We start from the raw sequence: 112665 nt of genomic DNA, 5'->3' as shown, positions 1-112665 counted from the left end.
GAGTCTGTCATTATCACACGTCAATGTCCTGCTTTCATTACTAGAACATGAAATGTGACGAGAATATGTTTGTATTCTGCTATGTAATAAATGGGCTAACTTCAGTAGGACAGTTTTTTTACACCACCTTATATAATTTACTGAAGCTATGTCCCAAATTTAGAAATTCACCTTTACAATAATCATTAAAGGGCCCATATTGTGTAAAATACATTTTCTGGGCTTTTACTATCCGTAATTACTAGAGGGGGGTAGGTAGGTACCCTTAAAGTATGAAAACAGTCACTTCACAGACTTTTTGACTCAGTCCATTCGAAATATGTTATCGAAACGTCTTGTTTCGTACGTCCTCCCCCGTATGAGTCATTCAGGATCGCACTTGTCTCTCAGCCCCACCCAGCAGGTACCACCCCCGCTCCCCGTCACCTCCACCCCTCCACAGCTAGCAGCTTGTTAGCTACCACAGGCTAACCACAACAAACAACACTGAAGAACCACTGCAGCGTGGAGGGATGCAAGGAAGAGAATGTGTCCTTGCACATTCCTCCTTAGAACATTACTGTTCGAGACCAGTGGTTACGCTTTATTTCTTCTGACATGCCATGTCGGTGTGCTCAGTACGGAGTAACGTAGATGTTACTCGGGACTGAAACTCCGTACTGTAACTCGGGACGTTACTCCTACATTGGCCGACTGTCCTGCTAAAACTTGAACAAACATGACGGTGTAACTTACCGTTCAGAAACATCCTGTTGTAACCGACTGTAAATATGTGGCTGGTCTTCTATAGATGTATCCAAACATAACGGGACTTTCAGCTGTGTTTCAGCTGGGGCTCAAGAGGCAGGCGAAAAAAGCCTGTTCTGTCTGCAGCTCCAGAGAGGGGCAGAAGAGAGGACATGGAAATACACATTGCAGCAGTTTTTTTTACTTTAAACCACTGATATATCATCTTAGGGGTACCTATACCTCAAATTAAATCCCAGAAAGGTGTAAAATATGGGCCCTTTAAAGCACATAAATTACCTTTCAAAAGTTTGTGTCTTTTTTCAACAGATTCCACCTTTTTTTTTTTCTTAACAGATATGGGCATTGTAAGATAGCTGCTGTATTGGTCCATACTATATACACTCAAGTGTAAGGTTAATAAATAACTTATGGATAGGTTGTTGAAGCTAGTCAAGGTGGACCCAATTATATACAGGTAGCTAGGTTATATTTCATTCATACTATATTGTACCAAATTTCCATTTAATTTCTTACTGGCTATCAGGCAAGTGTAAGGCTTAAGAGTAGACTATTTCAATTGCAATACAGGCATAAAATATACTTATGTTAATATTACTTTCCTCTGCTTTACCTGGAATAATTAATATTACCTGTTAGCCATTACAAATATGTAACCAAAAAAACCCCCACTGGTTTGTTGCCTCAATGTACGCACTATATTATTAAGGTCAGAATACAGGAGGAAATATATTATTATAGTACATGCAGCTGAAGAAAATTCAAGGAACACATAAGTAGTCGAACCAATTTACTGTCTCAAATGTTTTGTGCTCAACATGTTGAAAATATCACAACACCCAAGTGTACACTAAATTACAGTCCAGCGATACAAAGCAGCAACATTGCAAATACTCGGAGCAGAAGTGGAAACAGGAATGTTCAAACATGTACAAAAGCCTTCAATCTCTTAGCATACAGTCTTCTTTATTAAGTGTGAGCAACAGTAACTGCATTTTTTTTTTTTCCTTCTTTAATTCAATCTGTGTTGACACTGAAAATTAAAAAGGCATAAACAAAAACTCTGTTGCTCATTTTAATGTCTTGAAAAATAAGTTATTATACAACATATTCATATGAAATAATGTACAAGGTCTGTGCATCAATGCACAGCAGAAATTATATCCAAAAATTATGATTCATGGTCAAGTCTGTCGGACGCGCAAATGCTGCCTGGATTCTGGCGTTCTTAGTTTAACATTTTTTAGGAACAGCACGCCACCAGTTCAGGCAGGACTAAAGCACCATCCAGCGACAGTGGTAACATAGTAGGTGGTAAACAATAACAGACTGCAGAAAGTAGGGAACCATGAGGTGGGCATGTCTGCAGAAAGTTGGTAGCAAATGTACAGCATGGCACAGAAGAATTAAAGGCTGAATTTAAAAGTAGTTTTCAGAGGGCACGTTGGGATTTCAGCCCGACTTGAAGAGTAGAATAGCCACTTGGCCCAGGTAGAAGTAGATGAAATGCTTCGTCTCGTGCGTCACATAGCTACCAAAGTTCCTCCCGACGATGCAATGCCAGGTGGGGTTGTACTTCTTGTCAAACTCCTGCAAGGGAGGTGATATTAAGCACAACACAGATAGGACGCCATTAAAACGGCTTTCAATAAATGGTTCATGTTGGTGATAATTGTGTTTGATCCGACATACCTTTTTGACATAAGCAGCAATATCCTTCTCAATGTTGTACTTTTCCATGGCCTGCATGGCACAGTCCACAGCATCCTGCTGCATTTCATCAGACATGTCTGCATTCTTTATCACTGCCTTCTTGTCAGACATGTTGGCTTCTTAACTGCACAAGAAAAAGCAAATTGTTGAAACTTTTCCTTACCCATATAGCTCTCACACAAATTCCAGTTCATACATCCAGTGACACTTGTCCTTGCATTCCCATGGCATTGAAGTTTCAAGTTTATTAATGTCATTCGAGCCATATCTAAAAAGAATACAGTTTAGGGAAAATTGTATTTCTCGGGACCAGTGTTCACAAACGATCAATCAAAAGACAATAGAAAAAAGCAGCATTTCTACAAAGACAAGTGCAATTAAGTGCCTGAGTGAGAATGAGTCAAAAACAATAAACATAATGCTAGGCCTATAAATACAGGTTAAAGACAAGTTCTCCAGGAAAGTCACTTTATGAGGAGTCTACTTATTCGTATCTTGGCTTCATGATTTAAAAAAAAATTGAGTATAGTGAGAATGGCATCTTAAAACAGGATTAACAAAGTCATCTGGATAACTGAGGAAAAACTGTGATCCCTCTCAAGATGTAGTTGATGTGCATGTTAGCAGCTCACTAAGCAAGCAATAAACGAAGAGTGTTGACGTGACAAACAATTCAATGTAATTCAGCCACATTAGATGCTCATTAGTTTCAATTGGTAAATCTGGTTACCTGCTTGCCTGAGAGTAGTGCAACGAGTTAATGCTTTAATATTTGAAATTCACTAGCTACCATCACTAAATCAAGCTCTGCGGTTTGCAAACAGTGCAAAGAAAGTGGGAGCAACACACACACACACACACACACACACACACACACACACACACACACACACACACACACACACACACACACACACACACACACACACACACACACACACACACACACACACACACACACACACACACACACACACACACACACACACACACACACACACACACACACACACACACACACCTTCTCAGGACAAATACAAGAGGAGATCAGCAGAAGCCTCGATGTTCACTCACCTCCTGCACAGCTTCTATCACACCAACAAACAGTGACTCCTCTCTGTCACACATATATTGATTCTTACCGTCTCTGTGAGGTTATAGTGATCAGACGTGTGCGTCACAGGCAACTGCAGTTTGCACTTCCTTTATGGATGGAGCGCGTGCGCCCTCGCCCCGCCCTTCAAATCGCAGCCGCTAATCTGATTGGCCGGTGCCGAGCCTCCACCCTGCTCGTGGGCGTTTTTTACTCGCGGACAGTCCGCCCGCATCTTATTTCAACCCAGAATGCACTGTTTTCACACACACGCACCCCCCCCCCCCCCTCCTATGTGTGCGTGATCGATCCAGGTGATCAGGTCGATCGATCGTGTTGATCCACATGACTGTGAAGATGTGAGGAGCTGGATTACACCCGAACAGTGCAGTGTTAGAAGCGTTTACATTCTGAATCATTGGTTTTTAAACTGTTTATCCCACTGTGGGTAGAACACTTCTATATAAAGTCAGTGCATCCCTGAAGGAACCCAAGATCAGACATATTTACAGCTCACAATGTGTCACAATGTGATTTTTCTGGATTTTCAAGACTTCCAGACTCGAGCTCAAGCTCTGACACCTGTCCGGCAGGAGGATGACTTTAAAGAAAACCTGTGAATGGTTTGTGACCCTGTGTCACAGAGGGCCTGTCGGGCTCCAGATGGGAAATTGTCACAAAACTGCTAAAAAATGTGTCCGTTTGAGCTCCACTGACCAAAATGATGTAGATACAGAGGCTGTTCTTCCACTCACTTACTAAAAGAGGATTGTTTCTCTCTGCTCACCTCAAATCAGAGTTTAGATGCCAGTCTGCAAATCACGTGGTAGATGCAAACTGAGAATTAACACTACAATGAAGCAAGAGGGAACCTGGGTCTAGCAGAAAAACTTATAATTTAAAAAGAGACATATTTGTAGATTCTGTATTTTTCCAAGAGGGGGAGGCATGGATTTATTTCCAACAAGGTCATTTAACTTATTTGAGGAAAAACCAAATGAGACACTGAATACACTTCCTGCTCACACATCAACTTGATATGTAATATTGGTTAACCACATGGTTGCACTAATCACATTAACGATTCTATTTCCAGAAAGAGCCGTGATAATACTATGTTGACTGCATACTATGTTTTGAGTATATCAAATATGCTGCATACTTATGTTTACACTGGGGATCAGAGAGAAACAGCATTTCAATCCTGTCTATGTCCTTTACATATGGCAGAATTGACAATAAAGTTGTGTGTGACTAGAATAGGATTAAGTTTTGGAGCTGATTGGTCATGGGGATGATACACAAACTGTATCAGGGTAGGAATTTCACCGCAGCCATGGCGTTCATTGCCTCTGGTTGTAATGTCCCATAAAGAAAAGAAAGGAAGGCACTCTTTCTCTTTTAAAGATAAATGACAATTGTTGGTTGGAGTATCAGTTTTTAATTCATTTTTGGTGACAAGAATTGAAACCCCGACACAACAGCAATGGCATCCTGCTTCCAATAGCATTTGTGTACCATCAGGTGTTAAAACACTAACAGCAGCAGCAGCAGCAGCCTGTAAAAATGTACAATAATGAATGACTGAAACTAACAAAGGCCCTACAGCATGATTATCAAAACATTCTAATGACAACCTTCAGACTAGTTGCATAAAATCATTTCCCCTTTTCGGTTTATCAGTAGTTTTGTGTCCTCACCTCAATCTTTTCAATGGGTTGTGTAATTTATGAATGTTTTACTACTAAAACAAGAAAATCAAGATTATATGAAACTATCAAGGGAACTTTTATTGAAGCCTCTGGAGTGAAAGACTGACCTAAGAGAAAAAAAACACATTAGGTCACATTCCCTTGTTCCCTCCCTCCTCCACTGTTGATGGATTCCCACGCTCATGTGCGTGGATCCCTCCTGCCCCTCCTTCTGGATTTGCTCCACAATACAGAAACACTCATCTGGATGCCATCAGAGACAGTGTCTTTGAGGTCCAAGACAGGAGACAATCCTGTTTGAAGGCCAATTAGATTGAATATCTCACTACTTTGTTCCTCGCTGCAGGCTGAAGACCAGAGGAGAATGTGCATTTAACTTTTCTATTCCATTCAACCTATGTTCTTTGGACTCGGCGGACATTAAAAAAACAAAAAAAACAGCTTGACTTATCTGTTTGAACGGCCTGTTTCAATAATTGTAATTTGCTGGCTTTTAATGTTTGCGTGCGAGATGCATTTTATTATATTATGAAGAAAATAAAATCATTAAGATCAGTTTAATGCCAACTTATTCATTTCAATTGGGAAATCCCATGCCCATAGACCTTTAAAAGGTAGAGGGGAAATCATCCGAGCAGAAAAACTGTCATTATGTTTCTGAAGCAGTTATTATTATGGATACCCATCCAGATTCTGAAGAACGTTAAATAAAAAAATGATCCCGTACAATTATTTTGGAGGGCAATGGTCAATCAATATTTTGAAAAACAAGAACCAAATATATATATATATCTATCCTCCATTGATGTTGTTAGGCAACTATTATAGTCCTAGATCCATATTTTCGCCCATTAAAAAAATTACTTCAAGCTTGTTGAACGTATTAATGAGAACAGTGTGAATACCTTCAGTCTGCATCATGAGTTTTGTAAAGATATTTAATACTAAAATCCAAATACATTCTAAATACTAACACAGATTATTGCAAAATGTAAAAACACAATTGCATGTCAGATTTAAATCATACAGATTTTGTATGCTTTTGTGTAAAGCCCTTTGAGGCATCCAAAATACTGAACAAGAAAAACACTAACATTTACTTGAGTTATCGAAACTTTTATTAAAAGAGAATAAAGCTTTGAGATACTGAAGATCATACCTAAGAAAATAAACCAGAAATCATCCTCCTCTGGAAAGACTGACTTAAGAAAAAGATACAAACCACGTTAAGGTCACAATCCCTTGTTGCCTCCCTCTTCCCCCCCTCCACCGCTGTTAATGGTTGCCCACTATTTACCACTCCTTATGCGTCTTGATCCATCCTGCACTTCCCAGCCCTCTTCTTGGTTTTGATCCAAGCTTTGCTCTTATTAATTCACTTTTTAAAAATCCGAAAAATTATTCGCTCGTCATGTTGCCGTCAGTAATTGTGTCTTTGAGGTCCCAAAGGAAATTGGAAAAAATTATTTGGATAATTTGAAAGCCAATTTACTTCGAATAGCCGACTATGATTCCGGTTTGTGGGTTTATGTGGACAGGGCCAGGGGTCGGGATCCTCTCCCTGCAAAATGCTCCCATGCTCCCATGCTCCTGCTCCATGTATCCATCCCGAAGCCTAATCCTAATCCTGATCTGATCCTGAATCCTGATCCAGCTCCGGAATGGGGAGACAATGAGCCCAGTCCAAACCTTCAGAATACCAGCAGAACCAAAGAGAAGGAGGCAAGTTAGAATCACACCTTCACAAATTACTTAAAAATGTCAATGAATACATCTATGAGGGAGTTCACGTTGAGAAAAACAGGGGACACTTCCATGATCAATCCCAAAAACTAAGGTATACTTAAGATAGTAAAAGATGAGCAAATGCAAAGAACACAAGCTTTGGGTTTTGAAATACAAAGTGGTGAGCAGAATGTGCCAATACTCAAAACATTCAATAATGCGCTCTACTGTCAAGTGTATGTTAAAAAAAAAGAAGCTGGACAGCCTTATAATGCAGATTTCATAGATGACAGGGCACAGCCATCATACCATTGGTGCCATATTTGACTCCTCCTCCTCCTGTTTATCCTAATATGAACTGTTTCCTCTGTTCCCATCCTATCCTGTTCCTCTGATCTCTACAGAGAGACACACAAGAAGGTCAAAGGACAATAGTAAATGTTTGAAGAAGTAAATTCTTAAAAGAAACTAAACATGAAGCATACAACGAGCACAATCAGCACAGGAGAAGTGGAAAGGAGGGGGAGAGATGGCTAGCAGAGACACAATTTGAGAGAATTTAAAAAAGGGAAGCATGGCAGAGTGAATAATGCCATGTACACAGACCAGGAGGGTTGTGTACGTGTGGTCAGCAAAAAAATTTAAAACTAAAATAAAAAACTGCGAAAAAGAAAGTTGGGAAAAGCGAACACACAACACAACAGCATGAAGGGGTCACAAACAAGATGATACGTGGTCAGTATACATGATCTGTAATTTGATGTGAAGATTTCCTCTCCAGCTCTGAGGTACACCATTACTTTGGTTACGGTCAGGTGAGTCTAGGTGCGAGAGCGAGAGCGGGAACGCCGGGGAGAGTAACGTGGAGATGCCCTGTTGCGACGAGGGGAGTAGCTGCGTGAGCCGCTCTTGCTCCGGCTTCGACTGCGGCTACGAGAGCGTGAACGCCCGTAGCTGGGACTGCGAGGACCGTCCTCCTTCACCCCAATGTAGGCCGTCTCTCCCTGAACACACACATTAGGGAACATTCATTTCCACGTGTAAGTTACAACATGAGAAGGAAACACCTGCAGCCACAAACAGGATCAATTTTTGTTTGCACATTTACCGTTTCTGGACATCACAACTACTTATTCTAAAGTGTACAGTTCCTTTGGCCATAATATTCTGATAAAAATCAGCAAATCACATAAGACTTTGATTACTCCAAAAGACCATTGTTGTCACCATCACTCCACAAATGACACACAGGCAGAATTATGATGCAAAGCGACATTATCTCACCATTCAAACTTAACATTGGCCTTTACTTACTGCCCAGTTGTTTTCACTCCACACTCCTGCTTTCTTCATTTGAGAAAATATTAAAACTTCCAGTTTGGCGTTCCATGGCCATTCCTTATCAAGATAGCTTAAGGCTGTAACACTTTACGTACCTCATGAGAACGAAACTTGGTGTTATCCAAATTACGGAGAGCGTAGACCATGTCTTCTTTCCGCACAAACTCCACTACGCCGGTGCCATCACGGTAAACATCAGCATAACATACGTCACCTGCCTCTCGCATGTGATCCTTCAGGTCCTGCCAGCTTCCACTGGGGGGAAGACCTGACACGAAGAAATGAGGTATAAATTCGTAAATTCACCTCTTACACTTTAGTTTCAAGAACAATCTACAATGAGAGGAACACAACACTCACCTGACACAATAACCCTGTGCTCAGAGCGTCGGGACGGGGGACCGTACCTTCCCCTCGGGGGTCCCATGCCTCCACTACCACCCCCACCACCACCACCACCACGACCGCCTTCTCCGCCGCCTCCTCCTCCTCCTCCGCCCCCACCACCGCCGCCCCCTCCGCCACCTCCCCTTCCTCCTCTTGGAAACTCAACACGCAGGCGGTATCCATCGTAGTCATAACCATCACGCCCATGAACAGCATCCTCAGCATCCCTGTGGAAACAGACAGTTACAGATCAGCAAACTTGAATGAGCTAAATAAACACACAGCCAAGATATCATTTAAGCCAACTGGCTGATGAAACCCGGAAGAAACAAAACGTATCTGATTCATATTATGCCGATTACAAGAAATTGAGCTGTTGAAAATGAAATAGTTAAAGAGTTTAATATGACACGAAAATTACAAAAAGATTGTATTGAAAGCTGTTCTGAGCTAAAATGGTGTCTCGAGCTTGGCACTGCAAAATATTGGTAATTTCAAGCTCGGAAGCCAGTGCAGCTGCCAGTTATCTCACAATCAAGGGTCTGTATCAGTGCAAATAAGCTTATTACATTTTCATCAATATGAACCCGTTTAAAAAGCCTTTTCCACAGTTTTAGAAAAGATTCATATGAGGATCAAACTTTTTCTTTGATATAATTTAATAGTTTAGGGTATGAGACACAGAGAAAGGGGGTTACTCATCCTATAAAGGTTCTTGATGAACTGAGAAATTTGAGTGACTTTGCTGTTTATACGATAGTCTTTGTATGAGGGAAGGGTGTAAAACCATCCATCACTGAATCTTTGGCACCAGAATCAAGGCATGTTACAGAGTTGTTTATTTCCCATTGAAATGCAGGTAAGGGGGTGAAAAATAACAAATAAACAATATTGTAATGTACAGCAGTGCAACAATGTTATTAGGTATGCAATTAATCGATTATTCCGTCTGTTATTTAGCGGATTACTTAAAGTGAAACTGTGAATATATCCCCATTTAAATTACTAAATATTTGATATAGCAATTATTATTTGGGTCCTATGAGAGATAGAATACAGTCAAACTTATTTAATTCTGTGTATACCAGGGAGAGTGGTTGATTTTTTTACATTTGAGGAGCTACAGCATGTGTTTGTAAAGGATTAGTCAACCACCAGTGTAATTGATTCATTTACTTCCCGCCATTAAACAGACCATCCGGTTGAATAAACGTCTTTCTAAAAAAAGGAACACCATTAATTTAAATAGGATGCATTGGTAACCAGATGAACTGTTTATATTTATGAGTGTGTGACTGCATCTTTAGTAAAAAAAAAAGCTTTAGGGGGGGAACTACAGGGGAGATAGCGCCGAGACATGGCGGGGCACCGCAGGCTCACCTCGGGTCCTCGAACTGCACGAAGGCGAACGGTGGTCCTCCTCTCCGGTTCTTCAGATCGATATCACGGATCGCCCCATATTTGTAGAACAGGTCTTCGACGTCCTTTGAGCGGATGTCTGGCGGGAGATTCCCCACGTATATACGGCAGTCGTTGCTCCCCGCGGGTCCACGGATGACGCCGGACATGATCGCAACAAACTCGCTAATGTACGGAAGTTAGCAAGTCGGCTAACAGCACTTCTCCTCGCAAAAAGACGACAAAATGGCGCTTAGGTCGTAAAGAGACGAGTAGGAATGCACGTTAATTATTTAGTTACGGCTGCGTCCGACTGGAAGCTGTGGATCTTCCAGGGAAACGACAAAGCATTCAGATAACAAAGGCTCAAAGTTGCGAGTTGTGGTTCAGCGCCTTCCGCCTACTACACGTGTTCTTCTTTGTGCTGAATGGCGTGCAGCAACTGGCTTTAAAGATGCGCACAGCGCCACCAGCTGGCGAGCTGGGTTACATCCTCCAGCATAGGTGCACAGCAGGTTGATCATCCGAGGGGATTCTTGGAAACAGCAAAGTCAAACCTCGACATCCAGTTGGGTTCTGTTCCGGGGCTCTCGACTACATCACGCTATCTTTATCGGGAGATAAAAATGGAAAACCGAACACCCCTATTCTATTCTATACAACAGAGCAAACTTCATCAGTCTACAAAAATTAATGAAGAACGTGATTATCACATAAAGTGGTAAAAAAAAAACTATGTGATTTGGTCAAAAGCTCGAGATGTGCAATTAAATTGCATTTAAATAGAGATTCACTTTACAACACAGCCAAGATCTTTTTCTTATAGAAACTTAAATGTATACATAATGCATTAACAAGCATAGAAAGTGCTTTAGTTTGCCAAGTGATACAAACCAATCAAAAGACTAAAACAGTGAGAGCCCATTAAAAGCTCAAATAATACCCAGTAAATTGACCTTGTATTTGTCAAAACTAGTTTTTCCAATGTAAAAACATAAGTTTACCACTCAGCTTGGACAAAAGTCCCTCCCATTTTTATTTGATATATAAAATCTAGTATTCTCATCTCAAGGTATTTCAAGAGACCGGTCAGGTATAAAACTAATAAAAAAGAGTTACACCTTGGTCTTTATTTGTTAATAACTTATAAAGTGGAATTCAAATATAAAACGTTTGCAAATTTACAACAATTCAAGCTTTCAACAGTACAGTGTCTGACAGCCACAGCATTCTTTCAATAAAATCTTATGATAAACACAATCCCTCACATCCCTCAATCCCTCACATGAAACAATAAATATCAAACATGACTGTAAACCAAACAGTTCAATGCTGCAAACAAGCCATTCTTCATGCTTCCTTTGTACCTAAATGTCAAGGCCACTCACAAAACAGTTAATTATGTGTTTCTCAGTCCTTCTTGGCTTGTCTTTCTCTGCGTTTCTGTCGAGCATCAGACAATATTTTGAGCAGCGACAGCAGGATGGGCACACACATGGGCAGGAATAGTGGTATGTAGATAGCAAACTTCTGGTCATCAGGGAAGTAGAGGAGGTGGAGGAGCGACGGGTCGAAGAACGCCCTCTCTGATGCCAAGATGGCCTCTTTACTGTACTGCAGAGCAAAGCCCAGGTTCCCAGCCTCCAGCTCAGCCACAGCCAGCCGCACAGACGTGACAGCGCTGGACACCTAAAAGACAGATACAAAAATAAAAAACCAATGATACAACAGATGCAACAAAGAGAAGCAATTATTTATTCTTTTATTATCTATTTAAATACCAATTATAGCAGAGCAGTTAGTACACTAATCATGTCTCTGCCAGACTAGAGCCACTCACAGGATCGACATCTATTCCCTGAAGCAACTTTTTACAAACGTTTTCAGATTTCTGACTGAATGTTTGCTTCAGTCAGAGTTTCCGTACAGGTACACACATTATACAATCAGGTCTGTTTTAATTAATCTTAGCTTTTTCATGGGAGGAGCTGTACGCATATTTCATGCTCAGTTTTGAGTTTATGCAACAGTTCTGAGGCCCCAGACCTTTTTTTGATCAACGAACAAGGATGAGCTGTAAGCATTGATTCAGAGGAACCAGGCGCGTTAGTTTCTACTTTAGACTGAGATCCCCCAGAACAGAGCTGTACAACGCCTGATATGAACATCCACACTTGATTTTTAAATACTATACAATATTTCCAGAAAGACTATATTTGATGCTCATTTCACACTGAAACATGCACATATATTGCCAACCCAGAAATGTAACTGCGTGTGCATCTTACCTGTTCAGCAATGTTGTCATTGATCACGATGTTGCCTATCTGGTCCAGCAGCTGTGCCAGTGAGGTGATGGTGGTCGTTGCTGTTGCGATATTTTCTACACTCCGACTCCACATGAGGCGATCCAGCTCCCAATCGGCGAGTCCTGCGCTGCCACACGGGGCCACCAGGAAGCCTGGGGGAGGGGAGGACAACTGCACGCCAAGCAGCAGTCTGACGGGATGCAGGACAGCTAAGTTACCTTGTGTCTTCAGGAAAAGTATTAAAAGGACAACTGGGTCCTGGTGGTGTCCACTTACCGAAGCTGAGCAAGGAAGACTCCCATAACTTTAGCCATGTTGATGTGGATGTCAACAGGGAACGCAGCCTCCGGTTCATAGAAATCATTAACATTGTAAACCTGTAAAAACATTGATACAACCATTTTTGTTGAGTGAAACCCAAAACAACATATAATATTGTGCAAAATCTAATTTCTCTATTACAAGATGATCTCACCATGATTCCACCCCACCGAGGAGAGTGAAAAGCATTAGACTTCACTTCTTGTTTCTTGCGGTCATGGATGTAAAGAGGTGAATGGTGGGCATCCGGGACGTACAGGAGAAAATTCAACACTGGGTTGGAAGATGCAGCATTAGAGCCTGGAAATCAAATGTAAAAAAAACTGTTATATATAAAAACACCAGAAAAAAAAACATCAAGTTTCTTCTTTGTTGCAAAACATTCAGTGTGACTTTTCTCTTTTACCAAGTCTGGCCTCCACGGGGTTGATGACGTGTGCAAGGCTGTCAGCGTTGATTATGTAGGAGCTGAGGCTACTGTCAAAGCGAGGGTTGACACCCAGCACGGCATAGTATAAGGCCTGTAAGGAGAATACACGCTTTAACGTACAGTGGCTGAGTATCTTAGCTGTAGCTTAACATTAACACACGTGCACACACACAGTACCTGAGAGTCGATGCTAAAGTTGGCGACAGGGGCCAGCTTTGTAAGCAAAGGTTGGATGTAGGTCTGCACGGCACCCTCTATGTCCCAGTTTAGCCGGTGGGACTTTGGGTCTGGGTTCAGCAGACTGAAAGTTATCTCATAACCTAAAGAGAAGAACAAGCAGATAACCTAAGTGTTCAGAGATTTGAGGTGTATACTGAGTAGAACAGAAACTAAGTTGGCCCATTTTGTGGCCATGGTGAAACAAATACCAACCTGGGCTGGATTTAAAGGCCCTCATACTGTCAGCGATGCTCTCCTTGCTGCCAGGGCTGAGACGGACTCGGTCGCTGAGGGCAGCAGTGATGTCGGTGTGGCTGAAAGACATCACCTGCAGCACCTGCTTAACTCGAGGCTCCATGTGAGTCAGCAGTTGATTTAGAGTCTTGCCCACTCTCATCTGAGCACCAATACGAAGCAAGGCCGTCCGTCTCTGACCGATATACACGTCAACATCCTGAGAAGAATGAAGGGACCGGTAGGTATCGTATTTTCTTCAACTTCTCTGAAATTACTCCTATTTCTATTTGAAAGCAGTGCACAAGGTACTATATTAAACTATATTTCAACATTAAGCACTAATGACAGCTTACAGAATTTCTTTCTTTGGACATGCTGCTTGACCACACTTATACGAAGACTTTAATCAACCCCTTTATTAGCACATACACATTAATGAAAAGCAAAAGCAACTAAAAAATATCTAGTGAAGGCATCACACCACCACTGGTAATAAATAACAGGACGCTCATAACAGACATGTATGGAAAAATCTAGAGAATTTCTACCTGAGGCAGCAGTGAAGAGGACTCTGGGATCACGTACACAACCAAAGAACCACACGGACTCTCGCTGAGTGTGTGCAGAGACAGATCTGCCTCTACACAGGGAAAGCAAAAGAGACGGAGAGAGGTTACTATCTGAGGTCTGACTGAAATAACAGAATGTTTACATGTGCTGATTCTACAGGCAAACAGCATCTCACCTGCAGCTGTCGGCTGGTTCAGGGCATCCTCCTCCATGACTGTGGCTGTGCGGTACTTTGTTTCATATCTGTACCTCAAAGCTGTGTCTTCTGGAAACAAATACATTTGACACAAAAATGACACTGCACTCCTCATATTCTTATAACATCCTCATATAAGATCAGAGACAGTGTTACTAAATTACCATCTACTCTGTGTTCCTCCTCCTGTGTCTGCTTCAGTGGGACCTTCTTCTGTTGTTCTGGTGTTACAGTGCCACGTGCAAACACAACCTCCACATCAGCACTCAACTGGAGCTGCGAAGAAAGAAATTAAGATGGAGATATTTATAAAAAGGTACACATGTATTACACATGGAAGATAAAGTGACATAAGATGGGGGAGGGTTAATTATTGGATGCGCAAAAACAAACCTGCAGCTTAGCCAACTCATTTATCTGACTGACAGGCAACCATGCGCGGTACGTTTCAGTTGTCCGCCACCACAGAGGGACTCCCACGATGATGACCACCACTGCTATGGACAGAGCAGCCAGCTGGCCTCGTCGACGCTCTGAGAGATACAGACACACAGATCAGCCTAAAATTGTTTTTATGTGTAGTAAGGTCAGCAGGGCTGCAACTTCAAAGAGTTCAAAGCAACCTTCTGGCAAACCACTTGGTTTTTGTCCAGCTAACAGTCCGAAATAAAAACACATTTCATTTACCATCATATGCACGCTGAGTACTTTAAAAGTAACACCTGCACACCTTTGTATACATGCAGCTGTCCAATCAGCCAATCATATGGCAACAGTGCAATGCATAACATGATGCAGAAACAGGTCAGGTGTTTGTTAAGGTTCACATCAAACATCCGACTGGTGAAAAAACATGATCTCAATGACTTTGACATGATTGTTGGTGCCTGAAAACATCCAGTGAGCATCAGTTTGCAGAAGGAAATGCCTGGTTGATAAGAGAGATCAGAGGAGAAGGACCACACTGGTTTAGGCTGAAAGGAGGACGACCATAACTCGGGTAACTAAGAATCTTAGAAAGTATGACGCTTCAAAACTTGAGGCAAATGTGCAGAGGACAGCAGAGGACGTTCGGTTATACTCCTGCCAACCAAGAACAGAAATCTGAGGCTGTGAGGCGGTAGGAACAGGCTCAGCAAAACTGGAGTGTTAAAGATTGGAAAAAAACGTAACTTCTTTTGATGTAATATCTCTTGCTGTATTATGACATTGTGGCCAACAAAACAGAATTGCACTATAATGTGAAATACCTGGTTTTAACACTAGATTAGCAAAGAAGATTGATTCCTCTCATTTGACTCACAAACAATATGTTTACAGCAATCTGTGTATTCCATAAGACTGAGATAGATGCTGCATTTATAAAGATACATGGCAGATTTGCTGATGACTTTATTAACATTCAGGAAATCTCTGCAAGCCCTGGTTTAGCTCTAAAGCTACACAAACAAAGAGTGAAGGGGAAAGATGTGTTTCCCGGTGTTTAAGAGCTCAGATGTTGGAGACAACCGGGGAGTAATAAAGAAGGGATGATAATAAATGACACAAACACCAGCCGGTCCTCTTGCAGTGTCCTCAGTGGACATAGGGAGGACGTCACTGCTGCTACTGCGGCTAGTTAGCATTTAGCTTCAGAGGTTCACAATTACATGGGGAAAGCAGCCGCATCAAGCCAACGTCACTGCGACTGTTGTACGCGTTAAAGATGCTGTGGTTAGTTGCGTAATTGGTTTTAATTATTCCCCTTTTACAGAAACAGCTCGTACAGAATGCAGATGTGAATTTACTCACCTACTTCCGTGGTCGCCATTTCTGTCAGTGAACTGGGCGAGGTGGGTTTGGTTATGAGCTAAAGAGTCGGTCAGAAGTCACATGACCCACATAGAAACCGTTAATGTGACAGTAAAAACAAAAATATGTCGTCAACCAGGAAGATGTTTTATTTACTCACAAACAAAGGCATGATTTCTAAGCAAATATTCATAGAAATACATTTTATAAATATTAGCTTTCTGTAACCGTCGACCCACCCGGAGCCATTCCGCGCCTAACTGGTGATAATATCGAGCGCACAAACACAACGTGGGGACATTTTGTCTACTAGCGCCCCGTGTGGTGGCTTTAGTCATAGCAACATAAAAACAGAGATGGGAAATTCAATTACTTCTAAACACAACAGCGTTATATAAAAACACAAGTAGTAGCAGTAGAATTAACAGTCCTGCTTTCAAAATATCATTCAAGTACCTCAGTATTATTTGTAGAAACTTCTTCTAATGTACTGGTCAATGAATTATTGATTCAGAAATGTTATTAGTATTATTGATGTATTCATATATACATTATATATTATAAATACATTCAGTGGAATTTTGTAGTTGGTCTGAGTAAAGCTAATTTTAACTGTTTCATATACAGTTTGGTACGTTATTATTTAACAAGGTATCGTTCTGTTTAAACTGAAGTGATTATATAGATAAATGTAGTGGTGTAAAATGCATTATATTTCCCAGTGAAATTTGGTGGAGTTGGTGCACAAAGAAGCATGAAATGAAAATAAATATATAATATATATAATAATGTTCTATTACATGTAAAAGTTTAACATTTAAAATCATACAGTAGCAGAGGAATATTGTTCTTGCCTCAAAAATAAAAAAATATATGTTTTTCAGAACATTTATTCTTGTGACTGATGCATAATTTAAAGATTACTTTATTAACCTGTTAATACTGATGCATCAATGCATAAATAGCATTTCACTGATGTAGCTGGTTGGGATGGAGCCACTTTTAACTGTGGGTTGTGTCCAAAGGGATCACAAGATAAATCTGAGGGGTCTACGGGGGAGAGGAAAAAAATATTCCATAATGTGCAATAAAAATGTAGATTCACCTCGATAAGCATTTTCTGATATTGATTTTACCTTTGTATGAAACAGGTATTTCACTGAATCCTGTCTTCGCAGATATGTGTGTTCTCTGGAGAGCAGTCCATATTTGACATCTGAAACATGACAAGCGGCCGCAACCAGACAAAAAGGGTAAAGGGCCTCAAGTCAGAACAGTTGGACACCCATTAATCTTTAAAAATGCATTTTAAAAATTGCATTTTAAAGTTTTTCAAAGCGTATTTAATGTCATTCTTAAAAGGAAAAACTCTACCTGAAAATAACTGTACCACTGAAATGGAGAAGAGTAGAAGTAGCATTTAAAGGAAATACTCAAGTACTTCATATTCATACTGAAGCACAGTACCTGAGAAAGTTACTTTCCACCACTGACTGTAACTACAGCTGGGATTATGTCACTGAATAGAATATATCACAAAATTGTGTTCATAAGCATAAGAGCCACAACATCACACACAGGGATCTCTGCAGTTTTTTGTATTTTTAGTTTATTTGTCTCCACTATTTGACACACCAAGTGCTTCAAGAACAATATTAACATCACAAACATCACAGAATTCCAACACAGCAGTGAACACTTCCCCCCGCTGCCGACCCCACGAGTTGGTCCACATCATACGTATGTCAAAAGAAACCACATGTTCTTCTCGTGGGGCTGGCTGAGGGGAATCAGGAAGAGGGGAGGAGGGGGGATGACACACAAGCATCACATAATATCGACACCCACACACAACTGAATACATTGAGTACTGTATGTGATTTAAAGCTAAAGTTATACTTAGAATTGACATGAGCAGACGTTAGTTGGGATTGGGAGTGTGAGAACAGAAAGGTTAGGCTGAATCATACGGACGCATCCTGGTGTGTAATGTTGTTAACGTGGGCCTATACTGACCTCTGCTGGAGCTACATCTGTCTGACAGTACAACGACCACCCCACAGTCGCTCGAAAGATCCACTCGGTAGGAAATGACTCCACGCTGTCTTTTTTGTTTCGTCTCTCACCGGATAGTGCTGATGCTGCTAATGATCGGTTGGTCCCAGTGTCGGGGAGAGTGTTAGTGTGGCATTTTGAGGATTTGAAGCCGGCACTTTGTTCAGACACAAGCGAAAACACACAAGCTGATCTGTCCTGCTTTGGAGTGGTTCAAGATTTGTCGTGAGCGGGGGATGAAGGCGGAGAGCACAAGATGTGGAGACAGGTGCAGTTCAGAGGAGGCAGGAACTGAATACTGACTGATTATCTGATCCTCTAATAAGATTTTGCAGAGTCTAACTTCCTGTCTCTGAGCCCGGTGAAACGGTTACAGACAAGAAATTAAAAAACAGTTGTCCTCTCCAGTCATAAATCTCATCCTTTTAGTACTCTTGTTTCACATTATGTTTTTAACACACATACCTAATAATTTTAATAACTCTGACAACTCTAAAGTACAGTAGACAGCGCAGGCCTGTGATTTATGGAGGCGTGAGGGGGGATAGCAGAGCAGGTATAAGACTTTAACTAGTCCACAGTAGTATGTGGCGGATCGATGTTTAATAGGCGTGATTACCGACGAAGAGAGACTTTGCCGATGCGCCACCAGCTCCAGAAGACTCGTACTTGCCGAGCGCAGCCAGACTGTTTGCCTGAAGAAGACAGAGAAGAGACAAAAAAAGTGAATAAAAGAATATTGCACGATGGAAGTGTAAGTGGATGTGACTGAGTGTGGCGTGCATTCATGGTTTTGTCTGACCTCAGCGCGTTTGAGGTACTCCTCGGTGGCGGCCTTCTCGTTGCTCAGCTCTCCTCTCCATGCATTGAGGGCGGAGGCCTGCAGGGCGCGGCCGTAGGAGAAGGTCAGGGCCCAGGGCTTGGCGAGCGGACAGTTGTTGATGGCGTTGAGGTTCACGCTGGCCTCCTCTTCAGACTGGCCGCCTGACAAGAAGGTCACTCCTGAAAAGACAGACACAAGGAAATACGAACATTATCGACCTGTTCGAACCGGATTTAAGAAAATTTTAATCTGTTACTCTCTTTATCTGAGCATGGGATGAACAAATTATTAATGTGACAATATATAACAATACATACAGAATATATACTGCAATACATGCATGCATATATGCTGATGCTTTATTTCATGGATAAATAAATAACTAATAATATCATAATCATTTCTTATGTATTTTCCCGAAAATACTGTGTAATTTTTTATAATAAACTGATTTGCTTATAAAAATGTTTTCCCAATTTGAATATCAAGAGTGTAACTTTGGGTTGAACAATGAACAATCGCTTGATATACCGTGTTATATAGGCTACATATACCTATTTATACGTCATACTTGCCAGATAATACCAACTAGCTAGTAGCTAAAGTAGCTGCAATAAAATTGGGGTGAAAAAAAAGCAATTCTCTTATCATGCTACAAATAAATTGATTGAGAAAACAAACAACTTTATCATTAACTCTCAGAATTTTCCATTCAGTGTGACAGTGCTATTATTGGGGGGGGGGGGGGGTACAACCTCATTCCCCTTTTAAATTATGCCCTAGTTTATTATTATATATCTTTAAAATATCTATCTGTCTCTGACCTGTGACTGCAGGAGGCACAGTGCGGCGCAGGGCGGTGACAGTAGCCATGGCGATTTCCTCGCCGCTGTACTTGGTGGGGCAGGAGTGTCCGGCTGTGACCATGTTGGGTTTCAGCAGTGTCCCCTCCAGGTACACATGGTGGTCTGACAGAGACTTGTACACTGCAGCTAGAACCTAACAGCAGAAGACAGATATATTTACTGATTGTTAAAAGACTGTAGCAGCATACATGTAGTCAAATGAGGACACAAAGTCATTTTTCATATATATTCCTCTTTAAATTACCTTCTCAGTGACATACTGGCAACGCTTCAGGTCATGGTCTCCATCAGGAAGGATCTCAGGCTCCACAATAGGAACAATACCATTCTAGGAGACATTATTAAGAATGGGTTTAATGTTATATACTTATTTGACATGTTCTACATAGATACACTTACAATTTTGAACTGGGATTGGGGAATGCTTTTGAAAAACCTAAGGGAATATATCTGTAACTCAACTGACTGAAATGCTTAGTCACACCAACCTGCTGGCAGATGCTAGCATATCGTGCCAGTACGTTAGCATTCTCAAGGATGGCCAGCTCAGACGGCGTGGTGTCGCTGATCTTCAGCACACAGCGCCACTTGGCAAAGTCGGCGCCGTCCTTCTTGTACTGCGCGCAGCGCTCAGACAGCCCATCCAGACCTATACACAGAACGTTCCGTCAGAAACACAGCAGCAGAGGCATTCGTGAGGGTTTTAAAGTGAGTTTCTCTAAAGCTTCCTACCCTGAGTGGTGGTTTCTCCATTTGTTCCAGCAAGGGGCACAACACCTTTGTCCACCTGTAAAGACAGAAACAGTAATTATTTAAAAATTACATTGTGTACTTTTCTTCAAAAATATACTTCTACTACCTACTGAACATAGGACCTGAAACCTCTTGGACACAGCTTGTCCTCAAAACCTGATCTTCTCCTTTGGGTCGGGTTTGTGTGTGTCTAAACATGCTGACAGTGATTCTGTGTTTTCATATACAGAGCCTTTTTCGTTTTACCTGTCAAACACATGACCACTCTCTTTCTTCCAGCTGAACTGAAACCCTAGGCTGCAGTATAACATCAACACAGTGGATGTGGGTACCTTAAGAGCCGAAGCAAACAGCCACCAAATAACCAAGAGAAGAATGAGGTTTGGACTGTAAGACCACACCCGTTGGAGCTACTTTACCTTGATTCCAACAACAATGCCGCGGTCCTGGATGAGCTTGGAGAAGCAAGTGCCGTCGTCTGTGTTCTGGTAGAGGGTTTCGTGGAAGAAGATGACCCCTCCGATGCAGTTGTCCATGCGCTGGTCGGCTGTGAAGAGCAGCTGGCGGTAGCGGCGCCTGTTCTCCTCTGTGTTCTCAACCCCGATGGGGTTGAAACGTTTGGCCATGCTGCCTGCAAATGGTACAATGATTCATGCATGTTCAAATGAAGACAGAGGTCATTCATGTGTGATATACAGTCACTGAAGAGTTAATGTTGCAGTTTGACACTGCCTGCAGTTTTTATTATTCATCTATCCAATAGCTACGGAGACCCTTAAGTCCAGACAGGTTTTTTATCTAATGTGCAATATTATATTATATAATAACTTCATATGCACCCAGCCACCAGGATGAAGAGAACGTAGCTAATCAAGTTTTATTTTTACCTTAGAATATCACAAATTTCTTGATTTGTATTGAATCATCAGCAGGAATCGTTTGCTGCACAAATATTAACTTGTTCCAACAAGGTCATTATCTGGTGCAAACATGTTTATATTTAGTGTGAACAAGATATTTATCATGTGGGAACAAATTATGATCAATAAGATTTAAAAAATCACCTGTCGGGACTTTAGGGGCTCCGTAAATATCTGTATTGCTTATCATTCGAGGGTCGTGGGGCAGTTGAAGCCAATCCCAGCTGACATTGGGTCAGAAGCAGGGTACACCCTGGACTGGTCGCCAGTTTATCACAGGACTGAAAACCAACCATTCACACCTACGCCTGTTGACCTACACTGCACCTCATTGGACTCCACACAGAAAGGCCCTGGTTGGCCAACAGGTTGGAACCCATAGCCTTCGTCCTGTGAGGCGACAGTTGTAACCACTGCACCACCATACCGACCATTTTTTATGATAATTACGGCTTTGTAAAAATATTTTTCAATATGTAATGTATGACATCATAAAATACTATATAAACCAATCTTGATCACTTAAAATGTGTCCAGATTTGTTCAGATGAAAATCTATGTCAAAGGGTCCTAATTTACTAATTAATTATCCACACTTAGTTTTATAGTGATGCTGTAAAACTAACGATCAAAGCTGAACCATGTATCTTGCTCTGTGAATGATATGTAGAAGGTTTGGTTGCACATTATCATAAGGAGCTTAAGTATATACAGTACCAGGTTTTAAAAAGATTAACATTATGTACAATCCAGTGTTGATGTGATACCTAATTGATTCAGTTATGTAAAATTGGGACTATGAAGCACCCCTGAAGCAACTGGGGATTCCAGCTCTTGAAAAGAAAAGAAAACATGTACATTTTTGCAACCACAGACACTCTTGCACCTACCGGTGGACTCATCGGCTGCGAGGATGCCTTTTCCTGGAGCGACTATCCTCAGAGCGATGTCCTGCAGCTCCTTCTTCTGCTCAGGAGTCAGTGCGGGGTACTGGTGAGTCATGGTGGCTGAAAGAGGAAGAGGAAGAGAGTGAGAGGTTGCATTGTTTCACGGTTTGTTGGTTTGGACGACTGCCCAGCACGGGCCTCATTTCATGTCCCTCTGTTGTCCCCCAACATGGCCACCTCCCTGCAGGACTGAGCTCCTCTCAGTGAGGGCAGGGGGGATGGGCGGTAAGGACAAAAACGTGCGAGTGATACCAGTGCCTTTGAGCCGAAGAAAAAAATAAGAGCCAGATAGGAATAGAGCTTCCTCATTTGCATTTACATCATTCAAGGTTGAATATGACTGTGTTGAAGTCAATGTCTCTTTGATGCGCCGTCAGCTCTCAGTCACACAGGATCCGTTTGGTGGCAGCAGCCGCCACGCTGTCACGACGTGCCAACGCGCACACAACAAGGCCTAAAACCAGATTATTTTGTTCCCTATTCCCTTCTCCACTCTGCCGTAAATAAGCAGTTGCATAACCCCACCCCGCCCCCCTCTGATCCGCAGAAGACAGAGAGGGAGCAATTATGTAACACGGCTCCTGTGTACTCTGCTGCCAGTCCTCATTATAGCTGCAGGACTGGATGCACAGAGGCCAGTTTCTCTCTCCTCAGCAACACTGTGCCTTCTCCCGTTTTCCCACAAATGACATTAGTTCCCTTTATATGCAATGCACGTACACATGCCTTTTAAATCTTTTCATTAGGTTTATATCACACTAGCACCTCCTCACTGCAGAATGCTGCTTCTGCTTCCTGACTACAAAGGGATGCATACACGATGAACACACAAGGGATTTGTAAATTCCCATTTTCGCACACCCCTTAAAACGCACCACTCCCACTAATACACACTGTGCCAGGGAACAAGTTGTGACTTATCTTTCTGGTCGACAACACCAGTTGCCAAGGCGATCCCAACTCACGACCACACTGTATGCTGCTGAGTATGTGCACAATACTGGATCAGTTATAGACGACTCTGTTTGATGGGTGGAGGTGACACCTTTACTGAGGCTTACATGGATTAGCCCCACGCAGCTGTGTATTGAGATGTTGCTGCCCGAACTATTCACCATAAATTCACCATAAATGTTTGACCACAGTGAATATAGACAACTAGCCTAGTCTGCTTTATTGCCTTTCATGTGCATCATGCAAAAGAAAACTTGAAGTGCACTATGAGAGTGCATCCCTTCATGAAGGCTAATGCCCTATCTCACAATGTTAGAACAATGTTCTGTTTCCGTCACTTAATCAAAGCTGCTCCAAAAGTTGTTGGCTTCCTCATTGGCCCATATCGCACTCCTCCATTAAGTTCCAATAAAATCGGCTCAGTAGTTTTTGCGTGCCTGCTTACAGACTAACAGCAAAGAAAACATGACCCCCGTGGCGAAGGTTAAAAATAGGCTTAGCAGGACGCCATGGAGTCTTAACCGTGAGTCCACCTCTATTCTATTCTTTACACACTTTTACATTATAAACTCTTGTGACCGTTTAAATCCCCAACCTAGGCTGGTTTGGACGCTGGCCGACATTCCCGGTATCCCCTGTGTTAATCCTCAGCTTAGGATAGATGAGATAACAACCTTTGGAGCACATGCACACACACAAAGGCAGTCAATGAAAACAGTGTGTGGTTACCACAACACAAACGTCAAGCGCGGCTCGCTGTTGATAGTTAGATTCTACATGCAGGTGGAAAGGAGGCAGCCGGACCTGCAGGGTACAACTCGTCTCCTGAGGGGGAAGATCTAGAGCGGGAGTATAAACTGCAGACAAACTACTTCAATGACTAAAGCAAAGTGTTTAAACGTGATAGTGAAGAGTGCAGGCATGTCCCTGCTCCACTATTAGCCCGACAAAACTCACACTAGCAAATACCTGCTATCTTTTGTGAGTACCTGCATGCTTCGTCAATACAGTTTCACTGACTCTGGGCACAGTGTGGTTGGGTTTGTGTTGAGAAAACGTTGCAAACTTTGCAATATCAAGTCTAGGTCTTACGTAATGTTGAGTCAAACACAATGAAAAGTTTCCAAAGATGTGAGCTTTTTATTTTTTTGCCAAATGAAAGCGAGCTGAAAGACACAATGATGCCATATATGTGGGTAAGTCTGTTAATCACCTGAGAGCGTGAAAAGGGACCTTGAAGGACAGAGTGACTTTCCTCTGACATGTGATCCGCATGCAGCCGGTTTGGTGACGAATCACTGCTGAACACATATTGCGTAAAAAATACTTTCACATACATACAGTATCCACCTCTCTACTTATTAACTATTCTGCCATTTGGTTTGCAAATATATCCAGCGGTTAAAAAGCCAAACATGACAGCAAAAGAGTATGTTCAGCTATTTAAAATTCTGAGAATCAAAATGATCATATGAGGTCAAATCCAACAAAGAGGAAGCAGAAACAGCCACAGACTCAACGCAGGATGTTTCACGTGTCGAGGAGATATTGTATTTGTCAGTATTAGTTGTGTAGGTGTAAGAGCACCAATGCTGTCCAAGACAAGATAACTCTTTCTACACAGGAATGACACTTTTCTATATCTATTTATTGTATTATTTATATGCCTGTATATTTATAGTTTCTGAAACCAGCAATGATATAACTCTGCAACTTTGACCTGGCCTGTCTCCCATTCTTAATTTGTCTCTGTCATCAACAAGACTACAGCCTAATAACTGCAACTGTAATTTCTCAAAGAAATTTGGATGGGGGACAACCCAGCATCATTTGCTGAATGTCAATTGAATTAGTTTGTTCTATCTTTCACTGTCTCAATGAAATGGTCTCCAAAATCAACATGAAGGTCCAGTTTATGTTGCGTACTCAGCAATAGACCTGCTTCAGGACCGAGCACGGGAGATGAGACAACCTGAAAAATGTGACTCTATCAAGCAGAACTTAATTTGATAGTGGGAACAACATGGAAGAGTCAGTCAAGTGAAGCGTGCGAGTTCTTCTCCTTTAGAGATACTGTGTGATAAGCTGCTGTCTACAGCGATTAATTGGTTTAATCGGTTTATTCGAGTATTCTGCCCTAGACTTAATTTCCTCGAGTAATCTAACAAATAGCGACAGGCCTCATAGATTTCCCTGTATGCCCTTGAGATTGGTCACTCCCCGCTGCTTAAGTTGATTAAATGCAGTTGTGGTTACACAGATTCTTGGAATCAATCAATAACTTTTGCTTTATGCTATTATATAGTGAGATTCAAGTTTCACAACCTTCAACCCTATTCTGGTAACCTCTTGTTCTCTGATGAGGGAATTCATGTTTGTATTTGTTCCAAGGGCATGAAAATAATCTTCCTTATCAAGATAAATGCAGCCTGCAACAAAAATGTCACTTTGACATGATTTGAAGTGGCTCTTATCACACAGTAACACTGGTGACGAGGTTTATCTTCCACTTTTCATAGTGTGGAGGAGCTATCTTGCGACAAAGAGCATCACTGCAAAATTTGATAAAAAACAGCTTTGAAATGCACAACACAATGACAGGCGTTATACATGTTTGGGGTGGTAATTAAACAAATACAAATTTAATTATTTCCATTTCAATTTGTTTGATTTAGCAAGATTTAATAGTGAGAGATATAATAGTAAATGTCCAAGAGATATAATAGTGAGAAAGCTGAGAAGATCACTATTTATTGTCTTTATTTGGGATTTTCACTTCAGCCTGTTGCACAGTGGTCGACCACCACGAGACAAACACCATTTCTGCACTGCGACATCAGGATGTAATGACCAACTCCCTCCTGTGGCGTCATGCAGAACCACTTAGAACTGGCATCACGATCTTTATATGTAAATTCACATTTTAACACCAATTTTATTTTAGGTTTAATTGGACCCTGGTTAAGACAAGAGGAGAATAAATACACATGTTCCCTGTCTGAAACACACTCAAACTAGTGTACCTACTGCTTCTGTCCACTTGTTGGTCCACTTACCAACCAAGGATGCAGTAAGAGATCACAAATATACTGTGTGTATAAAAACTCAATCTACATCTCTAGAAATCCTGCTGCAGCTCATTTCTTGAAGCATTGCTGCAAGCATTGAACTGCAAGGTGTTTGAAGCTTGCATACTATAATATGTAGTACTGGTAAGGCTGCAGGCAGGGACTCACTGGGGGTAAACTCTGTAAATAGTATATAGTGTAGTAATTATTATAGTAATAAGGATGTAGGGAGAGGATGGGGGCGTTTGAAGGGAAAATGGGATCACGTTTTTGCTGCCATGTCTGTATCATCACCAGCTGGAGGTTTACCCACCTTCTTTTTTCTTTTCTCTACATTGCAGGCTGCGTGAGCTTTAAGGAGGTAAAATGGCTCCCACAGGGCAGCAGCACTATAGTCAAAAGTGAAACGCCTTGCTTGCTATGCAGCGTTTTGTTACCAGACGGGCTGCTGGCCTTGAGAGTGTTGCACGTCCCTGTGTTTGGACTCTTTGTATCTTCAGGCCTTGGTGCTGCAGCGCTTCCAGGAGCACTGTTTCCCATGCAGCTCTCTGAGACATCACGTCAGAGCCGTGATGCAGTTAAGAGAGAGGTTGATACTGATATCAATGTCTGGGTTGCACAGCAGGTGATGATTCTCTCTTTAACAATCCTAAACTTAACTTTTTTTCCCAATCGTTAATTTACATGAACATTTGTACATTTTTTCATTTCCATAGTATATAGATATGGAAAAGCTAGTTATTAAAGTTAAGGGTACAAAGTAGTAGTTTTAGTACTGTCTGTACAAACAGCCCATATGCATATGTGATACTTGTATGGAGTACAGGAATATTATATTATTTTTAATTATCTTTAACATTGAGTGATTTTCACTGATTTCTCAGAGAATCATTTATTTATCTTGATTTTAAAAAATGTATGAGTGTGTGTAATTTGGTGCCGATCCAAATAAAAATCTGGATCTTCTGGTAAATTTAAATGTGCCATTCTTGTTTTTATATTCGTTTATATACATTTGCATATCCTTTATAGCTGATGTAATTAGTCAGTTATTGATTTGATTATCATGAATTTATTAACAGTCAATCACAATTTTAGTAAATATTCACTACTTCCTGCCTAAAAATTGATAATAATAGTCTTCTTAGAGTTGTTGGTATTTTCCTAAATATTCACTTAGTGAAGAAAGTACTTTTTAGGGTTAGTTGACGGTGGAAATAAAGTATTTGTTACAGTTTCAGTGCTCATAAAATATATATATCAAACATACTGATACTGGGCGGCTGTGGCTGAGGGGTAGAGCGGTCGTCCTCCAACCTGAAGGTCGGCAGTTCGATCCCCAGTCTGCATGCCGAAGTGTCCTTGGGCAAGATGCTGAACCCTGAATTGCCCCTCATAGAACAACAAAGTGCTGCTTATAGATGCACTGTATGTAAATGTAGTACTGTAAATGTAAAACTGTACTGTAAAGAGCTTTGAGTGGTCATCAAGACTAGAAAAGTGCTATATAAATACAAAACCATTTACCATACTCTTATTTAGGTTTCCAATGATCTCTTCACTATACTATTCATAATGCATATACTGTATAGCTATAGGTTTGCAAATCATTTCAGCTCCAGAGCAAACACCGATAATCTTTCTAGGATGAAGTCTGCTTGTGGAAATATACCGGGATGTGCTGCAGCTACACAGATGTGTCGCTCTGCAGGAACTGCTGCACATGTACCCGCCTCCCTCCCATCACAGCAGAGGAGGAGGAGGAGGGAGGGAGGTCTACGTGCTTCGGCTCAGATACACACAGACGGACACCCCTCCTCCTCCCCCCCCCCCCATCACACCACACACCATGTTAATGAACATAATCTATTTTAGACTTACATCATATTAAATCATGTAAAACTGGAGGTTTTGTCGTGCGGGTGCAAACTGAACTGACGCAACAGGCTCACCCTTGAAGGTCATCCTCTTTTTTTTTTTTGGTGGTGCTCTTCCGGTTACGTATTTCGATGATGTGCCCAAAACGCGCCACTTTAAACAGATACGTAGAAAAGGTGGAAGAGTCGTAATAGCTTTGCGTCACAAAAGTAGACGACGTCGTTTACCGTCGCGGGTACTGAATGTACTAACGCATACGTGAGCGACGAGAGAGGAGGGCGAAGTTAGGACTGGGTTGAGCAGAGCATCCTCTTCATCCTCCTCATCCTCCTCATCCATATTGTTATAATCTTTGAAGGAGATTCGATAAGGCATGAGGAGAATGTGTGTGTGTGTGTGTGTGTGTGTGTGTGTGTGTGTTACCTGCTGGTGGCTGTCTGGCTGTGAAGAGATCAGGTGAGTGCTGTTCGGCGGATGAGGGACAATCTCCTGTTTCACTGCTGCAGCGCAACGTGACTGCTTTAAAGCGACTCGAGAGCAGGGGCGTGGCAGACGTAACTGCGTCATCGTGAGGAAGTGACGCAAGAACAGCTGACGCGCATGCGCAGGGGACGCGTCTCTGCTGCCTGGCGTGTGCATGCAGCATGATTCTGCAAGTTTTCAGTGATGTGACACTGAATGAAACATCACATCTGCAGCATCTGCACTGTTTTTTAAATGGTAACAACGTTTGGGATTAAAAACTAAATTATTTTCGTTTTATTGTGACTCATGTTTTGACCCAGGAACAAATTGTGGTTTTTACCCAATAAAGTTTGTATTCTAAATCAACTAAAAGATGTCGGTGGATGTGAATAGGTCTTTCTGTGCTCATCCATTCATTCTTTCACTGTGATATAACAACGACTATTATTATTATTATATATTTATAAACCTGGCTTAATTTCCTATGTTTTCAGTACCCTATATGATACCGACTGTTTAATCATTTCTTGTCACAACAGTTACCTACTTCTAGCCCCTATGTCTGAATCTTTACTGGGACAAGCTTGTACACCTACTCTCTCAGAGAAATCAAAGAAAAATGGCAATGTTAAAGAAAGTAAAAAAAAAATCCCCGATCTGTCCCCCGATCCGCATCCACATCAGTATTTTATATGATCTTCCCTCCACCCATACTGCATTCTCCTACCAAGTTTCATGTTAATCTGTCTAAGAGGCTTTTTTGAATACAGTATTGATGTTTAACTACTGAGCTGAGATATGTCTCAAGGTTTGTTTGTTGATCCCTAAACCTTGATGACATTCACTCATTCTTCCATCCAATATTTATACTGCTTATCCTTTGATTGTGGCAGGGGGATGGAGCCAATCTCAGCTGACGTTGGACGAGAGGTGGGGTACACCATGGACAGTTCACCAGTGTATCACAGCCTGTGATTCACAGGGCCACGATACAGAGTCAAACAACCATTCATGCTCACATTCACAACTACGGACAATTTAGAGTCTCCACTGAACCTAAGATTTATGTGTTTGGACTGTGGAGGAAGCTGGGGTACCTGGAGAGAATTACCAGATGAAATGAATAGTTTAAATTATACTAAGGTGCAGTATAAACCTATGTAAGTGTCCTTGATTGATGAAGTGTGATTCCTTGTCCAAATGGATTTATAAGTGTATCAATGATGATTTTCAATATATCACTGACTAATATGTTGAAAACTATTTCAGTGCTTTACATTTTTTAATTCTCAGTGCTTATTAAATGCAGACAAAACCAGAAAATCACTGTATATTAAGAGTTTAATATTCCATCTGTGCTACATGGTAATTACAAAAATACATTGTAACATAACATATAACATCAAATAGCATCCAAGATATTCATATAAACTTTGTAAAGAGGAATTTATAGATAAGGATATTTGTGACATTAAAAGCAAGCTCGGGATCACCGTGAGGCCTTCTGGGTACACATCAGGGCATGCTTTACAAAACAGTTACACAATCTGATGATCAGGTAAGTGCATGAAGGTGTGATTACTGGCTAGGGTTCATAATGGACAATAGAAAAAGCCCTGTATCTATCAAAATGTTCATTGAAGGTAAACAATTGTTTATGTTGTTCATTCAACCTTTACAGTCCCAGCTCAGGTCGGCATCAGCCATCTTGGAGTCAGAGTCGAGAGAAAACCAGTAAGTGCTCCCCTGAGTCACGTTGTAAATGATAAAGTAGTCGATTTTTTACAAGGTACAGAAGAGGAGGAGAGACATTTCTGCTGCGACAGAGTTTAGGCAGTAAAAACGTCAAGTTTATGAAACGGTTGTATCGCAGTGTGAATAACGCATAGAGGACAGGTTTCTTCATAATTACCTAAATTTTTTTTCTTTTTTTAAAGAAAGAAAAGACGTGTTGTGCATTGTGGAGTGAACTTGAGAGCAGTCGTACATTATGTCCTCACAGGGCGACCATGACCAGAAAGAAGATGGACAATAGTGCAATCTTTCTTGCACAACTGTTGAGCAAACACTGTAGGCGTGAAAAGGTGCTCGTTGGAGAAAGGCAAACAAGTAAAAAATTGTGTTCAGTACAGCACAAAAAAAAGATAACTTGCCGATACAAATTGGGAGGACATTTTACAAGGCACACCACACCAGTGTGTCAGGGTGAGTAAGAAGTGTGCAGAAGTACACTGTTGTTGGCCTTTATCTTTAGTGTGGTGAATAATCATACTGTAAACTCACAGTCCATCACACAAACACTTCTCTGTGTGGGCCATTTTCCTGAGTGGGCTTCAGTGGGAGTGCCGGGCCGGGCAGCGGTGCAACAGCGTGAGTTTGTCTGTCGGCGTCCAGCTGTGTGTCCGGTGTGGCTGGCGGGCTGAGCAGGGAGTCGTAGTCGAAGCCTTTAAGTGGCTGCAGAGACAAAGTGAGGCCTCGTCGAGCTTTGGCGGCTCGGTCTGGCCTCTCTCTCAGCTCCAGAATCACCTGTAACAATGACGATGAGGAGAAAAATCACTTCACTTTGTTTGCACATTGAACATCACTTCAACTATCTGACTCATGATCTTTAAGTTTTGCAAGGGCACAACAACAGTGACTATACATCCAGACTGTCATAAGTTACCTCTACGGGCTGGCGCTGCAGCAGAGTGAGGTCGAAGGTTGATCCGTGGAAGAAGGTTTGTCGTTTGAAACGATCGATGGTCCTGAGGCGGCGGGCGGGAGTCTTGCACAAAAGCTGGATGGACAAACAGGTGATGACCATGATCTGACATCGAACCAGACACAAACCTAGATCCTGGTGCAAGTAGTACAAGTATAACATTTACCTCGGTTATTAGCAAGGCAAATGGGGGGCTGAAGCTTAGGGGCATTTCATAGGGGAAACCTCGCACTTTCCTCAGCATACTGCAGTGGTCTATTTCTGCAGGCACAGGAAACTGTGGAGAGTCGGAGGACCATGAAGAAGAAATGTTTTTTTCATTTTAAGACATTTAAAGACAAGGACACATAACAACAAACATAAAATAACAACAAACCCATTAAAATAAAAAATTAAAATGAATTAAAATGTCAGGTACTGTCTCAAATATGTGTAAAATTACATCTTGAAGCATCAACTGCATAGACAGCCAAATCCAAGCTCAGCTATGTCACTGGAAGTATTAATTGTGTGTAATATCACATTATTATGCAAGACATCATGAGCCTATTAGCAACAAGAGCTCACCTTCCCAGTAACCAATGAGAAAAGCAGAATCCCCAGCGACCACCAATCAGCTGCGTGGTTATAGGGTCCACCACTCAGCACCTCTGGGGCTGCAGAACAGACAGAGCACGTTTGAAACACTGCACACGATGTGTATTTGTACCATGAATAATTCACCTCTTGGTGTTATATATTAAAATGCACTAATGTGTCCCAGTGACTGCAGCTCTGTCAGGAATCAGCCCCAGACACATTTCTCACCCATGTATTGGATTGTTCCACAGATTGTAAAGGCTCGTCCTCCTCTCTCCAGGCGACGGGACAAACCAAAGTCAGCTAAGCGGAGGTGACCTAGAACAGACCATTTTCTCTACATCAATATGAGCATGTGACATGAGACCCTGGATACAGATTCCAAATACAACTGATGCGGAAACATTAAATGTCCCCATCATAATCCGTTCTGCTCTGTGTTTGTGATTGGATACAGGCTGTTCCCTCTCAGTGACAACAGATGTACTGTTTGCATTAATCTGTATTACTGACAGCTGCACAGTCAGGATGTTCTCTGGGAGCGTCTGCGTGCAGAGCTGTGCTGCTCTCTGCTGGGAACAGGCATTTTACTCACCGTTGTCTGTCAGCAGAATATTCTCCATCTACAAAACATACCAAGCAGACTTAATTAGACACCATCTGTATTTTATTTAAAATGTCATAAATGGCATATAGCTGATTCTCCTGAGCCTTGGATTTCCTATTGTCATTATTAAGTTGCCAGTGATTTTTTATCCTACACACACACACACACACACACACTCACACACACACACACACACACACACACACACACACACACACACACACACACACACACACACACACACACACACACACACACACACACACACACACAGTTTGAAATCTTAATAGAACAAGTGATACATGTCAAATCATAAGTTATAACCCATAAGAGGAATCATGTTTTTCAATCAGGAAAAACATGTTATGTTATGAACTTTAACTGTAGCAATACATTTCAATAGAATGTGTGTGCATGCAGCATCGACTTGACTAACAACCACCATCACAATATCTATAAAATCTATAAAAGCCTTCATTACTTCTTACGTAAGAACTAATGTTATAAAAATACATTTATTTTCATTTTGTACTTTTAATCAGAATCAACTTTTCTTGTCCTTTTGGTCCCTGTCTTACCTTCACATCTCTGTGAATGATCCCAAAGTCGTGCAGAAAGCCTGTAAAAGAGAGGAACCAAAAATATAAATCTTAGTCAACATTCTTCAAATCCATCTCTGTGTCGTGCTACAGGCATTTTAAAAAACCCTGGCCCCACCTTGGTGCTGTGGAAAGTCCTTTGGGAGCTCATCTCATTTTAATTAGACCTCTTTGTATAATTACTTACAATTAATTAAAACATTCACTTTGACAAGTCAGATCTAGTTCTTGTTTGAGGGGAAAGGTGAGGTGTATAAAACACTAAGTAGGTTGAACCCTTTCTGTAATTGTCCTTTGAGCGTACTCACCGAGCGCACATCCCAACTCCGCTGCAAACACTCGTACTGTGTCCTCTGTGAACTGACCAATCATCTGCCAGTAGGTGTACAGGTCTCCCGTGCTACAGTAGTCGCACACTGCAGGAGGAGAGACAGCGTTATAACATGCCTGTGTCGTGTGATGTGAGGTGCAGAGGGGGAGTGAAGGTCAGCAGGATGTGGAACACACACTGGTAAGAGAAATGAGGAAAAAGGAGTGAGCTCTGGAAGTGAGGACAGTGAACAACTATCTTCCTCTACAAATCAAATAACAGTGGTTTTCTGCCGCCTGTTTTTCAGTGTTCTATCAAGTGTGTTGGGGGTGCTGAAGTGAATAGGTGTGAATGTGGAATAATGGTGCCGCGACAAGAGAAGACCGCAAAATGCTCTGCTACGTTTACGCTCCTTTTCCATATTTATACTCTTGAAAGATGTGATTCAGTGATGAGTCATCATTATAGTGAGAAGGGGCGTCTTTTCTTTGGAATGTGACACACATATTATTGTGGAGCTGCAGCAGTTTTCCACATCAGGTCCGCGGGCTAACACAGTCTCTTCACAGGGGGTGGGGAAGCAAACAAACTGGGTCACACTTTCTGAGTCAGTGACTGATTTGGAAAAAAGGGTAAATGCTCTGAGGGAGAAGAAAAGGGGGCAGATCAGCTACGAGGAACACAGGCAGTGGGAGATTGGGGTTGTGGGGGTAAAGGTTCTATCTCTGTTCAAGCAAAACACCCAGAATTAAAATACTTGACAGGAAGCTCTTTGTATTTAATTCCTCTTATATATATTCTAGGTGCTGCAGTGGGATTGTGGGTAGATCCTGGATAAGACTACCAGTGTTAAGGTGGAAGAAATTGGAGTGAGGGGTTTTGGATAGTGGGATCTGGGTTGGATCGGGTCACTGGTTCTCTGGCTGACTCACTAATGTAGAGGTGGCGCTGTGTCTGCCAGCAGTCCTCGAGGTCGTGGACAAATGGGTGGCGAACCTGACGCTGCGGGCAAAGGTGAAAGGTCAACCTGGAAAATCTCACTTCTGGCCTTCGATCAAAGAGAAGTCCTGTTCTTCTTCTTCATCTAACTCATTTTCCTCAGATAAACTATGGTCATGAACTCTGACATAAAACTAGAATTCAACTTTATAGACACATCACTTTTGAAGAGAGGGCAAACAAAAATTACTTTCTTAGACCAATTACATATCAGACGAGGTGTAACCGTATTCACAGCATAAACTTCAGCCTTACACACATTTAATTTGTACCGATTTTCATTAATGTCAAAAACTTTATTCTTTATGATTTTCAAGGCCTGTCCTGCTTACCTGGACTATGACTTCTTCTTTTGACTGCTCTAAGACCCCGAGTCTCAGAATCTCAGATTTAGGAATAACCTGTTGACAGACAAAAATACTGAGATGAAATAAGAATACACAGGACTCAGGTGGAACTTTAATGATTTTGTGTATGTGTCAATGCTTTTATCAAGTCCTGACTTGATTGCAATTTTCAACATTGAATTTCTGGTTAATTTGAAGAATGCAAAGGTCGTATATTGTATATTAGGTTATAAAAAAGGTTGTATATTACTATATTTGCACATGTATACGACTGATGAAATATTAAACTGACTTGGTCTTTAATGGCTTAAATCACTCACTGAAACAGAAGACTCACTTTGACAGCATATGTTTTCCGTTTGGACTTGTCCTTTACTTTCAGAATGGGTCCAAATGAACCTTTGGCGATATAACCCAACACCTGGTGAAGTGAAAAACACACGGGATGTATTATCCAATCACATCAAGCCTTACACATTATTGGCATCTGATGTTGGAACTGGGGTTCACCTGAAAGTGTTCGTGCCCAGGCAGGGTTCTGTGGGGATATTCAGGCAGGAACATACTAATGAACCCCGGCAGGCTCCACTCCGCTCTCAGCTTGTCTGGGCCGACTCCCGCCAGCCTCAGGACGTGCTCCGGGATGTCAGGGGACTTGCCTTGGAGCATTCGGTGCTGGCCCAGGCGCAGGCCAGGTGGGGCCAGGCGACATAGGGCTGCTGGGATTGACAGACCCATGCTGGAGAGGAAGCCACGCCATCCAGATGGGAAGTGCTCTTCCTCCTGCCCCTCAGTGGGCCTCTGCAGGGGAGACAGGGGAGACGGAGGCACTGACGAGAAGTTGTGGTACAGGTTTGTAAATGGTAAATGCTGCAGGTGTAACCAGAAAAAATAACTAGTAGCACTGTGGAGCTACTCCCTGAATGAATATGATTATTACAGTGATTTCTAAGGAGACAACCCCTGGGCCGTGTTAAGTGACTATTTATTTAACAGTACTGCGGCTGTATTATGTATGTATTATTAAGGACCAGTATCAGCACTGATCAAAGCTGGCGTGCTGAAAGCAACGTGTTTTTGTTCGACCTTATGAGAGTTCGTAGCCCAGAAACTCCTGAATCCTTGTATTCTTGTTTTTATTTGTAAAGCACTTTCTACCGGCTATTTTAAAAGGTGTCATAAAAAAGTTATCATTATTATCATATTAAACTCATTTGTCAAACAGAAAAGATGCCACTCATCATTTAAACAGACAATCATTTAAGTTGTGTTATGTATATTAGGATTTCCACAGGCCTGTTAATGACACTGTGAACTGCAGTAGATCTGTGAAAAACTGAGCAAAACCTTTGTCGCAAACTGTGAAAAGGAAAACTTCTGCATCCTAGAAAGAATCGGCGGAGCTCATTGACCAACAGCTTAGAATAATCTGACTGTTCCTGCTCTCATTTGTGATTTAACAAGAGAAAAAAAAACATCATCCATTCTGCAGTCACAGTCACACAAGCCCTCTCCCCCTGGGCCCTGTGCTCCACGACAGATCTGATGCTCTGTGGTGCAAGATGTGCAGAGCAATCAACCATGCAGGATGTTATTATCATCTGAGCCAAAGAAATGGGACACATGGACGAATCTATACCCACTCAGATGAAAAAAAAAAGACTATTCAATGGGACATCGCCTGACAACTGACCAGAGGGAGCCAGTGTGAGGATTTAATTTGGTTTATAGTAAGGGGTTCAATTCCCTATCGATTTACATGTCAATACCGGAAGCGTGATATTATCTTCAAAGTAAAAGCATTTAAAAGAAGTATAAAAGAGATAAAAGTAGCCTTCTTTGGAACACTAATAGAACGTCTGTTGAGGGATGACACCCAGTGTAATAATAAATACGAATTTATCTGAAAAAACTATTTGATGTTCAATACACTGGTGAAGGAAACGTCCATGTCTGGCACCATGGTTACTACCTGGTGATTTCGGTCTCATCCTCATCGCCATGGAAACAAGGAACCCCCTCTAGTGCGTCACACCTTGGCAACAGGAATCACTCACCTTCCTGTGTTTGCTGCCGTCGGCCCCCATCAGCCCGTCAGGACATCAGCTCTGGATCCGCTCCTCATGCGTCCTCACATTGTCGTGCGCGTCCTCACGGCACCACACACGCAGTCACATACACATCACACGGACGAGTTTAAGGATTTAACGCATTAAGAGGCGTTCTGTTATCGGCAGACCGCAGGTGATCGGGATATCCTGCGCAAAACCTGACAGATATGGCGACATAACAGAACCGGACAAGTTAATCCTGAGTATGTTCAACGTCAGCGCAAATCCGCCCACATCTCCGCCAGCCAATGAAACTGCGGGAGTGCAGCGCCCCCTGCTGCTCCTCTTGCGAACACAGCTGCGGAGTGAAATTACACTAGTGTCGTATATTTTCTGTCATTCTTTGCGTGGTCGTATATATTTGCAGAGAGGAAACAAATAAAGCATCAATAAAACAATCATTCCTGCTGCGGTGCATAATGATGAATCTTCAATCGACCCCTTGATTCAATTCTTCACTTCCCTTTGGTCTAAAAATAAATCAGTGCATGCATAATTTCTGCTGCCACAACATGTCAAGTGAAACCCCACAGGACAGCTTCATGGGTAAAGTCATCTCATGCATGTCAGTGCATCCTGCAGCTGATTGATGAGCTTCCATGGGAGGTGCAACCTATTGTGGAATCAAATGGCAGGAAAATCTCAAGTAGCTGTGGCTACTTTAGTTTTATATTATTTCATATATATTTTTTTGATTTTATATTAATTCATTTTTCTGCTTGTGTGATTCTCTTTCTAAATATTTTTGAGCATGGTTAGAGGGAGCCTGTGATCCAAGTATTTCATTGCCAGCTGTATGTAATTGTTGTGCACATGACAAATAGTCTTGAAGTCTTGCCTTATTATGGCTTTAAACTCATCCTAACATGACAACTTATTTTTGTCCAAACTGAACTGCTTAAAAAACCCTCATAGCTCGATAAGATTAAAATCCGTAATGAAACTAGATTGGCACTCAGTTGAGTACATACCTCCGCCAAGTCCCTTTATGAAACCAAATTTAATTTCACTAGATCCAAATTCCTATTGGGATCTAAATCAAATTGCACACCTGCCTGAATCTTTTCATTAAGATCTATGAACAATATCAAGGAAAATGTTGAACCCCCCCCCCTTTTTGGAACATCAAGCAACATTCCCAGATGTGCCCCCTTAAATGGAAACGCACTAAGATTTAAAGGGTTCGTTCCCAGGTCATGTCCCAACCCTCCACATATCTTCATGGAAACTGGTTGCGTAGTTTTTGGTTAATGTGGCTGGCTAAATAACAACCAAACACGGATGAAAACACAACCTCACTGGTGGAGTTAACAATGTGAATGAACACACAAAGTACTACAATCACAGAACAAGACTGAAAGGCACAAACCCACAAGCAAACCAAGACATGACAGCAGTGCCTTTTATTTGGGCCTAAGGACATAAAAAGCGAACAGTGCTATCCATACAGTTTACTTTCACATATGTATTTGTTAACCAATGCATGGTCATCTAAACAAAATAAACCGAACTGTTGAACTTTAAATAAACAAGTAGAAAAGAGGTTTGTGAATCCACGTGGAAGCGTTAAGGGTGAAAAGGTGCATCAGCTGGACGTCGTCTCCTTTTAGTCTTCGTCTTCGTCGAAGTCCTTCCTGCCCTGGGGAGGTTTGGGTCCCCCTGCTGGTTTGGCCATGATGATCTGAAAGGAGACAAAACAGCAGTCAGACAATCCCTCCTGGCTAAGCACTGAGATACAAGCAGCAGGCTGTGAGCTCTGAGGATACAGACGGACATTTTAAAACAAACTTGTCAAGCAGAAGTTAGCATCAAGTGTTATTTGTAGACATAAATGACTCAGTTTAGCTAATATAACGGATGATGGGTTTCTTTTCATTTGATTAGAAAATGTTTGCCCAAAAAAAAAGAAAAGGCGTTCACTATATTTAAAAGTAAAATAGGTAATTTAAACCCCTGGAGATTCCATTAAAGGCCATTTATGGCGATGAAATATTCATGAGCACATATAAGAGTTTGCTACACAAGGAGAAATTATGCAGCACAGGCAATCAAAGTATTTACAGGGGGTAAAAAAGGGGCGATTGGACGGCTATTTTCAGTGATTGAACAAACCACAGCACTTTCGGTACATATTAGAAAATTCTATGACAAAGTTATGAATCCAAGAACAACCTTCATTTTCACTGATGCAGAAAAAAAATTGATGGAAACACCACTGAGGCCTTCAATGTAATCAGAGCAGCTTCAAAGCTCCTCAGTAAGAAAGCAGGGGACAGGCAGTGGAAGCTCTGGAATAGGGACAATAGTTTATAAATGAGAAATACTCTCATCCAGGAAGATGAATGGTTTTAATAATCTCAGATTCTACTGGTATCTGGAGACATGGGCTGCGATCCAAAGAGTACAGATTACTAATGAAGTAGAATGCCTTCATTGTGATGGGAGTACATCTGATTGGGAGGATGCCCTTTGGAACAAAAGGCCACCTCAGCCTCCGGAGCGCCGCATTTCATCTTATTAACATGCTCTCTTCAATTTCACATGCAGCCGGAGGACGTTCACTGTAAGGAAAAGTGTTCATGAGTGCATGCAGCATGCCAACACACCACACTGTGTCCACTCTGTGCAAGTTTAGTTTGCCGTCAGTGACGCGCTTTGTATTAATAAAAAACACACGTGAACTGAAGTGGCTTAGCAGTGACAAACATTTCACAGCTTCAGTGGCCTGTGAGAGATTGAGGGCATCCGTGTGAGTTTTTCCAAGTCAAAAATCGCACACGCATTCCAGGACCTACTGACAGAGGGCGTGTGTGTGCGCGCCCTTTAATGGTGAGTTTCAAAATGATCTGGTGCCTCGTCCCAATCGTCCTTGTCCCAATGGCCACTCTGCTTGGGAGCCTTGGGTCCCCCTGCAGCCTTTGCCATGATGATCTGGTTCGTACATATGTACACACACACAAACATTAACTATCTGAGCTATAAATACATTTAACAACACTTCACCTGCTGAATATAAGAACATTAGGACATTATAAACTCACAACTGAACATAACAATTTTTTGTAAAAGCTTCGGCACCATCATGAATCCTGCTAGATAAAACAAAACAAAAAACCTTGTGCAATTGAAATGCAGATACAAACATCGAGGGGTTCTGCAGGTTCCAGAGGACTTTTAAGATGGTAAGGCGAGAACATAATTAAGTCCCACCTACGCATAATTAAGACCTAGAAGATCATTTTTGAACATTTTAAAGACTTGGTTAACTCTCTTATGCCCTGGTGGGGCATAGTCTTGATAATGTTTGTGTAATGAGTATTTGTGTGCTTGTGTACGCACCTGGTCAACTCTCAGTACTGTTATGGCAGCGTTGGTGGCCAGTTTGATGCCCCAGTATTTGACCAGGTAAGGCTCCAGGATGCCGGCTTCCAGCATGTCCTTTAGTGCGGGGCCTTCTCCCTGAAGTCATCACATATGTACATGCCATTAGTCATCAGATCAAGACATGCTGCACAACAAGAACATCAACATTGCTCTGCAGATTTGATTCTAACTTGACTGTGGATGCTAAAGCGTGCTAGAAAAACTTAATTAATTTAAGATATATTTTCTGGACAATACACCTGTTGAACATATTATTAAATGTGATACAGGCATTTTTTGTATACATACTGACCTCAATGTCAAAGCCCATGTTTTTGTTTCCCTCGTGATGTGCAGAGTACATCTTGGAGATGAGCTCGCTTCCCTTCACACCAGAGTTCTCAGCCAGTGCACGGGGCAGCATCTCGAAGGCTTCAGCAAACTTCTTAATTGAGTACTGCTCCAGACCGGGGCAGGACTACAGAGGGGGGAAGAAGTCATGACTCTGCTATTTGTAAGCCAGTGATGCAGCAAAACCAAGGAGACACAGTCTTAAACCTGTCTCATATAATGTAGTAAAATCGGCATACCTCTCCATATGAAGTGAGCTGCTTGGCCAGTTCGATCTCAGTGGCTCCTGCTCCAGGTAGAAGTCGCTTGTCCTAGAGAGTGAATCACAAAGAAACTTCAGCTGTTGTGCAGGATAAACAGTAAAAGGGGGAAAAAGGTTTCAGCTTTAACTCATAATTTTATGTTAATGTTATGTTTAACAACAATCAACTTTGTCCTTCCAACATATGAATACTATTGATTTAAGTATCAGTAATCTTCAACGTCAAAGAAATTTAAACATTCGAGAGAAATACAAGGAATGAAAGTGACACTCAATATTTTCTGTACCACAACATATCGTATTATAGTTTTATTCAAGTTATAAATTAGAATGGCCCTCAGTAGAACTCATACCTCCGCAAGGAACCAACAGACCCCTTAATTCCATTTAATTCAGATGTCATTCCCTAAAACATGCCAGATTTATTTGATCAATATCCATAAATCATTCCCTGGGAAATGCAAAGTTAAAGTAGGGGGGAAATCCTGGCCCTGCCCCCAATCCTAATGGGGTTTGTGGAAATATGTTCAGTTATTTTTGTGTAATCTTGCTTACAAACCAACCAACAACCAAACGGACAGGAGTGAAAACCGGCAGAGGTAGAAAAAACTTTAGTGGTTGATTGTGCTGACTCACCCTGACCAGAACCTTGAAGGTGTTCACTCCATCATCTACGGCCCTCTCGATGTCGTCCAGCAGGTTGTCAGTGGAGCCTCTGATCACCACTGTTGAGATGGCACACTCTTCTTTCTCTGTTCGAAACAACCAAAACCAAACAATGTGTTAATCCTGCAACACAACGAGAAAAGACACACTGAATTAAAATGAAAATTCACAAAACTGGAGCAAACAGTGATTTACCATGTTTGAAGACGACCACCTGCGTGTCGCCCACCTCGTTCAGGTACACATTTTCACAGTGACCCATCTCCTCGGGGGTTGGAGGCACCTAGGAACAATAATTTTATAGATGACACATATAAAAACTGTCTCATTTATGTGACCTGATTAAAACATGTCTGCACTCACCATCCTGGGCAGTGCTACAGCTCCCACAGTCTTGCATAACCTCCTGAGGTCCCATTTGGAATTAAGCCTGGGGGGGTAAAAGGAAGATTTAAGGTCGGGAAGTACACTGTGAGAAACAGTACAATACTGAGAAAAGAAAGACTACAACATTAAAAACAACTGTTCATCATAAATGAATAAGACGAAGAACCCACATACTATAATGACAATATCTGATAATAGTCCTGGGGACATTTTATTACAAGGACTGACAAAATATCTAGATCTCACTTCATCTGAAAGTTTTACACAATAAAGAAAGCCATAGAATGAATATCCCACAGATTTTCCAGTGTTTTACATGCTGAAATCTCTCCCTATGTCATTCAATCTATTGGGATTATTTCAAATATGCAAACCATCCTGAACTCAAGTCAGTAACACAGTGTGGAGGCATCCGTTTAGCTCACTTTATAAGATCACTGCCAATACTAAAGGGATCCTTTCCTGCCCATTTAGTTTCTATTAAATAAAGAGCTATCAACAATACCAGCTTCCACCAAGGCTGAATAGTCCCTTTAAATAAATCAAGCTGCACCAAATTTCACACAATCATAGATATCAGTCCACAAAATGTGTTGGATTTTTCCTTCAAGGTCTATAAATTATTCCCTGGGAAAAATGGTAAAAGTGTTAAATAATATTGCCATGTATAACAAAACGAAATATATCCACACACTGATCCAGATCTGCTCCAAAATTAAATGGATTCTCTCCCCACCCACATCACACCTTTCCGCCATGTTTTGCTAATCTCTGTTTTTTGTAATCCTGTTTACAAACACAAAAGGGGTGAAAACATAACCTCCATGGCAGAGGTAATAAACACTCACTGGGATAATCACAAGGCTTCTCTGTCTTACCTCACCACCATGAGCTTGTACTTGTTGGCATAGTGCAGCGCCATGTCGGCCACCTTCCCTCCAGTGACCACTAGGTTGGCACCAGTGTCCTTGATGGCCTTCACCTGAGCCTCCATCATATCCTCCTCTCCCTTACTGAAGTCCATGAGCTCCTTAGCACTGTTGATCAGCACGGTGCCCTATGAGACACAGAAGATCAATGTCAGCACCACTACAATGATACTTTCTTCTCTTTTCTTATAAACCCTGAAAAGGTGGCTCACAAACCGGTTCTTAGTTGCATGATGTTTTAATGAATACATCATAACACATACATAATAAATATTAATACTTTGCTATCAAGATAACACTATAAACAGATTCACATCATGCGACACTGGCCAAAATGAACTGGAAATTATAGCATGCCAGAGAATAAAATTCCAGATGTCTCTTGAGAATCTTTTCATTACTGTATTCATTACCTTGGTCTCTGTCACCATGGAGTCAAAGGGGCAGGAGTAGACAGCAATCTTTGCATCTTTAACAGATGTGACATCTCCTTCTGCCTCCTTCTTAAAAACCATGCCATGTAGCATGGAGGACGCCGTCACTCCACAACCCTGAAAACACCAAAGACATCAACTTAGACAAAAGCCAACAGACTCACAGAAAGAAACTATTTGACTGATAAGGCTGCTTACCAAAATCTTGCAGACTCTGACGCAATCAACATTGAAATTGCCGGTCTCTGTGAAGATGGACACTGTAGCACATAATGGTAAAGAAAGGAAAAGTTAATATTGTAATCAAGTGGATTATTTTTTGACAGCTGAAAGGCTCGATAATAAAACGCTTTCATTTGAAAATAAACCATGTCTGCTACACCTGGTGTCCACACTACTAAAGAATTATAGAGCCGCTAAATCTGGAACCTTGGAAATGCTTCCTGTTTACACCGGCATGCCCAGTGTACCTGAGTAGTCACGTGATATGCATTTTCAGGCTTGTTACTATGGGTGGGGATTAAAACTGTTACGGAGCCAAAACGCTTGTGTGGAGAGGGATTCTTTTAGTTTGCAAATGCTGTTTACAAATAAGAACAGGAGTATGGAAGTAGCCTCAGTTTGGTTTAGGTAGCCTGGACTGTTGACTCACCGCAGGCATCAGCGATGAGGCCGGCGAGGAAGTCTTCATTGCCGTACTGTTTACTCATGACTGCTGTACGGATCAGTGATGTGGCCTCCTTCACATCGTGGAGGTCTGAGGCTGAGGAACATACGCAGTCTGGTAGGATCTCCAGCGCCTTCTTGCACGCCATCTCATAGCCTTCAATCACCTGTGGCAAAGAGACATGTACACTGAGGCAGACTGCGACCAGCTCTCAAAAACACTTCTGAATAATCTACTCAACATAAAGGGGACGTGACGAGCAGTGATCGTGTGTGTTTACCTCGGACACGGACAGGCCCATCCTGAGCAGCTCTTCAGCCAGGTCCAGCAGAGCTCCGGCAAACACCAGGACAAAGTTTGTGCCGTCTCCGACCTCCTGCTCTTGCATGTGGGATGCCATCACAATCATTTTGGCTGCTGGATGTTGCACCTATAAAAAAATAAATAACAAAAACGTTCAATAAAGTGGTTAAATTCCATCATGTACATATCATTCCAGTTTCCAGTATGTTTTCTTTACTGTTAGTTGCCCTCACCTCGAGCTCTCTGAGAATCGTTGCTGCGTCATTGGTGACAAACAGCTTCTCCAAGTGGTTGATGACCATTTTGTTCATACCTGAAAAGGCAACAATATGGAAGTTTAGCCCTCACTGATTACTCTGGAAAAAAGGATTTAATAAAAAAACATGTTGTGGGAGGGGTGGTGCTTACCATTCGGCCCATAGGCGGTGCGTGTGGTCTGAGACAGCTCCTTACAGGCTCTGATGTTACGGTAGACAGCCTCTTCAAGCCCCGAGTAGTGCTGCAGACATCAGAATTATAAATCAACATTCAACTTCTTTACTGTCAAACAAGTGGCTCTTGATATCCTAACCCATAAGTAAAGCCAAAAAAAATCACATCAGAATATTTAATGGATTTATAACGGCATGTGTGCGTAGGAAACAGGAACCAGCATCATCATCCATGAGCTGTGGTGAGCATCAAAGCCCCTGACAGTTAGCTAAATGCTAACTAGGTTTGACTGTTATCACTTTCTTATATATAGAGTTGGACTTAGCGCTGTAGTGGACATATAAAGACGCAGGAACCGTTATTTGGTCCATGCTAACAGCCGCGGGTCCAGCCCCAGCGATCGGCCTGCTGCCTTCTAGAACTCTCCCACATGACTGCGAATAAACGTGCTATGGCTAGCTAGCATGCTAACTCCACATTGCTTCACCCGGAGCTAACAAAGTGGTCGGACGCGCTGGTTGATTCTCACCTTGGCGCCATCCTTCAACATTTGGGCAAAGCCCGGAGCTTTGGGGACGTGGAGAGCCATTTTCCGATGTTTAGCGGCCCCTGAGTTCTGGAGAAGTCAACGGCGGCGTGGTTCAGCTCTGCGTACAAAGCCGGAGAGACCGAGGAGGGGCTTCTTCAGCGAGGCGTGGGGCGAAGGACGGGTAACAGCAAGGGACAAACCGAGTCACTCGCGTTTCACCAGCGGGGACGAAGACGCGCCACTGGGGGGCGCTCTCGATTGTATGGCTTTTCCATAGATGAACAGAAGTTCTAAACTGAAATAAATATGGGAAAATACTGAAAGTGAAGAGAAACTGTGATTTAAAAGTAAAAAACTGTGATTTAAAACAGTGAAAAAAATACTGAAAGTGAAGAAAAACTGTGATTTGAAACTAAAAACACTGAACAAATACTTAAAGTGAAGAAAAACTGTGATTTTGAAACAAAAAAGAACTTTGACTTACAGCTTAAAAATAATGGAACAAATTATCCATTGTTGTTATGGAACAATAATTAACCAAATCTTTGGATGATAGTTGAGGCCAAGGCTGGGTAACAACCCAGTCTATGGTAACAACTGGTGAAACCATACTAACTGCAGGGATCACTACATGTCATTTGAGCCAACATAATTGGATTAATTGCCAATTTGTCAAAACTTTACTCCACTGTTGGGTCCTTCATCCGCCATCCTGTGGCCCTGGTGTTGTAGCCTTTGAAAGAAATGTGTGTTGAAACCTCAACTACTTTAGTTTTTTATTGTGATAACATGTATTGAAGTGATTTATTATAAAAGTAAAACACAAGCACACACAAAATGGAAAATAATTATTCCATCAAAGTGGAGTGGAGTACTTAATTGTGAGGCAGCCACCAGCGCCACATTTCAATCAACAACACATCTGACAATAATTACTCGAGGAAATAATTGTTTTGTAAAGTGTCCCAACATCGAGGAAAAATTCCCCCAAAGCTCAAATTTGCTTTAGATGAATGAAAAGCTCAAAGATGAAAACAGCAAATATTCACAGATGAGAAACATTTTTTTTTCTTAAGGAACTTTTAATTGACTAACAATGATTGCCAATTAATTTTATACCCCAGGACCTGGACGGATTAGTCCAGCAGTTTAAATGCACTATAGAGTTTATTGTTTATTGATATCAATGCATCATATATTTCATGTTTTCCATGCATGTGCTTAAATATTAAATGAAAACGTCTGTCATCATTTTGAGACAAAAATACCAAGAGTTACAGGAATTGTGTAAATGGCTCAGATTACACATGTTGCAATAAAGAAAATAAGGGCATTGACATGTAGGTTGATGGAAGATTACAGATTTTATTTTTCACATTAAAACACTGTCTCTCTGGCAGAAGAGACGTTTTGCTTCATTTGAGGCTGTTTGCTTGACAGTCTCTACATAATTAACTTGCTGGATATGGCTTCATAACATCATCAGATAATGAGCCATTACATCTTTCTTATCACATTACAAGATGATTTATGCAAATACTGTTGGTGCATGAATCATCCACAGGCCATCAAAAGTGTTGAACTCTACCTCAAGGAAAGAATATAAAAGGAAAAGAAAAATACAATTCAAATCTGTCTATGCTTATATACAATGTCCCCTTTCATAGAAAATACACTTCACAATTTGGTATAATCCAATGAGATATAAAAAAGGCATAACAAATGTTAGTAACATCATTGCATACGTATAAAAGTACAGGAAAGTGTATCTTTCCTCAGTCAGTGAATTTAGAGTTTGTTCTGCAGATACAAATTTGGTCTCATGCAGCGTTTCTTTAAAAGTAGATTTCAGAAACTAGAAAAACAGTTTCGATGCAGTGTGTGAACACAAATGACATTATTAGTTTAGTGAAAATGTAACTAAGACATTTGGTTGTAGCAGCTATGACACGTACATACACAATAAAGACATCTCTTTGGTAGCTACAATGAGGATTATTCACCCACAGCTAGCTAACCTGAGACGTGTAAACTCAAGAATTACATACTATAGATATACTGTAGATACAAAAGGTGCTCCTAACTACACACAGCTTAAATATAAAAAGAGGCCATGTAACAGTCTCCCAGTATCATGACAAAAGATAAATGTGTAACATGGCTAAAAAAGGTCCTGTGTTTTACGTACACACACACACACATGCATGCAGCTCAGTTGGGTTTGCGAATGGTGTTCACAGCTGTGTGGGCCCAACCTCCCAGTGTGTCTGAGAGGTTGCTGGCTCGACGGTTGAGGTTTGAGCAGCTGAGTTTACCACTGGGGTCCAACTTTCTCATCAGCACTCCTCCACTGCGTCCCCGTGGACCGGTACTGCAGAGAGAGAGAGAGAGAGAGAGAGAGAGAGAGAGAGAGAGAGAGAGAGAGAGAGAGAGAGAGGGGGAGGGGGGGTCAGCTATTACAGGATTGAGCTGACACACAGAGTGATATAAACTGGGTGTCCGCAGGTTTTAGGACTATTTCTCATGGACATTAATACCAATGAAATCATGCACCTATACACTTCTCTCCTCTTGTAAAATGTATCAAATTATTTCACTGCTGTTAAATCTGTCTATACTTTCCTTTTGGTTTATGGTTGGTTATATAACTGCCATGGACTTTACGCCAGAAATGATTTTTCTCGAGACTGTACTGTTTAAAATACAAAACTTCTAAAACAATGCAACATTTATCAGTTTTAAAGTTTATGTATGGTCTTGATTGTTGTTTAATACGATTTCCTATTTCTAAGGCTTTCCCGAAATTTGCAGACACCCAGGTAAGTATTTTAGAGCTGGCAAGGTAACACGAGTCGTTACCTAAAGCAAACGGTATTAGAGGAAGAAGGAAATGTGAGCCTGACAGAGGAGAAGAGCATCCTTCACTTGGACAAAGCCAGTTATTCATCATTCATAAAAAGCTTTTCATCGCAACGGGTCAGAGGTTTTAACGGTTTCATACGAACAGAAGTTCATGCATCAGGCCAACACTGTCATGCACTTTCATGTCACAAAATTTGTTAGACTCAGAACATATACTTCCATATAGCACATTTGTGTCGATGTTTGCATTTACCTTCTTCCCTACTCCACAATATGGGAATAGTTGAACTGCCTGTTGTAGGAGGAAAACAAACTTGTGTATAAATACCCACGAGATAAGGTGTGGATACAGTGAGGGAAGCATTTGGCTGCAAGGTTTTCCCCACTGATAACAGACAAGGCCACTGCTCATGAGCCTTCCTGCCTTCAACAGAGAATCCCATTCCTTATCGATTCGTGAACATTTTAAACGTCAACACAGGAAGTGATGCAACTACCCACAAGCTCTCCCAGCACATTTTTGTCATTTCATCTGGCTCAAATTCCCACACCCTTTCCCTCTCCTTGTCGTCGCCCCCCCACTCACTCCCTCCTCATCCGAATACCAGAAACGCGGACCCAGTTTTAAACCGAGGCGGGAAGAATGTGTTTCGGGGGGAGGGGAGCCTCCAGACCCACAAGCTGCACAGCAGAGTGGGATTCTTTGGGTGGGAGGGCGAGGAGGCAGTTGGATTCTGTGGTGGCCTCTATGCAGAATATATTTGAACGATAGGATATGGACCAGTGGCTTCCTCAAACACACGACAGTCAGAGCGACATGCAGAAACAGTTAAACAGTGTTTGACCTGCTAGTACTTATCATGCATTTCCTACAACAACAAAAAAACAAACACACACAATACAAACAACATTTCTGAGAAGTACAAGAAACGGACACAGCTATTTTAAATGACTGCATGTCTTTCCATACATCATGAGGACGCATTTACCTGTTGTCTCTGCCAATCATGTCATCAAAGGCCTTAGACAGACGTTTGAGCCTCCGGAGTCCACTGGACACAGACTCTAGATCCTGGTCAAATGCTCTGTTACAGCAGAGAAAACAAACAGTCAGAGCAGGGAAATCTGCTAAGAATTAAAGCTACAACAATATGTATAAATGTGACTTTGCAGCAAGTAAATAATAAAAGGACTCACTGCCTCTGATTCTGTGTGTTTGGGGAGGCAAAGGGACTCCGTAACGCAGCCATTCGGACCAGCTGCCTCCGGCCTCTAATCGTTTTCACCCCACGAACAGCAGCCTCGGGGGTCTTTCTCCCTTTAGAGCCTGGAGTACGCCCAGGGGTGGCGGATGCCCTGGGGGTGCGTTTGGGTGTCGCACCCCTGCGAGGGGTACGCCTTGGAGTGCGAGGATTTGACACACCAGCTTCTTCTTCGATGCAGGACTGACCAGGGGTTGCAACCAAACACTCCCCCCTTGAAAACTCCTTAGTCCTCTGCAGCCTCTGGGGGGGGGGGGGGGGGAGAGACGATAATGAGGAGGAGGCAAATGACTGTTAACAGCTGTTGATCCACATTACATAAAAAATAAGGACAAAGCAATTGATTGACGGGGATCTTAACACACAAAACCCACGTACCTGGTACACTCCGGTGATGGAGTTCCGAGCACTGCGAGTAAGTTTGCGGGCCGTGCCGGTTTTTGGTTGCTCCTTCAGGGTTTCACAAGTGGGTTTCTCGGGGAGGGAGCTGGCCTGGACAGTACGTAGCGGGAGCCGCTTGCGCAGAGACATTCGCAGGGAGTTGAGCGAAGACGAGGATCGAAGCTTGCGAAAGCGGTCTGGGGCCTCCGGGGAGCCCTCTGCCTCGTCAGACTCATCCAGGACTGTATGTGCACGCCACACTCCCACCACGGCTCTACCAACTCCATCCATCACCGAGGACGACATGCTGACTGAACTGAAGTACAAAAATAGATAAAACAATAGAGTCTGTGACAATGTATTTGAAAACAGAAGATTTGAATAATGTGCTGGAACGATCAATGTGTTTCTCGATTTACTTAATAGAAGTTCCAGCAATTACAATTTCAGAGATATTGGAAGATATTTTGTTTCTCTCTGTTCATCATTAAACTGAATATCTTTAACAGTTTTAAGGGATTCAGCCCCAAAATAATATAATAAAAGTGGAGAGGGTATTGATTTGTGCTCATGTTGCAACATATTATATGGTGCTATAATGAGCCTGCTGCAATCGAAGTTATGACTCATTTGTACTAATCTAATTTGTGTGGTTTTATCTTAAAGTGAACTCCCTTTTTAAGCTTACGTTACAGTTACGGCTGAACAGAAAGATCCTTTGCACATCTACTGAGAGACAAACGTGTAAGAGAAAAGTGAGTGGACAAAAAGCAAACCAGTTGCAGTGGTTTGTTTACAAGGTTTCGGTGGTAGACCTTCATCAGGCAAACACCACAAACAAATCACAGACAGTAAAACACAGTGTGTAGGAGTATGGCTAAAACATACTATTTCTATGTGGCTTTAATTTGTTTTTGATGTAGGAAAATCATTTTACAGCCCCTCCTCTGTGCATTGCGACCCCTAGGTTGGGAGCCACCATTTCAAAACCTCACATTCAAATCGTGATAGCCTCCCTTTTTTAAAACATATCGTCTGACAATAAATGCAACAATAGATTCATCAGTGATAATTATGATTAGTTGCAGCTATAAATGAAACAAATAACTACAATATGCATTTGTATGCAAGAGTTTGGGATTAATAACAATTGACATGTTTCTTCGATTGAAAGTTCACGAAATAACAAGTAACAGTGAATCAAAGAAATCAATTCAAAGACATGTTATTGATATGTTTGCCACAGCTTTGCACACCACTGAAGTAACTATTGGAATAAAATAAGCTAAATGTGATGTATAAAAGTATCTGTGTTTAGACACGAGGTGATAACATGTCACACTACATGTATAGAAGTTGATTCAAAGCAGAAACAACTACATATTAAGAAAGATACAAACAGAATGAATTCTTTATTGTCCTGTGTTTATTGTTAGATGAGGTTTTCATGCTCTGCCCGTTTGGACGTAACCAAAACGACTCCATTGAAAAACACCGAGAGTAACAGTGATTTAACGGTATTACTGAACTTAAATCACGTTAAGCAATAATGAAGTTTTACGGCAGCAAATGGAACGAACTTTGATAAACAAACGGAGGCTTGTTCCTGAGAAAACACGACGATCAGAAGTAACGACGTTAGCTCGACGGCGATAACGCTAAATTGGATTAACGTTGAATAAGTGAAAATAAGAGAAATAAACGCGGTTAAATAACAGTGTCGTGTGTCGTTAGTTCACCTGGAAGTTGTGATGCTCGGCTGCTCGGCTGTTCGGCTGTTCTTCTTCTTCTTCTTCTTCTTCTTCTTCTTCTTCTTCTTCTTCTTCTGCCTGTTGCTCTTTCTTTCTTTCTCTGTTTGAATTTGGCGGCGGACACAAACACGCACAACCACACACACACACACACACACACACACACGCATTAACCACGCCCGTCACGCAAAGGCACCCAGAGTGACGTCATACGCTACGTCTCGGAGGCACCATGAGGACAAGTTCCTTAAAATGTTTTGATTATATAATGTAATTGAACTTATATTGACACATTATAAACTAACTAAATTCACTAGCTGAGGGAAGATACACTTTCCTGTACTTTATACATATGCAATGATGATTATAACAAAATTAATTGCAAGAATGTAATGAGGCTAAATGTTCTTATTTTGGGCAAAGAATTTTATCGTATCAATGAATTTTTGTGTCTTAAAATAAAAATCTTTAAACTTGTGAAAAAAAAGACAAGTTGGAGGTAATTTTGGTTTTCTTATATTTGTGTTTATATTTACCATAATGTATTTTTTACGAAAAAGGCAATAAGACTGTTGGAATATTTCCTAATCTCTCCAAGGAGGAATAATGTGAGGGTTATGTTTTCTTTCTTTTTGTTTTAAATCTTATTTTTGTTTTGATTTATCTTTTATCTTCTGGTGTCCATTTCGTGGGGATGGTATACAGATCAGTAATCTGTGTCAAGATATTTTTGAATTTGTCTTGGATAATGTGTCTCACTTTTATACCTATACTGGAAAATATATTTGTTTTTATTAGTTTTTTAGCTCCAACACAACTTACAAAATAATTCTTTGTTAATTACCTCAATTATATTTCTTGTTAAATTCAACATTCACCAATATGCATTCACTGGTAAAAAAAAAATGTAATAGCTCACTTTCTAAAAAGAAATGAAACCATATATATTTGATACAGTTGAAGATTATATTCAGACAATTGAAAGAAAACAGACTATGTAACATGAGTTGCACATTTTAATACAACAGTCCAGCAATAAAGCTTATCATTGGGAAGTTTATAATGTGGCATCTTTATTGGCTTGACGTGAGAAGCATGTTGATTCAAATTGGTTTGAGGCCAAATAATTCTGTTTCTGAATTTCAGCTTACTGAGAAATGTTACAAATAATTTGTGTACAATTTATAAGGGAGACGCAATGTGGCAAACACAATCTCACATGGTCCAACATAGCAGAGTCACCATGTCAAGTTGTTAATGTCTATTGTTTATATTTTAATGTGTGGGATTGTCTGAATTATTTTTCCTGTTATTCATCATATTACTTTCCTTTTATTTAAAACAAAAACATATGAAGAAATCGTCCTCCAAAAGTACCATTGCATATCACCAAATCCAAATTACATTTAGATACATTGATACTGATGTCATCAACGATAAGTTAATATTTCATCATGTTTCTATTGTCTATTGTTCAACTCTATCTCCCTCTCTTATCATAGCACTCACTATAAAATCATTAAATAGAGAAAGAGATAGCCATGCTCATGTGTTACATAATTTACATAGAAAATAGATTATTTGTCCATTGGCACAGAAAGTGAAGCTTTGTCATTCACTCACATTCATATTTAATTATGTCTCTGCACATTTACAGTAAAATGTCATCACCATTGTCAGAAAAGGATTTAAAGTAAAGTGTCCAGCAGATGTCACTGTAGACCTGCATGTGAGCCGCTTCAGAGAACAAGTGCATTGAGATCTTTGTCTGTGTCCTCGTTTTTGTTTTAGTCTGAGGTACTTTAATAAAAAAAAATATTAACAAACCTACGTTTTCACTCTTCATTCATTTTTAATATAAGTGTTTTTGTCTCATGAAAATCGTGATGACCCTGTGTCTGGAAAACAACTTTCAACTTGACAAAATGGGCGGCTAGATTTGGTGTTAGACAGTGTTGAAAATGTTCCCAGCATGACAGCAGAGCTACATGACACACAGCAAAGATCAGTGTATTGAGAAGGATATAGACGGACATTTTCTCCATGTCTGCACAGTGATTAGTTTGAGTTTGTTCAAAAAAGTCATGAATCAAATCTTCATATCCTCATTTTGTCATATTATCCCACTGCTCGGAGTGCGATTTACAGCTCCAGGCATTTCCTGGCAGCTTCTTTATTTTCACAATAAAAGCTGTGACTCAGACAATAAGTTTCATACTGACTTAACACCTGCAATCCTGTCAAACGTGTTCTCATCCCTGATGGGAATTGCTCTATTTTATGTGTTTTTTTTTTTATTGGTGAAGAACGCCAAGACCTTGACCTCCACAACATGGTAGTCCCGGTCCTTTTTGTCTCATTAAGAGTAAATGTATAACACGATTTTAACGAGCCTTGATTGTATTGTTGAGTCAGGAGTTAAAGTTCAGATGTGAAAACTAGACACAGAGTTTTTGACTCTCAGTCCGTTCTTTGATGAACATGCATCAGACAAAACTGTTTATTCAGCTGTCTAACAGTTTGAGAGATATGTCTCTGAAACCTGCATCTACTTTTACAATGAAAGTTCTTATTCTTTTAAAAGAGAAACTACTTTTCTTTTGTCTTATAATCTGAGTTAAACTAGATTGAGGCACAGCAGACAGACACAGCATGTGGACATAAATGACAAATATACTTGGGCATAATATATGCATCTATCATACATTAGCAATCAGAAAACAGCAGTGTTGAATATGTCTGTCAATTTGTAATTGTATAAGGAATAAATGCATTAAAGTTCTTAAACTAAAATGGAACCCCTAAATTAAAATAAGCCTTGAGGGCAAGAGTGACACCACGGAAAATGATATCCTTAATCTCTGAAATCACGGCTTACATTTGTTCTGTTCCCAGTGGGGTCCCCACATTGTCAGGGAGCTTTCAAGCTTGGCGTGGGAACAAAAGTACATTTATTGCAAAGATATGAATGAAGGATACAGGTGATGGAGTCTTAAAAGCTCACTTCTGCATCACAGGGTCAGGGAGCATCACAGTATGACAAGTAACCAACACAAAAGAATCATGTCAAGGCTCAATGTGGAACATTTCCTGGATTCCACTGCCATTGTCATTGATTTCATGACAAACATGGTTACAGTTGACAGCATCAATTATCCACACGTTAAAACTCTTGTTTGAAAACCACACATTGTGGTTTTAATGGGGATTTATTCTCGACACAGCCTTCCTAGCTGTTTCCCTTTGATTCCAGTCTTTATGCTTTTATGCTGGCTCTAATGTATTGGTCTCCAAACTTTCAGCAAGAATGAAAACATGTGCTTTTTCTATGATGTTCAACCTTTCCTCTAACAATGTCAAACATAATCTAAAATTAAATACTAGGCCTACGTAAGTGGGTATTTGTGGAGAGGTGCGACGTCTTCAAGGCCTCATTTGGTGAAGTTGAGAAGACGGCTATTTTGGAGACTACTTGCAGCACTGTCAAGAGATAAAAAAAGTATTAGTGGGTTCAGTTTGTAATGAGGTACGAGTCGATCACTGAGTTATAAGTCCATGTGTTTTGTTTGTTACCTTTGTGATTTTTCTCCATCGTGAAGCCACGGCAAGAATGGCTGTGAGGCACACCACCACCACCCCCGCTATAATGGGCATCAGAGGGAACTTCATGACCTTGTCTGCAGATGAGGAATCATCAGAAGATCATCAGCCCACTTTTGGTTGAATTCATCATTTCAGTAAAATTACAGCATTATTGACTGTGTGAACTGACCCGTTACTGTGACTTGGAAGCCCTTCTTGTACTCTCCATAGACGGGAGAATTCGCCAGGCACCAGTACGAGGCTTCGTGCAGGCTTTTCTCCACGCTGTTGGCAATCAGTTGGCTTGTAACGCCGTCATTGGTAAACGTGAAGCCGCCTGCTAATAGATCCACTGTGCTTCCATTTACTGTCCATACCACGGAGGAGACTGGTGGATTGGCCAGGATGTCACACTGCAGGACGAGCACTGAGTCCTCTTCCACGATGAGATCCTCTGACCCCATGAGCGGCGGGTGGTCTGAAGAGGAACATAACAGAGAAAAGGTAAATACAGATAAAGTGTTGTTTTAGAAACACTTTTGATTATAGTTTTTGTTTTTAAAGATAAGTGAAGGTGTATCTTGTAGCATTTTTAGCCGCTAATGGCATGGCTCTACGTGCTGGAATATCTTATGTCTGTTGGTCCACAACTTTGGTGCAGACTGGAATATCTCGGTTTTCCATTAAATATTGACATTTAACACTTATGTCTTTACAACAATTTATGGCAATTCATCTTAATGTTGTTGAGATATTTACTCAGGTGGTGCACTGACCAACATGGTCACAGTGGTGGATCTAGGATTTTCCTCAATCAGGAGCCATGAAGGGACAATGACTTACACAGAGAGACCAATTATACGTCCACCATCCATTCACAACTCCTGATTCAGTAAGATGCACATTTAAGTCGTTCCCTGTTAGCTCTATAGCTTTGAGCAAAGCCACACATACTTAGAAACCTGTTCAAGCACATTTTGTACTTCAAGAAAAGTTCAGAAAATACAAATTCTTAACAAATTGTTGCATTAACGTTTCGTAATGTTAGTGAGTGACAATTTTTTTTTAAAGACTACTGACAATCTGGGCTAATCAGATTGCAGCTGGGGCCGGTGTCCCCCTGGCCCCACCCCTGGATCCTCCCCTGCATTGGCATCCCTTGCATAGCAACAAATCAGTTAACCATAAGAAATGTGTTATTTAAATGATTAATCTCAGCATTTATTTAAAGGGACTCACATGTGACGTTCAGGGTGACTGAGTCACTATTGGAGGCATTGCTGCTCAGATGGCAGGTGAACGTGGCGCCGTTATCTTCTTGGATGACAGGGGTCACACATACTCGGCTGCCATTCTTTTTATTTTCTTCCATCAATCTGACCATGGCGCCATTCCTCAGCCACACCAGGTCTTCGTCGGGCTCAGTCTCAGAGTCGCCGTCAGACAGGCAGAGCAGAGACACAGTCCCCTCCAGCTCGGTCTGAATCACACCCTCACTACCTACGACTGAGTCAGACTGAATCCTGACGCCTTAGCAGTGATGAAAGTTTAAAGGGTCATTACGTGAAGCAGTAAAAACTCTTTAAATGAGAGTCAGATTAATTGTAGGTGACCTGAATCGCAAATCCGAAACAGTTACCTAATGTCTGCGTTGCACAGAGGAGGAGCAAATGGAAAAGATGGGGTGTGAACATCAGCTTCATTTTACTGTTGTGTGGATGAACCTGTTAATAAAGCACAGATTATCAGAAATAGCTTTCATACAGATTTAATGTCAAATTCTCATTACCTCCGCCAAGGAAGTTATGTCTTCACCCCTGTCCGTTTGTGTGTTGGTTGGTTTGTTCATGAGCAAGAAAAGGCAAAAACTACTGGACGGTTTTTCACAAAACTTCCTGGAAATTTGGAATTATGTTTCACCTTCTTCAACATTGCGAGATAGGCCGTTTTTCAAAATTATCAATGAATTCTCCCAGGGAATAAATTTTCTTTCATCTGTCAAACTTAATAAACTATATTTCTCTTTCAGTTTATCAAAGTTGAGCCCAACCTTAATCGTGTGCCTTCCTTTTATGCCCTAAACAATGGAATAGGTTTACAAAAAATAAAAAAAGGCTACCATTCTTCTTCTGTATTAAAAATATTCAAAGTATGACAAAAGATATGCCAAGATTACGAAACAGCAGTTAAAAACCACAGGATATGTGACAATCCTTGTCATCGCGATTTTTGTGCACAGTCCTAACGATTAAATTCTCCCCAGTGTTTCACATAATTTAGACATTTGGAGAAGTCTGTTTTTCTACAAAGACACAGTTTGTATTCTACAGACAGACTCTTATTACTGAGAGATAATATCAAAATAACAGGTGTTTTCTTTAAGATATCATTTGAGTAACTTGTTCCTCCTTTATACGTTTTATTTAACAGCACACTGCCAACGCTCTGGGCTCATAAATGCGCTACATTCATAAAACTACACTATAAAAACTACCTGTAAAACTAATGATACATGACACCTTATTTGTATTCATATATAAAGATTATACATTTTTTGAAATGGCTGAGAGGTTCTTACCTGACAGTGTTACTTTTTCCTAATTCTTGTCTGCGTTTTATGCCTGATGTCCCCTCAGTGTGAATATGAAAATGTGGAGGACTTTCTACGTCTTCGGCAGCTCTTATATGCTTCACAAGTCGATGAGGACACTTTTATAACTTCCCTCGCTCGTTGTTAAATGGCTTTCTCATCATTCCAGTTGCCCGTCCCTGTCAACACCCTTTCAATCTTCCCACGTCCCGTCTTTCTCTCGCTCTCTCAGTTTAATGTGTAAACACAAGGAATGTGTTTTAGTGGCTGTAGTCATAATAATGGCAGTATAATGTCTTGGTTGTTGAGGAAAGGATTTAAATACATGTTTTATCTATGCTTTCAGTGGTTAAATGATTGTATAATGCATTGATAGTTTTGGTTAAAATTATATAATTTCAAGTGCTTTTAGGTTTGCATTTTATATTTAGAGATTTAATTCTATTTAACGTAAATATTATTCTATTTGATGCCACAAAGGAAAAATTCTGACCCAAAGCCAAATAATGACCCATGTCAATATAGGTAGAATTGTGGTATTAAGAAATACATTAAATAATACACTGTCCTCCGATAGTCCACTGGTTCAGATTTTAATGCCTCAAGTGACATGGAAGCAATATCCTACACCGCCTGGGTTACAGCTTTTAGAATGAGGTTTAAATGGTCATAGGAATACATCTGAGCAAATTTAATGGATTATAAAACTATAATTATAGTCAGATCTGCTCATGTCATTAATGGGGCAGTGATATTAAAAGCCTATTAACTATTAGGCATCCACATGGTCGGTAATTTATTAATTTATGTTTTTATTTCCAGATGTCCCTCCAGCTGCAGCTGATGCTTTAAGACTTTAGATTATTTGTTTGTCTGATGTTGTAGTTTATTCCTCGTTTGGGAAGAACGCCGTTCTGCTGTCGGTGTCTAAACGTGGGATTGTGTATGTTTGGTATGTCCGTTTTAATGATGCCAGATAATGAAAAGTTAACCTGGGTATATTTGGCCTTGAAGCCCACTGGAGCAGTGCTTTGCCTCCTGACAACCCAAACCCACATGTCAGATCAGCTCCGTCCCCTTCTGCATCATCTCAGCAGCTGTCGACACCGTGGGCTGAAAAACTATCAGACACTGTCTCACTCTGGCCAAATGTGGATTAAACAGCTGTGTTTCACCAGCAGCAGCAAGACGCGGCATCATGATCTTACCAAACCTTATTGACATCAAACGTTTTCCTGCAGAGCAAAGGAGCGAGCTGCCTCACACAGATATGATCACTGATCCGTAGGAATGTAGTGACTGTGTACAACAGCCGTCCCTCTCCCCCCCACTAGAGAGAGACGTTGATCAAGTGAAAAGGGTTTCTTCAGCTGCAGTCACTTATAGGTTCAGTGTGTAAGATTCAGGTGAAAGGGAGCTATTGGGAGAAAGTGAATATGTTTTCACTAGTGTGTAATGATATAAATTGTACGAACGGTTGTTTTCTTTACTCTAGAATGGGCCCATTGTATTTAAATACTTGTTTATTATTATTATTATTATTATTATTATTATTATTATTATTATTATTATTATTATTATTATTATTATTATTATGTTTTTACAGTAGTCCAAACTGGAAAAACTAAACACCTTTTGAGCTTTTATGACAACTGAAAGCTACCACAGTAGCTTGTCCCTGAATTCTACACACTGAACCTTTAATGAGTCTCACAAGTTATGGTTTCAATCATTCATGCTTCAGTGTATCTCGGTGTGATGTATATTCACACCCTTTATTTCATTAATTTAGTTATTTAATATCTGCTGTATGTTTGTACAAGTGGGGTCCTTCAAAAGTGAATTTCAAAGCATTAGAAGCACTGGACTTTTTAAAAAGTTGGTTAGTAATATTCAACCTTTGACAGCTTCTTCTATCTGCTCTTTAAAAAAATCAGTGGGATCAAAGATTAAAGGTTTGCAGCTATTGCAGCACATGTAGGAAGAATGTGTTCCTTATGATGTTGCACAATTGTCGAGCTAGTAACCCGCCCCTCCGCACACACACACCTAAAGTGTCTTCAGCTTTACTATCTATGCTGATCGCTGCTTTTGTTGTCACTTATACTAAAGGTCAACAAGTGTTTGATCGCGTTGTCTTTACAACTGAATTAGACTGACGGGGAATTGGGCCATGCTGTTTTCCCAAATGATACATGATCAACTCTGCACTTCCTGGTCCTGCCTTTTTCTGAGAAGCTAGAGCGAAGTACGTTGTAGATAGATAAATAAATGTATAAGTTACTAAGCTCTGTCCAGGGGAAAAAAAATTACGAATGCAGCTGGTGAGCATGTGACCGAGTTGAGGATGGCAACCCCATGTCAGTGGTCAAAGTACACCGAGAGGCAGATATGATAAGTGGTTCTACATGTGCACACACAAACACAAAAATTTAACCATAAAACTTGTAGGTATTAATCAAAGCCTTTATATTGTTGATGCCAGAGCTGCTTGTGTACAGCGTGCGAACAGGCATTCCTCGTCAGATTACTGCTGAGCCCTGTACACACACACACACACAACTATCCTTATTAGGATTTTGCATTGACTTTCATTGCTGTGGACAGCCTAACTAAAACCTTATCCTTAACCTCAACCATCACCAATTCATGACTTACCCTAACCTTAAAAAACTCTTTACCCACGCACACACCCACAAACACACGCATGAATCATGTTAACAAATCACTCTCACTCACTCGCTCGCTCACTCACACACTCACTCGCTCACTCGCTCACTCACTCACCTGCTGTATCCCCCTGGTCTCATGTCAACAAACATTCATCCTGCTTTGACCCCCTTTTTTTTCGTTTGCCCCTCCTGTATTCATTCTCTCAACCCCATCCTCCCGCCAAACCACATTATTTAATCAATAACATTGAAGAAGTGCATGTGTTGTGTTTCTAAACCCAGATAGACCGACTGACCCTCTTACCCTTGCTCTCTCTTTTCCCTCTCCCTCCCTCCTTCCCTCCCTCCCTCCCTCCCTCCTTCCCTCCCCCTGTCCCGTAGTTTTTCTCCCTTCTCACTCATCTGTCTTCATTCTCTGTGATTAAATGGAGAAGCTGGGTTCCCCGGAACCTGCACCCCCTTCGCTGGGTGCAGAGCCCGTCACTGGGCTTTCTGCTGCCAAGGCGGCCGAGGCTGAGGAAGACGAGGCCATGGCAGCAGCCAGTTCCAAACTGTGTCAGTTGGCATGGGTGAAAAGGTGGCTGCCACTGGCCTACAGAGTGGAACTCTACCAAGTCCTACACCTCACGGGCCCACTGGTGAGTAGGGGAAAGTTGAAGCGCTGGTGGGGGGATTGGTATGTTCGTGCCTCAACTGTAAAACAACTGTATTTGTTGCAGAGTTTCTGTTGAATGTGCCCTGTTACATAATATAATCAGATCAATCATTTATCAAGTCTGAAATGTATATGCAATATGCAAAAGCTGAAATAACATGGTTTCTATGCTGCATGTCAGTCAACGCTGATTGCACAACACTGCTCTTTAACTTACGTTAACAGATAAGCTGTCTGAACACGTTAACGGCAATACTTTGCCGCTTTGATCAGCTTCCCCTGATCAAAGATGTGCTGTTTGGAAACAATCTCTGTTTGTTTCTACAGCTGCTGTCTCGGATTCTCAGCTTCCTCCTGACGTTTGTCATCACCATATTCTGTGGTCACATTGGCAATGCAGAGCTGGCAGGATTTGCACTGGCCTCAGCGGTACGACCTATACTCCTTTGTAGCATATAGACAAATTGTAATTATAAGTATATAAATTCTTCTTCATATAAAACCACTACTTCTACTTCTCTTGCTGCCATTGATGTTGCTATAATTTCTTCTATATAGGGATATCATGATCATCTCTATACTTGTGTATACCTGTAGGGCAGTGGACATCTACTATCAGTTGCTATCAATATTATACTGAGATCACAGATCTTCAGTAACTGATGTGATGTGGTGTCCGTACCTCATCATACATATACAATACTCTGATATTATATTCCAAAACAAAACCTCACATCAACACCTGCCATGCCACATGGGGTACAGACCGGAGAACACAGGTAAAACAGTAACTAGCTGTTATGCAATAGATGTACAAACAGAAAAAAAGTATTTTAACTCAGCACACATTTTCTCAATTAACCCTATAACCTCCTCTCAGAAGTCCAGAGTCTTAAAACAGGACCAGATGTCTATACGAAACAAAATGGAGGATACTCCATTGTTGATATGCCACAATTGACTGTCCTAACCTTTCAGCCGACACACAAGCTGAGGCCATGGTTGTGAAGAGCAGTTAACTCAAACGTAAACGAGGTGTATCTATCTAGTTTTGCTTGGTAACTGATTACTGTGTAGCAGAACAAAAACAACATCTTCAAGCTGTTTATCTAATGTGACTGCAAGGCTACAGCTAGCACCTTGGAATGATGTGTGAATGTTCCCAAGTTCAATTCCATTGAGATTTAAATGTCTTTATTGCGAGACCCAAGACTGGCAGCAGAAATATGTTAAGCAAAACGACATAACAAGAATGTAAATCAAGGCGCTTCCCCACCGACCTTGTTTGGTCTGGACCATCAGATGTTTTAGGTCAGTCTGAACAAAAATAACAGGAGTAAAAGCTGCCTTGGACCACGGTCCAGACCAAAATTTAGTCTGGACAAAAGAGGTGGTCTTGGTCCGGATCACACTGAACCATGGTTCAGCTCATTTGCAGTGTGAACATTTGTATTTGAATAGTTTGGACTTTGGAAAAATTGCAGTTGAGACAGATTCAAACATTAGAAGAAGAAAAAGAAGCAGAAGTGTTTCTCAGTCTTAGTCTCCAATATATAAAGTTTAATCAACAAGGACTTTCATTTGGCACATTTAAACTAGTGTTGAGTACTGTACCTGACTTTAGTGATGCTGGTAGTAACTCTATAATTAGACACAGACAAACAATCAAAGTCAAGTATAATTCAAAACAACCCACGTAGGTGATAATGACAGAACGTACGTATGTCACACAAAGTCCTTAGTCCCGCCCCTAGATTGGAATGGAAAACCAAAACTAACTGGATCAAGTGCAAACAATGTAACAAAGACACAAACCTTGGTTGGGACCTTGTTTGGGACTTTTTGGTGTGAAAACTCCCTAAAACCACACATTAATGATGCACATGGACTTTGTCAGCACCAGTTAGGTTGGCCATCTTGGTCTGTCTTTGGCAAACTACACCACATGTTGAACTCTTTTCAGCAGAAGCTCTTATACTTTGGCTATCTTCCATTCGGCACTGGGAAGATGGCATAACGTTTGCTTGTGTGAGCATTTGTGTTGGCGTCGGGTGCCCACAGCTCGCATGAAGGAATTGTGAGAGCAGAACGTAACTACAGTGAGGTTCAAAGAGACTTATGGTCCCCACCTGAAAATCAAATCAGTGAGTTTCAAATTGCAACAAGCTGCAGTGTGGGGATGTTGACTCTCAGCCGAATGGAGTGTATCAACCCTTTCACATTAAAGGTGCAAATTTAAACACGGGCTACCTGACTGAGAAGACCAAGAATAAGAGCAACCCATGCAGCAGATTAAACTAACAGACAGGGTGGCAACCACAGTGTGTCTGTACACTGTCTGCTGAACCTGTGCTTGACTGAAGCTTAACAACCATCCAGTCTATACTGAACAATCAAATCGTGTGGGGCTATCTGAGCTTATCGCAAAACAAGCCATTGTACTTGTAATGTAGAACAAATTATGCAATTTCCCCCCTGGGTGTCTGCATGTAGCTGAGCCACCTTTTGCTTTGACAAGGTGTTTACTCTCAGGGGTATTTAAGTCATGTACAGGGAAAGAGTCAATTCAGTAATCTCCTTTCCATATTTCTGGGGTATTTTATGCCTTTGTTAGAAATTTGAGTCACAGGCAGAAAAGGTTGTGAGAATTGAAAATGTAATAAAGTTCTAAATGTGGGATTTTGTGATTTATGGTAAAAGCTGCTAAACCCCTATACCACCACATGACTGCAAAAGTCATAATTATGTATCCCTTGGCAACATAAGAGCATAATGAGCTGAGCCGGAGGGGTGTACAGTTTGCACAACATCTGTAGACAAGCTCTGATGTACTGGCTGGTCACTGTCTACAGAAGCACTCAAAGACTGAACCATGTGCTTATCACTGAAGGCTAGCCTGGATTGCCACAACAGCAGTTTATGTCAGACATGCCTGAATGCTGGAAGATTTGAGTGAGTGAATACAGATAAGAGGCCTTGCTGACAGGGTGTCTCTTACTTCCAACTGGCTGTAAACTCTTATCTGGTCAGGTGCCGGACCAATTGGGATGTGTGAAGAATGGCAAATACAGTAGATTCAGACATGATATTCTGGAAAAGTTGGTCTGAGCTTCTTCCTGGACTTCCCAGAGTGTGGCGTCCATGTCCACCTGTAAGAGCATGATGGTCTGAGGTCGGACACACTGACAGTGGAGTAAATGAGCAAGCCAAAATGCCCTGTATGCAGGGGACGGATCCAGGGGTGAAGCCAGGGGGGGACTGGCACCCGTTGAAATCTGATTGGCTCTTGAACTCACTTACTAACAATACTAACAATAAACACAGATTTTTATTTTCTACGTTTTTGGAGGAACACAATGTGCTCACAGAGTTAAACGTAAACAAACTATAGCCCCTGTTTTAGAAAAATTCTAGACGTGCTACTGCCTGTCCAGTCCATATACATGCTTCAAAGCTTGTGCTCAGCCAGGAAAATATCAAATATACTGTTGTAACTCCATAACTTACACAGCATTTCGCTCCCATCATCAAAATGAAGCCCATCATGTTGTATGTCAGAGTAGGTAAAACATGATGGGCAGACGGAGTATCTTCCTGCTTTGCTTTTATGGCAGCATATCCCCATCATGCACAGCTTTAGCCCCGTTTCTGCTCTTGACGTATAGTATTGATGTGTGTGAACATAATGCCTGTTGGACTGTTTTGTCTGGAATCCTTCACATTAGCTGCAGAAACAGCGGAGGTGTAAAAAAGCTGGGTGTCTAGACATTACATAAATGTATGTATTACTCAAAGTTACAGACATGGACAAAAAAGGAGAATGAGGAAATCTATTTTTACAGCCAAAACCTAATGTGCAGATTTTGTTTGTGTCTGATTTCCCGCATGTCAGACCATTAACGTGACCACCACTTCAACAGGCTATGGCCTTGCCCTGGCTTGTGACACGCTGATTTCTCAGGTGAGCAAACCGCCGTATCTCCACCTTATTATTTTTTGTTGTGCGTTGGAACATATGTAATCAGATATAATTGTGGTTTGTGCTTTGCAGACATTTGGCGGCAAGAACATGAAACGTGTGGGAGTAATCCTACAGAGGAGTTCACTCATCCTGTTGCTGTTTTGTCTGCCCTGCTGGGCTATTCTCATCAACTCTCACAACTTACTACTCATCATGCACCAAGAGGCCGAAGTGGTGAGGTACACTGAACACATCGTCTTCGTAATCCATTGAGGGCAAACTGTTGTTTGTTTAAGGATAAAAAAAAAAAAGCTCATCATTACCTTTATCTTTAGTCCCTTGGCTTTTATTATCTAATTGACTGTATCACTGACATCTAGGTTATTCCAGGTTAGTGTTTACAGAGGTATGGTGTGTGGATGTGTATAAGTTCAGCTTTGTTTGGGCATTTATAAATGTATATGTAAACATCCATAAAATTCATTGCATTTGTAGTTTTCCTACATTTAAATATATGTGATTATTACACATGCATCTCCAGGCAGTATAATTTGATTCATATCATTGTATGTATTTCATATTGAGGGAACAAAGTAAGTTAGATACAAAGCTTTCATATAGACTTGTAGACCTATTGTCAAAGTTTTCACTGCACTAAATTAATGTTGCTTCGTTTTCCTTCAGAATTGCCCAACTCTACGTGATGGCCTTTTTACCAGCTGTTCCAGTGAGTGCACTAAACTAAAACACTCCCGGGAATTGTTGTTCTCCCAGGGGATCACAACTTCTATTGCCGTATTCAACACATGTATAATGTTATATTTCTGCAGTTACTTGAGCCACAGTATTGGCATATTTGAATCAGTCGGAGGTTCAGTACTAAACGAAGAAATGCAAATCAAGTTTAGGTGTAAAGAGAACCCTAGAATATGCAAAGTGGCGAATGAGGCAAGGAATCAACTCCGATCAAGTCTTCAAGTCATCCAAAGACTGATGTGTGTTCCAGTGTTGTTCAGTTAAAATACCAAAACAGAAAACTCCCTGGCCTCATTTCAAACCATGCACTCTCTCACCTGACACTGTTAATAATCTGACCAGTGTTTGCTTAAAGCTTTGACGTGACCCAAGTTCAACAAGGACCTGAATTTAAAACACGTTTTGGATGTTGTGTAAAGGATGTGAGGCAGCTAAACTGAAATATCTTTGGAACTGCAGCATAAATACAGAAACACAAAATAATGGCACGACAAAATTTTAATCCTGTTGAGTTCATTTCTCTCTAAAAGCAATAATGGAAAAATGTGAGCAACTGTATCTCTGCAATGCAGGGGATAAAAACAGCTGTAGATAAGTGTGTTGAGTCGTGAAATGTTTAATTCTTGTAATCCAATGAAGTTGTATGAATGCCAGAGTGATTCAAAATCAACACGAGTAATCCATCATGTTGTACCTATTCCAATTACTGCCTTCATTTGACCCAGATAATCTAGTAAAAGTCAGGTGGTGTAATTGGAATATTCCCCATTAATATTTTCATCACGTTGTTAGCATGTTAACCCGATTTACACACAACATATCAATTATTGGACATGTATACAGTCGTGGTATCTGAGAGTTGTGCCACTTCTTTTCTGTAAACTGTTCCCTCTGTGTCTCCCTGCTACAGGCCATGTTACTGTATAACCTGCAGGTTTCCTACCTACAAAACCAAGTAAGTCCACGAAACCGCTGCACTGAATTTATGTATGATTAATACAAGACATTATAATATTTTTTTAAGCCATGTAGTATGAGGCTCACATTTGTTCACAAGTGAAATTTTGATCCAGACATTAACGTCCCCCACAGGATGAAATATGTAAGTCCACTGATCTTTTAAGAGCGACACCTCAGGTCAAAATTTGAAATTGTCCAATACACTGGTTTATACCCTTAACAAAAAATTCCCAGCTACAAACGCTGCCATGTTGCACGCAGTAGATCGTGAAGTGGAGTAGCGCCACAGTACTTTGACACACTGTACATCGGTGTGATAAGAACTGGACATCTTTGAAAAAAATCTATTTGACGCGTACTTTGACACTTTGACTTTTTATTCTCATCTAAAACAGAGGAAGGGGTTTACCTATATGCAGCCAGCCACCAGGTGGCAATCAAGACGCTTTGGCTTCACTTATGGGGAGCAGTCATGTTGTCCATCTTTATACAGTCAATACTTTGTACCTGCAAGTCAAATTACATTCCCATTAGCTTCAGCTGTACTTGTGTTGAGTGCCAATAAGCAAATGCTACCACACTAAACTAAAATAGTGATCATAGTAAAAACATGTCCATGTTCGCACATGGGGAGTATGTCAGCATGCTGATGTTGGCACTGATGTTAAATCTCTGTACCTAAGAACAGCATAGTTCACCAAGGTGCTAGCACGACTGTCTTTGTCTTGTTATTGGAACTTTTTCCTGACATTGCTTTGAGGAATAATCAAAATCAAGTTAAGTTTCAGTTTGTTGTTCATGCAGTTGACTGTGTGTCCTTTTTGTTTGGCAGGGGATTATTCTTCCTCAGATGTACACGGCAGCAGCGGCAAACATTTTAAACCTGGGGGTCAATTACGTCTTAATCTTCAGCCTCCAGTTGGGCGTCATGTAAGTGCTGCCTCTCTGCTGACCAATGAAATTTAGTAGTTAAGCCTTTGGAGAAACTCTGTCGCTCCTCTGATCATTTCACTGTTGTTCAGAGAGGAGAGGTCCTGTGGATGGGTTTGGAACGAAGGGGACAGGAGGTCACGGAGCTCATTAGACTAGAATGTTGATCTGAGAAGAATCTGATCAAATTGAGTCAGTCCGACACTGATGTTTATTATCTTTACTTTATTTAGAGAGGGAGGCCGAGTAAAGAAAGGAGGGTGAGCTTTGACAGGAGTGGATCCAAGTCCAGCTGGACAAACATTTGATTCATTGTTTTTTTTCCTATTAGTCTTCAAGGATAAGACTGTCAGACATGAAGTGTGCTCAAACCACAATAACTTCAACTGTCTCAGTGCTGACGTACTATGACTCTTTCCTTCCCCCTGTCTTTGCCTGAAGAGAGGGATGGAGTCACAGTTAGACGTCAGCAGACACCTCTCCAATATGTAAAGATGTTCTGCCGTGTGTGTTTGCAGAGGATCAGCGATAGCCAACAGCCTCTCTCAAATCACCCTCTGCCTGCTGTTGTTTGGCTACATCAGATGGAAGAAGCTCCATCTGCAGACGTGGGAAGGTGAATTTATACACACAAACATGAATATCAAATCCTAAATGACCACGTCAGAATTTACGTTCCTAGAAATGCATCTAGGCCAAAAGGCAAAAGAAACTGTACGCAGTCTTCGGTCATCTGCCGTCCTCTACAGGCCATATTGAGTATGTTTTCTCCCTGTGAAACCATCTGCAGGCTGGTCCACTGACTGTTTGCAGGAGTGGGGCTCCTACATGAAGCTGGCTATTCCCAGTGTGTTTATGGTCTGCTTTGAATGGTGGATCTGGGAAATTGGCTCTTTCTTTTCAGGTCAGTGTTTTCTTTAAAAAACTTTAAAGTTCTGGTTTTGGACTAACATAGAAATTAATGAATCAAAAATGTTTGTCTCTTTGACATATTTTTTCTTCCATCATCAGATTAATAAACCAACACCATCCTAGGTTCAGTTTGCTTCCTGTGTTTGATCAATTTCTTCCTGAAGCTTTCAGGCGTGATGCTAAAGTCTTTGTTCATTTCTTTTGTTAATTTGACCTTTATCATACCAGGTATACTTGGTGAGCTGGATCTTGCTGCCCAGCATATTATGTTGGAAATAGGAGCCATAACATATATGGTATGTATCACCCATTAGTTATATCATTTACCAATAACTCTGCAATTATTTACTGTTGATAAAAAAATGTTTTTTACTCCTGTAAAGAGCCAGTCAATTTATCTTAGCTTAAAACTTTATAAAATTTCTGTTTGTTTGAAGATTTATTCACATGGCTTGACAATAGTGTTGATAAACACTCTCTGGAAGAATAAGCATTTCTACCAAATAGTTTCCTGAATGTGTAAATGACACTGAGGCCGGGTCTTTGCAGGTCCCTCTGGGTATTCAAGCAGCTACCTGTGTGCGAGTTGGCAATGCACTGGGGGCCGGACACACCGCCAGGGCCATAGTCACAAGCAAAGTGGCCCTGGTTCTATCAGGTATGAAGAGACACAATTGTATTATGGCCTGGTGTATAAATTATAATAATACAGTTAAACAGTCACCCCTGATGTAGTTTGCTTTCAGACATGCACTGTAGTCCAAACATTTTCCTGTAATTTTCTCCAATGGCTCTATGTGAGAACGCAGAAGATTGAATCAGTTGCTCTGGACATTTTCCAGAACTTTTTCCTGCCAGCCCCCGAGTAAAATGTTTGGAAAATGTCAGAGTGAGCTCATATGAGAATACAGCAGGAAAATGTCCTGAAATATTTTTTAAGAATACAAAAATCTCAGGACGACAAAGAGTTGCCACACACGATCAACACGCCGACAAGGTTGTCAGTGCATGCTCTCCTCAGAAGCCACCCTTCGCCTGAATGTTCCTGTTGTTGTGAACACGTCTGAACCGGACAATCTCCTGCTGAGTTCTTCACATGTGAAAGAACCTGATCTTGACCCAATTTTCTGGACTTCATGTCTGAAAATGGCTTTAGTTAAAGATCTCAGATACAGTGCACACCAGATGCAACCAGACATGTTTTATGTGAATCTGAAGGTCTTACGTATCGTATACAATGTCTTTGCTGCAGGACTGCTTGCCGTGCTCCAGGGTATCGTCATTGCAGGCTGTAAGCCCGTCATTGGCTACATATTTACCTCTGATGAGTGAGTTTCACACCAACATCCATTCAGTTCTGCACCATGTGAAGACAACTCTGTTTTCTGATGATCTTCTACTGTTTGTAGGAACATCGTGAAGCTTGTCTCAGGGAGCTTCACGGTCTACACATTTCTACAATTCTTTGATGCGCTCCTGGTACGTTATTACAGAACAGAACAGATGATCTTGTCTAATTACTGAACCCTCATGTTGAGTAGTACAGCTTTATACTTCTTTGTTTCACTGTGTGTGTTTTCAGTGCGTCTGCTCAGGGATTCTTGTCGGAGCTGGGATGCAGAAAATGGCTGCCTTGTCCAACCTGGTGGGTTACTACTGCATCGGTCTGCCAGTGGGAGTAGCTCTGATGTTTGCTGCCCAGCTCAGAATATTAGGTAATATTCACTCTATCTGTGAGAGTTTCTGCAAATAAGCTATAAATGAAATTTAAATTGAGCTGTTAATTACTGTGATTTTACACCAAACCCTTTTTTGGCTCAGGATGAAAATGTTATTATTTACACACTTTCATAATTTTACTCTTAAATGCAACAGCTGACACTGATCAGCGAGTGCATTGTCTTGAATGACACAGACATTGACTTGGTCATGAATATTTCTTGTATCGTCCAATGAGCAGCAACTTGGAAGTACGACAGCAGAAGTTTGAAATATTTGTGTCTATATTTGAATAGGTATTCATTAGTTATACCAACAAACCACACACACACACACACACACACACACACACACACACACACACACACACACACACACACACACACACACACACACACACACACCCAACGTGCCTTAAAGCTCTGACCTTGTGAGGTGTGTATCTTTGTGCTTGTTCCATGTGGAAACCAACCTGATGGTGAAGCTCTTTAGGAAGTTGAATGGATTTGAATTAATCTTTCAGAGTAGTTCAGAGTGTAATAATAATCATAATAATCATAATCATAATAGTCATAATCATAATAAGATATGCAATATGTTTTGTTCAGTATACATTAGTGAGAAATGCATCTTTTAAAAAAAGCATGTAATACCTCAGAGACTATTTAATTGAATAACATGAAATTTGGTACATTATGTTATGTATATTTATATTGCATTCAGGATGTATTATAATCATCCTGTTGACCTCCACACTTTTCCCCCAGTTCCATCATCAAATCTGAATTTTAATATTCATAAAGTCACAAAACTAATGATATTACCATCCACTTCAACTTTAATTTGTATTTATTTTTTTATGTTAGAATGCTAAAAATCTGCATGTCAGTTACTTGTGTGGTTGTATCTTGGAGCTTTTTAAACTAAATATTATGTACATTTTCTCTTGTTATCCAGGTTTTACTTGTATTTATGATGTGAAAACACTGGAGAGATTTACTTAAATCATCTGTATTTGTGTGCTTCTCCTGTTAGGCCTGTGGCTGGGTATCCTAATATGTGTTCTCTTTGAGACGGGTTTCTTCCTCACTCTCATCTACAAACTAAATTGGAAGAAAGTCACACAAAAGGTAGGATCTTCTTATCATCCTGTAAACTGAAGTATTTAAACATCTAGACAGAAAGGACTGACTACAGGAGTGTGAATGGGATCAACTGAAATGTCTTATCGGGTACATTTTCTGCGGCCACTAGGCGGCAGTCCCATCACTACATTGTTACGTCCTTACAGCACTTTCCCTGTAGCAACATTATTATTGATCTAAAGTCTTTTGTTTACATGATTTGTATACAGACACACACTCAAACATGTCACAAATTAGTCTTAATAAAGGCTTTTGAAAGGAAAAGCGGATGTTATTGGTGACAAATCTGAAACCTCTGAAAGAGATTTTTCTACATGAATAAAAATGGGTGTCATGAATTCCCCTCTAATGTGATTTCAGGCTCAACAGCGAGCTGGAAAGAAAGTGGTGGTGATACCAAAACGCCCTGTGAGTACAGTGCTGAGTGAAGCGATGGTGCCTGACGTCCCTGACGACCCTAACAAAGTAAGAGCACATGTAGATTGTTCTCACTTCTTTGTATGTGTGTGTTTTATCACACTCCACATGCACACTAAGTAACAGCATCATCTTTGCACCCTGAAGGCCCAGTCGGACGGAGAAGTCGTTCAGGAGTCAGATGGCTACAGTCCAGTTAACACCCAGGATCAGGAGCTGAAAGCAGGTCACGAGGCCGAGGGCAACAACACCAGCACGCGGGGCACTGAAGGCGATGCTGAGCAGAGCAAACACACTTCAAACACCAACACTCAAGAGCTACTTTCTGTCACTCAGCTGATCTTGCGTCGGGGACTCATAGTCTCGGTTATGGTTCTTATTCTGGCCGTAGGTGTTGCTTTCCACATCGCGTTCCCTGCTCCAGAGCCCTCCACTCAGAGCATGTCCAACTTCACCCTGAACTGGGCCAATGTCTCCACTCCCACCCCGTCGGCTCTTCTGGACCTGATCCCGACCCTCTGAGCCGACTTTCCCCTGTGAATGTAGCAGCTGAATACAGTTCTGACAAACTGACAATTCACAACTAGAGAGAAAAAGTGTTGAATTTTGCCCAAAATGACAACTCAGGTAGAAAAAAACTCAGGTTGTCATTTTATAAAACTTCAGCTCCACAGGGGCTGCTGCCTCTTTTTTACGCACAGAGAAAAAGATGTGTCCATTCTGCTCTGCTGAGAAATACCAGAGAAGTAGCCAAGGAAATATCAAGAGAGACTGAAAGTGACAGTTTGAACAAAGGTCTTGTCACAAAGATCATGTTTTAACCTGCACAGCCTGAGATGCTCAACTGGGACAAGAGGACACATTAGTTATAAACCTGTCACTAAGAGACCATGTGGGAATCAAGGAACAAATGTTTTTCCACTGACACTCTTTGATTTTTTTTAACTATTCTTGTCTCGATTTAAATATTGCACTGTGACATATATTCTCTTAAATCATTTTCTCGTGTTTTAACTTTTGATTGATTGTAAATATGCAACGTAAAATTGACATATTTACATGTAAATATGTAAAACTCTATATGAGTGAGCTATATGCTACTTTTCTTTTGCCAATCTCTAGAACACAGGTGTTTGATAAATAATAAGAGTTATTTTTTACTGTATATTTAGGGCCAATGATGTAATGCACTTTGATTGAAATCAATAAAAATGATTTTTTTAAAGTGTGGGAAAATATAAAGAATACACAGGTATGTTCAAGTCCAAAAAAACACAAAATATCATTACACCAAGACATTTGCATTAAATAGCTTGAACTTTTATTTTCTGAGATGTAAATATGCAGATATGAAGGAAAGATTAAAAAGTACAACCACAAATTATTGTGACCTTGCTGTTGACATCACAGTGTCCAATATCCAATGGCAGAAAATGCACATTTTTTATTTTAACTGCAGCCATAACTTGATTAAATTCCAGTTGTCATTGTACCACGTAGCAACAAAACCCAGAAGTTAATATGAGATTCATTGACTGTATCACAAGTTCTCGTTGTATAACAGTGACAGGAGATCTTTACACAGTCACTTGTTAATGACGCCACAGCATGTTACTGATTGCAGCCTCTGGAGGTGAGCAGGCCAAGATTACAGTCTCTGTGAGGAGCCGGTCTCTGTGAGTCAGTGTCTCCGCTGATGAGCAAGACTGAGGCTCAGACAACGATTTAACCATGTATGAATCAAGCCTTATTTACATATAATAATGATAAATTCATATGCAGCTTCTTATGTGACTGCTGCCGACATCAATCTGTTGCAATCCAGTGCTGGTGTCAGTTTGGGGAAGGAGAACAGTGGGTTGTGGGTGCACTGGCTTAAAAACCTTTATGGAAACAGACCTATAAAGCTCTTCTGGAGTTAAAAGCTGTTGAAATGAATAAATCAGAAGATACTGTACAAAGGTTATTGTGCATTCACCTGCTCCTTGAACTTCAATGTGCTTGGAAGTTGGAATGTTGAAAGAAAATTGATGCTGTAAACAAAATGTGTTTTTTTTCGAGTTTTTAAACCACATCTCGACACCTCTTTCCAATATTTACATAGTAATGAAGAGCAAAGGTATAACAGGCATATAAATAATTTAAAATGTTAATGTTTGCATTGGATTAAAAGTGGTGTTAGGCGCTTGAGAGAGATGGACATACAGTTTGATAGTGACAAAAGCAACAATTGAACAAGTTCACATAAATAAAATACTATTTTAGAGCTGACTGTAAAGTCACGTTAGTTGGCTTATAAGTGATGACGTCAGCGCTTTGTGTATCAAATAATTACACACAATTACTCCTTGAAAGAAAAAAGTCCCTTCAGGAGATTCTGACCATGGCCTAAAATTTAAATATGACTGGACTACATATTGTTATCTGATTATTTTTATAGACGCATAAAAGGGAACAGATTTGGGGAAATAACCTCATTTGCTTTCTGGTTAGAGTTAGATGGGATTTCTACTACTTGCAAGTCTGTTAGCTTAGCCAGGACTGCAGGAAGCAGCTAGCCTGAAAGCCTTTGCAGATACAAGCCAACAGCTTTCCCAGTCCAGAAATAATCCAAGGGTATTGGTCTGAAAATGTAGCCATATTCTGAGAACTGATATCTGATTGTGTAAAATTTGGTTTGATTAAATTTAAAAGGACTGTTGGGAGTTACTAGTTTTTGTGTTAAGATCAGCAAACCCAATTAACTGATAGATATTAAAATGGGATCGATATATAATTGCCCAGAAGAAAACGAATGAGCATATTTCTCAAAATATAAAGTTTGCCCTTTTGCAGGATTGAATTCTCTATTTCCGAGTGAGCAATAGGAGGCTGATTGGCTCAGTCTGACGTGTCTCCATCCAGCAGGCTTGTTGCAGCGCGAGCGCACAGACGTTTCATTATCACCAAAAATGGCGACGTAGATCAAAGCAAAAGAAAAATAAACCGAAGGAAAAGAGCAGCTCTTCTGTGTTGGATGATGAAAACACACCCACAGACCCGCTGTAGCCTAAATATAGCATTTAATCATCCTAATTCTAATTGTGGCATCTATTCCGTCTATATTCTGCAGGATGAGGACATATATTCTGTCAGTGTCTTGACTGGAGAGACCTTCGTACGCACCCATGTCTTTACAGCATTTGTTCAGTTCAGCTTGTGCTTTGTTTCTTTAGATGTGCCAAAAGATGACAAATGGAACAGCTGCAAAAGTGAGTGGGTTGAACTGTTGAATAGATTCATTTATAGATTTAGAAATATGAATGAGGGAAAGAGTGAATGAACTTTTCAAGTTCCCAAAAATGAAGATTCCACTCATTTAATACAATAAAATAATATTTATTTACTTGTTTGACCTGCATCATTCTAATGCCAGCTATTACTTTATTTCTATTATAACACATCTGAGATTTTGAATGGAATAGAATTTGGTCCTTAGAGGTTGCTTTACATAGGGGGATAGTAAGCTGTGATTCTTGTTACACACAAACAGGGACTTCATGTGTTACACTCCTGACTGTTGATTCGCTCACTGCACGTGTTCCTATATTTACCCCCTTAAATGCTTTACTGCTAAACATGAACATTCTGTACGTCTCTGTAATCTGAGAGGCAGAATCGCGGCGCTTTGATTGGTGCTGCGTGTATGTGGTCACTCGTCTAATTGGAGCAGTCTGACGAGCATCTCACTGATGCAGACTCCAGCAGCGAGGATGATGAACATGAACAGTACAGTGAGCCCACGTCGCACCACCAGCTGCCTGACTGACAGAGCCGCGTTGTCATGTGAGGTTTGCTGACCTGCATCGAGTGCCTCCAGCCTCCCCTCTACTGGACTCAAAGAACTGGATCCACACGTCTCTATGTGGGTCTGATTCTCACCAAAGTCCTGGGCTGTGAGACAGAGATTTTAAAAATGGTAAAGGCTGTTTGTGGAATAGTTTTCACAAAGAAGTCACCACGTTATCTGTTGGTAGCTTGTGTTTACCATTATTTTCTATCCCAAAGATCTTGTTCCGCTCTGTAATGTGGACTCCTGCTCTTACCAGCGCCTGTTCAGAGACATTTAAAACAACATCATCAATTTAAATCAGTCATTTAAAAAAACAAATATAAGAACGAGAAACACAAGAATGGGTATTAGACGTGATTACATGGACAACAATGTTCTGATATTAACCAGATTAGTACAGTCTGAATAAGACACCGCCATGTAAACAGCATATTCTATATATATGTATGTGTGTAAACCTACTTGGCAATAAACCCTATGACTTTTCATAGCATTTTGCGATGTCAACATTTGGAAAAATAATGGGAAAATAAAAATGAATTAAAGTGTTGGGAAAATTACAAAGAAAACACCCAAAAAGTACGGTGGCCCTGAAGTGCAAAGCACATTGACAAGTAAAAAAGAAACAGCAGCAAATAAAGCACGACTACGAATAAAAAAACAGAATAACAAATAAGAAAATATATCAGCAAAGAAGTAAACATGAGAAATCACAAAACACAACAGCATAAACATCTAATGGAGAAGGTGGGTACTTATTATGGACAAAGCTCATCGCCGATTGGACGGACGCATGGTCTGTATTTAGGATTTAACAGATTTGCCATTGTGCTTTATTAATTTGTTGTTGTGTTTTGTGATTTGCTGTTGTGATTTTCACTTCAGGACCACCGTACAAAAGGTACATTGTGCATTAAACAATTTCAGAGTTGGGTTTTTTAATTTTTCAATGTATGACGTAGAGGACGTGATGATGACATGAGTCACAATCAAACCTGCTCTGTAACACGTAAACAGGAATATGAATGGAATATTCTATTAGCAACACATGTAAACATCATAATCAAAATAATGAATAATAAACAGAATGAGGTCAATAGTCAGAATATTGCAGTCCATGTGAACGTTGTCTATAAATATATCGATATCTGGCTATTCATCGAACCAGATGCAGAGTTACTCACCTCCTCAGTGGCTTTCTTCCAGTTTAGTTTGCATACGAAAACTATAAAGAATGTGGACTGTATCACAACACAGATTAAAAACCCTGACCACAACCCTGCAACACAGACACAAAGAGGAAAGTTTATTAGTTCAAAGGGACAACATACAGTGAGACTGTGACTTACTAAACAATGTGTCAACTTGTCTCACCTACTATCCCCATTTTGACAGGGAACATTAAAGACACTCCGATAGGGAACCCAATGAAGTAGTAACCCACCAGGTTACACAGAGCACCAATCTTTTGCTTCCCTGCTCCCCTGACAATACCTCCTGTCACACACTGTGGAGGCAAAACGAAGAGAAATCTAAAATCTGTGCTGAGAAGTCAGGTTTCCGTTGCTCAGCGGTGGGATAACATGACCTTTACAGCCAAGAGTCTCACCGAAAAGGCCTCAGCAACATGGATGAAACCGTACATCTGCATGACATCAGCCACCCTTTGAATAATGTCTCTAAAAGTAAAATACAGATATGAGAATCAAATACCAACTGAGACAAGTGAGAGCAAAGCGGTTTGAAATGCTCTTAAATGAAATAACTTGCATCTATCATGTGTAAGACGGTGACATAACAAACTCCGAGCTTACTGCGCTGGTTAATATTACACAAGGCTGTTAGTTATTGGTTTTTTAAGCTAAGACTGCGCAAACCTACGAATGTTACACAAGTGTCAGAATTGGCACATACTCCTCTGCAGTGAAAATGTAACCGATCACATCCTTAGACGCAGCAAGACAGGCTCCAATGAAACATGAGGTGATGGCTGGGCATGGGAAACACAGCATGTTATTCAGGAACGGTGGACAACATATGAGAGCACCAGGCAGAATATTTTAAAAATAAAAAAGAAAGAGAAAAGGAACATTTTTTGGTGAATAGGGTAGTAGATCAGAACAAATGAGGAAAACAACATCACTTTACACTTTTGGTTCACTGTGGTGTAAATACAGTTTGTCAAGCTACATATTAGGTTCATACATGCACAGATGACGGAGACCTTGCTGGACAGTTTGGCTTGTTCTGTGTTCCCAGCACCGAGAGCATTTCCAACCCGAACACTGGCAGCAACAGAGAAACCCATTGGAAACTGTGGGACAGGATGGTGTCAATGAAAACACCGGGACAAAACCCACAAATCTGACTTTAGCACGATTCAAAGAAAACAAGAAAAAGGCTTAAATTTGAATTAAGCTTCAGTAGAATAATGTAGAGGAGTTACCATGTAAGCGATGACAGACAGTTCATAAATTATAGACTGAGCCCCTAACTCAACCTCACTGATGACGCCTGCCAGGAACCCTGCAATCTCATAGAGCCACCACTCCAGACAGAGCATCAGCATGCTGGGGATGGCCAGGCGGAGGAAAGACCCCCACTCCTGCAGACAGTCTAGGGACCAACCTGGGAGAGTATAGGAAGGACGAGGGATTCAGTGAAATGTGGTTGTACCCATTAAGAAATGTGATGCTGCCATTTCAGTGGGAGGATTACAAATATTGAATTGCCCTAACGCTTTATTTAACAGACCTGAATTGCTTTTTATTTTTGGGGGGAAATCTCTTTGTCAATTGGTCATCATAGATAAAATAGAGATAGTAATAATATCTGTAAGTTCAGTTAAGTCCAATTAATTAGAAAGCTAGGGAGTCTTTTGTTAAATGCAGCTGAACGTCAGGAAATGTGAATTTCATCTACAGGCAAGTGGAAAATTTAAGACGTCAGAAGACTAAAGACTCACATCTATAAATTGCATCTCAGATTTAATACAAAAGTCCTGCAATAAACTCTGCATTCATGAAGATTATAACTACAGTGCATCATACAGATATTTATTTCTATATTTATTGATATAAATGTGGTGGACAAAATAAAAGGAACACCTGTCAGCATTATGCAACACTTTTCAACACTATGAGTGTATGCTTAGTTTTATGGAGCATTTTCATTCAAATGGAGCAGTTATCTCACAGTAATCCCTCTGACTACATTAAATGAAATAAAAGTCATACTGTCTTAGTCTCTACTTTCATCACAATTAGCCTCAATATTTGTTCCAGAACTCTTCCAGAACTCTTTGTCAAATAAAAAGTCATCCCTACTCGAGTAGAGTAGGTTAATACCCTAAACTTACCGTCCCATGTAGTTTTGTGCAGGCCTCTGGCGCAGATATACACAAACAAGAACACAGCCAGGGAATACTGAGAGATGGCATTGGCAGCTGCTGATCCACTTTAGTGGAGTAAAAAGGATTAAACAAGAAGTAGAACATTAAAATCTGAACTCATATAAATTAATCAGTTCAGTTGACTTTTGAAATTGATAATCAACAGAATGATCTATGCATCCCTACTCTGATTGACTGATTCGTTTCAGATATTAAAGATTAAAATAATAATAACTTTATTTGTGTAGCACTTTTAAGTAACAAAGTGTTTTACAACAGTATGAAAGTCACAGAGTAAAAAATTATAAAAATTACAATACTGATAATAATAGTCATAGATATCATGTGATAAAAGCTTTTCTATAGAGATGTGCCTTAAAGTGATAGTTCACCCAAAAATGAAAATTCACTCACTATGCCGATGGAGGGGTGGGGGAAGTGTTTGAGTCCACAAAACCCTTTTGGAGTTTCAGGGGAAAACAGAGTTGCAGCCAAAACCAATACAATTGAAGAAATTAGCGAACTATCGGAAATGCTAACGTCTGCTAGCTGATCCACTTCTGGTGGACTTTAAGGCTTAAAACACGGTGGAAATTACCTCGTTTTGAGTCGAATTTGAAAGACTTGCAGACACTTTTATGACAACACAGGAGCAGTATGGAGGCATTTTGTTTTTTTTCTGTTATTTTTTATACGTTTGAAGTTATTTTTTATACGTTTGAAGAAAAAACACAACATAAAGCTGCCAATTGTGATAACAATTTAAGGCGGCCGAGCAGCTACACAACATTAAAAATAAATCTTTAAATAATTATAGAAAACTCTTAGTTGCATTGAAAAACTGATTAGGTATGAATAAGACAAATAAACACAACTTGTTTAAACAATGAGGCTACAACAATTAAATTAACGCACAAATTAAAAACTGTAAAGTGTGGTGCATGGTAAATGCTGTCCAAAATGTAATTGATGCCATAAAGATATGGTAAATTAGGCTTTCTCAAGACCTTCGATACCTCTATTGCTATCTTTAATCTCAGTGATATATGTCCAATTGTATTGGATTCGGCTGCTACGCTGTTTACCCCTGAAACTCCAAAAGGGTTTTGTGGACTCAAACACTTCAGCCACCCCTCCATCGGCATAGTGGTGAGTAGATAATGAGTGAATTTTCATTTCTGGGTGAACTATCCCTTTAAAGAAGTGAGATTAAACAGGTAACCGATTCTGCTAGTCTAATCTCTTCTGGCAGATCATTCCAAAGTGTAAGGGCCCTCATGGCAAAGGCTTAGTCTCTGTTGGTTTTCAGCCTAGATTTTGGAATGGCTAGCAACATGCGTCCTAGCTTGTATAGGGGTATAAAAGGTCTGAAATATAGGGAGTGTAATGATAGGTTCGGTTATGGATCTATACTCACAAGACCCCCAGGTCTAGAAGATTGAGGAAGACGTAGTTGATTACCACATTTAAAACATTGCCCGCGGCTCCACATATCACCTGTGGCCAAATGATGCCCTGTGAACCAGAGCGAGTTGTTTCAAACACAACAGTGCACCTGCTGTTTGTTCCTTTCGCACTGTTTCCAACACACACACACACACACACACACACACACACACACACACACACACACACACACACACACACGCTCAAAACGATCTATTTACAGACAAACTTCCAGTCAGTACTTGGTTTCACACCGATGGTCTTACACACATACTAACGCACCTGATTCTGAAGATACCTCCCCTGCAGCTGGTACATGAAGGCAGCCTGCAGAAACCAACATGATGCAATGAATGGGATTGATTAGATTAATAATGCAACACAACAACCATTCACTACAGATACAAAAAAATGAAACATGGAGGAAGCTGAACTCACTGGCAGAGCCGGCATAAAGATCTTCACATACAGCTGTGAGAGTCTTTATGTCAGATAGAAAAAAGGAAAATGATAAATAAGTGCAAATAAAGAACTGAGGAGCTCATGAGCAATAAGTGTATATGTAACATCTGAAGTAGCATCTGTGACGCAGTGATGTGGAAGAGGGAAGCGATCACCTGGCGACCTCTGTGCTCTGCCTGACAGCCAGCAAAATGGGCTGAGTGTTAATGAGCACGGCCCAGCAGGGGAAACAGGCCAAGAGCAGAATCAACACTCCCTGCTGGACTATCACCCCTACACGCTTCAGGTTACCGCTCCCATAGGTCTGCAAGAAACGGGTCAGAGGAACAGGAAAATAAAGCAATACCTGCTCATGTGCAAGGAAACAAAGAGCAACACTGGCCCAGGGAAACAGATGTGAAAGAGCATATTGTGAAAACAGCAACATCTGGTCGGGTCTGACCTGGTTGTATAAATAAGATGAGTGGAATACCTGAGATATGAGTGTATCACATGCTGACGCCAAACCACAGCCAATGGAAATACCTGAGACATTTATCACCTGTAGTGAGATTAAATATCCATATTATAATAAATATTCATGTAGTAAAGACAGAAAATAAAACACACTCAAATAAGTAAATGTCTGAATGAAACAAATGGTGAAATTTAAAAGCAGTGCTTTATGAAAGAGAATGAGCAGTGGTCCTGGCCAATAAAAACAGAAGCAGGACTCTCTCACCGCTATCGCTAAAGCCACACCGGCCAGCTCCGTTTTCCCCAGGTGACCACAGAACACCATGCTGACGAAGCCGATCAGGAAGCTCATCAACTGTGAAATAAACTGGGAAACACAAACACGCTCCGTGTATTTAATAACCGTAAAGCCATGAATGAACTTCAACAAACATGAATGAAACTTTACACGTTTGCACAAGTTGTTATTCATAAAAAATATCCAAAATCATGGTTTCAAAAGGCCTTGAGGTAAGAAAATGTTCTTATTTGCTGTGGCAGCTGACGTGTTCTGCTTTGGTGTTTCTCTGCGGCTCCTTTGTATTTCTTAACATCCTCACTACTTCTCTTTTCTTCTAGTAATTACGGGTGTAGGTTTTTGACAGCCTTATCAAGCAGTTCCCACAAAAGGAAACTTGCACAAACATAGAGGTTTCTGTTGAGGAGACACTTGCAAATACACCTTATTTCTGAGGGATATTGAAAAAAAAATAGACACGCAAGTCTATAATTGTGAGATTATGAGAGAAATCTGATATTCAACTGTGATTTGATTAATTTGAACATAATTTAGATTAATTTCTTAAATGTCTAGGTTTTTACAGAACCCTTTCAAATACTAATAGAGTGCGACTAAACAATTTTCTGGTCTGTTACCCAACCTATCGCATTGTGTTTGTCTGGTACAGCCTCAAGGCCTTCATCATGGCAACATATCGTGACCAATAAAGATTTGTATCTATTACTTTTCTAATTCATCCCAGTTTGGAAATATTGATCTGTTAACTGCTGTTAAAATATATGTTGATAATTAGTGGCAAATTGCAAAGAATTACTGGTATTTACACAGAAATGTAAGCCTTTCAAATTAAAAGCAACTCACAATGATTTGCTTTTATTTTGGTACTAAATGGCATACATAGCAAACTACTTGTAATTATTGGTGGTTGTAGAAAAACGCAGTCCTAACATCCTCAAAGAGAAAATATTTTCCATGTTCCCATGTCTAAATTTGATTCACACTGAGTCTTTCTGAATATTGCAGCAGACTGACAACCCCCAGCTTTGAAAATGTGAAGTCTGTTGGAGTAAAATCCCACTCAACTTGTCAACTTTCTTATCCAAACACAATCTTACCACAGGTCCTGCCAGTTTTAAAAACTGAACAATCTCATTCTTGTAGTCCACGGGTATCCAGAGCTTGATCCTTCTCAGGCAGGATCCGCAGCATGAGTCAACCCTGGGAGCAGCAGCAGCCGCAGCGGGAGGTGATTTGTCTTTTTGGGACTGTCCATTTACTCCCTTACATGACTTTTCTGTCGCTAAATCTTCCATTCTGAAATGAGCTTTTGGAGGAAAACAGAGCTCAGTCCTGAAAACTGAGTGATGTTCGTACAGTACAAACCCCACAGACACAGGGCAAAAAGGCTGGGAGTAATCAATAACCAATTACCTGGGTAATAATGAATAACCAAGGCCTGCAGAGCCTGCCCACTGAGCTCTCTGTCTGTGAGGGTGGGCAGATACAGTACGACGGGGCATTGCTATAAGTCAGATCTCCCCACCCCCGACCCACCAATGAGCTGTGCACTGTAAACGCTGCCAAAACAGAGCGGGTCGTTTTTCTCTCGGCTGCCAAAATATAAAAGGATTGAATGTTTTCAGTAGAAGTATAAAAAAATCTACAGTCAATACAAAACTGTATGAGCAGCAGCACTTTCATACTGACATTAACAGGGCATTGATGGGAGGTGGAAGTTATGATGGTGACAATTTATTACTGTGGATGGGAAATGAGTTAAAAGGTGATCTCCATAACTCTTGTAGAAGTCTCTCACTGCTTCAAAGTTACATTTTGCTTCTGGTCTATAAAGCTCCAAATGGCCCGGGCCCCGGAATGTGCCATACGTCTGAAATACTCGGGCAGATCCCCCCGGTCCCAGGACAACCCTCCTCTCCAAACTCCAATAGATCATTTCAAATCGGGCGGCGCAGCATTCATTGCCTGGCTTTTAAAGAGAATGGAAGATGGCAGGCGGTTGGATGGTTTATTGCATGTTACGCCCATATCACACCCAGGATCAATTGAAAGATTGTGAATCTTTGGCACGATGGCATGTTTTTCTGCTGTCAAACAAGCAAATGGATTGATTTGAAAGCATAGTAATTGCACCTCAGGCCATGCACTTAGATCTTTAAAATATTTCTAAAAGTCAAACAGACCCCCACATTGAGGTAAATCACTGTAAAACAACACACACGCTCATATCCACTCCTTCCATCAGTGATGTGCTCCTCTCTGCTGTGGCTATGAGAAGCTCCCATCGAGTGGTGCTGTTTTGCTCCTGTTGAAATACAAACGCTGCTTCATTTAAGTTTGACCAGCTTCCCGATCGTAAACATTTGTTTCTCCTTCAGCTGCCATTAAACACGGCCGTGCAAAACTGCGACACGCCGTAGAACATACTGTCTAACGCTCGGTTGATTTCTGCAGTTTCACCTGTATTGATCGCCTCGGGGTCAGGAGGACAAGAGGAGAACAGGAAGGAGAAAGGGAAATTAATGGAGGCCAACAGGAGAGGACGGGGGTGACACCTAGTGTAGGCTTTCATTCATTTTGCTGGTTCATTGATGCAGCAAGGCCCACCGGGTCCACCCACCCACCAAATTGTATTCTTCTGGCTCCCCCATCCCAAACACACACACACATACACACACACGTACACGTAAATATGTTCCACCAACCAGAAGGGCTGGCGTCCGCCGTGACGTCACACTGCAGTTCTTCTCGGGCTCCACTGGATGACAGTGGCAAGTCACCGCTTACACATGACGAGCCGTCATTCTTAACGGCGACTGCTTCAAGAGTGTGTGTGTACGTGAGTGCATTTGTATATGCGTTTGTGTCAGTGTGCGTGTGCACCTGGGTGGGGTTTGCGCCGGATGGGCAGTGATGGGGTATTGAGGAGGTGGAGAGGGTTTATTGGAGGGGGGTAGGCAGGTTGATGGAGGTGTAGGCGGCGGGGGTGGGCAGTAAAAATCGCAAATGAGAGGAAATTGTTTTGAGTCACAGCAGATTTGGTGGAGTGAGATAAGGGCTGATGACGGTGGTGGTGGTGTGATTAGGATTAGGGTGGGTGGGTGGGTGGGGGGGGGGGGTTAAGGGTTTGGAGAGCGTAGAAGGTGGTGATGATGGTGGCGGGGGTGGCGGTGAGGGGGTGAGCATGTGCGTGGAAGAAGGTTTTGGGAGGGGTGAGAGTATTTTCAAGCATAGTGTCACAGTGTGTGTGTGTGTGTTGGGTGTGCGTTTATCTGTGTGTGTGTGTGTAGGTTGTGAATCTCTTTTCCTGACTACGAGAGTGGGGAATTGAAAGAAAGATGAGGAGATGGGTGGTTTAGATAATGGCGGCCGGAGAGAGCAGGCGAGGGCAGAGCGTGTCACACAAAAAGATAGAGTGCGATGGCACTAGGGAACAAGAGTGGATGAGACAAAAGAACTGAACATTTGATAGAGAGGCAAAAAAAGGGGATGAGAGGATGGATGGATTGGAGGGGGGGGGGGGCGCTGAAAGAGAGCCAGGGTGATTTTTTGACGTGTTCTCTCCCCTCCTTTGTTGGTTACGTTGTGGGTTGCTTTTGGCGGCGAGCGCTTTAGGGGGTTTTGGAGGGAACAATGACGCATAGGCACACGTCGCATCTGCTCCAGCTGATAATGATGATGTCTAAAAACGATAACAACAATAAGCAGCTTCTTGTGGAACCCTAAAAACCGCTGGCACGTGACGCGCACGTCAGAGATTATCACACATGACACACTGCACTGGACACACAGACGTGGCTATCTCACATTGGCAGTGTGTGTGAGGGTGGTCAGGGCGAGACACAAAGAGAGACAGAGGTGGAAATACAGAGGGGGGGGGAGGAGGAGGAGGAAAATGGATTATGCTGGGAGTCTTGTGACCTGCAAACGCGGTGCCTTCACATAGGGGATGGACGTATGCGATGTGAGCTGAATTAAAAAAATGAACGCATTCATCGCAGCCCCAATTGTATGTGAGCAATTTTGTGTAATTTTGCTTTTATCACCACGGAGAGAGAGAAAAATAAATAAATCAAAGGCAGCCACTCAGAAAAAGACGAACCCTACTGAGAAGGATCATTTTTGAAACGTGGCAAAAACCTGAATGAATGGGATGGCGGGAGAGGCGGGGCGGGGGTGGGGGTGGGAGCGTGCGTGTGGGACGAGTGGGCGGGTGACTTGGTGTCGAACATATTTTCTTTCCTGTTTAAATCCACAATGTCGAGGCCTTCGTTTGAATTTTTGAAGTGTGGACTCATCTCACCAAAACTGACGATGTAGATTAAAAGTAATTCAGGCATGACTAAAGCGGGAGGGGGAAATTTGCAGTCTGCTCTTTTGATGTTGTGCGAAGCTTTTGAATCTCTTCGGTGAGTCATATAGAAATTACTTGAAATAGTCACAGCGATGCCGCACTCACATTGTGTACTAGGCGCTATAAATACGCTTCAACTTCATCGTTTTTTTGCGAGGAGGGCTGACAAGAGACGGCGGAGGAGAGGTATTCTTCTTCTTCCACAACAAATCACAACCGTGACATGCAACATGTAAATGTCGCGTCTCTCAGGTTGTTAGGATAGATTATGCCTTAATAAATTCCTTGTCTGATCTGCTGAAACAGGCGTCGTGGGAGCGCGGCGCAATTCCATTGTTAATTTTACAGAGCTGCCCTAACGCGATGGGCGAGCCTTCTCAAATGCCACCAACCCCGATTCGTCTTCCATGACTCATCCAGCCTCTAAAACAATGCGGCACCGCGCTGTTCCGTCCCTCATGACACACTGTCCTTTCCATTGCACCCTTGATGAAGCTGCGGGTTTGTCCGCAGGAGTAAACGCAAGCAGACAGCCCCAAAGGGTGTCTCAGGGAGCGCTCGCAAGGACACGTACAGGGAAAAAAATCGAGGAAAATATGGTAAATACACAGGTGTTTGAGGATGTCTTGTATGACTCAGCCTCCCATTAAGCTTGCAGTGTTATTGTGTGTGACCGTGTGTTTTCGTGTGGCGTGATGGGGGTCACAGGACAGCATTATACATGACAAACTCCTTCTTGGAAGTGATTCCGTGCTCTGTTGACTCAGAGTGAAGAGGCTCATTGATGTGGCAGCTGGTTGACCTTGGAGAGAAGGCAACCTGTTCCTCTCACTTTCAGTTTTTACCCTCGGGAGCTTTTTTTCCGCTTCTTTTCTTTGTCGTCGGAGGAAGTGAAGCAGGAGATTTACAATCCGACATGAGAGTCACAGGAGAGGAGCGAGACCGGGGCTCACCCACAGTGCATCAGGCCCCATACACAACAGCAGCTTGTGACACTTTGAAAGTCCCTCAGCTCTTAATATCGATCCTTACTTGTCCTGACGAGAAGCTGGAAATAACCTGATCTGGTTTTGGAAATCGATTAAAAAATGAAGGAATATTGGATCGACTCCATCTACACACTTAGCAAAGGACAATACAGTACGGGTCAAGATATATATATATATAGGTTTTAATTATATTTTACCTCTTGAATCCGGACTGTAAACTTCTACATTAAATCTTACAAATGTATGAACACCAACAAAAAGCTGGGAGGGCAAATCCATACCTGAAGTGTAGATATGACAGAATGTGAAGGTACAATGCAAAAAGAGTATTTAACTCCATTTAAGATACATCATTTACACATAAAATACTGTTGTCTGGTCTGTTTCAGATCCAGATTCAGCTCGACTACAAACACAGAACTTCTATAAAACCCTAACTGATCAAAGACCAATCTAAAAAGAATTATATGTTTAAATATATTCATGAACATTTCTAAAAACTCAAAAAGTTTCCAGTTTCCAGTTTCCAAAGCAGCAAGAGTGAGTTTGTGCTTCTCCATTTATTACAAAATAATGGGGGTTTTTTAAGTCTTAAGTCTTGTTATGAAATCAAATATGAAATGACAACGAGGAAATGCTGTGATTGTGAAACAAAAATTGGATTTTTGAGCCCTTCAACTCGTTGCCCTTTATGATTCATATACTGCATCAACGTGAGTAAACATTTATAGATTTAACTGCTGTGAGGCAGCCGTTACTCTAAAGCATTAAACTTAATATCCAGCCGTCACGGCTGTCGAAGTTTCCTGGATTTTACTGTCACAGTTTCCTCATTAGAAGGAAGCATGTGGCAAAACAACGTAATTAAAAATAAAAGATGTGGAGAGCGAAAATATGACATCAGCAGAGTGTCACTGCAGCCAAAGGATATTAACATATTGGATGAGAGAGGAGGATGATGATGACGGTAGTAAATAGAGATAAATAGCACATAACAATCGCTCAGTTTGTGTGTTTGTTTAGTTTTTTTCATTCAGTGATTTAAAAACCTTTATATTACATAAAACATCACTTAAGTGACGACAAATATATCCAAAATATTGATTTAGGAGGTATGTCGGAGTCCAGAAACACAACCACAGTGTAAAATATCTGGTGCTCGCCTTTTTCTGTGAAAGTTACACAAACAATGAAATTCATTCAAGAGGATGAATCTTCTTGCTTTGTTTAGTCATTCCTCACACATTCTTGCAGACGACATAAAATGTTAAATCTCTGTGACAGACTGAGAAGTAATCACATCTATTACAAAACAATGTGATGCTTTAAGAAACCACAGCATCATTCTTTTTTTTTGTAAACTCCGTTTTTCGTTCTCACACAATGACATTGGAGGAGAGGACTAATAATCGCCTTTCAGCAGGTTGATGTTTTCTCGTTGATTTATCTCTACTACTCATTTGAATTTACACAATTGTACTGGGGCCAGGGCAGGACTAGCTCTAGAGTGGATGTTTGCCGTTGTGTTACACGTTGTATTTGAACAGAGTTTGGTCAAATATGTGGTCGGACTCAGTTAAAGGTCACAAACCACAGAGTACGAAAAAAAAAGTGTTGTCGCCAGGTCATACACTGACGCCTTAAAAAAAGAGGCCTGGACAGAAACCGATTCCACTTGTCTCTCATTGCCCTCTCAACAGAATAAACTTTCCGACTCAAGTGGCTGCAAAAATATGAATAATCACTACGTCTCTCATTGACACCGTTGCCATGGCAACAACATTGAAAAAGCAAATACCTACGCTCCGGGATCTTTCCCATCTGAAATGTTTCCCGTCGCCTGAAAGTTGACTAAAGCACTTCACAGAAAACGTTCCCGAAAAAGATGCTGGTCTCCATGAGGAGTGGCGGGAACGGTTTGTATAAATGTGGGCACAGGCACACAGCTGCGTACACACACATTTGCAGAGGCAGGAGCGTGACAACACACCAGTGAGGTATACGCCGCGCAAGGAGATGGACGACGAGGAGCGGCTCCCTCTGCAGACAGAGAGATTTCCGGCTCGTGAAGGAACCTTAAAGGCAGCACGACCAGCCACTACTAATACAAATAGACTGAATTAACGTCCTTCTTGTTCGGGGGGACATGAAAGAGGATGGAGAGAAATTGGGGAGGGGGGGGAGTGGGATGGTGGTGGGGCGCTGTGAGTTGGTGATGAGGCTTGAAAAGAGATGAAGCTGGGAGGGAGGGCGGGGGAGGACAAGGGGGAGGACTGGAGAGTGTGAGTTAAATGCACGGAGAATTAGAATGAATGATGACAAGATCTGCTCCCCGTTTCCCGTCGTTTTGTCCTCATTGTGGGATTCAGGCAGACGGAGGGGAAATAAAGCAGCAGCGTCTTGTCTCTACGTGAGCACATGCAACGTTGTGCTGCTTCTTAGGGATGAAGTGACATTTGGAAATAAATGGAATGGTGTTGTTGTGCGAGCTGACCTGACTATCTGACAGGCTGCAGCAGAAACTGGGCTGTGTTTTTGTTTTACAGTAACCTTGTGTTATCTGACAGCCGGTGAATAATGGGTCAGTTTAAAATGAAGCCTCGCTGCAAAGTCAAAGGAAGGAACATGCAGAAGATGAAGCAGATTTTCTGTGACGAAGGAATCAACGTATTCAATATTAAATCCAAGCAAAAGTTTGATCACACTGTGCAGCAAAAGCATGGATTGATTTTTCTCTCCAAGCTGTTAAATCGACTTTACAAAACCAAAATTGACAATATACAAGCACAAATGTTTCGGATTCACAAAAACATCCCAGATAATCTATATTAGTTCACTGTACAGTGTAGAAGGTAATGTTTTGGTGAATAAAACATATTTTCATAGCAATTTCGTACAGTTTCTATCCTGATGAACCGTGTTGAAGTGATTGACTTTGCTGGTATTTATTGGTTTTATTGGTTAACATCCCTGTAACAGTGATGCTAAAGTGATTTACATCAGATGCTATTTTCTTTTCTTTGTGACCTTTTACGGTTTGATTCTTTTCTCTGTGGCATTTAACTTTTTTTTTCTGTCTCCCAGTTCGTCTGTCTGCGTCTTTGTTTTTTTGGCACCGAGCTATTTGATAAAAGTCTCACATGGGCTGACATGGGACATTTGGGGAGTTAAAGATAGAAGTGTGACCCTTTTAGTTGAGTTAAAAAGCTTTTTTTTAACAACTGTTAGAGCTGCGGGTGCTAGTTAATTAATTAATTAGCTCAATGAAAAGTAATTTTAAGTGCCAACAATTTTGATAATCAATTAATTGTGGTTTTCACAAGTGGAGGTTTGCTGCTTTTCTTGGTTTTACAGGATATTAAAATATATATTTAAGTTGTTTTTTTTTAAAGTTGATGAATGTTTTTAACCTTTTCTCTGACCTTGTATTAACCAATGTATCATGATTAAGAGAAATATTATAGAAACAGATTTTTCCGCTGCTGTAAGCCCAGCAAATTGTGCTCGTTTTTAAGGGCGCTTATATTACGTTGGCGATGAAATTATTGACAGAAAGCAGTTCATTCATATTCTCCATTCAAATGGAAAGACTGCCCTTTTTCTATGCACTTTATTCAATAAAGTTAGTGCGTACAAAAGCTTAATTGACAACACAATGAAAGACGTGCACCCGTCTACAAACCAATCAATGCCAAGTGTAGGCAGACGTCCACATAGGTGATGACGATAGGACGCTCCGATGTTCTTTAGTCATGAACCTCAGTTCTGGTGTAAAAAACGCCTTGTGTCAATAATAGAAACAAGCATTGGTCGCAGCCCTGAAAACGTTATAGTGCATATCTGTTGTGTTTGATCATTCAACACAGCCTTTTCAAAAGTGACCAAACAGAAGAGGAGCGGAAGGACAGCAGGAGGACATGTGTATGGATGCAGGAGACAGATGGTTGATTCAGTCCATGGATTCCATTTGAAATAATTACAACAACCATCTACGCACTGATTCCTCTCTTTCATTAACATTTAGTCGAAGCGTTTATGTTAATCATCAGGTCAATGGCTTTGATCCTGACCAGGGAGCCTGGAAAAGGTGGAATCATTTTGTCGTTTTTCTTTTGATCTTAAATTCAGTCTTTTTACACTGTCCCTTGTTCATTCAGCACAAGATTTGACAATGCAACGCTGCCAGTGAATGCAGTTTATGAGACAATATGGCATTGTAACTACACAGCTGTGGGCTGTGATTGCAAAGCCTGTCTCTTTTTGGATTTGTGTGTATATGTGTGTGTGTATATGTGTGTGTGTGTATATATATGTGTGTGTGTGTATATGTGTGTGTGTGTATATGTGTGTGTGTGTGTGTGTGCGTGTGTGTATATGTGTGTTGCCTACAGGTGACTCATCGCACTGCAGATGACCACAATGTTTTTCTCCTGCTTGAGCCTTCATGGCTCTCTTTCTACCTTTCTACCCCTCCTATGATTCTCATTTTCTCACTCCCCTTTTTTCCCCTTCGCTTCTATTTTATTCTTTACACTCTCCTCACTATCTCTTCCCATCGCCGCTTTCTTTCCCCAGATTACATAACGCCCTGTCTCGTCCATAACTGTCTGCACGCTGCCAAAATGAGATGCAACAAATGAAGAGACAAAAGGACGCAGGACGTGTACATTGGAGAACATGTCATACGTGGCTTTTCTGTTTTGTGTGGCACGCTGCGCCTGAGAGGGCTGGTCACCAGCAGCAGCAGCAGCAGACCCGTCATCCAGCCCAGGTATAATGAGCCATAATGTCATGTTACCATCTGATTGGCAGAGAGGGGCGGGAAAGGAAGCTGGGGACAGAGGGAGTAAGAAAAAGAGAGGGAGAGAGAGGGGGGGAATAATGATGATGATGATGATGATGATGATGATGATGGGCCATGAGGCGAAACAAAGAAAAAAAAAGAGGTGAGGATCAATTTGTGCCTGCCACCTCATTTTCTAACTCCCCTCTCCCCCCTTACCTCTCACTCCCAGCGTAAAACTCACATCAATCATACAGCCATTTACAGCCTCCCTCTCTCTCTCTCAATTACACTCTCCCCTCCATTTCTTGTCCTCTGCTTTCCTGTCATCTGCATTCACAGTCACAGTCAGTGTCACCGATTCTGAATGTTTGACATCATTTCAAATGCGTTTTCTCTCCAAGAGCAGGTGGCGATAAAATTAACAGAGCAGGAGCTGAACCTTAAGTCGGACGATAAAAATCTTTCTAGGAGGTGATGCAAAGCAAACACATGCACAAACCGACATTTGCACTCACGTGACATGTAAGTGAGCTTTGCTGAATTTTACTGGGAACTTGTATCTGTGCACTTTGCTGCCCAGAATAATTGATTTTAAGAATTTGGGATCAAAATTGATTTTGGTTTAGTTTGGTTTATTTGATTCAAAAGGTATTGTTTGGAAAATATAAAGAAATTAGGGTTCCTTTGTTATATTTCGTGTTTGTGCTTTTACATTTTGTCCATTACTGTTTTAAAACTCACATAAAATCACAAAAAATCTGCTGAAAAACAACATGTTTCATTATTATTTTTATTTACAGTTACTTATTTCAATATCTCAGTATGTATTATGTTGAGGAGAGCTTTGGAAAATAACATGATATGTTCTAAATCCATGCACCATATAAGGGTCATATCTGTTAACATGCATCAAATTATTCATTTAGCTGCAAAGAAATTCTATATTCATTGATTTCCAGAGCCGGCATAATCAAAACTTGCTCGAAAAAAGTGTCAGATTGTAGATAAACCTAATCTTGGACCTGCACATGGGGGCGTGTGTGTGTGTGTGTGCGTGCATACACGCACACACACACACACACACACACACACACACACACACACACACACACACACACACACACACACACACACACACACAGCATTTACATTGTAATTACCCCTGAGCCTCTCTCCAAGTCCCTGTGGGGCCTCAGGCTGAAGATGGTCTCAGAAGAGTCCCAGTTGTCCCATTGAGGAGATCATTAGCCTGGTTAGAGTAATCCACAACAATCTGTCTGTGTGTGTGTGCACAGGCATACATATGTATGTGGGTGTGTGTGTCACTTGTGTGTTCATGCGTTAACTGGCTGTTAAATGGACTCCACGGCCTTTAGTGTCCGTGGACATTAGCTTTATTGGTGTGATCTGAAAAGTTATTTAGTGACAGCTGGGATTTCCCTCCCCAGGGACGGAGCCACTGACGACTCATAATAGCTGACATGAATGAGAAGGGAAATAGGCGTTAAATTGAAAGACCTGGAAAACTGCAGGGGAAAAAAACACCCATGAATTAATTAAAAAAAATAAAGCATCCACAAAAAATGTTGTAAATCTTTTTGTTTTATATCATTATTGGTTCTTTATTTTATAAATCTACAAAACCGATTAATGTTGTCTTGTTTTATCAATTTGTAATGAAACGTGAGATTCTTTTATTTTGAAGGTTAATGAAATTACACCGTAATAAACAAATAATTTGTGCATCTTATTTAGTCTTTATGAACAAGTTGAAGCACATTAGTTCAGACATTTCTAACGTCAGAAATGAATGAAATCCACCAGCCTTTGTTTGTGTGTAAATATCATGTGTAGACTTTTCTAAAAGCAGACGCTCTCCATCAGCTTCTTGCTGCAGGATCATATTGTGTGTTGTTGTGTATTTAAGGGTTTAGAGGATCTGTGTCAAGGGTTATAGAGCAGCTGTGTGTTTGCCTGTCTCGGCTTAAGACAGCAAACATCTGCATGCGGTGTGGTATTGTCACATGTGCCTCTAGACTCTCTGTACCGACGTGACCCGGCCAATCAGGGGCCCCTCTCTCTTCCTTTATCTCTCTCTGCCTCTCCTCTTCCCCCCTCCCTCTGCCATTTCCCTCCCCACGCCGTTGTTTGGAAAAATTATCTTCCCTTTGCACTCTCCACTGGAGGAGAGTGTGGCTTAAAGGGGGGGGGGGGGGGGGGGGGGGGGGGGAGGGAGAGAGGGCAGCTGATTGCTCCTATTGTTTAAGAGTGAGGCTTGCAGCCTCGCAGGGGATAATTGGCACACAAGGAGGGTAATGTGTTCGAATAGGGACAGGAAGTCAAAGAAAGAGAAATTAAAAGAGAAAGGTGGTAAAAGGGCACATGGGGAGGGATGCTGTGGATCATTTGAACATTTGAAGTTAAATGTGAATATGTGAGACCAACATGCTCTGAAATCAAGCCTGTGTTTAGATTCAGTTTTATTTGATTTATATGCTGTTTCCTGGAGCTATTTTAAAGTCACATCAATCGCAAATTCAGCTCTTGAAATCGAACAACCCTTCAGTTTCCTAAAATAAAACAACACAATATAGAATGTGATTACACACAAATCAGACTGTACTGCATGTAAATAAAAACCTGCAAAGGAAAGCTGATTGCAAGAGTAATATCACATGATATTGAAAAAACTAAATAACCCGTTTGAGTAATGCTGCATTTTGAGGCCTGTTTGGATTTAACACATTGGATTTTTACACAGGTTAGTAAATCAAACAAAATAATCACTTATACTGAATAAAACATAAATGCATGTGAGAAAACTTTATTTAAAAGCCCAATTCAAGTATTTATTAGTTGATCATGCGAGAGTCACAACTAATCCTATATAAATTCCACATATATGACATTTCACTGCTTGTAATTGCATCTGTCAAAAAAATATATATATTTTGAATACTGTAAACATGGACTGAATTTGAAACGGCAGTTTAAGAAATAGTAAATCATATTGGATGCCTGCAAAGCAAATATGTTATATTTTTATTTTACATTTAGCTCGGGGTCATGTGGAAAGTATCTATACATTTTACTGCCTGAAATATACATGGCCCAAAATACACACAGCCATCACGGTCTAATACAGCTGTCACACTTTCTTTTGTTCCTCCTTTTGGAGCACGAGCTCTGCCATCATTTCCTGGCATTCACGATGTTTCTTACCCTCAGTTTTATCTGCATGTGTCCTTTCTTTCCTGTCAGACGCTTTGAGCGAGCGCTCGACAGGAAGCAGGTGTTAAAAGTGCTTTTCAAATAAACTTGACTCGACTTGAGGAGAAGTAATTTCTCAAGAAGCAGAGAAACAGCGAGCTTAGGTTAAAGGATATCGTGCCACAGAGATAAATCTGGAACAACTTCCACGGCCAGATGAGATATTTTGAAATCACAAGCCTTGCATGTCTTATTCAAAAACCATACAAGCATCAATAATCAGTATAATACAAAGACAGGTGATGCAGAAACCCTGCTCCCACGAGGATGACCTTTAACCAGCGGGATGACATCACGTGGCACATCACGTGGCACAGGTTGTATTGTTAAAACTCTTGATCGTGCGCAATAATCCGACAGAAGAGTTTTGCTTTACTGCGTCATCAAAGCGAGTCCTGCACGTCCCTCTGTATGTCTGTGCCTCTGTTTCATATTCCAGTCACAAGCCTCGTGGTGCAACTTCTCAAACCGTGCGATTTGGTATTTTGGAATTCTCTTTTTTTGGGAGGGGAGGGAGCTTGATAAGTTTTGTGCCTTGAGGTGTGTCTGGGATGGGATGGATGCACGCGCGGAGCATGCAAGCTCAACCAGCTCGTGATCACAAACGTTTTTCAGCTTGATGCCCGTGATGAGAGAAAAGAATTAAAAAAAAAAGAATAGAAACATTTACATTCAGTTTGCAAGTATGCCAAAGACGTTGCAAACATCTCTGAGTGCTCGCAGCGTGCACCTCAGTCCATGCATGTCCAAACACTTGTGTACGTGTGATACAAATTAGTGTACTTGTAAGACTATTATTTGTGATATTATTTTGCGTGAGTGTGTGTCTGTGTGTGTGTGTGCGTGTGTGTGTGTACAGTGTGTCTAAATTGGAAGGCTGTAATTAAATGCGTAGACCTCTCCACTATCTCCTCCTCCAGCCAGCGCCAGTGACGCACAAACCGCAGCACAGCCATGAGTCATCAGGCCCCCAGGATCACCACCCCTCCTTCTATCTCTCCATCCCTGCCTCCATCCACCTCTACACGGCTCTCTATAACCCTCTCTGCCTCTCACTACACATTCCTATGTCCCACTCTTTCTAAATTACCCACCATCCTTCTCACCCCCCTACGGCACGCACACGATGCAAGCGGCCGCCTTTTTCCTCTATACACTCCTTGAGATTCGTGCTCAATTTCCACCTCGATCCGACACGCTCCCGTTTATCTGTCCACATCTGGCCATCGCTCTCTCTCTCTTTCACTCTCTCTACAGCACTCCCCCTAACGCCACCACCACGCCACCTTCCCTCTTCACTCCATCTGTCTTTACCCTTTTTATCTCCCCCTGTTAACCTCTCCACGCCCCCCCGTGAACCGGTGGGTTATTAAGCTTGCTACAGTCGCGGGGCGTTAGGGGAAACAGAAGGTGACATCAGGAGGCAAAGAAGGAGACGGCGACGCAGAGGAGCGGAATTGACAGTGTATGCGGTGCGAGGAGTGGAGAAGAAGTGAGAGGAAAACAAGAGAAAAAGAGATGGAGAGAGAGAGAGAGAGAATGATTTCAGACATTTGCCACCTGGCGTCCTGAATCATTACCTGACTCATGCTAATCTCTTATCTTCTCAGCCATACACACAAGCCCGCACTCAGACACACCATACACACTGTATACACACTACCAATACTGCAAAAGAACATTAGCACAAGCAGCATGTTTGAGTATCAGACAGCGGAAGAGAAGAGGAGTCGGGGGCACAGGAGGGTAAGGATGAGAAAGACTTAAAGGAAAAGAGAGGAGAGAATCTCTCTCGACCGTTTGACAAAGTCGTCAACGTGGTTACAGAGGGAAAAAAAACGGGGGAATTTTTCATTTTCCATCTCCCTGAGTGTTTATGATATGAGTAGGAAGGGAGAGCACATTAAATGTATGACTCATAAATGTGTGTGTGCCTCCGTGCCCCACCAACGCCCTGCGGAGAGGGTTGCATCCACAGCTGCAGGAGGGATAAAAAAAAAAAGAAGAGGCAATTTCGTGCTTTACTTGGTGTGGTTATCCAATTAGTTACACAAAACATGTGGCTAAGCGGATGTGTGCCAATATGCTTGTGTTTCTCATAGATGTTTTATTCCCGCGAGAGCCCTCGCAAATACGTGGCAAAGCTGACTGATGAAATATTACATTTCGAGTGCAATAGTTTTTGTATTTGGCCTCAGTTGTTTCGGTTTGACAGAGGGGATCATGCACTATTATCCTCTGAGCCGACAGTGATAATTCAAGGTATTCTGCTCACAGATGCCGTAAGCTCTGTGTTCATTAACAAAGCCGCGTGGCTTGATTGTTCAAGGGTTTCCCAAAGTGTACGTATTATTTTTATCTTGTTCCAACACGAGCATATTAAACATCCTGGACGTTCCTGATAAAGCCACCTTCCCTTTCACCATGTGATTCAACCCCAAATAATAATAATAATATCAATAATACGTACAGATCCCTCTGCTCCAACGCAGACAAATATATAAATGTGGCTCTGGAGCTTTGAAAGATGACAGTACTTTGTTTAAAAATAAACTGTGTGCCACCTCTTTTCTGTAGCTTAAAAAACCAACATCAAACTTTTCATTTTCTTACTGTGTGTTTTTTAAACATATGCAGTGAACAGACGACACAGCTCTCGCCTCGGCGCTGATAATCCTGAGCCTTGCAGTGGGCGAATGACTCAACGTCACAGCACTAGATACTACTCCACTGGAGTACCCCACATTTATTTCAAACATCTGAAATATTTATGGCTTGATTTTTTGTTGCCTAAAGCAGACATTGAAGAATACAGACTTTTAATAGCCCACGAGAGTCGCGCTCACAGGGGAAAAAAAGCAAACGCTGTCAGACAGTGATGACATCTGATAGTGTGGGATTTAACTGATTGCCTGGAGCCCATGTAGCCTAATTTCCTGAATATATCTCTGTAAGATTGTCAGAGTAGCTGCACAAACAAAGTTATATCCTTAGAATATTTGTGCGTGGAAAAAATGATTAATATTTGCAGATGTGGAGGCAGATGAGAATTCCATAATGAGCACATTATCAGACAAATGTTGCCTTTCGTTCCCTCTGTTAAGGATTCTGCCTGTTCTGAGGTTTTGGTGACGTCCCCTGGATCTAAGTCACTTCAACTTTTATGTCTCATTCTACGCCTTCGTATTAGTCAGAGGTTCTCAACATTTTTCATCTCGAGACTCAAAAGAGAAATAGCTTCTCCCCAAGTCACAAACTTCAAAATACAACATAACGTCAGCAATTTTGGAAAACAGGGACACGTAATTTCAGCTAGCAACGCTTTAAACCCACCCACCACACAGACGATTCTATAATGTTAATGCCAGTAAGCCTAACCACACTGTGTGTCTTTAGTCTGTGGACTGCGTGAGGAAGGCAGAGTATCCTCAGAAAACCCAGAGAAAACCCTCACCCACTGATGCTCACCAAAACATTGATTACACAAACACAAGGACCCTGACATTTGAACCAAGAACCTTCTTGCTGGGAGGTAGCAGCTTGCTGTTGCTACTCAAAGTCTGGAAAATACTGGTATGGTTAGCCTTCGGAAGAAAGGGGTTAGATAAACATGAAACATGAAAGAACCAAACAAAAAACCCTTCAATTCACTTTTCTGAATGTCATTGAATAAAAGGTTTTGTAGCACAGTCTCTTATTTTTGCCTGTGTGTCACGATATAGTGCAGCTAGGGGAGTTTTGGAAGTCGAGCAATAAAGAGCGTTTTGTCTGAACCAAGATCCATGTCTTTGTTATAATGTTTACATTTGATCTGGTTAGTTTTGGTTTCACATTGTAATTTATCGAGCAAACTAAAGAATTTGATACATCCTGGCGTCAACACCTTCGTGCAGCTCCCTGTATTTGACATTGACGGGCGTGTGTCTGATGTTGGTGAGTTTAATGAGATTAATGAACTGGTTCAGTTAATGTTGTTGTCACTGTAATATCATAATGCTATTACTACCAGCATCAACAACTTCAAGCACAGTACCCGACATTAGTTGCCCCTAATGAACATCCTCGTCATTCAAACATCACATGGTCAGAGCCTGGAAAGACCAGTAAGGTGAGCGATATTAACTACTACAATGTACTTTAGTTCATTTATGCTTTTCTTCCACCTCTGCTTCTTTGTCTCCTTCTATTGTTTGATGCTGTCTCAACTTCCAGCAATAGGTCAAAAGGCGGTACTATCCAAAAAGTGTTTTCACTCTGCAAACTAACTGAACCATGGTTCAGTTTGATCCAGACCGTTGGTCCTTCACACTTCTAATTTTGGTTTGGACTCAACTGAGAATTCTGAACGTCCATGATCAAACAAGGTAGGTGTGATACTGCTATTAAATAAAATAGCAGTCTCCCCAGTTCATTTGGAGGGAGGGACATTTGCTTCATGTGGTGTCTGTTCCCTGTCTTTCTCTCTCTGCTGTCAACTGAGGCTAAAATACCAACCAAAATTTAAAAATATCTGAGATCTGACTCACTCCCGCTCTTTTGTTTAAGTGCACGTCAAACAAAGTTTTTCCCCCACTCAAACCAACCTATAATTTACAATGGGAGAAACAACAAAACACATGATTAATACAACAGTTGTGTTTGCCCTAAAGCTCTTACGAAAAAACTGCTTCTCGAATTCTAAACTAACCGCATTAGGGCCATTCTGTCCAGCCTGTCCGCCCACCGGCTCCTGATTCATGCCAGATGTGATATTACATGGGCTTGCACCATGCTATTTTGCAAATCTCATCGCCCTCCACATATTGCAGAGCATCCTTGAATCCCACGATGACGGCTACTTATCCACCTGCTGTCAAAATTAAAACTGCAGACCACCAGTCCTCAGTCTCTTTGTGTTGAATGATTTTGAAGTAGTGTCCATGCTGGGATTAGTGGAGCTAATTCTCCAAATGCGGGCTTAAAATCTGACCAGTTCAGGGTCCTACTGAGTTTCTACATGGAGTGTATCTAATGCCGATGAAGCTTTACTCAATGAAAACAACTGCCTTGCTAAGACTCTTTGTCCCTTTACAGAAACTGGTGTTCGGATTCTGGAAAACATCTGTAACCTCTCCTTGCTGTTTGAAATCAAACTGAATGACTTGTTAAATTTGGGCCTGACTTTAACGAACAAACAAGCACCATTGGCTGTATGCCTCCTAACTCCTTCTCTTTTCATGCTTTGGTTCTAACATACCTGGACATTGTAGAATTGGGGTGTTTTCACATAGATTTGACCTGATTAGTTTTAGCTTCACATTACAATTTAGAGAACTGACTAAAAACCTCAGATGACATATGTCGTCATCACCTACGTGGGCTGCATCTACTTGACATTGATTTGTTTGTAGACAGGAGGGCATCTGACTTTGGCATGTTGTCAATTGGTGACAATTGCCAGCAAAATGAGCTGGACTGAGACCAACTCAATTGGTCGTACAAAGTTTTGGTCCAATGGTGTGGACCGTGGTGAGAGGCACCTTTCACATCTGTTATTTTGGTTGGAACGAAACAGGCAAGTTCAGATTGGTTGCCATATGTTTGAAGCCTTCCAACTCCCTTTCTTTTCTGTGCTTGGGTTCTGACATACCTGAACATTGTATACGTATAGAGTCATCAACTGCTCCAGTCCATTGATTCAGCTATAGAGGCTTCTTACTTACTGTAAATGAACCTCAAGGTCCTTTTGCAGTGATGTTCAGTAGGGGTCAGTAGCCTGGATCAGGGGGATGTGCTGCATATTTTGTATTTTCATCATTTGTCACCATTCATTAAAGGAAAAACAATCGATGCACCTGTTCTTCACGCTGATGCATGTTGGTGTGAGGGTCTGCCAATTGAAATAATGCCTTCCCCTACCTCTTTTCACTCCACATCATGGCTGCAGCCGGGTAGTGATCTGTGCCCTTTGTGGTCCTTGACTCTTCCTGCCTCCTCGCCTCTGGTGGTAGCTGTTGATCACAGTGACTGCTCATGCTCCGACAGGCTTTGCAATCCACAAGTTGACCTTCAGAACAACAAACAGTCAATTGTGAGTAAGTTCCAAGTGAGGCAATTCAAGTAATTGCTTTGCTTTTGCTAATCAAAACACATTGTTGTACATGATGTTGAATATCCTCTGCATTGCTCAATCAAAGTTTCTCCCAGGCAAGGTTTATGAGACATGTTTTGTATTAAATAATATAATGTGGGCACTGTGAAGCTGCAAATAAAGTAATTACAAATAAAGTTTACCTTGTGGTTCTCCCTGTTGCTTACTGTTTCGACAACAAATAGCTCAATTGCCGCTTTTTGTTACGTTTCGTCTGATTGGGGTTCCTCCTAATCCCTTTCAAGCATGTAATTATTCATGTTTGAAAACAATCAAGGTCTTAACTGTTCTGCAGTGAAGTGCCATGTGCAGGGGAGACTGGTGACTGAGCAGACAGAACCGCGGTCCCTGACTGGAATGTCTGCAGCTACAGCTGTATAACTCGTGACTGATTTTGATTTATAATAATAATATCTTTGGATAGCTAATCTCACTGACGTGCAAAGCAATGAACAATCGAGCTGATAGAGGAGTTCATACACTTCTGTTTGACCTGCAGAGATCATTATGAAGTTTCCACCAGCACTGCACTTACTGTGCTGACTGAAGCACGGATTTAACATGATGTAGTTACTCAACTCCTGTCCTCGTCTTTACCTCCACGGAAGAGGTTATGTTTTCACCCTTGTCCAGTTGTTTGTTGGTTGGTTTGGTTTACGGATGATGTTAAACTACTGAATGGATTTCCATCAAGGTTGGTGGGACATGGGCCAAGAAAGACCCCATATAATTCTAGGGGTGGCCCAGGAGGTAGAGAGGGTTGTCCACTATCCAGTATATCATTGGTTAGATCCCTGGCACCTGAAGTCTGATGTGTCCTTGGGCAAGATACCCCAAATTTCCCCTGATGGGTGTGCCGACAGCGTCTGAATGGCAAGTGCTGCATGAATACGTGCACAGATTCCCCATGCGGTATAATGCATGAACTTGATGAAGGAAATCAGGCATGTTTAGGGGACTGAGTGTGAGCAATGTAGTGCAGATGCGAATAAAAATCCAGATCTAATGATTTAAATGTGGTTTAATTTAGAGGGGTTGGCTCTTTTCAGCTGCTGTGCTGTAGCAAATAGGTCTTTTAACCTGTAGCTACGACCAATGTGTAGCTGAGGTAATGTGGATTCAGTGTCAGGGCTTAATTACTATGTAAGAAAATAGAGTGTGGGGTGTATAGCATGCATGCATGTGTGCAAGGTATCCATGACTCCTCTGATGCTTTTCATTTGACTTTAGTTTATATGCTAATAACGTGCATAAGTGCACATTAATAATGCAGGTTGTAACTTTTAATCCTACCCCAGTTTTCTGTTGGCAAATCTGGCTCATGCTAAAAAAGTTTGTGTGTAGTTGAATTTGTTGACTTCAGCGGGGCTCAGATGGAATTAATTAATTTAACTGGACAATAGAAACAACAAAATCCGACAACAAACATCTGGTTTTGGTTTGAAAATACAAGTGAAGAGTAAACATCACAGAATCAATGGTAACTCTGAAGCTACAGGTCTGGAAAATCCCCCAAACTTCAGTGAACGTATCTTGAAAAATAACAAATTGGAACTAATCATAGTAAAAATAGAAAGTGAGCTGGTGGTACATCAGGGGAACAAAGTTTCAGAGCCAGAACCCCGGCAGTGTGTTGTCTCTTGAAGGAGACTGGTTCTCTCCACAGTAAAATCTAAAATGCAGCAGTTTATCAGGCAGGCATCTGTCCAGATGAGGACAGAGCACAAGATAAAATGTTTCAATTACAACACTGTCCGATTCCCTCTCTGTATGAACGGATCAATACATACATCACTGAGGTGCCTGAATGCAGCAAATCTGTGACCGAGGCAGCTGACCGAAGACCTTTTCAAAACAAATTTATGGTCTGTAACGCTCATCAACAATTTTTCTATAAAGAGATGTGGAGCAGAAAACAAGTGAACCTTCTGATGCTGCAGCTTTTTGAATTTTCACATGTAAAATAACTCCTGTACTTTTTGAATCTGACCAAGAAATTCTCCCTCGTCAAAATTTTTTTATTCTTTTTCCCTCTGTTTGCAAAATTTAAGTGCTTTGTTTGCAATGGGAATGGATAGAATCGGCATTCATTTCCGGGTCAAATGAGTCGGCAGTAGAAGCAGGTTTTTATCGTCTCCGGCTTCAATCAGCAGTGATGGAAACAAGACACCCCAGTGAATGTGAATTTGGTAAGACAGCCAGCTGAGAGACTTTATCAGTTTTCAGTGTGTTTGTGACGTACAACCTTTCTACTGGCAGTGGGATAGGAGTCGATTTCCTTTAACAAGCTTATGCAAGTTAAAATAACCCATGTGGACCCAGTTATTTTGGTGTAAAAGAGGTGTATTCCTCCACAGCATATTAAAAAACAACAGGTTTGTATATATGTGTGTTGACAGTGTCCACATACGATTGTGTGACAATGGTTTTGTTACTGAGAGCTAGGCAGGCTTCTTGCTATGCTGCACTTTAGCTGATGTACTTTCCACTGTAGCAAGTTATACTTTTATTAATAGTGGAGATTTCCCGAGTTTTTGTTACACAGAGGCTCCATTAAAAGTAAACTTTCAAATGTGAAGTAACTCTGCATGAAAATAATGCTGGAACATTGGTGTCATTTATCCATCCATCATCTAAACTGCCGGGAGTCAATCCCAGCTGACATAGGGCGAGAGGTGGGCTGTACCCTGTACAGATCACCAGTGTATTGCGTGACTGACATACAGAGACAAATTCACACTCACACCGACGTCAATGAGTCTCCAGAGGACCCTAACCCCAATCTGCATGTGTTCGGACAGTGGGAGGAAGCTGGAGTACCATGCAAATGTCCCTGTGAATCCTGAACTGGGATCAGAATCAATAACTTTCTTGCTGTCACTGCACTGCCTCTGGTTTCGTATCACAAAAATATGTTACATATAAAGCCTGAAAATGTCCCCCTATTAGAGGTGAGGCTGCCCTTTTCTTGTTTGCTTTCTCTCTGCTGTCAACGCTGTCTCTTGCTCTTTCTCAGGCAAATACAGATAAGCTTGCTCATGCCCGCAAATAAAACATATAGAGGAGAGATACAGAAAAGTGGGGAAACAGAAATTCTAATGAAGGCATGCTGCAAAAATGGAGGAGGTGATGAGTTGAAATGATAGAGGAGACAAGGGAAGTGTTTATGACATTCAGTTACATATAGAAAACATAGCTTTGTTTCAGGGAGATCAGTGTCTGATTAGCAGAAGTGACAGATAAAGAAATGGGAAATTTCATTGTATGCCGCTATCTGGGAAATGGATTTTGTGAATACTGAGCTGGCTGGATTTAAGCTTTTATTCAGTCTTTTACCGCCTGAATCCTCTTACGTTTAGAAGCTCAGGTTTTACCCACTGGCTACACTGAACACATTAACTCCCTCTGTGATAATACAGAGAAAAATATTACAGACCACACATCATGTACAATAGACACAGCATCATCTAAATCCATTAACATCATGTACACCCCTTCACCTCTATGGGCTTTGGCAAGATCTTTTGCATGTTTGTATGCTCAATAATCTCTTTTTATTTTTCTGCTAGAAGTTTGCCTGTTATACCAGGGATCCAGGGCAGTTTCACCGAATCTAATCAAATGGACAAACTTCTCGTAAATTGGAGAGGAAGTTCAAAAACTGGTGAATGTCACAAATGGTCTTGTATGTATATTATATGAGCAGTTTATTTCCCCCTGATTTTACTGAGGCTAATTACCTTATGAGGTTATTGGTCTTTAATTAGATTTAGTTCAATCTCAACCTTGTTGAGTTCTCTCTGTATACCACATATAAAGATGGATGACTGTTCCCCAAAACTGAAGCCAAAGCATCTAGATCTACCCCTGGTGGCTGGCCGGAGAACAGGTCATAAACCCTGCCTCCTCCACGGTGTTGGTCTTTTCCTAAAGAAAGTGTCTGTCATTTTAGCTAGTTCTTATCACACTGGTGTTTGTTACAGAACTTATCTTCTGCGTACTTTGGTTTTCATTAGTTATTTGATGCTGCATAAACGATGTGAAACGTCATTGACAGCTGAGACCGACTCGCGTCTGGTCGAGGGTGTGTACCGGCGGGACCTTGTTTCCACGGCTCCACTCAGCGACCACTAGTGCACTGGCTTTGGCTCCAAATAATGTGATCAGAGTAAATTGGCAGCGTTCGTGTCCAGGGTATTTGGGCTTTATTTCTGGATAGAGGGAGGAAATGGAGACAATGTCGTCCATCTTTATAAACAGTCTTTGTTGTGTACACATTGAAAAAGGGTCTTGTTTCCATCCGCTGTAGTGTGATTATACACACAATTATATTATGAACCATTTCCTGTTCTTGCTCTCCGTTTAGTCTTAACTATTAGCTAACATCGTGACATGTCCAACATTATAATAATATTAATTTAAAAGAAAGAGAACATTGTGTCTGAGAACATGTAAGCATTTCTTTGGGCATAGTTGAAAATACACTTCTTGCCAAGCGTAGGATGAGAAGATCGATAAAGACACTGTACAGGATATATGAAGCTACCACCAGCAGCTTGTTAGCTTAGCTGAACACAAAGGCTGGGAACAGGGGGGAAGCAATAAATGCCACTAATTAAGACTTAGTCTCCATTGTTTTATCCATATAAAAACTGCAGCATAAACGCCACCTGGTGGTTTTATGGGGGGTTATATAGCAAATTATTACGCTGGCCATAAGTCTTTATGCTAAGCTAAACTAACCCTCTCCTGGCTCTGTGCACTTTAGAGGACAAATTACCCCAAGTTGGGATTCAGACCAAAAACAAAGCAACGTTGCAGGGGGCTACGTTGGAGGTGGCACTGGAGACGATGAAATATGATCCACTAAGTCCAATTTGAAAAGATTGAAGTGTAAAGGCTTATTTGTATTCATACTAACGATTTTACTTGTCTGTACGTCCACCAGGAACTTGCATGTATTTGATTGGCCAGTGCATTTAATTGCATTGCAGCAGAAGTTAAACCAGGTTCAACTTTTTTTTTTTGCCAGGATGACGCCGTGTTGTTTTTGCTGCAGCCCCCTGCACTGACACTGCATCACTGGACTGACTCCACTCAAATCAGAAGCCTGTATTTTCTCACTTACTTACTCTCAGCAAGTGAGTAAATAAGCGTATTTAACCAAAGTGCAAATGTAAGAGGCTGTAAACGATCATCTTTCTGACATAAAAACACATGGAAGGTGTTGAACTCTGTGGAATTTCACTGCTTAATTCTGCCATTTAAAATCAAACAAAAGGTGTAGGATATGAGGATTAGGCTGCTACACACTTCAATGTGATTAACGGCGTCAGAAAAACATCAAATGAAAATATATATATTTAGCTAATACACAAATAATTTACACTCATTTTTTGACTTCTTTGGACCAAATTTAGGATTTCATGTGCTTGTCAGGATCTGTGTCACTCCCACGTATTCTTACATTGTAAAGGTAGTGTACATATTTAAGAACCTTGTCAGACGCAGATGAACAGATTTGCAGATGACATGTAAATGTTTGATGTATGTTGAAGCCGTTTAAACAGCACTCTTCCAGACACTGTAAAACCTAATGCAGCATCACCGCTTATAAATGACAATGTCGTGAGCGTTTAATTCTACTTTAAAGTGTAACATGCAGCACAAACCTTCTGAAAACCGCTTTGTTTCACTGTGTTTTCTTCACTAAGTGAATTCTCACCACATTTAGAGAAAACACTTCCGTTAAACTCTAATTAGCAAAAGGATTATAATGATTACGCTCATTTCCTGACTGACAGTTTTTACCTAAAGTGCGTTGTTATCTCTTAACTTAAATCATCTTCTCTTACATTTCAAGTCATGACAAAAACAAAAGTCAAATCCAAGTCCAGTTTAAAGATCATAATCGCAGCCTCAGGCCACAATAGATCTCACGTAATAAGTTAAAGCACCCTCTACTGCTTCAAATGCAATTTACTGTTTAATTAGGGTTAATGAAACCAGAATAATATGATCTCAAAATGCTTTTAGAATAAAACTGTTTCTTCAGTTACATGTTCTCTAACGTCTTCCTCTTATTACCTTTTTAACTGTTATCCTAATTCTCACAGTTTAGTCATAGTAAAATTCAACAGCATTAACATCCTTTTTTACCAACAGAAATACATTGGCCAGTGAGCAAAAAGTTGAAATAATAATAATATTATTATACAACAACAATAATAATAATGAAGTAATACAAACCAACAGGACTTCCCTAACTGATGTTACAACTATACAGTCACTACACTCTATACTTTACCTATACTATATTCTATTCATGTATAATTTGTTAATCTGGCTTTATTTAAGTTTAGAGAGATATTAATTGTTTTTTTTAATGAGTTACACTCGGACTGAAAACCCGATACTGTTATTGGCTGTGTGTGAGCTGCAGGCTCAGAGCCTGTCTTCTGATTGGCTGACTGATCTGCTCTAGCTAGAGTTCCAGGCAGAACCATAAGAAAGGTGATGACTGAGCTGTTGTTTGGCACTTAAAACAACGAATAAAGCTTCTTACGGACAGACAAATGTTACTGTACTTATTTCCATCTTGTTCGGCACAGTGGTAATTCCGTGTATTCAAAGGATTAAATCCTCAACACGTTTTTTAGCATGAGTTGATAACTCTAGAGCTTCATGTCTCATGACTCACAGAATTACAGCTCATGTGTGACGAATGTTTTTTCAAACTGTGTCCATGGAACGTCCTCAGGTCTCTGCTCAACACAATGAGGCTTGATATCTTCTTTTAAATCTTAAAATTAATCAGGGAGCGATAACGATTTACAAGTGAGAGACTGAATACATTACTGCCTAGTCACAACCTTGCATTAATCATGATCATTTTCCTCACCCTGACACCTCAAGTGTCCCTGCCCTATTTTACTGCGATACCATCAGGTTCTCATAAAAAATGATATTAACTGGACCACGGATTCCTGTCTGATATCAAAATGTAGACAGTGTATATTTTATCTCAGCCTCCTGATTTCCTTTCCAACCCACAGTGATCCTGTTGTTTTATATTATGAGGAGTAAATGACTCTGCATGGGACAACTAATCACATCTGTCAATAGAAACATCTGTCGACATCTGGGAAAAATAAAAGAGGCTGTGTTCCACTTTACGATCTCAGACACTTTAATTAGTAAATGAAAAAAAGGTTATAAAGAACATTATCCTATTTAATATGTATGATCTATAATGATGTAATGGGAGCTTCATATGCTCCTATAGCTTTTATTATCAGGAAACCTCAAACAGCAGTTTGTCGGTTTATTGCACGAGTCGTGCGACCCTGCTCTGTTCATCCTTTAGAGGATCAGAGGTTTTGTCGCTGTAGGTGTTGGCGATGACTCACACCAGCAAATTACCGCGTTTCAAACGGCTTTCAAATTACTTTCCTCCCAGTTGGTGGTGTGCTGATCACTGATAACAGTTTTCATTTCTACAAGGAGTTTTGGAGGACTCATCTGTTTCCATCTGTTTTGTCCGACTCAAGGTATTAAGCCTCTGTCTCTTTGCATTAGGTCTACAGTACAGTGATGAGTTCTGCAACACAGACAGACAAGCTTAGTGTTGATTGAAGAAATCATCAAAGGTATAGGTCTGTCACTGCTCGTGCTGCTGAAACCAAAACTGTGGAGGAATCCGCCACTAAAGAGACGAGTGGGAAAACATTGGAGGGTACAGCCTACTTAGTCTTACTTCATAAAACAGCTCATTTAAGCTGAGTAATGATTATCGACGATGCAAAGGGCATCCCAGTAGCTTATACCTATAAAGGCATCTGATGACAGTGTGCAGCAAATCCTCCAATGTTAATTTCCTCACAGTAACATCACAGAAGCCTGGTGGAGTGAGTTATAATGAGTCTGAGAGCACAACACACTGCACCTTAAGGAAACAGGCAAAACAAGTGACCTCCCATATGTCACTTATCAAAGAAGCTCAAGTAAAACTCTTAGAAAGAAAGATGTAGCCTACACAGATTTAACAACACATGTGTGTCATATAAAGAAATATGATTATTTACACAAATCATACAAAATATCAATGTCAATTAAATGAGATCAAAGCTGAGATAAGAGTGTGTATTTTAATCTCAATTCAAATATTATTGAACCCATTCTACTAGTGTCAGCCTTTTACAAATGACTATTTGCTCAGCCTGTAATGTTTAAATTCCCCCAAGCTAGCTGTTATTTTTAATGTCACGTAGTGATAGGCTATGTGATGCAATGATTGTATGGCTATTGCACAGTGTCCCTGTCGAATAAAAAATGTAATGTTTTTCAATCATTCGCTGCCATTAAAAAAAAATGTCACGTATGTGTTGTCCAAGTGGAAACGTCTTTCTGCATTTTCTTGTGTTTTTTCCTCTTTTTGTAGTAGGACATGAATCCAGGAGGCCAGAAAGCTCAAAGTAACATTATTACCTCACCATACTTGAGCAGAACAGCAAACACAAATACTGTAAAGGAGCCTTTTCTCATTGAATATTGGCTGATTTTGCGACAGCACTTGCACACAGCAACTGCTTTTTGTTTTCATCGCTAGTTTTTAAGATATAAAATGGGCTGGCACGACTTTATTTCGTTGAACTGTTGCACCTTCTGCATCCTGAGCACTGAGGTCGACCAGCCTAAAGCTTTTGGATGTATTGAGATCTAGGCTGAAAAATAAGAGGTGACTGGGCAAGAGTACAGCTTGAGTACTTGTATCAGAACCCCTCAGACCCTAGAATCGTTTAAGTCATCACTTGGGACCCACCTCTTCTTACTGGCTTTCAATTAGAGTTGAGTTTGAAAGCTTGTTTAATCTGATATTGTGCAATATTTGAACTCTTATTTAATTAATTATTTTTAGTTATTTGTATTTTCACCTTATTGTCCTTTTTTAACCCCCTAAATATATTTATGTATTCCTTTATTTTCATATTTTAAGCGTGTTCAGCATTTTAGTTAACTGTGGTTGTTTTTAACTTGCTATATGAATAAACTTTGATTTTGCCAACTGTTCTCTTCCATATTAATTACATTACAATAAATTCAAATACAATAAATTAGGTCTACACTGTACAGTCCATAAAAATAAAAGTATTCGCTTTTAAAATGGTTAAGTTAATTTTGCCTCGGGGTGACATAACTACGTGAAACTTGTAGGACTATAAATCTCTTTGACTCTGCACCCTGAAGATAAAAGACCTCTGAGTCGCTGCCATAGAAAATTAAAGCTGTTGTTGTGACAGCATTATGACAGTACAATCATGAGGTAATGAACGTGACCACATCAATGCATAGGGATGCATGGGCTTGGGAAACCTGGCACATTATGGAGGTCTGCAATAGTGTGGTGTCCCTGCCAATACATCTGCAGTGTGTGGCTTTGCCATCTGTGCTCTCTGGTGCAGTGATTACAAATGATGTGGATGCAAGCGATTATTCTAATAAAGTCCCACGCAAGGTTCTACTGTAGTACATAAGAGGCATCTGGCTGCAGGCCGGCTGTCTTGTCCCGAGGCCTTGAGTGTGCAGCACTGCCTCTGAAGCCGTATGTATGTGTGTTTTTTGTCAGGCTTGGCTTCTATTCATTTTAAATAGTGTGTTTGCTGATGCATGTGCCAGGTGTCTACAGTGGTGTGGGGAAGAGATTGATGGTGAGCGCTGATGTCGCACGCTTTGATATGAGTCGCCTCATCAACCTCAAATTCATTGCCTGCTCCTGGCCTCCAACACCATCCGTCACCGACGCCACCGGTTTCTCAAAGGTTGCAGAGCGCATTTCACAGCTAATATTCAACGGGGGTAAATAATTTCTGAGTAGCAGACAATGAGAGAGTAGGACAACAATCGGCACAATGCGCACGCATTATTCACACAGGATCCACTTCCCTAGGGGTCCATCGACTCCCACCATAACTCTTCCTCCCGACCTAATTTATGCCATAGACGTTTGGCATTCAGTGGCTGTTCAGAGCTTATTTTCTCACATCATTTATATTGGCTGATGGATTCAAATATTAGTTTTAACACCATATTCATCAAGATGGAGATGCTCAGCCATCACAGATTACTTATGAAGGGTTCACAGTGCTGTACTATACGAACAGAGAGGCACTTTTCTTTGCAGCACCAGTAAAGCATTTAAAGGTGCAGAGCGGAGGGAGGCAGCACAAATACTGGGAACAGATGAGTCGGTATCATTTTTAAGACTTTTTATTTTACTGTGAGCCACAAATATCTTTGAAAGTTATTGATTTATTAGGTTTTCTGCTTTTGATTTGTGATCACAGCATAGACTTTCTAAAAATACACTGCATTCAGTTTAGATTTGTTCGAGTTTTACCTGTTAAAGTGTATCTTTTTACAGCGTACAACAGCCCAGCTTAATACTTGCAAAGGGCACAATACAAGGAGACCAAATGTTCCATACAGGCTCCTGAGTAATTTATTGAACGGTGGACTTTCTCATAACAATGTTTGAAGGTTCGCCCCTTCTGGTGTTAAATGTCTGAAATATTGGGGAATTGGCAAAGTTCAGCTCTTCCATTACACCCAGAACATTGACACCTAATACAACGAATAGCAAGTTCAGAATTATAAAAGTAATGTAAAGAGTCTGTTTAGTTTGCAATATTATATCCATCAGTCAGAAAGAAATCTGTAGGCCAATAATGCATGTGGGCAGCTGGGGGCCCATGAGCAGGGCACCCACTAACCAGAGGGTCAGCGGCTCAATCCCAGTATTGCCCATTCCATTTGCCAAAGGGTCCTTGGTCAAGTGTGTGATTGATGTATGACAGAGAAAGTGCTGCACATAAATGCACTGAATGTGTGTGAATGGCAAAACTGCATTGTGAAGCGCTCTGAGTGGTGATCTAGACTAGAGAAGCACTTCATAAACACAGACCATTTACCATTTAAGGAGATATCAATCTAAAACATTCTCTTTAGCCTCTCTGCCACAACACTTTCCAGATGTAAAGAGCAGCTGAACTATAAAACACACAAACAATAACAATGTAACACAGCACCAACAAACAAGCCTCACCAAGTGGAGCAGATTTTGTTGTGCAACGCTGTGTTTCACCCTCTGACACGGACATGAGCGCTTGACTCACAGGGACAGACTGATCGAGCTCTGGTGCA

At 41.1% G+C, this 112665-nt stretch overlaps 10 protein-coding genes across 22 annotated transcripts; 1 reads left to right on the top strand and 9 right to left on the bottom strand.

Moving 5' to 3' along the window:
* Positions 1–1523: 1523 nt before the first annotated feature.
* On the bottom strand, positions 1524–3722 carry dynll2b (dynein, light chain, LC8-type 2b). Of its 3 annotated transcripts, none has more exons than XM_034606365.1 (3): positions 3603–3722; positions 2440–2584; positions 1524–2337 (listed from the first exon to the last, which is right to left on the bottom strand). In XM_034606365.1, exons 2-3 carry the CDS (start codon positions 2569–2571, stop codon positions 2200–2202), a joined length of 270 nt encoding a protein of 89 aa, XP_034462256.1. In that variant the 5' UTR covers positions 2572–2584; positions 3603–3722; the 3' UTR covers positions 1524–2199. The 3 variants fall into 3 exon arrangements, with proteins under 3 accessions (XP_034462256.1, XP_034462258.1, XP_034462257.1); XM_034606367.1 differs by having other exon boundaries at positions 3535–3688; XM_034606366.1 differs by having other exon boundaries at positions 3482–3636.
* Positions 3723–6360: 2638 nt separating this feature from the next.
* Positions 6361–10546, bottom strand: srsf1b (serine and arginine rich splicing factor 1b). Of its 4 annotated transcripts, XR_004616029.1 has the most exons (6): positions 10099–10546; positions 8692–8945; positions 8427–8599; positions 7736–7994; positions 7300–7388; positions 6361–6954 (listed from the first exon to the last, which is right to left on the bottom strand). XR_004616029.1 is itself a non-coding variant. In XM_034606362.1 (4 exons), exons 1-4 carry the CDS (start codon positions 10284–10286, stop codon positions 7812–7814), a joined length of 798 nt encoding a protein of 265 aa, XP_034462253.1. In that variant the 5' UTR covers positions 10287–10546; the 3' UTR covers positions 6361–7811. The 4 variants fall into 4 exon arrangements, 1 of the variants encoding a protein (XP_034462253.1); XR_004616027.1 differs by having other exon boundaries at positions 7300–7994; XR_004616028.1 differs by having other exon boundaries at positions 6361–7388.
* Positions 10547–11228: 682 nt separating this feature from the next.
* On the bottom strand, positions 11229–16324 carry pigs (phosphatidylinositol glycan anchor biosynthesis, class S). Its single transcript, XM_034607109.1, has 12 exons — positions 16190–16324; positions 14792–14931; positions 14563–14674; positions 14378–14467; positions 14181–14272; positions 13609–13849; positions 13354–13496; positions 13153–13267; positions 12901–13046; positions 12702–12802; positions 12405–12615; positions 11229–11805 (listed from the first exon to the last, which is right to left on the bottom strand). The coding sequence occupies exons 1-12, from the start codon at positions 16206–16208 to the stop codon at positions 11527–11529; spliced, it is 1689 nt and encodes a 562-aa protein (XP_034463000.1). The 5' UTR covers positions 16209–16324; the 3' UTR covers positions 11229–11526.
* Positions 16325–17772: 1448 nt separating this feature from the next.
* Positions 17773–29034, bottom strand: aldocb (aldolase C, fructose-bisphosphate, b). Its single transcript, XM_034606349.1, has 9 exons — positions 28877–29034; positions 22497–22613; positions 21106–21317; positions 20666–20720; positions 20422–20582; positions 20178–20261; positions 19892–20066; positions 19047–19246; positions 17773–18939 (listed from the first exon to the last, which is right to left on the bottom strand). Exons 2-9 carry the CDS (start codon positions 22606–22608, stop codon positions 18847–18849), a joined length of 1092 nt encoding a protein of 363 aa, XP_034462240.1. The 5' UTR covers positions 22609–22613; positions 28877–29034; the 3' UTR covers positions 17773–18846.
* A 1207-nt stretch (positions 29035–30241) lies between these two features.
* On the bottom strand, positions 30242–37409 carry rskrb (ribosomal protein S6 kinase related b). Its single transcript, XM_034607171.1, has 13 exons — positions 37121–37409; positions 35574–35864; positions 35401–35484; positions 35049–35117; positions 34650–34719; positions 33716–33823; positions 33387–33427; positions 32797–32824; positions 32430–32519; positions 32190–32278; positions 31789–31899; positions 31584–31697; positions 30242–31444 (listed from the first exon to the last, which is right to left on the bottom strand). The coding sequence occupies exons 1-13, from the start codon at positions 37148–37150 to the stop codon at positions 31208–31210; spliced, it is 1362 nt and encodes a 453-aa protein (XP_034463062.1). The 5' UTR covers positions 37151–37409; the 3' UTR covers positions 30242–31207.
* A 1151-nt stretch (positions 37410–38560) lies between these two features.
* cct8 (chaperonin containing TCP1, subunit 8 (theta)) lies at positions 38561–45682 on the bottom strand. Of its 5 annotated transcripts, none has more exons than XM_034606425.1 (16): positions 45498–45682; positions 44945–45035; positions 44770–44849; positions 44514–44663; positions 44219–44399; positions 43765–43826; positions 43546–43683; positions 43082–43260; positions 42180–42246; positions 42012–42099; positions 41787–41902; positions 41128–41199; positions 40851–41015; positions 40514–40633; positions 39970–40105; positions 38561–38855 (listed from the first exon to the last, which is right to left on the bottom strand). In XM_034606425.1, exons 1-15 carry the CDS (start codon positions 45555–45557, stop codon positions 39998–40000), a joined length of 1677 nt encoding a protein of 558 aa, XP_034462316.1. In that variant the 5' UTR covers positions 45558–45682; the 3' UTR covers positions 38561–38855; positions 39970–39997. The 5 variants fall into 5 exon arrangements, with proteins under 5 accessions (XP_034462316.1, XP_034462317.1, XP_034462319.1 ...); XM_034606426.1 differs by having other exon boundaries at positions 39974–40105; XM_034606427.1 differs by having other exon boundaries at positions 38724–38855; positions 39995–40105.
* Positions 45683–46847: 1165 nt separating this feature from the next.
* Positions 46848–51911, bottom strand: LOC117774650. The gene is made up of 5 exons (XM_034607217.1): positions 51742–51911; positions 50000–50318; positions 49557–49864; positions 49349–49444; positions 46848–47868 (listed from the first exon to the last, which is right to left on the bottom strand). The coding sequence occupies exons 2-5, from the start codon at positions 50306–50308 to the stop codon at positions 47709–47711; spliced, it is 873 nt and encodes a 290-aa protein (XP_034463108.1). The 5' UTR covers positions 50309–50318; positions 51742–51911; the 3' UTR covers positions 46848–47708.
* An 895-nt stretch (positions 51912–52806) lies between these two features.
* tmigd1 (transmembrane and immunoglobulin domain containing 1) lies at positions 52807–59063 on the bottom strand. 4 transcript variants are annotated; one of them, XR_004616132.1, is made up of 7 exons: positions 58918–59049; positions 56975–57059; positions 56575–56865; positions 55526–55813; positions 55327–55430; positions 55116–55233; positions 52807–54321 (listed from the first exon to the last, which is right to left on the bottom strand). XR_004616132.1 is itself a non-coding variant. In XM_034607429.1 (6 exons), the coding sequence occupies exons 2-6, from the start codon at positions 57036–57038 to the stop codon at positions 55222–55224; spliced, it is 759 nt and encodes a 252-aa protein (XP_034463320.1). In that variant the 5' UTR covers positions 57039–57059; positions 58982–59063; the 3' UTR covers positions 54357–55221. The 4 variants fall into 4 exon arrangements, 3 of the variants coding, with proteins under 3 accessions (XP_034463320.1, XP_034463318.1, XP_034463319.1); XM_034607429.1 differs by lacking the exon at positions 52807–54321 and having other exon boundaries at positions 54357–55233; positions 58982–59063; XM_034607427.1 differs by lacking the exon at positions 52807–54321 and having other exon boundaries at positions 54357–55233.
* A 1902-nt stretch (positions 59064–60965) lies between these two features.
* slc47a1 (solute carrier family 47 member 1) lies at positions 60966–73281 on the top strand. The gene is made up of 17 exons (XM_034607099.1): positions 60966–61235; positions 61580–61681; positions 65145–65213; positions 65304–65452; positions 65898–65940; positions 66880–66924; positions 67762–67859; positions 68378–68475; positions 68650–68763; positions 69000–69067; positions 69321–69429; positions 70024–70099; positions 70181–70250; positions 70354–70486; positions 71526–71620; positions 71996–72100; positions 72200–73281. Exons 1-17 carry the CDS (start codon positions 61023–61025, stop codon positions 72572–72574), a joined length of 1962 nt encoding a protein of 653 aa, XP_034462990.1. The 5' UTR covers positions 60966–61022; the 3' UTR covers positions 72575–73281.
* A 2169-nt stretch (positions 73282–75450) lies between these two features.
* On the bottom strand, positions 75451–83373 carry LOC117774757 (multidrug and toxin extrusion protein 1-like). Its single transcript, XM_034607384.1, has 17 exons — positions 83351–83373; positions 83035–83243; positions 81905–82006; positions 81656–81724; positions 81339–81487; positions 81160–81202; positions 81004–81048; positions 80693–80790; positions 79243–79340; positions 78331–78512; positions 78090–78198; positions 77799–77874; positions 77494–77563; positions 77259–77391; positions 77069–77163; positions 76080–76143; positions 75451–75985 (listed from the first exon to the last, which is right to left on the bottom strand). The coding sequence occupies exons 2-17, from the start codon at positions 83230–83232 to the stop codon at positions 75744–75746; spliced, it is 1773 nt and encodes a 590-aa protein (XP_034463275.1). The 5' UTR covers positions 83233–83243; positions 83351–83373; the 3' UTR covers positions 75451–75743.
* Positions 83374–112665: the final 29292 nt, after the last annotated feature.

Source organism: Hippoglossus hippoglossus, chromosome 14 (assembly GCF_009819705.1).
Source record: "Hippoglossus hippoglossus isolate fHipHip1 chromosome 14, fHipHip1.pri, whole genome shotgun sequence".
Taxonomy (NCBI): domain Eukaryota; kingdom Metazoa; phylum Chordata; class Actinopteri; order Pleuronectiformes; family Pleuronectidae; genus Hippoglossus; species Hippoglossus hippoglossus.
Note: the sequence above shows the minus strand (reverse complement) of the source record. Positions and strands in the feature narration are given on the sequence as shown.

Bases quoted from the DNA above. Each gene is read 5' to 3' on its own strand.
- pigs (XM_034607109.1), bottom strand. The intron at 14,675-14,791 runs GTTTGTTTTTGC...CTTTCTTCGCAG, and splicing joins ATGAGTTGGCTAAGCTGCAG to CTCCAGTTGAGTGCTGATGT. The intron at 12,803-12,900 runs GTGAGATCATCT...ATGTTTTTACAG, and splicing joins CTCGGTGGGGTGGAATCATG to GTTTACAATGTTAATGATTT.
- dynll2b (XM_034606365.1), bottom strand. From the start codon at position 2,571: ATGTCTGACAAGAAGGCAGTGATAAAGAATGCAGACATGTCTGATGAA. The intron at 2,338-2,439 runs GTATGTCGGATC...CCTCCCTTGCAG, and splicing joins TTGCTGCTTATGTCAAAAAG to GAGTTTGACAAGAAGTACAA.
- LOC117774650 (XM_034607217.1), bottom strand. From the start codon at position 50,308: ATGTCGTCCTCGGTGATGGATGGAGTTGGTAGAGCCGTGGTGGGAGTG. The intron at 49,865-49,999 runs GTACGTGGGTTT...CCCCCCCCCCAG, and splicing joins CCATCACCGGAGTGTACCAG to AGGCTGCAGAGGACTAAGGA. The intron at 47,869-49,348 runs GTAAATGCGTCC...CTCTCTCTGCAG, and splicing joins ATGATTGGCAGAGACAACAG to TACCGGTCCACGGGGACGCA.
- aldocb (XM_034606349.1), bottom strand. From the start codon at position 22,608: ATGACTCACCAGTACCCCGCACTGACTCCTGAGCAGAAGAAGGAGCTG. The intron at 21,318-22,496 runs GTAGGTGCAAGA...TACCATTTGCAG, and splicing joins CGCAGCCGATGAGTCCACCG to GCAGCATGGCCAAACGTTTC. The intron at 20,262-20,421 runs GTTGGTGTGACT...AATGTCTCCTAG, and splicing joins ATGCTAGCATCTGCCAGCAG to AATGGTATTGTTCCTATTGT.
- tmigd1 (XM_034607427.1), bottom strand. From the start codon at position 58,983: ATGTGGGTTTGGGTTGTCAGGAGGCAAAGCACTGCTCCAGTGGGCTTC. The intron at 56,866-56,974 runs GTAACTGTTTCG...ATCACTGCTAAG, and splicing joins CTGTGCAACGCAGACATTAG to GCGTCAGGATTCAGTCTGAC. The intron at 55,431-55,525 runs GTCAGTTCACAC...CCTCATCTGCAG, and splicing joins CTTCCAAGTCACAGTAACGG to ACAAGGTCATGAAGTTCCCT.
- slc47a1 (XM_034607099.1), top strand. From the start codon at position 61,023: ATGGAGAAGCTGGGTTCCCCGGAACCTGCACCCCCTTCGCTGGGTGCA. The intron at 68,764-68,999 runs GTCAGTGTTTTC...TTATCATACCAG, and splicing joins AATTGGCTCTTTCTTTTCAG to GTATACTTGGTGAGCTGGAT. The intron at 70,251-70,353 runs GTACGTTATTAC...GTGTGTTTTCAG, and splicing joins AATTCTTTGATGCGCTCCTG to TGCGTCTGCTCAGGGATTCT.
- srsf1b (XM_034606362.1), bottom strand. From the start codon at position 10,286: ATGTCCGGCGTCATCCGTGGACCCGCGGGGAGCAACGACTGCCGTATA. The intron at 8,946-10,098 runs GTGAGCCTGCGG...CTGTTTCCACAG, and splicing joins GTGCAGTTCGAGGACCCGAG to GGATGCTGAGGATGCTGTTC. The intron at 7,995-8,426 runs GTACGTAAAGTG...GTGTGTGTTCAG, and splicing joins CCAAGTTTCGTTCTCATGAG to GGAGAGACGGCCTACATTGG.
- rskrb (XM_034607171.1), bottom strand. From the start codon at position 37,150: ATGGGGGCCGACGGCAGCAAACACAGGAAG. The intron at 33,824-34,649 runs GTGAGTCAGCCA...CTCCTCCTGCAG, and splicing joins ACAGCGCCACCTCTACATTA to TGTGCGACTACTGTAGCACG. The intron at 33,428-33,715 runs GTGAGTACGCTC...TCTCTTTTACAG, and splicing joins GGAGTTGGGATGTGCGCTCG to GCTTTCTGCACGACTTTGGG.
- LOC117774757 (XM_034607384.1), bottom strand. From the start codon at position 83,232: ATGGAAGATTTAGCGACAGAAAAGTCATGTAAGGGAGTAAATGGACAG. The intron at 81,049-81,159 runs GTGAGTTCAGCT...TGGTTTCTGCAG, and splicing joins TCTTTATGCCGGCTCTGCCA to GCTGCCTTCATGTACCAGCT. The intron at 80,791-81,003 runs GTGCGTTAGTAT...TCTGGTTCACAG, and splicing joins GGAGGTATCTTCAGAATCAG to GGCATCATTTGGCCACAGGT.
- cct8 (XM_034606424.1), bottom strand. From the start codon at position 45,557: ATGGCTCTCCACGTCCCCAAAGCTCCGGGCTTTGCCCAAATGTTGAAG. The intron at 44,664-44,769 runs GTGAGGGCAACT...ATTTTTTTATAG, and splicing joins CGATTCTCAGAGAGCTCGAG to GTGCAACATCCAGCAGCCAA. The intron at 40,346-40,414 runs AATGATCTTCTA...CCATCTTAAAAG, and splicing joins AAGTCTTTAAAATGTTCAAA to TCCTCTGGAACCTGCAGAAC.